The 142,100-nt window shown below is 41.2% G+C and overlaps 12 protein-coding genes, 1 long non-coding RNA gene and 2 pseudogenes across 35 annotated transcripts; 11 read left to right on the top strand and 4 right to left on the bottom strand.

The window, feature by feature from the left end:
* The first annotated feature begins 12,963 nt into the window (after positions 1 to 12,963).
* LOC127784071 (succinate dehydrogenase subunit 7, mitochondrial) lies at positions 12,964 to 15,669 on the top strand. Its single transcript, XM_052311253.1, has 3 exons — positions 12,964 to 13,181; positions 14,316 to 14,418; positions 15,345 to 15,669. Exons 1-3 carry the CDS (start codon positions 13,050 to 13,052, stop codon positions 15,380 to 15,382), a joined length of 273 nt encoding a protein of 90 aa, XP_052167213.1. The 5' UTR covers positions 12,964 to 13,049; the 3' UTR covers positions 15,383 to 15,669.
* Positions 15,670 to 16,163: 494 nt separating this feature from the next.
* Positions 16,164 to 18,192, top strand: LOC127784194 (protein PLASTID REDOX INSENSITIVE 2, chloroplastic). The gene is made up of 3 exons (XM_052311385.1): positions 16,164 to 16,466; positions 16,559 to 16,660; positions 17,835 to 18,192. The coding sequence occupies exons 1-3, from the start codon at positions 16,239 to 16,241 to the stop codon at positions 18,021 to 18,023; spliced, it is 519 nt and encodes a 172-aa protein (XP_052167345.1). The 5' UTR covers positions 16,164 to 16,238; the 3' UTR covers positions 18,024 to 18,192.
* A 3,360-nt stretch (positions 18,193 to 21,552) lies between these two features.
* On the top strand, positions 21,553 to 25,747 carry LOC127785290 (cyclin-D2-1). Of its 2 annotated transcripts, none has more exons than XM_052312725.1 (6): positions 21,553 to 21,984; positions 22,287 to 22,373; positions 23,579 to 23,681; positions 23,779 to 23,976; positions 24,056 to 24,186; positions 24,279 to 25,747. In XM_052312725.1, the coding sequence occupies exons 1-6, from the start codon at positions 21,712 to 21,714 to the stop codon at positions 24,447 to 24,449; spliced, it is 963 nt and encodes a 320-aa protein (XP_052168685.1). In that variant the 5' UTR covers positions 21,553 to 21,711; the 3' UTR covers positions 24,450 to 25,747. The 2 variants fall into 2 exon arrangements, with proteins under 2 accessions (XP_052168685.1, XP_052168684.1); XM_052312724.1 differs by having other exon boundaries at positions 21,555 to 21,984; positions 23,579 to 23,677; positions 23,775 to 23,976; positions 24,279 to 25,492.
* A 6,925-nt stretch (positions 25,748 to 32,672) lies between these two features.
* Positions 32,673 to 36,316, top strand: LOC127785030 (zinc finger BED domain-containing protein RICESLEEPER 3-like; annotated as a pseudogene).
* A 276-nt stretch (positions 36,317 to 36,592) lies between these two features.
* Positions 36,593 to 41,577, top strand: LOC127785165 (zinc finger BED domain-containing protein RICESLEEPER 1-like; annotated as a pseudogene).
* Positions 41,578 to 42,962: 1,385 nt separating this feature from the next.
* Positions 42,963 to 46,382, bottom strand: LOC127785166 (uncharacterized). Its single transcript, XM_052312587.1, has 3 exons — positions 45,056 to 46,382; positions 44,791 to 44,976; positions 42,963 to 44,464 (listed from the first exon to the last, which is right to left on the bottom strand). Exons 1-3 carry the CDS (start codon positions 45,702 to 45,704, stop codon positions 44,421 to 44,423), a joined length of 879 nt encoding a protein of 292 aa, XP_052168547.1. The 5' UTR covers positions 45,705 to 46,382; the 3' UTR covers positions 42,963 to 44,420.
* Positions 46,383 to 46,540: 158 nt separating this feature from the next.
* Positions 46,541 to 47,478, top strand: LOC127783734 (zinc finger BED domain-containing protein DAYSLEEPER-like). The gene is made up of 2 exons (XM_052310912.1): positions 46,541 to 47,357; positions 47,438 to 47,478. Exons 1-2 carry the CDS (start codon positions 46,541 to 46,543, stop codon positions 47,476 to 47,478), a joined length of 858 nt encoding a protein of 285 aa, XP_052166872.1.
* Positions 47,479 to 54,185: 6,707 nt separating this feature from the next.
* On the top strand, positions 54,186 to 57,440 carry LOC127785123 (zinc finger BED domain-containing protein RICESLEEPER 3-like). 3 transcript variants are annotated; one of them, XR_008019666.1, is made up of 4 exons: positions 54,186 to 54,354; positions 54,499 to 54,564; positions 55,015 to 56,854; positions 57,080 to 57,440. XR_008019666.1 is itself a non-coding variant. In XM_052312546.1 (3 exons), the coding sequence occupies exons 2-3, from the start codon at positions 54,501 to 54,503 to the stop codon at positions 56,202 to 56,204; spliced, it is 1,254 nt and encodes a 417-aa protein (XP_052168506.1). In that variant the 5' UTR covers positions 54,186 to 54,354; positions 54,499 to 54,500; the 3' UTR covers positions 56,205 to 57,440. The 3 variants fall into 3 exon arrangements, 1 of the variants encoding a protein (XP_052168506.1); XR_008019665.1 differs by having other exon boundaries at positions 55,015 to 57,004; XM_052312546.1 differs by having other exon boundaries at positions 55,015 to 57,440.
* A 1,039-nt stretch (positions 57,441 to 58,479) lies between these two features.
* On the top strand, positions 58,480 to 60,309 carry LOC127785227 (uncharacterized). Its single transcript, XM_052312658.1, has 3 exons — positions 58,480 to 58,587; positions 58,758 to 58,821; positions 59,249 to 60,309. Exons 2-3 carry the CDS (start codon positions 58,761 to 58,763, stop codon positions 60,244 to 60,246), a joined length of 1,059 nt encoding a protein of 352 aa, XP_052168618.1. The 5' UTR covers positions 58,480 to 58,587; positions 58,758 to 58,760; the 3' UTR covers positions 60,247 to 60,309.
* A 13,512-nt stretch (positions 60,310 to 73,821) lies between these two features.
* Positions 73,822 to 80,404, top strand: LOC127783733 (zinc finger BED domain-containing protein RICESLEEPER 1-like). Its single transcript, XM_052310911.1, has 3 exons — positions 73,822 to 73,831; positions 79,239 to 80,285; positions 80,364 to 80,404. The coding sequence occupies exons 1-3, from the start codon at positions 73,822 to 73,824 to the stop codon at positions 80,402 to 80,404; spliced, it is 1,098 nt and encodes a 365-aa protein (XP_052166871.1).
* A 1,377-nt stretch (positions 80,405 to 81,781) lies between these two features.
* Positions 81,782 to 83,108, bottom strand: LOC127784058 (uncharacterized). The gene is made up of 3 exons (XM_052311236.1): positions 82,616 to 83,108; positions 82,387 to 82,532; positions 81,782 to 82,290 (listed from the first exon to the last, which is right to left on the bottom strand). Exons 1-3 carry the CDS (start codon positions 82,926 to 82,928, stop codon positions 82,126 to 82,128), a joined length of 624 nt encoding a protein of 207 aa, XP_052167196.1. The 5' UTR covers positions 82,929 to 83,108; the 3' UTR covers positions 81,782 to 82,125.
* A 14,523-nt stretch (positions 83,109 to 97,631) lies between these two features.
* On the top strand, positions 97,632 to 99,063 carry LOC127784629 (ervatamin-C-like). The gene is made up of 2 exons (XM_052311973.1): positions 97,632 to 98,188; positions 98,313 to 99,063. The coding sequence occupies exons 1-2, from the start codon at positions 97,690 to 97,692 to the stop codon at positions 98,900 to 98,902; spliced, it is 1,089 nt and encodes a 362-aa protein (XP_052167933.1). The 5' UTR covers positions 97,632 to 97,689; the 3' UTR covers positions 98,903 to 99,063.
* A 144-nt stretch (positions 99,064 to 99,207) lies between these two features.
* Positions 99,208 to 104,264, bottom strand: LOC127784630 (uncharacterized). 20 transcript variants are annotated; one of them, XR_008019564.1, is made up of 10 exons: positions 104,156 to 104,264; positions 103,285 to 104,073; positions 102,743 to 102,802; positions 102,341 to 102,477; positions 102,078 to 102,230; positions 101,611 to 101,748; positions 100,566 to 100,630; positions 100,115 to 100,485; positions 99,710 to 99,871; positions 99,208 to 99,636 (listed from the first exon to the last, which is right to left on the bottom strand). It is a non-coding gene; the product is annotated as an uncharacterized LOC127784630 (long non-coding RNA). The 20 variants fall into 20 exon arrangements; XR_008019567.1 differs by having other exon boundaries at positions 102,418 to 102,477; XR_008019560.1 differs by having other exon boundaries at positions 102,749 to 102,802.
* A 4,442-nt stretch (positions 104,265 to 108,706) lies between these two features.
* Positions 108,707 to 113,124, bottom strand: LOC127784706 (nucleobase-ascorbate transporter 6-like). Its single transcript, XM_052312046.1, has 14 exons — positions 112,244 to 113,124; positions 111,610 to 111,707; positions 111,273 to 111,449; positions 111,063 to 111,163; positions 110,892 to 110,967; positions 110,748 to 110,807; positions 110,478 to 110,662; positions 110,298 to 110,394; positions 110,106 to 110,192; positions 109,960 to 110,018; positions 109,763 to 109,854; positions 109,574 to 109,651; positions 109,312 to 109,472; positions 108,707 to 109,206 (listed from the first exon to the last, which is right to left on the bottom strand). The coding sequence occupies exons 1-14, from the start codon at positions 112,344 to 112,346 to the stop codon at positions 108,988 to 108,990; spliced, it is 1,593 nt and encodes a 530-aa protein (XP_052168006.1). The 5' UTR covers positions 112,347 to 113,124; the 3' UTR covers positions 108,707 to 108,987.
* Positions 113,125 to 128,256: 15,132 nt separating this feature from the next.
* Positions 128,257 to 129,399, top strand: LOC127785427 (uncharacterized). Its single transcript, XM_052312872.1, has one exon. It carries the CDS (start codon positions 128,257 to 128,259, stop codon positions 129,286 to 129,288), a length of 1,032 nt encoding a protein of 343 aa, XP_052168832.1. The 3' UTR covers positions 129,289 to 129,399.
* Positions 129,400 to 142,100: the final 12,701 nt, after the last annotated feature.

Genomic DNA, 142,100 nt, shown 5'->3' with positions numbered 1-142,100 from the left:
ATCTAGAAATTAAATTAATCAGAACAAATTATGGAATTAACTAAAAAATAATAATAAAAGTAATCACCTCATAGCATTATGAATGTATAGGAAGTATTTTAATCAAATCTAAAATAGTAACTTATATATATGATAATTTGTTCAATGAAAAAAGGTATTAATTAAAGTTACTTTTTTTTGTTATAAGTTACTTCTATAATATATGTAAATTACTTTTAAGCTTTACTGAATTTACTTTTGTATGTCTAAGAAGTAACTTAGTGAAATCTACAAGTAATTTAGACATATCATAAAAGTAATTTGTGATTTTTCATCAAAATAATCATGTGAGATCTTGATGTAAAGATTTAATTGTTACGAACACAACGGTGTAATTGGATCGTAGATTGAATGAGTAGTTTAAGAGAAAATTGTATTTGAAGTATAGATGGATGGTGTCTCTTATAGATGGAGTGGTAGCTGGTTTAGACAAACCAGCTACCACTAGCTATGTAGTCACGTCCTAATAAATCCTTGTTTAGCTTAGCCGATTCTTTTATGCTTTCTGTACTTAAGCTAGTTAATTTACTTTGTTGTTCCACGCTTTTGAGTATCATAGTTGTCCAAATACACCAGCTCCTTGCTCCGACCACAAATAAATGATATACTGCCATATTATTCTATTGTCGTAGTTTATAATCAGTTGCATTATCCTCGTTATCTATTGACAAGGCAGAGGTTGGTGGGGTTGGTGTTAATCCATCTGCACTATATTGCAGGTTGAGGTTTCGGCTCCTGCAAACACAGAAAAAGAAAACTGCCCTATGTGTTAAATATCATGACTACTTCGGTTGCACTATATTGCAGGTTGAGGTTTTGGCTCCTGCAAACACAGAAAAAGAAAACTGCCCTATGTGTTAAATATCATGGCTACTTCGGTTACGGTAAGGTTTCGGCTCCTGCAAACGCAGAAAAAGAAAACTGCCCTATGTGTTAAATATCATGACTACTTCGGTTCGGTTACGGTAAGAGCTACCGCTACATGACCTCTAGTTTTTACAGCAGTAGTTGTTTCTCATAGTTATTTGTGTTGCCCTAAACAATCTACCTATGGTGGTGTAGCTGTTGGTTCTTTTTTTAGATCAAAGGCCCGCCCATTTTAAAGACATAGCACAACAGGTTTTAAAACCTTCCAAAAAGCTGGCCGCCCATTTTACAAGACATAGCACAACAGGTTTTAAAACCTCCCAAAAAGCCATCAACCTGGTATGGTCTAACAACTAGTCCTCATCAGACATACAAACTTACAAAAACCAAGTAGAACAACTAGTCCTCATCAATTGTACGAACTTACAGAAACCAAGTAGATGACCTAGCGAAAGAAAGCATACTACATCCAGCTGATTCCAGTTTTTGTTGCACCTATTCTTCACAACACACACATATCAAACATTTACTTTGCTTGTCGATATTTCCAGCGACGTTAGTACCAAAACTCTCCATTCCTGCAAAAAAGGAAAAAAGTTTGAAATATCAACATTAATGGGGAGTCACCCAGCATAGCTCTAGAGATCATATCTAGCGAACTTATTTGTTTTTGTTTCCAATGATATGCGCAGGACACCACGATAAATACTACTAATATTTACTGCATAATCAAGATCTCAAGGATATTTGGTTGGTTATGTTATTTCTTTTTATTTACATTTCATCCTATATAGCATATATATGCTCAATGTTAAATTGTTAAAGAACTATAAAGTATATGTCAAACTTTCTTTATGGAATACCTTCAGTCTAGAGCAAAACCACCTCAAGTAGTTGTGTAATTTGTATAGTGAAGTGATCAAATCAAGAAGTAGTCATGGTATTATCATCACCTGCAATTACTTGATGTCCAATTTCTGATAAGTTGATCTGACAGGGGATTTCTCTTATTTCTTAGCCGATTAGCAAATCCTATCAAGACGGGTGTTTGATATATCCTATTAATTCTGGATTTGGTTGGGATGTCAACAGCTGCATTAAAATTGTTCTGTGTGGATTCTATCTATTGTAAGCAGATGATGTTGTGATGTCGATCGCCACTTTTTTCTGGGTATCACAGATGCTACATCAGAAGCCATCGTTCGTTTGGACAACACATCAAACTGAAAGTATCCTTGTATTGTACTCAGTGTGTTCTTTGCATGCTCAGCTGAACAATGGGATGTATTTGTGTGTTCTTTGCATGCTCAGCTGAATAATGGGGATGTATTTGAGTTCTTCTAGATCAAGTATACATTGAATGGGGGTGGGATGCCTCTAACTCAACTATGAGTACCGCTCTACAGGTATGCAAATGCCAAAGCAAATTTTCACCATTCCATTCAAAAGTGCAGGCTATTATATCAGGATTTGCTCGAACTGAAACTTTCGGTATTAATCAACTAACACAGATTAGACATGCATCACTTGAACAAATTAATCAACTAACACAAATTAGACATGCATCACTTGAACAATTAAATCAATGTGCAGGGCAGGCTATTATATCAGGATTACCTCGAACTGAAACTTTGTTAGACATGCATCACTTGAACAATTAAATCAATGTGCAGAGGAGGCTTTATATCAGGATTTCCTCGAACTGAAACTTTTTGTATTAATCAACTAACACAGATTTAAGCATGCATCATTTAAACAATTAAATCATGGCAACATAATCACTGTCAAGACAAGATCAGTGAGCTATTAAATCAATTTACCTTGGAGACCACCTCACTTGGCCGCCTTGCGCCTCGCGCTCTTCGAAGCCTCCTCCTTTTCCTGCGCTTCCGCCTCGGCTCTCTTCTTGCAGGCGGCATCGTGCGCGTCGCCCTCCTGACCCTTGATCGGCCTTGCAGGCGGCATCGTGCGCGTCGCCCTCCCGACCCTTGATCGGCCGCAGTTCTTGCAGTTCCATTCCATCTCGCCCTGGGCATTGGCTGTAACAAAATCAAAACAGAAGCCAACGGGTAAATCTCGGAGACGTAAACAAAAGCCTCGGTAAAAATTATTCTAAAAAATTATTTCAAATGTACCATTACTTGATAAGAAATGTTTCATCGCTTGGTGAAAAATGCTCCAATCAGATGCAAACATATTGAAACATCGATATTATACCACGTACAACATCGAAGAAACATGACGTCTTCCTTTACTTTGGTTGAATCAGGTACTTCCTCCGTTTTGCCCACCTTTCTCTACTAGGTACTTCCTCTGTTTTGACTTTGGTAAAAGTCAAACTATTTCAAGTTTATAGACAAATATTTATAATACTAAATTAGTTTCATCAGATCAATAGTTAAATATATTTTCATAATAAATTTTTTTGGGTTGAAAATGCTATTACTTTTTTCTATAACTAGTTGGGTGCCCGTGCGTTGCAACATGAAACGAAATAACATCAACTCTAACTTACAATACGATGTCAAAAGAGTTTAAAATGTGATGATTGTCAATGTCAACATGCATTCTATTTTTTACAAAATATATTTCACCCTTGCAGATCCCATATATACAGCAACTATCATCTAATTCACTAACACTACAATGTTGGAAGAAAACGCTGCAAAACCGTGTTTGGCATACCATGGAAAACACACATGATGCTTCCTCCTCAACAGTTAATAAGAATATTTGATATATCAGAGGGTTCATTTAGATTTAGTACCCTTCAATTGCATGTTCATTTACTTGTGCATTACAACGGCTATTAAATAAACGACATAGAAACATCTATAGTTTGTATTTAATAATACCAGATCCAATACATCCAGATGGCATAGGAACAAATTTGACTGCTTAAAGTAAAATGTATAATATTTTTCTCAATAAAATATTTGGCTTAACACCTATTGTTGTCGAAACGACAATCGCATACGTCGAAAGACATAATTACTCAACGGTAGTTGGAAAACAGTTATAGTGTATTAAATTGAGAATTTTTTTGGGGATCCCCCTATTACTTGGCCCAGGGGGCTATTTATAGCCCCATTACAGGTTCCCACTACTAGGGTTTAGGTTATACAGGGGAATTTACATGGTTACTCTTATGATAGGGACATTATGAAGGGCACACTGTGTCCTTTACACATGGGCCCCTAGTGTAGGGATGGCAGTATTGCCCATGGGTTCAGGTATCCGCGGATACCTGGCCCGATGGGCACGGGCGTGGGCACCTTTTTTTACCCGTGGGCACGTCCGACCCGATGCCTGTGAAGTTAGTGGGTATATGTGGGTTTTAGATTTTGCCCGTGGATAACCCATGCCCAACCCGAAAATTTTTAGCCCATATATTTTATACCTTCAGTAGTTTAACCTCGCCCTCAAGGCCCAATAGCCATTTGGCCCATTTGTATATACAGTGTTCACTCAATGAAACCCTAGCCTTATCCTTTTCCCCACCACCACCTCTCAATCCTCTATTCCCTACGCGGTGGCGGCGCACAGGAAAGCAGGTGGCTGGCAGTGCGACGCGTGGTGCGGCGGTGGTTGGCGGCGTGGCGCGGGCTAGCGACGTAGCGGCGGACGAGCGTGGCTGCACGGGCGGTGGCTAGCGGCGCCACGGCTACGCACGAGCGCGGGCGGCGGTGGCTAGGGATGCGGCGGCTAGCAGCGTCGCGGCTGCTCACGAGCACGGGTGGCGATTGCTAGGGACGCTGCGGCAGCTGGCGGCGCACGAGCGCGGCTGGTGGCACACGAGCCGAGGAGCGCGACGGGCAACTCGACGGCCGACGGCGGTGGCCGGCGATGCGGCTGCGCACGGGCGGCAACCGGCGGGGCGGCGGCGCATGGCAGGTAAGCCTAATGGGTACCCGTCGGGTATACCCGTGCCCGACGGGCATGGGCATGGGCATAGGATTTTGCCCGAAATGCCTTGCGGGCGTGGGTCGGGCACGGGCACGTGGGTCTCGGGCCGGGCATGGTTTTGCTTTACCCGTGCCCAACCCGACCCATTGCCATCCCTACCCAAGTGGCCTAAATAGCTCGGCCCATCTATCTGGCGAAATCCCCCGAGAGCGTAGCGGTCCACCAAGCCTCCCGTCAACGGGGTTTGGTGCTATGGTGAAACCCGTGCCCGTGTGCCGAGGCTTTCGCCACATCATCTTCGCCCGTGCTGCCTTCTGCCGAGAACTCCACTTGGCGAAGGTGGTGTTACCCCCAGTCACGGCTTTCGCCCATATGGCTTCGCTCTTGTCTTTCGCTGCCCACCTTCGGCGTGAGCCTGTTGCTTGAACTTTTTGGTTTCGGCAGGTTCGGCCGAAGGCCCTCCATGACAATCCTCCAACAGCTATAAATTTATATCTTTTCGATTCTAATTCAAAAATAAAATAAACTAAGAAATTTGATATATTAAACCGTCATTAGTTGATTGGCTCGCTACTCAGAAAGTCAGAATATTTTTTTAGAGAATAGGTCAGAGACCCGGCTTTTCACTGAAAGCCATAACGGAAGGTTCAGCTGGGGATGCCAGCATACAGGAAAGTTCAACGATCAACAGATCGACAAAAAAATCAAACAACTCTAGAAAGGCCTAAACAACTCTAATGACAACAAAAGGACAGCCCACATCTCCCCAGGGGATACAGAATTAAGCTAAAAACAGCAGCATGTCACTCTGGGGACAGAAACCCAGAAATTAGTCTATCCCAGTTCTTGTCGGTCTCAGATTTGCCACTGCATCTTTCATCTTCTGCACCATCGATTCTAACTTGCACAGATCTTCACATCGAATCAGTTTTCTCCACTGCATGAGATTAGAAGCAACAAGGAAAGGAACAGTTAGTGGAGAATAAACCAGCTTTTCCTTAAACACCATATTGTTTCTAGTAATCCAAAGATTCCAGCACATAGCCGCTAACAAACTCAAAACAACCCTAACAGGTATTTGATTATTGTCACAGAAAGTCAGAATATGAGATGATAAACAGTCAACAGTCTCACATGATGCATGATAGATCCACCCACTGACCAAAATTCAAATGTGGGATAACACAAAATCAAATTAAATTTCCATGGAAAGGATTAGTCAGTGAGGGAAGAATGATAATTACACCAAATTCAAATCTGAAAGTCCCCGCAAAAAAAAAATCAAATCTGAAAGTGTGGGATGATGTAAAAAATGTCAATTTCGTAAAGTTTAATGACATAGCCTAATGACCCCTTCTGAATATGCAGACTTAATCACAGAAATATATTTTGTTCTTTCAGAATACTACAGCAAGCAGTCACACAAACATACTATAAATTCTTCATGGAGGCATAAGCCTTGACAAAAAAAAGATGATGAGTTTGAAATTGCATGCACACATTTTATCTACATTTCATATTGCATAACACATAAAAAAACTGTAGTAAATTTCCAGATTAAGTGTCAAGGCAGTAAGTTGATACAAGATTTCCTTTTCTGGGATCTGCACTGAAGACCCCATCAACATCAGTCCAGATAGTGACCTTACCAGCCTTAACAAGTTTACTAATTATGGCTGCAGAGAAATCACTTCTATATCTTTTCAAGGTTGTAGCTGCAGAGAAATCACTTCTATATCTTTTCAAGGTTGTAGGAATGTTTTCAGGTGTACTCGTAATAAACCCTATTGTCTCAGCTAGTCGTTGAACAAACCATTTCTCAAGTCGTTTCTCAGATTCCAAATAGTCAGGATCTACTTGGTTAGAACCAGTAGGATTTACAACTAAAACTTCTCGTGTGTCCATACAACTGCAAGGGGCTTCAGACTGCATAGTGTAAGATATTTTGGTGTAAGTCCATGTTTATAAAGGTATAAGCTAGGTAATATTTTTATATGAGCAGTGCCTTCTGAATATAGTAGGTGTATTTTCATAGAGATTACTCTAAACTAAATGCAAATGCACAAATTGGTTTTGTTGATAATAACAAAATTAAAGAACCAAATGGTTTGGCACAAGTGTAAAACTACACCCCAAATATTTAAAATAAGGTCCTATGCACTTATACAATAGAATATTTATTTCTCATGAACGATAATGTTCAGAAAAGGAGATCGAGCACTGCTAGTTCTATCTCAAAAAAGAAATGTGCAAATAGACTACATTCAGCTGTGGCTTGACCGGATTTCCACATAAGAAAGGATGATCCAATGAGCAATTATTACTGAGGCTACTGTAAGGAGGTTCTATGCATGAATTCTACAGCGAGAGTAATTGCTTTGTGCCATAGAGATGTTACTCAATTTGTTTTAGTGTGTTCATTATACCTTCTGAATGGCAAATGACAACAATTGAGTTGACCATATCTCTCCATGTCCAACAACAAAATCTAAGAAAGGCTCGGTTGCATGCCCAGCTGCAAAAAGGGAAATGTATCATAACTCAGCTAAGACTATATGTCTGCAATCAAACCACAACGTTGCTACATAATAGTAAATAAGTCAGCATATCTAAAATGAGGGACAGCTATACTATCACAGAATTCTATGTGGTTGATTTATATGTTGTCTCATATCATTATGGGTATTATAACATGCTACTTTAACAGAGCCTAACAGATTGATTGTTAAATGTGCAAAAAATAAAGATGGACATCATGGAAGAATTGTTTTGATTGAGTCAAGAGATACATGAGTTCACCACTATAATGCCAATGATTTCCTCTAGTACTACAGTAGTATATAACTTCACTTTATTATGCTATCTGTTAGTACTCTCTTAGACCACAAACTTTTCAAACCATAGCTTCCTTTGTAAGTTAGTATGCATGATTTTGTTAATAGTGACCAGTAATTAGACATTCCTGAGGTTGTAGGCCAAATGCAAGATTAAAAAAGCACAGTGAGAAACCTGTCAATTAAGCGTTTATGGCTACTGTTACAGACCTATTCGAAAATAACATGACAACAAAGCGAACAGAGTATTTGACGTATTTTTTTCAGAAATATTCTTATCCAGTGCTTTGAAAATGAACTTGTTATTTTTTTTTTTCGAAAACGCAAGAGCCATGTGTTTCATTTCATTAAGAAGAAGAAGAAGAAAGAGCATGTAAGCTATAGTCATAAGCTACTCCATGTCATTAAAAAGCAGCATAAGTAGTGTACAGAACAATGCAATTTCTTTTTGTGTTTTTCCTGACTGACGTCCTAGTATTAATAATTTCTCCATGAGCCTTTTATTTTGACAGAGACAAATTAGTATTACTCACCCTAAATGGGATTATTGGAGCAGATAATTCAGTCTGCCAAAAAGACAAGAACAGAGACAAATTACAACTACTTCACACTGAAGTGGAAACTCCTGCACGATTAATAAGAAAATCCTTCACAATGGAAGTTAAATTAGAAGAATGTTGGTAGTCCAGTTTTTGTAAGCTGTGTTGTGCAGTAGTCAGACTCATCATAAATCATGGGCAGGAGAACAAGACTGAATCCATGTTGCAAATATGTAATGCAGTCTGAATGACCATAACGATTTATTCATAGACTTTTATAGACATGTGTTAATATAGCTGCATATTAAAATGGAGAAGACAATAGGTTTTCCTTTAATGATATGTGAATTTGGGTTTCATTGGAAAATACTGAGTTGGTATATAGTTCACTTTAGCCCCACCTTAATTGCGGACGTCCATTACAACCTGAATTCCAGCGGCTGCGTTGGAGTGGTCATCGCCTAGCGAGTTGCGGGCACTTAGTGCACGCCTGCAAAAGTTCCATTAGGTCTGAAATATAACTTCGTTGCTGTTCTGCTGATCAACGATGTTAATTGGCCAAACAATAAGAAATCTCACTGAAAAAAAAAATCTCTCTCTTACATGAGAAGCAGAGCAAAAAAGAAATCATTGTAAATAATAGTGCAAGGGTAAAAAAAAATGAAGCAACAAGGGCCAAATGCTGTGAACCTCACAATATCTTCAAGAGAACTTTAAGCTGGCGTCAATACGGCAAATCAACTGTGACTGTTCTCACATCTCACAATTTGTTGGATGAAAATTCGTTTGCTGAACCAAAAAAGGTAAGACAACCAGTGGTTGGATCACAAGTTATTTGTTTCATAACTATGCACTGAATTAGCGAATTTAGCAGAGGGTAAGTTTACCATTACAAATTTTTTGAATGCCACACATATGCAAGCGGTATGTCGTACGCAAACTTTGTCTTTCAGCTTTCTTTGTAAGTTTTCAGGGAACTGTGTTTATTTAGTTGTCTGGAATTATTCTCTATTTCAATGCAAGTCCAAATGAGTAAACTGCAAGTCTGATGAATGCCTTGTTTTTTAATCTAAACTAATTAAAACTATAGCACGACGGCGAACCAATCAAATCGCTTAACAACACTTAACAGCCCAAATGAGTAAAGTGTGTGTCAGATGAATACCTTGTTGATCTGATCCCAAATGAGTAAAGTGTGTCAGATGTGATCCTCTTGCACGCCCCGGCCCACCCGGGCTGCGTCGTGCTCATCGCCGACCTCGAAGAGACGGTGCTCTGGCACTGCCGCCCCGGTGCCGGCGCCGGCGACCGGTGGCTCAGGCACGAGTACGACGATCACGCGGTAAGCCCCGACGTCTCAATAAGTTACTCGATGTCCATGCTCACCACGGTGGGGGGCAGATTCTACAGCGTGGACCACTTACAGAAGCATTTCCTCGTCGTGGCTCTCGAGTTCTTGCCGGTGGACGGCGCCGCCCCGCAGTTCACGGCCGTAGCGACCAACGACACGGAGCACACGCCGGCAGGGCACTCCACGACGGTGTTTAGGGCGGTGGAATCCGACGGGGAGTTGTTCTTGGTCGCCATGTACTATGTGAAGCCTCGAGACAGGGTGGCTTCCAAGATCTTGGTGCTTAAGCTGGACCTCTTGAAACGGGCCAAGGTGGAGGTGATGAGCACGCTCGGCGAGAGGTCCTTTTTCTTGGCCGCGTCGTCGAAGTTCGGAGCGTCGGTGCGGGCAAAACAAGTTGGTCTTAAAGAGAACTGCATTTATTATTTGAAGCCAGATGATAAAGGATTAAAGGATTAGATGATAAAGGATTAAAGGATTGTATGTTTATAATCGGAAATGCTATACACACGACTGTGATGTACGACTCTTGTCCGACCAGCTCTTAGCTGCTAATTACCCTGGCCCACATGGAGAGAAGCTGATCTGCGTGGAGCAAAACGATTGGCAGGTGAGGTTGGGTCGGATGGGAGTCGGACGAGGGAGTCGGACGTATAGCGGTACTGGTTTATGATCTAGGACGGGGTACTACCACCATGTATAATCCTGGACTAGACCTTGAGGATGACGTCACGCCTGAACTTTTAGTTACTCCATGGTGACCATGGACATGGCCGGTACTATCTGAAAACTTTTCAGAGCTTCGGTGTGAAAATAAAAGCAGATGATGTGTCTTTTATAACATATTTTATCTGAATGTAGTTTAATCTATAAAATAAACTAGATAAAGATTATTTTTTTCTTAAACAACCCACACAAGATAGTTCCACGTTTCTATTGATATAGCAGGAAGAAAAATACAAGACTACATAGTCTTGGGAGGCTGTAGTCAAGAAAAAGAAAATACAACCACACCACGCATCTACATCTGATCCTGCTGCAGAAACCCAACATGCACACAATACGAATGGAACTTCTGAACGACGCCTCCAAGGAGGAAATGACACTAAAGAACACCGCCATCGCCCATCCTAGAGAACCAGGATGTGGTTTTCACCTAAAGAACCGATGAAGGAGAAAAGCGCAACAACGCCCCCAAGGAGAATGTGGCACCCGCAGACGTCAACGTTGTCGACCCGAAGGCTAGGCCTTCCACCATTGCTTTCCTACTCTCTCGCGTCAACAAGTGCCCGTCAGAATCAGCAGCCACCACCAGCTAATCCCCTTCAACGCGCATGTTTTCTCTCCTCTCGGTGGCTCCTTTTGCTCCCTTTTTTTTACTAGGTTGTTGCCTGGGATATATTCTAATCTATGATATACAATGAAAAAGTATTACAACCCATATTAGCTATATTTTAATTAAAAAATATCATGTGGAACAATATTCTATCATTTTTTCAATCTCATCCAAATAATCATAACAATTACTCTCCTTTTTGTTTTGAAACAGTTGATAGCGAGCACTATATTCATTTATAAACTGCCTCATCAACCCTATTGGGTTTGATTTTTTAAACTAGTGTTGAATGATCACTCCTGCTTATTTTCAAAACAGGAAATTATATTTGTACCATTACCATTGTCTACTCTATATCACAAATTGATTAATATCTGCATCACATCCATCTTCTCTCTATCATTCCGTGAAGAACATCAAGCATGAACAACAGAGCTTGCTACACAAATATATGTATGGTAGGGGCATGCGTATAGCAATAGAGGATCATTGTCAATAGAGCTTAATTGGCCTACTTATCAATGTAAGCATTTATTACTGTGTTGATAGTTAACTATGTATTAAATTGTGTTCCACACTGGTATAGAGGGACACGGCTATGTCCATATGAGACCCATGTTTCAAGCCGGCCGTAATAAAAGAAGTGGCTATGGTCGGCTTCACCCGTTAGAGTTGCATTTTATATATATATATATATATATATATATATATATATATATATATATATATATATATATATATATATATATATATATATATATATATATATAATGGTTTTATCCTATTAATTGGTTAAATGTATTTTAAAATATTATTATAGATTCCATCTGTAAGAAAATGCAATATTGTTATAGATTCCATCTCTAAAAAAATGCAGCGGCATGAGGTGGAGATAAACGTTTTATACTAACGATGTATTACGTTTACTTTTTTTGGTATGGATGTAATTCCGTCTAATGAAATGCATCCAGGTTTCAACATAATGATAACAATTTGTGGTGATAGGCGTATAATTTATGTCTGAATACAAAATACATTATTAACATTTAGTATATCAAAGTGCATGGTTTATGATATAAATATTTATTTCTTTAATAACTATAAGGCAGTAATATATAATTTTTATAGTAAACAAGGTGAGATATGACTTCCACAGGCTTTCTTTTTATAAACAATAAAAAAGTTGCCCGCGCATTTGCACGGATATTCTTCCTAGTTTATAATTGGGGAATTTAACTATTTGCCACTTTTAGGTTTGCTAATTATCTAAATGCCCCTTTTAGGTTTGCACTTAATAATTTGCCATTAAAGAGATGTAATTTCTTACCACTTTTGTCTACATGGCGTGCCATTGTCCCATGCTAGTGTGGAAAGCAACGTGGACGAGCGCTGCGCCGTTGGTGCGGGGCCGGCGCCGGGGGGGGGGGGGTGAGGGTGGGGGTGGGCGAGCGTGGGCCGGACGCATCCCCGGGCCGCTGGTCCCACACGACAGAGACGGAGAGCGGGCGGGAGGAGACCGGGCAGCGGGCGCGCGGTGCACTCCCCGGCGACTAGGAGATACAGAGTGCGGCGGTGAGGAAGCCCTCAAGGTCGAAGAGGAGGCAGGCGGCGGAGAAGGCCGGGGTGGAGAGGAGCGTGGCGCGGTGGGAGGTGGTCACCGAGGAGAAGACCTTCGGCGAGCTCGGCATGGTTTCGGCGAACTCGCCACCGCGTGGATCGGCGAGGCGCGCCGAATCGGAGCCGTGGGAGACGAGGAGGGGGAGACGGGGAGTGGTGGTGGTGGGCGCTGGGTGTTGACGGCGCGGGGCGAGCGGGGCTGGGGGGGGTGTGGGCGAGCACGGGCCGGTGGCCGACGACGGTGTGGGGCCGGCGGAAGGTGGGCGACGACCAGAGATAGATAAGAAGGAGAGGAGTGGGGTTGACGGGCGAGGTCCACGCTGCTTTCCACACTAGCACGGCAGTGTGGCACGCCACGAAGGCAAAAGTGGTAAATAGTTAAGAAATTACATTTCTCCAATAATAAATTATTAAGTGTAAATGTAAGAGAGGCATTTGGATAATTGGCAACACTAAAATTGGCCATCACAGCCCCATAGTTAAATTCCCCATCTGGTCGTCTTCTTCCCCCAACCTGCGCCTCCTCGTCCCTCTTGCCCCCCTGACCCGCCGCGTCCGCCATGGCCCAGCCCGCCTTCCTCTCCGCCCTCCGCTCCCGCCTCCGCTCCCCGCAGCCGCAGGCGCCGGCGCTCCCCCACCTCCAGCCCCCCCGCCGCGGCTTCCACGTCGAGCTCGGCGCACGCGAGAAAGCGGTGAGCCTTCCTCTCCTCCCCCGATTCGATCACGAGTTCTTCTTTTTTTTTTTCTTTTGGGGGAGTAGGCGAGCGGGTTTAGGTTCGCCATGTCGCGAGGGATGACTCCGGGAGTGGTTAGGTCGTGCGTGTTCCTTCTGATCCGCGCGTAGATTCGATCTGATGAGCGAATCGAGGGCGCGCCGTCGTGATTAGGGCATTTTTCGTTGCGTACGAGATGTGATCTGTCAGCTGTAGAACGAGTGGGATTGGCAGTGTTTGTGGAAACCTTCGTGTTTGATTTGATTCACAATGGTTGATGTCGAGTTCAGGTGCCTATTGTGGTGATCGGGATTACCTACTATACTACTAGAGGTTTCCGTGGTGGGGTTTGCGTGGTTTTCAGCGAGATAAGAACTGGATGCATTTGATTATGCTTAGAATTGAATTAGGTTCGTGTTGCTGACTTGCTGTAGGAAATTTGTGCGGGCATATGCTCCTTTTTTTTGTGGCTTAAATGATGATGAATGGTGTAGAAATCGTCTTCCGCTATCATATTAGACAGAGATGTGCTATGAGGATAACTTATTCTTGTGGCTTTTGTTGATCTCTTGTGATCCTTAAGTCATTAAAATGGTGTTGGTGTATTTCTTTCACAATATTTCATACCATTGTATAGAACACTAATTGGAATTGTGTAGAGCACTAATATGAATTATGAGAATGGTGTAATAGTTACTGTTTCCATCTTTTATTTTGTGCATCATGTTCATAGTTTTTTTCTTCCTGAGAATTTCTCATCTCTGTAATGTGAAGCTTTTAGTTCTTTATCACCTCCTAGTACTTTTATGTTGCACCAAAACATACATTTGTTGGTCTTTGACTGCTCTACTCTGGTGTTTCATTTGTAGCTTACCTTTTCATTTACACATTAATCTCGATTTTTAGTATAATGCTAGTTATGTAAGATTACTTGCTGTTACTATTATTAGATACTAGCAAATCTTAATATCTTGCAAAGCTATGCTGATTATTTGTTGTTTTAGTTCTTGTTTTTTAAAAAATTGTAGTTCCCCTGTGGTATAGTGTTTATCTTTAGGAATGGTACCACTTTTGCTATGTAGTTTGTTTTGATTCATATTATTTACCTTGCAGCTTTTGGAGGAGGATACTGCTCTGAAGAGGTTTAAATCATATAAGAACAGTGTGAAACAGGTCTCAAAGGTTGGGAATATTCTTACCGGCGTTGTCCTTTTTGGTATGTTACTTTTTCTTATCCCTTTGTTTCTTTTGACACAAACATTTGTGGACTATATTCTACAATGATAAATGATTCATCATGCTGATGGATGTGATCAATGGAGCTACTAGTAATCTAGTAAACAACCACTTAGTTTAATGAAATGGCTAGCAAATGATGGCTTCTAAATGATATTTTAGCAGGATATTATTAATGATGGCTTCTAAATGATATTTTGTTCATTATTTATATATCAATAATTTGTAAGAGCCCTTCCAAAATTCTGCCCCTTTGAAATGGCACTGCAACATAGCCCACAACGACACATAGGTAGCTCTTTTGATATGATTCTCTGTCTAGATTTCTGGTACTGTTTTACTTTTTTGTTTATACTCGCTATCTTCTGATATCTGAAGTTATTTATTCGACATTATCAATGCTTAAGATTGACAATAGATTTATCTAATTTTGAAGATTATGTGTTTCTCCGAGGACACATTTTGTGTACATGTCCAGATTATCGGTAGCAGCTCACCATGGGCACTATGACTGGATTTTATGGAAATTACATGAAAAAACTACTTAAACCTTTTAGTGCTCATAAATATAGTCCTTGAAATATGTTTAGTCTTGAAGCCAACTGTAGGTTTTAGACGGTTATTAGAGTGCTATATTTTTATACTACCTGATGGAATTCTTACTTGTTCCTAACTTCTGTAGATGCACAGTAATAATCTGAGCTGGGCTTTTAAACATTAAAAACATAAACCTCTCCTAGAAGGAGAATTCTTAGTAGAACTATACTTTCTGAAGTAGAGCAAGGACGGAATAGTTGGATTTTTTGCATCATTTTGTCCATCTTATAGCAGCTTGTGCTGATACTTGTTGTATTTGATCACTTTGTGCTTTGCGCTGACTGTTGACAATTCTTTTCAATTGTGCAGCCTGCGCCTATGAGATCGTTTCACTGGCAAATAGTTAAATATGAAGGAATGGACACTCGTGTGATCACTGAAATCCACCAGAAAGTGATTCATCAGCATAAATTGGCATTTTGTCAGCACTAGTTCTGCACCTCCGGTGTTGATGGTAATATGTAAAATAAAACAAACTAGGTTAACCTTCTTTCGTAAGATCTTTGTGCTCTCTTGGCCTAGTGTTACATGTAAACGAATTAATGTATGCGATGAATGATCATCGCCTTTGTTTTCTTTTCCTTGACTTGCACGGTCAAAGCACAATAAAATGGTTCATCTCGGTTTGCTTGCTGATGGCTTTCCATACATAACGAGCTATCAGTTGTTTTCCCTGTGCCTGTTTGTAGGGTTCAAAATTTTGGACTAAAATTTCCGAACCCTCCTCCCCCCCCCCCCCCCCCCCCCCCCCAACCCCCAAAAAAAAAATTGGCCAATTTTTTTGATTTTTTTTAATTTTTTTTGTGATTTTGGCAGTATTTGTTCAAAATTCCGAAATTTTGAAAATTTCATCATATCAGCGCCCTTCGATACAAATACGTTAAGGAAATATTGAACCCTGCCTGTTTGTGACTTTTCAAAAATTTTTCCCTTATGTTTGGCTCCCCTGTACTCTTTTTGCAACATGTAAATACATAGAGTCCTGGTCAAAAATGCATGTAATGGAATAACATTTGAGTTTTAAACGTAGTCATAGGATAATAATTTGCACGCCCAAATCATAGCCTTCCGTTTTTGATCGGACGGCTCGGATAAACCGAAACGCCTAGATGATGAAAGCCTCTGCGATTCGATGCGCGTAACCCCCTCTCGAAGCGATAAGCCCCGTGGGAGAGACGAGCGCGCGCTCCGCTCCGAGCAGAAATGGCGGCGAGGTTGTGGGCGGCGGCGGCGGCGGCGGCGACCTTAAACCCTCCTCTCCTCACTCTCTCCGCCTCCTCCTCGCCGTTGTCTTCTCGCCTCCGGCGTTCGGTTCTCGGACGCCTGCGCAGCCGCGCCCCGCGCCCTGCCGATTTCGTGTGCCGCCGCGCCAAGAACGCGGCGTACGACGACTACAAGTTCCCGGACCCCATCCCGGAGTTCGCCGCGCAGGTCAGCAATTCTCCCTCCGTAGACTGGAGCTTCCTCGTTGCTGCGCAGCTGGCTGATTCTAGCCTTTTTTTCTTTTTTTGGGGGTTTTTCAGGAGACGAGCAAGTTCAAGGAGCACATGATGTGGCGGCTGGAGCAGAAGAAGGATGACTACTTCGGGGAGCACGTGGAGGAAATCGTCGACGTCTGCACCGAGGCAAGTTCATGGTTTCCTTGCGCTTGATTTCCTTGAAGTGTTTGTAGCATTTCGGCCTTCTTGGGGGTAACTTGGGTGTTTTTGAGTTAACTGCTGCAGTGGGTTTTTGGTATGAGTTTTTGAATAACTGTGTCACATAAGGATTGCATCAATGTGGGTGAAAATGGTTTCTTTGAGAAAAGCTAGTAAGTCAGTATTGATGGAGCAAACTGATAATTTGGTCAAGAAAATTGTCATGGAACTAGTAACTGGAAGACCACTAGAAGAAAGAGGGAATCATCAGCATCTGCACTGAGCCACTGACGAATGTTCATAGTGAAATTAAGCTTGTAGCATTTCTGCCTTCTCATCTGACCAGCAACTTCTGCACAATTGCCTGCATTGGGTTCTTGGTGAGGGTTCTTGTGCTGTGCAATCACATAAATAGGTCGGGAATTGATATTGCTGTCAATAGCATTGGAAAAAGGTTGTGCTGGCAAGGTTGATGACAGATAATGGATCGAAATTGGTGTTGAAAAGAACAAATGGGATTAGGATTAGGAATCATGGATCGAAATTGTTGTTGGAAAGAACAAATGGTGTTAGGATTAGGAAATCAGCGAGTTTTACACTACCATAAATGATAAGTCCCGAACTAACAGGTGAATGAAGATTGATAAATTAGCACCTTATCTCTTATGGATGGCAACATTTCCCTTGTGTACATCTGTACTTTGGGTCTGGTATTGCTAAATGGAGATAAAAACGCTATGAAGGATCCTGGTTTTTTAGGAACAGTTACGACTTATGAAGTGTCTTTATATATTCAGCAAACTAAGCAGATTATGCATGTACCTTGAAGGCAATAGTTAGTAACAGGAATTAAGAATATTCCTCTGCAAGAATAACCAAAGCTTATCACTATTTTTTACCTATCTTAGCTTAAATTGCTTTGTTGTGTTCTCAGTTCTATTAATCAATTCAGTCTATGTTAGATCTAAATTCTCCTTGAAGCTTGTCGGTCTGTCACTGTGATACAGTTAGTCCATGTACAGGCATTTATATTTGTAGATTGTTTTCGTAGGCCAGTTCAATATTAAATGTAATCCCATTACGCTTCTCCTTGAGTGAGCTCTTTTACAAGAGCTAAAATCTGGTTTGGTGCTAACTGCTAACGTATGATTCTTGCTTACAGATACTAGGAACTTTCTTGGAGCATGATTATTGCGGACCTGGGACTCTCCTAGTTCACCCATTCTTGGACATGAAGGGTGAGATCAAAGAGAGGGGGCTTCCTGGGGCACCTCAGGCTGCGCGTGCAGCGATTGCATGGGCTGAGAAGAATATTGACAAGGACTGGAAGGCGTGGACCGGAGAATACTAGGCCTATTTTTTCCGCCATTTCTTCTGTTTGTTGTATGATGTATCAGCGGATGTATCACTAGTTTTGGTGTTTGAGTAGAGGCTTGAATCTAGACTAGTCATGTTATCAGATCCAGAACTCACGCAATGCATTAATTATATCTTCTGATCCGATGGATCTTTGGTGAATGTGTGCTAATTTCTGAGCTAGTGTGAACATCTTGTGGCTGTTTCTCTGATGTCTGAACCTTAATTTTTTCAGTCACAGCTGCTACTATCTTCCAATGTGGCGGGCAAAATTCTTCGCCTTTAACACCTCCACTGTGAAGCACCACAACTTGATCATTTCCTCTCATGCTGCAGGTCAGTCAGGGCGACCTCAACAGGTGGCGCCACCCAACTTGCTGCGGCGGCGTAATCACCGGCACCGGCAATGACATGCTACACAGATGAGCACTTAACTCCATCCATCCCCTCACCCCCTAGCAATGCTGATGATCAGGTCAAAACACCTTTGCCTGCCAATCTGCCATGGCTGTGTGTGCAGGCTTGCAGGAAGGTGCGGGCCAAGCTTTGCAGTTCATTCAATGGAGCAAAGGAAGATGAGCTGAAGCCATGGAGCTGAAGACTGAAGAAGGGGGCTCTTGTGGGGGCAGTGTACGTACTGCCTCCTGCCTGCCGGCCGGCCAGCTCCCGGCCATCTCCGATCGGTGAGTTATGGTGGTTGTGGTTGGCAATGGCATTTGGCTGGCTGGCTGGCTGGAGTGCTGGACTTCAGCTCAGCTCTCGCTGCAACTGGAGCGATGCGACCCGTGATCGCCTCTAATGGCAGCTTGGATTCGTCTCCATCAAGGTGTATGTCAATATGTCATAGGTAATAGCCTAGCCATGGCCCTCTTCTATGTTTTTTCCTTCATATTCTGTCTCACTGCACTGTCTGCACATCTCTTCTCAGGTACATCGTGCACTGTCACTGTATAGGCGACTGACCGATGCTGCTACTATTCTTCTCTTGTATGATAGCCGTCGATCGTAGTCGGATCGACGGCGGGGGGCTACTCGGAACAATGGCTTGCTTGTGGAGATGCAATGTTGATGGTCATTCTTGGTACGAGATGGGGGTCCAAGAAGTTAATATTCCTGCAGGGGATGTGCATTGTCGTAAACACGCTAACACACACTACCTGTGAACTACAGGGAAGGGAACCATATGGGATGTGGCGACTTCTACATACACAGGAAACCAGCTAGGTACGTACTCGCTTCGTCCAATAAAAAACAAATCTAGAACGTACTCTCTCCGTTCTTAAAAAACAAATCTAAAACCGTATATGACATATTCTAGTACTAGAATGTGTCACATCCAGTACTAGGTTGGTTTTTTATAGGACGGAGGGAGTAGGCAAGTTTACTACCAGTACTCCTTACCAACATTTTCCTTTTTTACAAAAGAAAACAAAGATTTATAAATTCAGATATGAATCGGAAATTACTAGGTGGTTCGGTTTAAACCCGAAACTTGTCCTACCAAAATATCGGCATTCTGAATAGTAATTTAGCAATGTTTGGTTTGATACCAAAACTTGCCTACACCACACATATTTTGCCAAAAGGTCGACCAACCCTACATTGCAATGTCGTACATGTGACATTTCTCTATCTTTTCTGAGATCGCATTTGACATTTTCTCTTGTGCATAGGCAAAAGAGGGTTTGTATGTATGTATGTACATTAGTGCATACACGACCTGTCAGGGGAATGCTGTAGCGTGTGTCGCCCATACAAAATCCGTGAGGGAATATAAAGTACGCTCTGCTGTGCTGCCCCGATTTGCTGCCATTGCCATGCGAAAATTGCCCCCAAAATCCATACACGGCTAATAGGCGATCGATCGCCCAAGCGATCAGATCCGCCCCCCCCCCCCTCCCCTACCTACGTCGCTCCCTCCTCTCCCCCCTTCCTCCTCTTCTTTTTCTCTTCCTACTACACCATAAATATTTAAATTTAAATTCAGAATTGAAACGGGTTTATAAACTTTTTTGACTTATAAACTTTTGTTCTATAAACTTTAGATGTATAGAAATACTATATATAGAAAATATTTTAATTCAAATTCAAATTCGAATCGGGTATAATTCAAATTCAAATTTGAATCGGGTATGTAAACTTTTAACTTATAAACTTTGGATTTATAAACTTTAGGTGTATCTAAATACTATATATAAAAAATATTTGAATTCAAATTCAAATTTGAATCGGGTATATAAACTTTTGATTTATAAACTTTGGGTCTATAAACTTTAGGTGTATAAATTTTAGATGTATAGAAATACTATATATAAAAAATATTTGAATTCAAATTTAAATTTGAATCGGATATATAAACTTTTGATTTATAAACTTTGGGTCTCTAAACTTTGGGTCTATAAACTTTAGGTGTATAAATTTACTAAAATAGGAAAGTAATGCGGTGCCAAAAAAGGAAACGTGGAGGGAGGGAGGGCGGAAGGGGGGGCGATCGCTAACCCATATAGCCCCGGCGATCGATCGCCCATTAGAGTTTCCGTAATATAGGCCGTGTTTAGTTCCCTCTATTCCCAACTTTCCATCACATCGCATCACATCAAAAACTTTCCTACGCACACATAAACTTCCAACTTTTTCTCCAAACTACCAACTTTCTCCTAACTTTTCCACCATCTAAACACAGCCACATTCTCGATTAAAAGGTCCATTTAGAACGCAGAAATTTCCACGTTTGACCGTAGACCCACAAATATAAACACTTTAAATGTTTGGAATTTATTACAAATATAAGGGTTTTAGGGCGCTACTTATCGCATCAATTACTAAACATTTCCTTATTTCAACTTGGGGTACGAAAGTATTTTCCCTTTAATTTCAATCTATGTACTTAATAATATAGGAATACTTATATTTGTAAATGGAGAGAGTAGGATCAGATACGTAAACCGCTTATTAGCACGCGTGCGAGCTCGGTGGTGTGGATCTTTTTTCCCTTTTACTCCATCCCATTTTGATCATCCCCTAAAATTTTTGAGATCTTCTCAAAATGATCATTATATAATAAGTGTCTCTTTGTTTTTTTTGTGCAAAGAGTAAATACGCATAATTGAATATATTGCATGTAACTAACCAAGATTAATTTCTATTGGTACAATGGCATGTAATATTTAAAACATGAGTAATCCACGGGACACAAAGCGATGGAGCACCTTAACCGATGAGGATTAATTCTAAGAATGATAAATGTTTTGGTATCCTTGATCTTGGTGCCCTTTCCTTACAAGATGATCAAACTGGGATGGAGGGAGCAGTAGTACCAATCATTCCCTACTTATCAGTCAGACAAAGACTTATTTTCCCAGTTGGAAATAATCCAATAATCATAAGCACTTGCACTTGCACACACACATGACACATCATACTTGCATAACACACTCAACTCACTTTGGTAGCTAGCTAGAGCCATCAAGTATTATATATCCCCTTGTGTGCACCCACATCGCTCACGCTTGCTACTACTACCCTCTACCAAGACTACCACCATCTATCTATCATTCTATCATTCTATCTATCTATTATCTCTCGCTTCCACTAACCTCAGCTTCTCTGCTCCTCCACCTCCTCCTCCACTGCTACGCCGGCAATGGCCGCCCGCCACTGACGTGCGGCCGGCAACACCGGCGATGCCGGCCGACGACGACGACGCGTCGTACCTCCTATGCGCCGAGGACGCCGGCGCGGCCGTCTTCGACGTCGCCGTTGACATCAGCACATGCACCACGGAGGACGACGAGTGCTGCTCCGTCGGCGGCGAGGAGCTGTACTCGGCGGCGTCCATCGCCGAGCTCATCGGCGGCGAGGCCGAGTACTCGCCGCGGTCGGACTACCCCGACCGCCTCCGCTCCCGGTCCATCGACCCGGCCGCCCGGGCCGAGTCGGTCTCATGGATTCTCAAGGTGATCGATCGATCTATCTGTGCCGATTAATTAGCAAAGCTAAGCTTAATTAGCTCTTGATGAGCTCCATGGCTCATGGCTCATGGCTGCATGCTTCTGTTAATTGTTTCCAATATCTATATATACTACCCTGCATACGTATTAAAGCTAGCTTAATCAACTGTTTGGCAAGCTAACCTCGTAATTAGCAAGGTTAAGCTAGCTTGATTCACTGTTTTTTCAAGCTAACCTCGTAATTAGCAAGGTGAATATATTGAAGCTAGTAGCTTAAGTCATATCATTATCTTTCTCTTCTTCCCCAGGTGCAAGAGTACTACGGATTCCTTCCCTTGACGGCCTACCTCGCCGTCAACTACATGGACCGGTTCCTCTCCCTCCGCCATCTGCCGGTAAGCTCGCCGCCGGCGGCCGCCGCCACAGTGTCAGTTAATTAATTACCATATTATGAGCACCATCTGTGAAAGATTACAGTTTTTCATCTCCATAATCTCTTTAATATGAGCACAGAGGAGAACTTGTGTATGGTAGCTGATGGGGGGGCATCAGTGGGAAACTGATGCACAAGTTCAGTGCTGATGCTGGCCTAAAAAAGAAAAGATTTGGAGGTTGTTGTCTGCAGAGTAATCAATTAGCCCACTGAATTTACCGTTCTACCCCTTTACATGGAATGAAGGGGGCAGCTGCAGGATTTGTTTATGCACTCAAGACACATTGTGGTCTTTTCTGCTTTAGTGCATGCATGGTTAATTAAAGCTTTGTTTGTGGAACATGCCTTATCATTGTGCTTTGCTACTCTTGCTCCACATTTGTATTAATTTCTATGGCCTATGGGGTTAGTGTTTGGACTGTCAAGGTGTGAGGCATCTTCTCAGTGACTGTGCATGCATGGTGGGGTGTAGTAGTAGTTTATCAGGACCAAAGAAAAGAACAAACTGCAAGCTAGCTGTAAGCTGCAAAGTATCTCTCTCTGCACCAAGCCATATGCACCACCAGCCTTGGCTGAAATGGGCACCATTATTTTTTCTGACTTTTTGTTGCCTTGTGATGCTGTTTTTGAACACAAGCCCTTGGACCTGTTAAGCAAAATTTAACAACTGTTATGCACAGTATGGGTTCACTGTGCACGCATGGACCCGGAATGCTGACGTGCCCTGAAGTTCCAAGGACTAATCTGAAGTAGTAGTAATGGATAATAGGATTATATCCAAATGCTGACATGACTGAAGATCTCAACAACCTTTATTGAGCCTAAGCTCAAAAGGAAGTAAAAAAAGCTTTGTAGCACCTATGAAATATTTACTACAGTGCCAATATGTAACAGTAAACAATGTTTGGTATTTGTTGATCATGTTGTCCTCTGCTGAGGGCCCTCTCCATATGTATATTCTACAGTCAATGCATACATCTACTTGTCTGCACAAAATAACTATTCATGTGTTTGCCATTTGAAGATCTTTTTATCAAATCTTCATGGTACTACACCTAGATGTTTCTGAGTTTAAATACTTATATGTTACATATTCATCTGTCCTTGCTTTGTGGATCCTTGCTTCAACTATTAATTGCAGTGTTTATGCTTTTCCCCTCAATGCAGGAGGGTCAAGGATGGGCAATGCAGTTGCTAGCTGTGGCCTGCCTCTCATTGGCTGCCAAGATGGAGGAAACCCTAGTTCCCTCCCTCCTGGACCTACAGGCAAGTACAGTTACTACTTGTAATGTGAAAGCTGTTTGTGATATGTGTTGAGCAAAATTCTAATAATCAGAGCTGAATGTGCATTGTTCGTTGCCAGGTAGAGTGCTCAAGGTATGTTTTTGAGCCACGGACGATCTGTCGAATGGAGTTTCTCATCCTGACGGCGCTCAATTGGAGGCTCCGATCGGTTACGCCTTTCACGTTCATCGACTTCTTCGCTTGCAAGGTCGATCCGAAAGGGAAGCACACGAGATACCTGATTGCCCGAGCCACAGAAATGGTTTTAGCTACAATACATGGTAAAAATACAGATGTTTTTGCTGGGTGATCATGTGCTGCAGCACATTTCTAATGCAATGGTGCAAAATGCAAATTCAGACATCCAGTTCTTGGATCACTGCCCGTCGTCAATGGCTGCTGCCGCAGTGCTGTGCGCCACCGGTGAGACACCGTCGCTCGCATTCGTAAACCCTGAGCTTGCAGTCAATTGGTGCATTGGCCTTGCAGAGGTAAAAACACTGTAAATTCAGCACATGGCTAGTTTTCGGATTTCTGAACTGAAATTAACTGTTAGTTTGTGACATGTTCTTCTCTCATGTAGGAAGGGATCAGCAGCTGCTACCAACTAATGCAGCAGCTGGTAATTGGAAATGTACAGAGGTCAGCAGCAGCAGCAGCAGCAGTTAACCTGTTCTCAGATGAGGGTCTGTCATATGATTCCTCCTCACCTCCCCCACCAAAGAGGAGGAAGAGGTCACCACCAGGCACATGATCAAGAAGGTCTCAAGTAGATAGAGAGAATTATTTACATGATGGGGGGTTTTTTTGAGCAGATTAACAGGGGTTTGATTTCTTCCGGTTGTTGTGTTCTTGTGATTCTTTTTTTTCCCATTTGTTCTCTTCTTTTGGGGTTTCTTTACACCTTTGTGGGGGCTCTCCCTGCTTGGCCCTATTGATCTTTGCCATCATGGCAATGGCAGCCTCTGCACTGCCAGTCTGTGAGGAAGTGAAAATATGAAGGTGAGGAGGGAAGACAGAGAGACAGATAAAAATTTGTGTTTTTTTTTTTTGGTGCTATACTCTGTGGGTCTTCAGTCTTCACCTCCCCAATGCAAAAAATTGCAGAGATTGCATTGATTACCTTGGTGTGTGAAGCCATGGAGGAGAAAGAAAAGTAAAAGGAGAGCAATGCAATGGCACATTGCATTGCATTGCAGGCAGTGAGATGGTGGGGGTTAAATGAGGTGGTCAAGCAAAGGGTCAGATCTCCTGTCAAAGGTGTAGGCCTTCTCCCTGCCAAGTTCTGTTCATATTCATGAGGGGGAAATTTGTTTGTTTCCGAGTGGTTTGTTTGTATTTTGTTGATGTTACTACTGAAGATGAAGAGAGAGAGAATGAGAGAGGGGGCATGGTGTACTGGGAGGCACATGCATGCCCTAGTGTGATGCTCTGGAGTGAAATATTTGTCCATCTCCGGGCTAACAGTGTCCAAGCATGAGGCTTTTGGGGGCCCTTGCTATTTCTTCCAATTTGTACCCTTTTTTTCCTTGCATAAATAAACATGTTGCCATTTTAATTGGCCTGAAAAAAGATATATCATGAGGAGAGAGTTCATGTGCTTTGCTATTGTGACCCTGTGTATGCAAATATGGCCAACCTTTGTGTTCCTTCTCTTTTTAATTTCAGTCAGAGTAGTTGGTGAGTCTGACCCATTTTTTCCCCTGAATTCTGAAAGCTGTACATACTGTCAGTCATTCTACAACGGGAAATTCTCCAAGAAAGCAAAGGAATAGTCTGGCACTTTGAATTGCCCTGCTAATGAATCCAAAATGTCAAACAAGTAACTATGCCACCTCACATGATTGTTTGAAGCCTAGTGATAGTAGGTTAGGCATTCACCACCTGTTCAAAGCTGTAGGAAGTAGACATGCACTGCAACTGATTACTTTGTTTGATGTTTTTTCCCCCTTTCCAACAAGAATTCTCCACTGAAATCATTCAGAATGCTATAATAGTGTCCTCACTGAAAATATTATACAAAACATAGATTCATATTCTCCACCATCTGAACATATAGCATAAAACAGCCATTTTGCAAATGTGATTGTATGTTCTTACCAATTAGACAACTGAGACAACATTCAGATATATTTCTCAATACTTTGAACTTCCAGTTGGATGGTACAATTTCTTTTTGTTCTTTCATTACTAAGGTTGATCTCAAACTGGATAGCTCAGACATATGAGGTGCACTTGCAGAGTTGTAGTTTGATCTATCAAGTATAAAATATATAAATCCACTAGGTGGTGATAGTGCAGGGTACCACCCTATGTATGCAGTCCCTGCCACCTAGGAGGAACAATATAGTAATCCTCATATCATGGCAGCTCAAGCATTTTACAATAGTGGTCAATAGTAGTGCCATTCAGGAATCATTGGAGGAGGTACCCATTATAACAGGGATAGTTTGTCATATCTTTTGATCCCTCTTTTCAATGTTTCTGGAAGGGAGTTTGCTACACAAGCTAGAAGTAATTCTTCTGCTTCTTGCAAGCTGTGTGACATGACCTTAGGCACACACACACACATCTAAGTCATATGACCATGGCATGGAGTGCTGCATGCCATGTTTGATCTGTGACATGCCAGGCCAGGCCAGGCCATGCCATGCTTTCCCCTCCTTAATGAACAAATGAGGCCATCACCATGGAGCCCCCACCACAGATCTCAAAGCATTGCAATCTTGCATTCTAGTGCTAGTGCACTCAGCATATATAGGTGGACATCTTTTGGTCTTTTAAAAAAAATTGTTCTTCTTTATTTTCTTTCTTCTCCAAATGGCAGAATAGTGAAAGTCTTGGCCTCAGACAGCTGAGTGGTACATACTATAGAGATGGTTGCAAATTCTGCAGCTGCCTTTTGGCTGGGGTTAGATCTTGGGAGGTCTTTCTAGGAGGGTGAAAATAATCATCTTTCAGAAAAAGAGGGGGGAAAGAAAGCAACTTTGAGTCCTTACATATGTGTTTCATCAGCTTTGGGAGGAAAATTGTTTTCTTAATCTCTCTGTATATTGTTTTGGATAATAGCTTTCTCCTCCAATAAAAAAATTTGGACAGTCAAGGTACAAGAATGTCGCGTTGGTTTCCGATCGGATGGCCGAGATCGATCGACGAGATGCTGCTGCCAGCTGAGGAGCAGAGAGTCCAATGTTTACAGCTAGCTGCAAGGAGATCCAACTTTCACAGCACAAGCCTTTACTGATTCAACATTGCACTTTCAAAAGCCATGCACCAGTAGGCAGCTTTGGAATCCCATGTATGAGGATGAGATAATGTGAGAGCCCAAAAGCCAGAGGAGGACGAAGAAAGAGCAGTACCCGGATTGCCAGCAAATGTGGCTAACCCTCATCTTTTTGCAAACACTTCTTTTCCAGAGCACCAAGACATGCCTGAAATCTCTCAAACTTTGTCCTTAAAGACCCCCTTAGCATGGCATTAGATTCACTAATGTTAATAGGATCGATCCATCAGATAAAGAACAGTGTCCATGCATCCATGATGCAGTGCTGCGACGTAGCTATCTATCTCTGAAGATGATCTTTGCTTTCAGGGATGAGGTTTGCATCTCCAATGCCCATGTCCTTCCCAGGCTGCAAAAAGATGAAAAGAAGGGCACTCTGAAAAATCTGAATCTTTTTGGCCCTAGTAGTACGTGTGCTGCCTTTGCTTTCGCAATTCACCTCAGGCTACGACGAGCCTGTGTCTGTCACTAATCGAATCAAATCGATCTTTGCATAGCATAGCATGCAGCTGATCGATGCATACTCTCTGCTGCAGCAGCTGCTACTGTTGCTACTGTTGGTGTTGGTGGTGAAACGTGATCGATGGATGATGGGAGAATGGTGCGTTTTCTGCTGCTGCTGCTGCTGGACATGGTGATGGGTGGTAGTAGAGGAGAGGAGGAGGGGAGTTGGGGCCATGGAGGAGTGGTCAAAAGTTGGCATGATAGAGGGGGAATATTTGGAGAGGGGCGGTGTTTTCTTTTGGTGCGGCGTGGGGAGGCACCCGCCCCCATCGGTTGCACGTTGCAGCATCCATTGGGGGCGCTCTGTGGCTTTATTTGCTAGGGTTTTTTCACCCTCTTTTAGCCACCATTTCACAATAGATTCTACCATGTGTATCATTGACTGTATTTGTTAGAGTATATGGTATCATTGCAGACGATCTAGCAATTTCTTGGAGGTGACCACTGTTTTCGTTTACGTCGCCGTCACCTTAGGAGAGATCGTTCTTCCGGACGTTTTCTTCCTTATCCCTTGTACTCTATCGTATATATTCAATCATTTACTGATTTATTATAGCATATGGTATCAGAGCAGACAATCTAACGTCATTTCCATCGCCGCTATCATTAAGAGTAGCAATTTTCCGAGAGCGACAACTTCTTTTGTTTTCTTTGTTGTCACCTTGGTTCTTCCGGTTGTTATCTTCCTTATCTCTTGTACTCTATATATATACACCGTATATGTACATCGGTATTCGAGGCTCAATACAATTGATCCATATACGTAGTACATCTCCTCTCGTATAATATTTCAATATTAATGCGACAATTTAGTATGAATACAGTAACCGTTGACCGAGAAGTTTTCTTACAATGATCTCTACTGGTAGTAATAAGATCAATCAATTTGTGTTATATAATCCCGATGATTGAGTACGTGGATCAGAAGTTACTTCCGTAATCTAACGTCTCATTGACACGCCGTGTACGTTCATCCCCGTCTCCTGTTCCATCATGCGTGCATACTGATCTATGAGAGACCGACTTTAATTCCCATTGTCATTCTTACACCGATAATAATCCCAGATCTGATGCAAAATACAGGTCAAACGAGAGAACATGTGGAGTACAATATACCATAAACATGGCGGCAAGAAAACAGACACCTACCAGGAGACAGCCACCACCATATATATGCATCCGGCATCACCCGTCGTTGTATTACGGTCCATCCTCTCCATCATCAACCCCAATCAATCATGGAAGCGAAAAATCACCATCAGCAACAAAAAGCAACCCAACCAACCAACCGGCCGGTGTCGTCTAAGCCATATCGATCGTATGCATACGACGATACGCAGATACGCACGTACGCGTCGATCGATCGAGGAGGCGCGCGCTGTGCTGTCTGCCTCAACAATCATCACTCGATGATCTTTGGCAGAACGGCCACGCACGAATGCACGATGGCTTAGCTAGTATAGGTAGTGGTGGCTATACCCTGTATATTGCTCTGCTTTGTGCCCGTCCAGCTTTGGTTCTCTGTCTCTCTCTATGTGGCTCTGGAGATGAGAGGTGCTATTAGCTCCGTTCCAAAATAAACAAACATTGTACTAAAATATGATACATCCTAGTATAATGAATTTGAACATAGAGTGTCTAAATTTATTGTATTAAGATGTGTTATATTCTATTACGAGGTTGATTTATTTTGGCACAGAGGGAGGGATTAAAGGAGGGGGGAGAGGCTTTGATGGCTGTGGGGAAAGAGAAGGTGATCGTCCTGGCTGGAGGGCAGCAAAAGGATGGATCCACTGTCCGGTGATGCAGGGGATTCATAATGGCACGTAATGCACGCTAATCAGATGGAGCAATGAAGGAAGAATGGCTAATGTGAGAGAGTGTTCAGAGTATATTTAAGGGTCCTATATTTAAACATTAGCCGTATATATAGATAATTGTAGATTGATTGGTGTATGCAACTAAATACAGCGTAACGTTCATAGCTCTTCAAGTTTAATCTATGAAAGTATAATTCTTGCAAATTGAAAAATAGACCTAGTTTAAATCTCGGTCGATTGATAAAGGCCGATGGATCAAAGATCAATGGCCTACAAGCATCTTCTAACTGCAGTCAAGCGGGAGGCTAAGGAGGGGACATAGTGAGGAGGACTCATTGTTAATGGTAACAGTTAAATCCTTGGCAAGTTTTCATATTGTTGTTTTGCCGTCCAACTCTACCAAGTTTCATTGTATTAGGTTGGTTAGTGATGGGAGAGGGGCGAGGACAGTGAAGGTCAGTTTAGAGGAAAGACTGAGGTGACATTATTTAGAGGATAAATTGATGCCACAAAAGCAATGTGGGTGAAGGAGGTGGGCACGGTTTAACAGCGGGAGTGAGTGATGCCATGTAGTTAGGAGAGGCCTTGAGGTGGTGGTGATCAGATGGTGAACCTCTGGAGTCTCGAGAAAGGAAGAAGAGGCAAGTAAGGGAAACTCGTCAGAATTGATTGAAAGAGTAAGGGTAGTGACATGTAGGAGGAGAAAGCGATGAAGGTGGCTAGCAAGAAGCCAAGGAGGGTACATCCGGTGGTTCTTGCATGTGTGCACAATGGTAAGTAAGGTTGAGGGTGATAGCACACTTGGTGAGGTGGAACAACATCACTTGCTTTTTCCTTCACTTTTTGGAATGTAGTATTATTAGTACAATATATTGATAAAACGTAAGATAATGAGGTATAGATAGAAAAATAGAGAGTTGGATGGAATGAACTGGGAGAGAAATATAGAGGCCAATAGGGCATAAAGATTGGTTGTGTTCAGTTTCACTTATTCGGCAACAGTTCAGCCAACATAGGCTGCGTTCATATGTCCTGGATGGGAACTCATTCCATCCGTGCGGAAAACAGAGTGATCCATTAGCGCGTGATTAATTAAGTATTAGCTATTTTTTTAAAAAAATGTATTGATTTGATTTTTTTAAGTAACTTTCATATGGAAACTTTTTTAAAAAAATATACCGTTTAGCAGTTTAAAAAGTATGCGCGTGAAAAACGAGGGAGATGTGTTGGAAACAAGGGTGCCGAACACAGCCATAGTGTTTTGTATCAGTAGTTGTGACAATAACGACTATGTTGTCACGGTTGCTCAGTGCAGCCGAATAGTGCCATTTCCTTTTTCTACCTATAGGAGAGAAAAAATAATACGTTGAATGGAGTTTGGCATGAGGGTGCCTAATTTTCGTAGTGTGTTATTAATTTCAAGTGATCAAACCGCCCATACTTTCTTCTAAGCTTAATAGTAAAGCATTTTTACATGACCTTACTGGGGTTGCAATCAGGAAAAAGTTGTCACAAATGCACCGTGCACAATCAACACACAAGTACACAGAGCACGCGAGACACGCAACAATCTGATTGGTTGCAGCATGTTGGGAAACTAAAAATCTCTATCGATCACATGTTACCAGAGTCTGCTTATACGTACCCAGCTGATCAGTGCCCTGTCGATCAACCCAATCGTTCAACATGCTCCATGATCACATCTCAGAAGAAACAGAAGCAATGAACGATCGACCATCACAAGAATCAATTGCAAGTGGGTGAGAAATGCCAAAGTGATGACCTCCCCCTCAGGGTAAGTTTAATAGTACAGTCCATTACTAACTCCAATTTATCTATAACCAATCTAATAGCCAATTCATACAATAGTTGCTTACTATACTATTAATATATTATCCCACATATCATGCACATACTGCGTCTTGAAGTCCATGCTACTTCTTTTCTCTCTCATCGTTTATCTTATTGAAATATGTTTATAGCTACTCTCAAGTTTCGAAAGAAATACGTCGCTCTGAGGCTCCCATCGGATGGTCTAATCAGCTAAAGAAAAAGCCAAATTTTAAATTTTCAAACTTAATTTTGAGATTATTTTTCAGATATTTTCAACGTAGTTTCTTTTACAACATTGGCTTTTAAATCACTAAAAACACATTTATAAAAGTTTTATCTATAAATTTATTTTTATTTTCTAAAAAGCTATTTTGGCTTATTAAAAAATAAGTCAAATGATGGGGACCTGAACAAGCTAGTAGTGATGAACAGCGGAGACGAAGATGATGTTCGATCAGAATTCAGAAGCCATATGCGCATGCGAGAACGCCAGCCAGTGAGACTCGATCATCGATTGGCCGCCGACCGCCGAGCTGCATGCCATGGCCGGTGCCGTGAAAGTTCCACAGACTTCAGGTACTGTACTCCGTGTTTGACCGCACACTGATGCCGGTGCAGTCAGAAGTCCCTAGTGAGTCTGTGAGTGACAGGTGACGATTGCCTCTCGCTGGCAGTGTCAGGGTGTGTGTCAATGCGTGTGTTTTTCTGCATGGACAGAGCATATAATATTGTAAGTCTTCTGATTTTTCTGAAGCTGCATAGTATAGCAGGATGCTACTGTTATTTGTGGCAGCCTATAATCCATTTCCACTGTTGAAAAATAAAATAAAAAGTAAACTTTAGAAAACCCCACGTTTTACGGTAGCTTATTAAGATTTTAATAAAGGTGAGGTTTTTGAGACCATAAAACCTATTGATAAGAAACATAATACATATGATTTTCTACAACTTTGACTATTATACATGGGGTTTTTTAAAACTTGTTCTTTTACAAAACCTCATCACTATACATTTTGAGCGCGAATTTGACTTAAATTCAAAAATAAAATTATTAAGTTTTAAGTTTTTGCTAAGATTAATAGTTTAATTCTTTACTAATTTAAGAAATTTGTTTAAGATATGCTAAATTAATTAAGATTTCAATAAAGGTGGGTTTTTATGAAACATTAAGACCATAAAACATGTGGTTATGCGCCACACGTCATAATATTTATGGTTTTTCGTAATTCGACCATAAAACATGGGGTTCTTTGAAATTTAACAAAATATAAAAGGTACTAGCAGCTTGTGTTGGCAATGGCAACTTTGAGATTGTTCGGAAAACAGAAGATCTTTTTTTTTTTTTCTGTTTTTCGAAGCAAGCCTAGCCCAATTTGGCTGCACTATACTGGGTCTCCAAGAGTTTTTCAGTAATGGGCTCTGATTCCATGGATTGAGCCCACGCAAAGGTAGGTTAGAAGTCAGGGGGGCCGAAGCAGCGCGAGATGGCGGGAGAAAGCGGCGCGAAAGGCTTCCCCTTTCCCTCCATCTTCTCCCCTCTCGTCTCCACCGCCGCTTCCCCCTTCTTCTCCCCACCTCGCTCCGCCCGAGAAGAAAAACCCAAATCCAAACGCCGCTTCTGCTGATCCGCCGCATCCGATCTATCCCAGTGTCCCCCTACTCGAGCTGTAAAGATCGGTATGCATCTTCCCCTCAATTCTAGATTCTTCTTTTTATTTTGATTTTTTGGGGGGATGGAGGAGGCGGCGGTGAATAATCCAAAGCCGTTTCTTGTCCTCCTGGATAGATTAGGCTTCTGTTTTTTTTTATTATTAGCTTGTGTGTTGAATGCGATTTGGGTTCATGGGTTGTGCAGGTATGGATGATCAGGAGTGTGGCGGTCCAAGCGGCGGCGTCGGCAAACAAGAGGATGGAGAAATGAATGGTGCGATTCTCTCTACTATCTCGTATGGATTGAAACGAATCTATTTTCATGATGCGTTCTTGCAAGTGGAAGTCTTCTAGGTTCACTTCGATTGCACGAGTAATAGGCAGCTTCAAAGTCTAGTACCTATTGCGCTACATTTATTTCCTCGAAATGCTACTTGTCTACTTTGTTCACAAATCTGGTACTCTATAAGCTCTACATTGTTGAATGATAAACTCTCTTGCATGTAAAGAAGAAATGTTGCAGTGCAGCTTTAATCTTGTGGTGCATTTGGCAATTACAATGTTTTCACAGCAATGCGCTAAGCCTGTTCAGTCCATCCCCTTTTAAAAATATTGTTCACTTAAATTAGGGCAATTAATTTTTAGACATGTTTTACTCAATTGACTGCACTTTTCTAAGTCTTTCCTGATGTCTAGGCACGGAAAATGAGGTTGACGATGCCGATGATATGGTTGAACAAGAGGAAAGCTCAGGCAGCACGCCAAGCCCATTGCTCTTAGGCACATGGCCCAAAAGGCTCCGATCAAAGGTGTGGGATGACTTCACACCCATCTTCGTCGATGGGAAGGTTGCGAGGGCTGAATGCATGCATTGCCACCGAGTCTTCAACAGTGGCACAAGCAATCTGCTAAAGCATCAGGCCAAATGCAGCCCCCGGGCACAGAAGAGGCCCATGCAACAAGAGCTTCCAGTATCGCTGTCAGTCGAGAATAGGTCCCCTAAGGAACTTGATGCAGTTGAGCAGGACATTCCTACAGACAAAAATACAAAGAACCTGGAGGTTGAACAGGCTGAAACTAATAAGCTCGTCAGAACATTGGCAATGTACGGAGATATTCCGTTGAGGGTGAGCAACCATGGTGAATTCAGTCGGTTTGTTGCTTCCTTAAACCCTATGGTCGAAATTCCACCTGCAGATAACTTGTACTTGTACTTCACGGGATTATTTGAAGAAGAAAAGGCCAAGCTTAAGAAGCGGTTAGCATCTTTAAATAGTCGGGTGTCCCTGAGTGTTTATGTTTGGCACTATGACACACTCTTGCCATTTTTGTGCTTGAGTGTTCATTACATCGATGATCAATGGCAGAAGGACAAAAAGATCATTGCATTCCAGGCTGTCGATTCTTCTTGCCACGCAAAAGAATTGAGTATGGTCATATTAACAGCTATTAGAGTTGGGGTCTCTTTGGCAAGGTTTTCAGCATTGCATTAGATGATGCATTCATTGACGATTCAGTGGCTTCAGATGTGAAGGATATCCTTCAAAAATGGAACTCACTGCATGCAGATGAAAGCTTATCTGGAAACCAGAGCTTGTTTGTGGTACGCTATGCAACTCATCTACTTGATCAGATTATTCAGGTAGGGCTCGATGAGCTCGACAAGATCATGGAGAAATCAAGAAAGTTTTCTAAACTTGACAAATTCATGGAGAGGTCAAGAAAGTTTTCTAAGTATCCAAAGGGTGACGCTCCTTTAGCATTACAGTATCCAAATTGTAGATATGCACCATCATCAGAAGACTGGGGTAAAGCAGATAAAATTTGTGCGATCTTGGATGATTTTCATCGACAAAAGGATGAACTGTACAAAGGTTGCAGTCCACTCTAGCTCTTTGACAAGATCTGGGATGTCAAGAAGGATTTGCACCGTGAACCAGTTTACTATAGTGACGAAGAAAGTTCATATGTGCGGGAAAAGATGCAAAGGAAGTTCAAGGAACAATGGAAATTCAATTGCTTACATATTTGTATGCCTATGATCATGGATCCTAAATACCGTCTGGAAATTATCAAGTCACGTATTATGTATAATTTTAACAGTGATATGGAAGATTATATTGAAGAAGTAAATGACATGTTGCTTAGGCTCTTCAGGGAATATTCTGGTCAGACTGAAGACCCTAACTGCACTTCCAGTTTTATAACTAGTGGCTGGAATTATTTGTATAAAGATGACAGGTTGTTGGATCATTATCATTATTCTGAATTTCCAGAGCGGAAGCGACCGATGACTGAATTTGATCAGTATTTGGAAGATCCATGTCTCTCAAATGATGGAACCAGTGTTCTCAAATGGTGGAAGGAACATAGTATGATATATCCTACAATCGCTCGGATAGCACGTGACATATTGGCAATACCTTACCGTACTGATTGTAAGGTAGCAACAAGGACCACAAGAGTTGCAATTGCTAAGTCAGATGGTAACCACTATGTTGAAGAGCGCGTATGTACTCAGGATTGGCTCAGATCAGGCGGTGAGTTTTGTGCCCTTGCTGTTCTCTCTTTTTTTTTGAGGGGTAATGCCCTTGCTGTTCTCACTGCTATCCAATTGCATGATTGTACTAACTGTGGTATACATGTGTTGTAGGTTATGCAAGTTAGTTACCTCATATCATTCAATGATACTTTGGGGGGAATAGTTCAGCATTGCTAATGTTTTATGTAAGTTGTTTTCCTTATGTTCTCACTGTAATATGTGCTACTGGCAATGCTCATAAGCTACATTTCTGATGCAGGTCTGCAGGATTCGACAATGCGTGTACTCAGGTTCAGAAATGTTGAGGATAATATGCTTAGTTCATTTGGCAACTATGGTTAACAGTATCTTCAGTTACTGATGATAGATCATGGATGTGTAATGGGGCTTGTGTATGTATGTGTGGTCGGTGACTTGTCGGTTGGTCTACTGGTTTCAGTATTTATCCTTTCTAAACCTATCGATCCGGTGATACTTGATCATTGTTCTTATCTTGATATTATATTAATTATATATCCTCTTGTCCTGAGTTATATTCCTGTAATTTTCAGTCTTACGGTTTCCATAAGCTAGAGTATACTTTATTTTGCTTTTCATGCTTGTATCTGGTTTGTTCGGTCGACCAAAAAAATATTCAGGCTTTCTATGAAGAATGATGCACGACATGATCATGCATAGATCACAGTAGTAGTTTTTAATTTATCATCAACCATTTTTTTCCTGGAAGATCTGAAAAACCAGGCGGATATACTCTGATAAGTCCATGGGACAAAACTAAAATGTTCAGAACATCATAGAGAAGTAGAGAGCACACCTTTTTTTTTGGTTGCAGTGCTGTTCTCAGAACTCAGAACTCAGAACTCACCTCCGCTTAATAAAGCTAAACACAGATCTAGATTTGTACACAATCTGCAGCTTTTTCTTTGTTAGTTCAACCCAATCGATCTCTTACAACACAGATTCTTGTGCAGCATGATGCAGTACGCAAGGAACAGAGACTGAACTACAGCAAAAGCACACAAGTTCAGAACTGGAGTTCTAGCGCCAGCTTGTTGGGCCGAACCAAAATGGTTAAATGGGCTCTAGGCTTTCAGGCTTGGGCTCCCTGGAAAAGTGGGGCCCAGACAAAGGTAGGTGACAGATTTTCATTTTTACCGCGAACGCGAGGTGAGGTGGCGCGGGGAATCGGCGCGAAAGGCTCCTTCCCGGTTTCTCCTTTCCCGCCATATTTCTCTCTCGTTTGCTTCCGCTTTAATAGAGAGAGGAAAAATCCTCGCTTCCCAAGAGGGTAGCGGCGGCGGCGGAGGTGGCGGCAAGGAATCCAGCGTTGCGTCCGGGGATCGGTATGCGTCTTCTCGATTCTTGTTTATTCACTATTCTTTCTCGATTCCTGGTTTTCTTCTTTTTTTCCCCATTTCTTGGGGTTGTGGTGATGCACTCTGCTTCTTCCTAGTGGATTTCGGTTTTTGTCGATTCGTTATATCGTGCATGCTGGTTGTGATTGGAAACAGCTGAGGAATGGATTGCTTCTGTTTGGTGTCTAGGCATGGAACAAGATTGTGATGATGCTGCAAACCAAGTCGGCGCAGGAGAGGAAAGGATACTGAACGGTACTGTTTTCTCTTACTCTCACTCAGAACTCAGAAGATGTCATCTATTTGGATGCCATCGCCAGCTGCATAGTTTGTTATTGATTTTCTGTTGCTCTATTTATTCATCTAGCTGTTAAATGTCTGGTTTGATTAACTTTGTTCACAAATCTGACGCTGGACGAATTCTACTTTGTTGAAATGTCTACTCAGTCAGTTTGCAAAAACAACGACGACAACGAATGCTATACCAATTAGTATTTTGTTTTTTTTTCACGAACGCCAATTAGTATTTTGTTGCATTAGGCTTTAATCGATTTATAAAACTAGTAAGGAAGCCCGCGCAGATGCGCGGGCAGTTTATTTATTGTATATAAAAAGAATACTAAAAGAAATCCTATCTCACTATATTCACTATAATAAATAGATCATAGATTCTGATGTACTAAATGATAAGAATGCGTATCATATCCAAACAAAATAATCACTTTGTCTCGATTATATGTAGATTCGCCTATCACCACTACTTATTGTCATTGTCTTGAAATATGATTGTCTTTTTAATAGATATAATTGCAGTTATACCTAAAAATAAACCCAACACATCATTAATGTCATAAAAAAATCTCCACATCATACCCAAGTGCCCATGTCTCACATGTGTCCAAATCTGTATATAAATATTTAAAAGTACCGCTTCTACCAATTAATAGGATAACCCCATTAAACTTATATAAGAATGCCCCTCTAACGACTGGGTGAAGCCGACTATAGCCGCTAAGGATTTTTCTCTAATGCCTTAATTCATGGGTCTCATATTGATATAGTTGTGCTCCTCAAGACATGTGTGAAGCACAATTTTATTGGTAAGTAGGTCAGTTAAGCTATATTTTCAACGGTAACCTCTAACTCGAATCACCTCAACCGAATAATGCACCTGCATAGTTCACTACAACGTAAGTCAGTTGAGATTCATGCTTGGCACCCTCTAGGGAATGAGTGAAAGAAGATGGAGGTAATGAAAAACTTTTTTTATGTCTTGAGTTGATTTATTGTTAATCAATAGTACGAAATTTTAGTAGTATAGACATATTTTAAAAAAGATTAACGTGGTTGATCAGTTGACTATCTAATAGCTTCAGTGGCGAGGATCACATAGAAAATATTGGCTCACACGATGATCATTTGCTAACATACGGTTTTGATATTATTTACTTGTATTATACATCTAATTCACCTATGCATGTATGTAGTGTTTAATATGCGTTGGAATTTGTGCTAATTCGTTAACACTATTTGGATGAGAACGACATAAAAATAGATATAATGCAGTTACATGTATGTTTTTTGGGCAAATAGTAGTCTCTCGTACATATGTTTGTTTTTTTCCTTTTTTTTTTGGGCAAATATATTTCTAACATAGGAATAGAGTGTACGCATGTGTACTCATAGTGTGCTTCTGCACATATTTATATTAGTTCATATGATTGTCTTTTACATTATTAGTAAAAAATACACTTTCGAGAAAATCGACGAGAAGAGGGTGGAGCAAAGGGTGGCGTAAGGTAGTGCCATATGGCATTGCTTGGTGTACCACCTCCGTAGGAGTGGTTGCTTCATTTATATATCCTCAATTTGGGAATATTTTAGAGCCGGAAACAAAGTGAAAACTACCAAATGGGATGGATAATACACACACACTCTTTCTTTTTTTTTCTTTTTATATCTCTTGTGTACCTACTTATGTAGGAGTTGTGTATGTATGTAGAGAACTATATGGTTTTTCGCACATAGGGATTAGTTTAGTATATCTAATTTAATGGTTGAAAATAATGGATCATTGATTTAATTGTAAATTGATGGATAAATATTTTACTTTTTTATATAATTTTTCATCGATTCTCTCTAATTTATTAGAGCATCACGTGGTATCTTAGAAGCATTTGTACAAGTGTAGGAATAGTATTACTCATAGTAGTAATGTACTTGTAGTCAACTATTGTTTGTAGTACATTGTTTGTATATTCTATTTACATATAATATTTTTTGTTTTTCAAATCTCTCTAAATTTATTAGAGCGCCACGTGATAGTATATAGGAGTGTTTGTAGGTGCCACATGGCGACTTAGAACATTTGTAGAAAATGTAATGGACTTTTAGTATCTCATATGAGTGAAAAAGAAAAAAAGAAGGAATGTGGGGGCCCGGTGGGCTTTTAGTATACACGGTGTATGAAGTACGTATGTACAGCTATGTATGAATGGCATGTAGGGCCTTTATAAATATAAATCTAATGTTATTTCTATTATAGATCTATTGGTTAAAATAACGGGTTCACCGAAATAAATGAAAACTGATGGTTAGATTTTTTAAAAAAAATTCTCTAAATTTATCAGAGCGCCACATGATGGTATAGGAGTGTTTGTAGGTGCCACTTGGCGACTTGAGAGCGTTTGTAAATGTAAATGAATATGATGTTTCTTGTGAGTTATTTAAACCTAATAAAGGGAGTAATCGTTAGCACTATTGGACTGAGAAAGGCGTAAAAAGATTATAATATGGTTCATGTGATAATTTTTAAATCAAAATATAATTAATATGTGATGCAATATTTTTTATTATAAATAAAATAGATGTGACATGTTTTATGTAGTCATATATTAGGGTCGATCTGGATGTAAAAAAAAGATCGATCTGAAATGCATCTAATATGGTTATATGTAATCATTTTTAAATTAAAATGTAATTAATATGTTAATATTAGAGATAAGATAGATATGCCATGTTTTATATAGTCATATGTAAGGATAAGTATAGATCGTTTGTTTTTCTATATAGTATTCGTATGTGCCTGTGATCGTACTATTTTTTTCTGTCAAATAGTGTACGTGTTATGTTTTTTTTTCTTTTTTGCTTTTTTGGGGATCCAGTAGGTTGATGGGCTTTTTAGGCCCATAAAAAATAATTTTAATCATTATGGGGATAAAAAAAAGGAGAAAAAAAAGAAAAGGAGGTTAGATGGGTAGTACATACGGTGTGGAGGGATCGTACGTACGACGTACGTTGGACGGAGGTAGATTTTGTTTTTTATGTAAATATAAATCTAACGATCAAAATTAGTGGGTCCACCAATTTAAATGAAAATCAATGGTCAGATTTCTCTTTTTTATTTGAGTGACATGTGGCGACTTGAGAGCGTTTATAGGATGCCACATGGCGCCTTAGGAGCGTTTGTAGCAAGTTTAATGGACTTTTAGTATATAATAGATTCTGTTCAAATCTGATATGCACTGAATCTATTCAATCATTTTTTTATTGAAATGTTTGTTAAAATAAATTAGGCCATTGTTCACTCGAAAACATAAATTTACTCGAATGCACTGTTATGCAATTATTGTGTTTCTTGATTCTTAGGAATGGGAGATAATGTTGACAATGCCAATGACATGGCTGAACAAGAGGAAAGCTCAGGCAGCGCGCCTAGCCCATTGTTCTTGGGCACAAGGCCGAAAAGGCTCCGATCAAAGGCGTGGGATGACTTCACACCCATCTACATGGATGGGAAGGTTGCAAAGGCTGAGTGCATGCACTGCCACCAAGTTTTTGTCAGCAACAGCACCAGTGGCACTAGTAGCCTGCTAAAGCACCAGTCCAAGTGCAACCCCCATTCCCAGAAAAGGGCAATGCAGCAGAAGCTTCCATTTCTGCCATCCAGCCAGAAGAATCTGACGACACTCAATTCTGATCCGAGACAGAAGAAGCTCCTATTCTTGCCAATCAGCCAAAAGAAATGCTCTGACACAGCAGATGTGATGCCTCACAAGAAGGATCCTGCCTTGCCTAACAGTATGAATGACACAAATCGGAAGAGTCAGGAGGTCGACAAGAGTGGGTCTCGTGAGGAACTCGCAACACCTGAACAGAAGAATCTTACCTTGCGTCATGTACCCACGAATAATAATGACCAATCTCATGATGAACATCCAGTGCCTGAACAGAAGAACAATCCTACCGGCACGAATATGAAGAATCCTGAGACTGATCAGAACGGGTCAAATGGACTTATCCAGACAATGGCAATGTGCGGATACCTACCATTGATGATGCACAATGATAGGTTTAGAAAGTGTCTTCCTTGCTTCGATTCTATGGTCAATATGCCAGCCAACATTAACATCTATCTTGACTTTATACAACTGTTTGACAAAGAAAAGGCTAAGCTGAAGGAGAGGTTTGCTGCTTTAAGCAGTCGGGTTTGCTTGAGTGCTCATGTGTGGCACTATGTTCAACAATTGGCCTTCTTGTGCTTGAGTGTTCATTACATTGATGAAGAATGGGAGAGGCAACAGAAAATCATCAGATTTTGTCACGTAGGTCCTTCTTGCGATGCAGGAGAATTGAGTAGTGTTATATTGGGAGCTATTGAAAAATGGGGTCTTCGTGATAAGGTTTTTAGTATTGTATTGGATGATGAGTTTGTTGATGATTCAGTTGCTTCAAATGTCAAAGCCCATCTCCAGAAATGGAATTTTCACCGTGCAAAACAGAGCTTCCAGGAATCGAATTCACACTGCAAAACAGAGCTTGTTTGTGATACGATATGGAACTCATTTACTTGATCAGGTCATTCAAGTGTGTAGTTTGTGAATTTTTCTTTGGAAGCTTCACCCCTTCAGTATTGCTATCGTTATTTACATATACATGAGTAGATGGGCCTCTAGCTGATGGGCCAGCACACAAACACACACACACACACACTATTCTATTTATAGCCCAACACTCCCCCTCAAGATGGGTGATAGATATCTATCATACCCATCTTGTCACACGAACGATTACACTCTTTAACACCTAAACCCTTTGTTAAACAATCAGCAACTTGTCCACTAGACGTTACAAATTCTAATTCCAAAACTCCCTCATCCAGTTTTTCCTTGATAAAGAAACGATCCAACTCCACATGCTTTGTTCGATCATGCTGAACTAGGTTGTTAGCAATGTTGATTGCTGACTTGTTGTCACACCACAATTTCATGGGAGTATCCACCGACAACTTTAACTCAGAAAGAAGATTCCTTAGCCATAACAACTCACTCAAACTCACTGACATTGCCCGATATTCTGCCTCAGCGGTTGAGCGAGACACCACCGGTTGCTTCTTGCTCCTCCAAGATACTAAATTGCCACCAACAAACACACAATAGCCTGAAGTTGATCTTCTATCATCAGGACAACTTGCCCAATCTGCATCACAATAGCCTTCAACCTCCAAGTGTCCATTTTTCTTAAACCATAGGCCTTTACCTGGGCTTCCCTTCAAATATCTCAAGATCCTATAGACCGCATCCATATGACCACTCCTTGGATCATGCATATATCGACTCACCATACTGACAGCATAAGTTATGTCAGGTCGTGTATGACACAAATATATCAGTCTTCCCACCAGTCTTTGGTATCTTTCCTTATTCACTGGATTTCCAGACTCTGCACATAATTTATGATTTTGATCAATTGGTGTAGAGGCTGGGTGACATCCAAGCATACCTGTGTCACTGAGCAAATCCAATGCATATTTCCGTTGTGACAGAACTATCCCTCTAGGAGATCTTGCAATTTCAATACCCAGAAAATATTTCAACTGGCCTAGGTCCTTAACTTCAAATTCTTTGCTTAGATTCTGTTTCAACCTAGTTATCTCCAAGCAATCATTCCCAGTGATAATCATATCATCAACATAGACAGCAAGGATGGTTATATGATCTCCACTATGATGATAAAAAACTGTATGATCTCCATTACATTGCTTATAGTCCATAGCACACATTGCACGCCTAAACCGATCAAACCATGCTCTTGGTGATTGTTTAAGACCATACAAAGATTTCTTCAATCTCAACACCTTTCCTTCAGTTTGTGAAGTAGCAAATCCCGGTGGGATATCCATATACACCTCTTCTTGAAGATCTCCATGTAAAAATGCATTCTTGACATCTAGCTGATGCAATGGCCAATCAAAATTAGCTGCACAAGAGATGAGAGTTCTTACCGTGCTACAAAGGCTTTATATGTGGATGACAAGGAGTCATAGGAAACAAAGTTGGATATATTATTTTCTTCATCACCCTCATCTTGATCTTCAAAACCATACCTTAGTGGAGGTTTACCTGCATTGCTTCTCACACTCTTTCTGACAGCAATTGGTAAGTCAGATTCTTCTCTAACTTCCTCTTCTTCTCCCCCTGACTCCAAAGACCCTTGCTCATGACTTACATCTTCCTCTACCTGATTATCCTCTTCAACTTGTTGGATTACTGGACACCTTGTTCTCCTTGTGTATACTTGAAGATTTTCCTCTTCATGTGGCTTCCTCCATTCTTGCTCCTGTGCAACAGGACCACCCATAGGACATGGAATTGAACCAACCACAAACTTTTCCTTCTTTGATTGTTCATCTCCCTTTGGACCCAATATTTCACCTTCCATCTGTTGACCATCATGACCACTAGTTGAATTATCAAGATCAATGAATAAAGAACTTAAATCTGTCTTCTCATCGTAGAATGGGACATATTCTCTAAAAGTAACATCCATACTAACAAAGGTTTGTCGTTCTGATGGACTCCAACACTTATACCCCTTCTGGCCAGATGGATAGCCTATAAAGATGCATTTGACAGCCCGAGGATCAAGTTTTCCAACGTAAGGTCTATGATCTCTAACAAAACAAGTGCAACCAAACACTTTTGGTGGAACAACAAATTCATTCTTTCTAAATATCATCTCACATGGTGTCTTCATTCCAAGTATCCTTGATGGCGTGCGGTTGATAAGATAAGTTGCTGTCATTACTGCCTCACTCCACAAGAATTTAGGTACATTCATAGCATACATCAATGAGCGAGCTGTCTCCAAAAGATGACGGTTTTTTCTCTCAGCCACCCCATTTTGTGGAGGAGTATCAGGACAAGAAGTTTGATGCAATATTCCTTCTGATGAAAGAAAGCTACTAAATTCATTGTTTATATACTCCCCGCCATTATCAGTTCTAATAAATTGAACTCGAGCATTAAAATGATTTTTAATGTATGCATAGAAATTCTGGAAGCATTTAAACACCTCATCCTTATGCCTCATAAGATATAACCATGTCATGCGAGAGTAGCAATCAATAAAGGTAACAAAATACTTCATTCCACTCATAGAGACCACAGGTGAAGTCCAAACATCTGAGTGAATTAGCATAAATGGTAATATACTTCGGAGTCCTCTACTCACATATGATGTTCTTGTATGTTTTCCATACTCACATGCATCACATACTAACTTATGTTTATCCACTCTACTTAGTTCTGCTGGAAACATCTTACTCATAGTTTCAAAAGATATATGCCCCAATCGACAATGCAAAAGTAATACCTTAGCCTCTTCTTTACTTGTAGAAGCCATCAATACAAGACATACATCTTCACTTGTCTCCTTTCGATCCAAATACCAAAGTCCATCACGCCTGACGCCAGTCCCAAGTTTCTTCCCTGTTTGCCTCTCCTGAATTAAACAATTCTCACGATCAAGGAATACCCGACAATCCATATGATCAACAAGAGAACTTATTGAAATCAAATTCACTGGAAAAGAAGGGACATATAACACTGATGATAAAGTGATTGAAGGAGTACACTGTACTGTACCCTTTCCCTTAACTGGGCATGATGTTCCATCAGCAGTTTCAATTGTTTCTTTTCGTGTAAATGGGTATGGTTTATATGATGCAAATTCTCCACACATACCCGTGACATGTCTGGATGCACCCGAGTCAAGTATCCAATTTGAATGAGAACTATTGATTGACATAAATGCTTGGTTTGAGTTACCTGAGGTAGAATGAACAAGGTTTGGCAACATCAACATTTGTAGGTCCAGAACAACCCTCTTCAAGAGTGACCACATTAGCTCTGTGATCACCTCTATACTCATAGCCTCTACCTCTGTTAGCTCTACCTGCATAACCTCTTCCACCTCTTGCTCCACCTCTATCACCACTTCTTCCTCTTCCATAACTAGGCTTGCGAGGAACACGACAATCACGCATGAGATGCCCCATTTCACCACAATTAAAACACTCTCAAGTCTCTTTACCTTGTAGCATTGCATAGGTGGGACTTGATGAAGGTGGTGTAGCCTTAGGCAATACTTTCCTCTTAAGCTCATCTTGAGCCATAGCTGCTATAGCCTCATCCAAGGTAGGAAGAGTAGTCTGATGGAACATAGCATCTCTTCTCCCTTCAAACTCTGGATTTAGGCCTTTCAAGAATTCAATAACCCTTCTGCGCTCAATCCATTTCCTCATTTTTGCTATACAATCGGGGTGCTCTAACCCAAGAGGATCATAATGATCCAAATCAGACCACAGATGCTTCAATTCTGCAACATATTCTGCAACAGAACGCTCCCCCTGTCTCAAAGCACTTATCTTCTCCTGTGCCTCCACCATTAGCATCACATTTCCTTCTCCTGAGTAGAGATTAGTGAGAGTTTTCCACATCTCACTTGCACTTGAGATGGTCTCAACAGTTGTAGCAATAGCAGGGATAAGTGAAGTCAACAACCATGCTACTACTAAAGAGTTGGTAGTGCTCCAAGTCTTCCATTCTGCACTAGTGCTCTCAGGCTCCTTCACTTCTCCAGTGACATATCCTTCTAATCCCTTAGTCTTCAAAATCAACAATGCTCTCCTTGACCAACTTAAATAATTTTTGACACCCTCCAACTTAATATCATTTTGCATCAACTCAATTTTTGCATTGTTTCAGTATGAGGAATCACTGCATTACTTGTAGTTGGGGCCTCACTAAATTTCTTTGCAAGCATGTCCACCAATTTACCCATCACTTGTTCAAGTCCCTGATTTTCCCCCATTTTAATCAAGCAGCACTCAACTAACTGCTGTAACAAAGCAAACTCTCCTTGTCTACACTCCACCAGCAGCACTAACAACAAGCCAACAATTCCTCTACCCTGTATTTTCTTCCCAATAAATCAGTAGTAGCAGCAAGAACAATCTCGATTACCTCAATCTTGAAGAAGAACAACAGTAACAACAGTCACTAGTGCTTCTTCCCTCAACCACAAGCCACAGTACAGAGTTCACCACTAGCCAACAAGCAGAAGCACGGCTGGGAACCAACTCAACAAGCAGAAGCACGGCCGGGGAACCTACTTGTAGCTGCTGCCCCTCCAGACCTCCCTGCTCAGCTCACGCACCTGCTGTGTGTTGCCGTCACCGCCGCTCGCTGCAGCAGCCGCGAGCGTCCTGAACTGCTGCGCCTCCAGTCCACTCCTACTTGTCCCTGCTCACCGTCCTACACCACCACCAAGAACTCCAACCTCAGCGCTTGCTCCCTCAGCTAGGGTTCGTCGCCGCCGGCCGCCAGGAGCACGGCTCTGATACCATGTAGTTTGTGAATTTTTCTCTGGAAGCTTCACCCCTTCAGTATTGCTATCGTTATTTACATATACATGAGTAGATGGGCCTCTAGCTGATGGGCCAGCACACAAACACACACACACACACAATTCTATTTACAGCCCAACAAAGTGGGCCTGGATGAACTTGACAAAATCATGGAGAAGTCAGTGATGTGTTCAAAGTTCATGGAGGGCCTCACCTCTTCAGCAGTAAAATATTCAAACAACAACTATGCAGCATCAGGGAAGGACTGGACCTGTGCACGTCGTATTTGTGATACCTTGGAGGATTTTCATCGGTGTATAGACATAATGCCAAATTTTCCCTGTCCTGTGGACCTATTTGACATGGTGTGGAAAGTCAAACGTGATTTGCAACGCGAAGTTGATAACAACAGGGATGATTCATTTTCCACTGTGGTAAAGAAAATGCAAGAGAAGTTCAAGAACTGCTGGAAACTCTGCTGCTTACATTTCTATTTGGCCATGGTTGTTGATCCTTCGCACCGTCTGGAACACATCAAGTTTCGTGTTAGACTGCACACTGACACACATTATATTCACTATATGCATGATATATTTCTGAACCTCTTCGATGAATATTCTGGCAAGGTGGAAGATACTAACTGTACTTCCGAGACTAGAACAGAAGTTGGTGTGGATGGAGGTGATGCTCGGTTGAAATATTACCGTCAGTACGAAAATCCAATTTGTGAACGACCAATGACTGAGCTTGATCAGTACTTGCAAGAGCCACGTCTATCTGGTGGTGAGCGTGATGTTCTTCGCTGGTGGAAGGGACATAACCTGACCTATCCAACAGTTGCTCGGATGGCACGTGATATATTGGCAATACCATGCCGTACATATTTCAATATAGCAACAAGAACTGCAAAATTTGCTATACGTGAATCACGTAGGAATTTCTATATTGAAGAGCTTGTTTGCTTTCAGGATTGGCTCACATCTGACGGTATGACCTGTACCCTTGCGTTCTCTTATTGTTTTGCCATTGAAATTCTTGTACTTACTGTAGTTATCATGATTTCGTAGGTTCTGCTAGGCAGAAGTCGACTAGTGGTATTACTGAGTGAAATCAATATTCAAGTCTCAAAAGGAAAAGGATTCCATGTAAGCTGCTTTCATAAACTACCCGCTGTCCAGCAAATATGTTGTTAGAAATGGCTCATTTGTTTTCTTTAATTTTGTGGTGCAGGATTTAAGTATGACAAAATGTACAAATGACAACTTTGTTCAGGCAATTTTGGGTATTATGCCAAGTTCATTCGCCAAATATGATTAATAGTAGCGTTTGTTACTGATGGAGATGTAAAGAGGCTTGTACTGACGTGTTGTGGGTAGCTTGTCACTGGGTTCCTACTACTTTTTTTGAACGAAACTGGGTTCCTACTTCTCATAACAGCTACTTTTAACTTAACATTTCATCTGATGACGGTTTATCGTTATGTTTTCACTTATATCCTCTTGTTGTTGTTGAGTTCATGCCTCTGATGTTTAGTCCTCTTATGGTTCGCAAGGCTAAACTATATATTCCCTTTGCTGATTCCTAAGTACATCAGTTTAATTTGCTGGTAAAAAAAGTTCAGACTCTCTGAAGTCTGAACAATAATATGTTTGAGATGATGATACAGGACATCTCAATACTATGCTATCTTCAGAAGTCACCCTCTAAACTATGCTAAACCAGATATAATCTCTAGCCTTCTGGCACTGGCCATTGCCTATATATGGATCTGCATCTCTATACTGTGAACAATATCATGTTAGTTCTCCAAGTGGACCTACACCCTCACCCCATCGAGGTGATAGAGAGGACTAACCTGGATTTATATATCTCCTTCCAAGTCGGTGGACTGGGTACCCAATGCTGGCCGTCGTCATGGTCGCCGTCGGCCTCATGTTCACCGCCTCCTTCTGTAAGGTCCTCTGACCTCTGATGAGGTCGCCGCCGTCTCGGTGGCTCGACCTCTCGCCCCTCTTCACACCGGCCGCCACCCGCCTTGAAATTGTGCGCTGATGACGATGACGAGCAAAGGGAGAGAGAGAAAGAGATAGTGAGGAGGAAGGGAGTGAAGATTGTAATAAGTGGAGTGATGACGTGGGTTCTACTGTATTTTTTTTTTATTTTTAACCAGACACTCATTGATATGTGGGTCCCACGGTTTTTTCTTGATTTTAAGTGTCACGCCAATGCCACTCTATCCAAACTGTCTTGGGATCTTATTTGTACTTGTTTTATGAGCTGAGAGACGTGTCGTTCTGGTATTGCGGTTAAATGACGAATTTCAGACTCGGTGACATAAGGGACCAAATGTGAACTTATTCCTTGTTCTGTATAAGCGCCAGATTGTTGGGCCGAACCAAAATTGTTAAATGGGCTCTCTGGAAAATAGGGTCCACACGGTAGCTGTGGTGGCGCGGGTAAGCGCGGCGCGAAAGACTCCTTCCCGGTTTCACCTTTCCCGCCATATTTTCTCTCGTTGCTTCCGCCATCAATAGAGAGAGGAAAAAATCGTCGCTTCCCCTCCCATCATCTCGTTTGCCGAGCCCGAGAGGGTGTGGGAGAGACTAAATCGCAGCGGTGGCGGTGGCAGTGGCGGCGGCGGCGGCGGCGAGGAATCCAGCCCTGCCGATGCATTGCGTCCGATCGGCCTCTCCATAAGGCTCCCTGCCCCTGGGGATCGGTATGCATCTTCTCGTTCTTGTTTATTCACTAGTCTTTCTCGAACCCTGCTATGAGCTTATTTCTAGAACCAATTTTGCCTATATTTTTTTTCTCTTTTCATTTTTGGGTTGTGGTGAATGGTGATGCACTCTGCTTCTTTCTGGGAGATTTCGGCTCTTGTCGATTCGTTTTATCGTGCATGCCGGATGTGATTGAGAAATTTTGCGATGAATGGATTGCTTCTGTTTGGTGTCCAGGCATGGATCAAGATTGTGATGATGTTGCAAAGCAAGTCGGCACAGAAGAGGAAAAGGCACTGAACGGTATTGCTCTCCTTTCTCTCAGTCAGAACATACCTTCCTTCTTCAGGCTATGTGAATGCCATCGCCAGCTGCATAGTTTGTCACTAGTAGTTTATGTTGCACTCTGTTTATCACTCTAACTGTTAATTGTCTAGTTCATTCACAATATGATGCAATGATGCTAGACGAATTGTACACCACTGAAATGTCAGAAGTCACCTTGAGAGGAGAGGGAGCCAGCAACAAATCCTATTCCAATCAGTCTTTCGGTGCATTAGGCTTCAATCGATTTCTAGCAGTCAGTTCAAATATGATATGCATTAAGTCTGTTCAATCATATTCTTTTTATCGACGAGTTTGTTAAAATGAATTAGGCCGTTGTTCACTCAAAAAATATTACTTATTTCATTGCGCCGTTATTTTTTTCGCCGGGCCGACGAATAGCCGGCCGATGTATATTAAGAGTAAGAAAGGGAATGTACAAGGTACATTGCACCGTTATGCAATTGTTGCATTTCTTGATGCTTAGGAATGGGAGATAATGTTGATAATGCCGATAACATGGATGAACAAGAGGAAAAGCTCCGGAAGCGCACCTAGCCCATTGTTCTTAGGCACAAGGCCAAAAAGGCTCCGATCAAAGGTGTGGGATGACTTCAAGCCCATCTACATCGACGGGAAGGTAGCGAGGGCTGAGTGCATGCATTGCCACCAAATTTTAATCAGCAACAGCGCCAATGGCAGTAGTAACCTGCTAAAGCACCAGGCCAAGTGCAGTCCCCATCCCCAGAAAAGGCCAATGCAACAGAAACTTCCGTTTCTGCTATCCAGCCAGAAGAGTCTGACGGCACCCAATTCTGATCCAACGCAGAAAAAGCTCCCATTCTTGCCGATCAGCCAAAAGAAATGCTCAGGTCCAGCAGATGCAATGCCTCAAAAGAAGGATCCTGCCTTGCCTAACAGTATGAATGACACAAATTGGAAGAGTCAGGAGGTTGGCAAGAGTGGGTCTCCTGAAGAACTCGCAACACCTGAGCAGAAGAATCTTTCCTTGCCTGACGTACCCACTAATAACAATCGGAAGGATCAGCCTCATGATGAAAATCTAGTGCCTAAACAGAAGTGCAATCCTACTGTAGTGAATCTGAAGAATCCTGAGGTTGATCAGAGTGGATCAAATGGACTCATCCAGACAATGGCGATGTGCGGGTACCTGCCAATGATGATGTACAATAATAGGTTTAGGAAGTGTGTTCCTTGCTTAAATTCTATGCTCCCGATGCCATCTAACGATAGCAGGTTTGGTGACTTTATGCAACTGTTTCATAACGAAAAGGCTAAGCTGAAGGAGAAGTTTTCTACTTTGAGCAGTTGGGTTTGCTTGAGTGCTCATGTGTGGCACCATGATCCACTCTCAGCCTATTTGTGCCTGAGTGTTCATTACATTGATAATGAATGGGAGAGGCAACAGAAGATCATCAGATTTCGTCAGGTAGATCCTTCTTGTAATGCAAGGGAATTGAGTGATGCTATCTTGAGAGCTATTGAAGATTGGGGTCTTCGTGATAAGGTTTTTAGTATTACACTGGATGATGAATTTGCCGATGATTCCGTGGCTTCAAATGTCAAGGACCATCTCCAGAAATGGAACTCACACTACTCAAATCAGAGCTTGTTTGTGGTACGATATGGAACTTATTTACTTGATCAAGTTATTCAAGTGGGGCTGGATGAACTTGACAAAAGTATGGAGAAGTCAATGAAGTGTTCTAAGTTCACGGAGGGCTTCACCTCTTCAGCAGTAAGAAAAGCAAATCACAACTATGCAGAGTCAGCGAAGGACTGGAGCAGTGCACGTCCTATTTGTGATACCTTGGAGAGTTTTCACCAGTATATGGACAAAATGCATGATTTTCCCCGTCCAAGGCACCTATTTGACAAGGTGTGGGCAGTCAAATGTGATTTGCAACGAAAAGTTGATATCTACAAGGACGGGGCATTTTCTACAGTGCTAAAGAAGATGCAACAGAAATTCGAGAAATGCTGGAAACTCTGTTGCTTTCATTTCTATATGGCCATGGCCGTTGATCCTTCGTACCGTCTGGAACACATCAATTTTCATGTTAGCCTGTACAGAGACATAGATTATATTCGTTATATGCATGATATATTTCTCAACCTCTTCGATGAATACTCTGGCAAGGTGGAAGATACTAACAGTACTTCTGAGACTAGAAATGAAGTTGGTGTGAATAGGGATGATGATCGGCTGAAATATTACCATCAACATCAGTCTGAAATTTCAATTTGTGAGCGACCGATGACTGAGCTTGATCAGTACTTGCTAGAGCCACGTCTCTCTAAAGGTGAGCCTGATGTTCTTCGATGGTGGAAGGGACATAACCTGACCTATCCAACGGTTGCTCGTATGGCACGTGATATATTGGCAATGCCATGCCGTACAAATTGCAATGTAGCAATAAGAACTGCAAAATTTGCTAAATGTGAATCACGCAGCAGTCACGATATTGAAGAGCTTGTTTGTCTTCAGGATTGGCTCACACCTGACGGTATGTCCTACTTACACCCTTGCGTTCTCTTATTCTTTTCCATTAGAGTCTTGTATTTACTGGAATTATCATGATTTCATAGGTCCTGCTAGCCAGACTTCGTCCAGTGATCTTACTGAGTGAAATCAATCTTTGAGTCTCAAAAGGAAAAGGGTTCAATGTAAGCTGCTTTCATAAACTACCCACACTACATAAAATATGTTATAAATGACTCATCAGTTTCTTTTGTGATGCAGGATTCAAATATGAAAAAAATGCACAAACGACGACTTGTTCAGACAATTTTGGGCATTATGCCAAGTTAATAGTGGTGTTTGTTACTGATGGAGGTGTAAAGAGGCTTTTGTACTGACGTGTTGGGGGTAGTTTGTTACTGGTTCCTAATATCAGCTACTTTGAACTTAAACATTTCATCTGATTATGCTTTATCATTATGTTTTTACAGATATCTTCTTGTGTTGAGTTCATTCCTCTGATGTGCAGTCCTCTTATGGTTTACAAGGCTAAAATATATATCCCTTTCTTTGCTAATTCCTGTACGTCGATTTAATTTGCTGGTCAAAAAAGTTCAGACTCTCTGAAGTCTGAACAATAAATATGTTGAGATAATGATTTTTTTTTTTTGATCTAGGAGAGCAGCGCTCCCCCCTATCTTCAGAGGTCATCCTCTAAACTATGCTAAACCAGACATGATCTATAACCTTCTGGCACTGGCCATTGCCTATGGATCTGCATCTCTGTGACTGTACTGTGAACAATATTAGCTCAGTTCTGCTCTTCCAAATTTCAGACTAAACCCTTGGACGGCCACCGGAGCACCTGGTCTAGCAGTGCACACTGGTAAGCTCCTGGAATTCAAAACGGCGATGCCTGGGACGACACGAATTCTAGATGAAGAATGCATCATTATTGGTGCCTCGGATATTGCTGCAGATTTCAAACTGAATAGTAAAATTTGCAAAGTAATTGGAGTGAGCAATTGTAGTATGTTGATGGAATTGGATTTGGATGCTTTCTGAATCTCTCTGTTCAGGTCAAATTGCAGAGTTGTAAACTACAGACCCAAAAGTTTTCACCATGCCAATTACATGACATGAGAGATGAAACAAGCTGATATCCATAGTGACTGTATGAGAGCTTAGCTAGGGAGCAATGTACTATGCAAAATGTGTTTAGTTCCCTTCAAACTTCCAAAAATTCCGTCACATCAAATGTTTAGACACATGCCAATTTGCGGAGGACTGCTTTTAGACCTCCTTGATTTCCCTTTTGTTGCAAAACCTTTTCTTCCCTTCTCGGGGACTATAAGTTTTTTAATTTTTTCTCCTATCAATTAAATTCCAGTAGCTCTCCTGCCGTCGTTTCCCTAAAAAAAAAAATGTTTAGACACATGCATGGAGCATTAAATGTGGACGAAAAAAAACTAACTGCACTTTTACATGTAAATTGTGAGACGAATCTTTTAAGCCTAATTACGCCATGATTTGACAATATAGTGCTACAGTAAACATTTGCTAATGACGGATTAATTAGGCTTGAATCTGTAATTTGTTGTTATTAGTCTACATTTAATACTTTAAATGTATGTCTGTATACTTCAAAATTTTTACACCTAAACAATTAAACATGGCCATAATGTGGTAGAAATTTGAGAGGAATACAAAGAGAGATGAAAACTCCGCCCAGTTAGCTAACGTGCAGCCCAGCCGAATGGAGGAGGCCGGATCGCTCGCTCTCTCCAGCGCCTTTCTGCCACAGGTGTGGGCATAACCCACATAGTAGATTGGTTTTGAAAACGAATTCAAAAAATAAGTTTGAAAAAAATTAAAAATACTAACTAAAGGAAAATTAATTTTGTTTACATGTAAATAAATACATTGAAACTTTGTACAGATATCCATGCGGGTAGACTTTTAAAATATAGCAACATTCTATATAAAATGCATTTGAATCCGAATTGAAATTCAAATTCGAATTGGATATATGCACTTTAGGTAAAAAAAGAAATTCATGCGGTACCAAATATGAAAATGAAAACTCGAGATTGTTTGGAAATGAAAGGAATTTCTTTACTTTTTTTTTAAAAAAAAAATGCAAGATCGGCCCCGTTTGGCTGAACCATACTGGGCCTCCAAACCTGAACTTATTCCGGTTTGGATAGGTTTGCCTCTGATTTTTTTTTTGATTTTTTTTGTGGGGTAAGCTAACGAGGAAGCAGCGCGAGGTGGCGGGAGAAAGCGGCGCGAAAGGCTTCACCATTCCCTCCATCTTCTTCTCCCTCTCGATCGTCTCCTCCGCCGCTTCTCCCCTCTCCCCACCCCACCTCGCGCGGAATCCGAACGCCGCTCTGCTGATCCGCCGCACCCGCTCCATCCGAGTGTCCTCCCCTTTCCCCTTGGGCTGGAAAGATCGGTATGTGTTCTTGATTTCTTTCTTTCTTTTTTTTTTGTTCCTTTTCGGGTGTTTGGGGGGGGGGGGGGGGGGATTTGGCTTCTGTTAATTTGTTTTAAGGTTGTGGATTGAATGCGATTGGTGATTTGTGATTCCTGGGTGCAGGTATGGATGATCAGGAGTGTGACTGTCCAAGCGGCGTCGGCAAACAAGGGGATAAAGAACTGAATGGTGAGATTCTCCCTGGCTACCCCATATGGACTGAAACACACATCTCTTCATTTTTTGTACCGTGTGTTCTTGCAAGTGCAAGTAACTAGTTCATTTCGAATGTAAGAGTAATAGGCAGGTTCATAGTCTACTAGTAGAGTAGTAGTAGTTTCTGCTGCAGTGCTTGTCTGCAAATATTTCCTCGAGATGCTGCTTTTCCAGCTGTTCACAGATCTGATATTATATGAACTCTGCATTATCGAGATGCTAAACCCCCTTGCATAAAAGGAAGAACCTATGTTGAGGTGCAACTTTAGTCTTGTGATGCATTTGGCTAGTTCAATGTTTTCACAGGACATGTACAAAGTATGCTCAGTCAATTCCCATTCAAATAAATTAGGCCAATCAATTTCTAGACATGTTTTACTCAATTGATTGCGTTTCTTAAGTACAGCGTTTCCTGATGTCTAGGTATGAAAAATGAGGTTGACGATGCCAATGACATGGTTGAACAAGAGGAAAGCTCAGGCAGCGCGCCAAGCCCATTGTTCTTAGGCACACGGCCGAAAAGGCTCCAGTCAAAGGTTTGGGATGACTTCACACCCATCTTCATCGATGGGAAGGTTGCGAGGGCTGAGTGTATGCATTGCCATCGAGTCTTTAACAGTGGCACAAGCAACCTGCTTAAGCACCAGGCCAAGTGCAGCCCCCAGGCACAGAAGAGGCCCATGCAACAGAAGCTTCCCATATCGCTCTCAATTGAGAATAAGTCTGCCGAGGAACATGGTGCACCTGTGCAGGACACTCCCACAGACACAAATACAAAGAACCTGCAGGTTGATCAGAATGTGACTGATAAGCTCGTTAGGATATTGCTAATGCACGGGTACGTTCCGTCGATGAGGAACCATGATGAATTCAGTGAGTTTGTTGCTTCCTTGAACCCCAAGGTCGAGCTGCCATCTGATGTTGACCTGTATTTGTACTTCACGAGGCTGTTTGAGGAAGAAAAGGCCAATCTTAAGAAGCAGTTTGAATCTTCGAATAGTCGGGTCTCCCTGAGTGTTTATGTTTGGCACTATGATACACACTCACCGTATTTGTGCTTGAGTGTTCATTACATCGATGATCAGTGGGAGAGTAAGCGAAAGATCATTGCATTCCGGGCTGTGGATTCTTCTTGCAATGCAAAAGAATTGATTAAAGTCATACTGATAGCTATTAAAGATTGGGGTCTTCTTGGCAAGGTTTTCAGCATTGCACTGGATGACACATTCATTGACAATTCAGTGGCTTCAGATGTCAAGGACATCCTCCAAAAATGGAACTTGCGGCATGCAGATCAAAGCTTATCTGGAAACCAGAGCTTGTTTGTGGTACGTTACGCAACTCATCTACTTGATCAGGTTATTCAGGTGGGGCTCAACGAGCTTGACAAGATCATGGAAAAATCAAGGAAGTTCTCTAAACTTGACAAATTCATGGAGAAGTCGAGAAAGTTTTCTTCATATCCAAAGGGCCCCGCTCCTTTAGCATTACAGTATCCAAATCATAGATATGCACCATCATCGGAAGACTGGGTTAAGGCAGAGAATATTTGTGAGATATTGGATGATTTTCATAAACAAAAGGACGAAATACCCAAACATCACAGTCCTTAAACTCTTTGACACGATCTGGCATGTGAAGAATGTTGTGCACCGTAAACTTCTTTACCATGATGACAAAGAGACTACCTATGTGTGGGAAAAGATGCAAGAACAATTCAAAGAACAATGGAAAGTCTGTTGCTTACATATCTGCATGCCTATGATCATAGATCCTAAATACCGCCTGGAAATCATCAAGTCACATATTCCGCTTGATTTGGACAATGACATGATAGATTATATTGAAGAAGTAAATGACATATTACTCAGGCTCTTCCATGAATATTCTGGTCAGGTTGAAGACCCTAACTGCACTTCTAGTTCTGAAACTAGTGGCGGGCATTCTTTGTATCCAGATGACAAGTTGGTATTTCATTACCTTGGTTCTGAATTTCCACAGTGGTGGCGACCGATGACTGAACTTGATCAGTATTTGCAAGATCCATGTCTCTCAAACGATAGGATCGATGTTCTGCGATGGTGGAAGGAACATAGTATGATATATCCTACAATCTCTCGGATAGCACGTGACATATTGGCAATACCTTACGGTGCTGATTATGAGGTAGCAACAAGGACTGCAAAACTCGCACTTGTTGAGTCAGATGGTAGCCACTTTGTTGAAGAGCTTGTCTGTACTCAGGATTTGCTCAGATCAGGCGGTAAGTTTGTGCCCTTGCTGTTCTCAATTGCTATCCAATTGCATTACTGTACTAACTGCTGTATACATGTTCTTGTACGTTACGCAAATAGAGTTGTCATTCGGTGATAATTTTTGGGGACTATAGCTCAACCTTTTCCTAATGTTTTATGTAAGCTGTTTTCCTGATGTTCTCACTGTGATACGTGCTACTAACGATAGCTCAGTAGTTACCTTTCTAATGCAGGATTCAAAGACGACAAAATGCGTGTGCCTTTTAGGTTCAGGAAATTTTGAGAACAATATGCTAAGTTCATCTGGCAACTATGATTAACAGCAGCCTTTGTCAGTGATGGATGTGTAATGGGGCTTTTGTATGTATGTGTGGAGGTCTTCTGGTTTCAGATATTCAACATATAAACCTGGTTATTTAAACTTATCAATCATGTGATATTTAATCATTATGTTCTGAGTTCGCTATACTTTTCAGTTCTCTTTATGGTTTCCTTAGGCTAGAGTACACTATTTCCATTTCTTCTCCCTGGATCAATCTGATTTATTGACCAAAATAAATCAGGCTTTCTCTGAAGAATTATATACCACTTGATCTTGTCATGTATTTACCACTTCAAATAATCATGAACCGTGATGCATCATGCATGAATCACAGAAGAAGTTAGCAGTTCATCATCAGCCACTTTTCTGTAAGATCGTAACCTTGAAGATCATCATTTGGGGTCCCAACTAGTCCATGGGACAAAACTAAATTTTCAGAACATCATCGACAGCCCACAAAATTTGTAGTGCTATTCTATTCTCAAAACTTCCTTAATTAAGCTTAAACTAAACATGATCACAGATTCACAGCCCTGCTGCCCTGTGCCATGGCCTATGGATCCGGATCTCTACATAATTAGCAGTTCGTTCTTTGTTAGTTCAACTCAATTCATCTATTCCAACATAAATACAGATTCCTGTGGAGAGTGCAGTAATCACCCGAACACAGCAGCAAATTTATTACGTGGGTGCATTTTCAATAGAAATTGGGTGTAGCTATATTTATGGCGCCATATTTTTCATTAAAAAATAGTTGGCATGTATTTACATTGTAAGTCCCTAAATTACATATGTAATTTTAATATATATACAATGTAAGTCTCAAAATTACATATGTAAATACTAAAAAATTCAAAAATTACATACTAATTACATATGTAAGTGGGGTGTAAATGATGTGTAACTACTGTGTAAAGTGGCTGAAAAAAATAGACTATAGCATATGGCGCCATATTTCTAGCAACTCCGTAGAAATTTAGCGAGGTTAGAAATTTGCTGATCATGAGCGTGTGTAATGAATCGCTTAGGTGCAAATCTTAGCAAATTCTGATTAGAATTACGTTGTTAATTTTATTTCTATAAATATAAGCGCCAGCTTACTGGGCCGAACCAATTTGCTAAATGGGCTTCAAGCCTTTTTTTCAGTTCAGGCATGGGCTCTATTCTCTGGAAATTGGGGCCCACGAGGTAAGTGACCGAGAAACTCGGATGCTACCGCGAGGTTTGGCGCGAAGGGCTCTTTCCAGGTTTTTACCATTCCCGCCATATATTATCTCTCCTCATCTCATTCTTCGAGGCCGAGAAGGGGTGATAGAACCGAAATCCCAGCAACGGCGGTGGCGGTGGGGAATCCAGTCCCTACCGGCTACCGATCCGCCGCGTTCGATCGGCCTCTCCATACTGGGATCGCAAATATTGGTATGCGTCTTCTCGAATCCTTGTTCTTTCTTCATTTTTGGGTGTTGTGGTGATGTGTCGGTGATTCCTTTGTGGTGGATTTGGGTTCTTGTCGATTCGTCTGTATTGCGCGTGCGAGGATGTGATTGGAAAATTCTGCGATGAATGGATTGCTTCTGTTTGTTTTCCAGGGCATGGATCAAGATTGCGATGGCGCAAACCATGGCGGCACAGAAGAGGAAAGGGCACTGAATGGTACTGCACCCCTCTCTCACTCACAGGATAACATCTTTAGGTGATTTGAATCCATCGCAGCCCTGCGTAGTTTGTCACTATTAGTTTCTGTTGCCCTCTATTATTAACTATTCCTCTAGCTGTTAATTGTCTAGTTTGTTACTTTGTTCATAAATCTGACACTCGACGAGTTCTACATTGCTGAAATGTGTAGTCATTTTGAAAAATTAACAATGATAACAACAAACGATATTGCAATTAGTCTTACGGTGCGTTAGGCTTTGATCAGTATATAGGATTCTGTTCAAATCTGATATGCACTAAATCTGCTCAATCAATTCTTTTTTGTCACAAAGTTTGTTCAAATAAATTAGGACATTGTTCACTCAAAGGCATAATTTACTTGATTGCATCTTTACGCAATTATTCGGCCTTTCCTCATGCTTAGGTATGGCAGATAAACTTGAGAATGCTGATGACATGGTTGAACAAGAAGAAAGCTCAGGCAGCGCGCCAAGCCCATTATTCTTAGGCACAAGGCCGAAAAGGCTGCGATCAAAGGTGTGGGATGACTTCACACCCATCTACATCGACGGGAAGCTTGCGAGGGCTGAGTGCATGCACTGCCACCAAGTTTTCAACAGCAACAGCACCAATGGCACTAGTAGGCTGCTAAAGCACCAGGCCAAGTGCAGCCCCCATCCCCAGAAAAGGCCAATGCAACAGAAGCTTCCGTTTCCGCCATCCAGCCAGAAGAGTCTCATGGAACCCAGTTCTGATCCGACACAGAAGAAGCTCCCATTCTTGCCGATCAGCCAAAAGAGATGCTCAGGTACAGACGATGCGATGCCTCACAGGAAGGATCCTGCCTTGCCTAACACCCTGAATGACATAAACCGGAGGAGTCAAGAGATTGGCAAGAGTTTAGCTCGTAAGAAACTCGCAACACGTGAGCAGAAGAATCCTACCTCGCCTGACATCACTAATAATGATCAGAAGGATCAATGGGATGATGAACACCCAGTGCTTAAACAGAAGAGCACTCCTGCTGGCACGAATCTGAAGAATCCTGAGGTTGATCAGAATGGACTCATCCAGACATTGGCAATGTGCGGGTACCTTCCATTGATGATGCACAATGATAGTTTTAGGAAGTGTGTTCCTTGCTTCGATTCTATGGGGAAGATGCCAGCGAACACTAACATTGGTGGTGGCTTTCTGCAACTGTTTGACAAAGAAAAGGCTAAGGTGAAGGAGAAGTTTTCTGCTTTGAGCAGTCGGGTTTGCTTGAGTGCTCATGTGTGGCACTATGATCCATTCTTGGCCTTTTTGTGCCTAAGTGTTCATTACATTGATGATGAATGGGAGAGACAGCAGAAGATTATCACATTTCGTGAAACTAGGAAGGTAGCCCGCGTTAATACGCGGGCATGCGTCGTACACTAAGTTTGAGACACTTGTAAGAGCGAAATATTAACCGAAGAACATCTATCACGATTTCTCCGTTAATTGTTTTAGTCGGCATTAATTGCTTTTATAATTTCTTAACCTATTAGCTTTATATTATATCATATTTAAGTAATACTATCTATAAACAAATTATTTATAATCTTTTTCATCATTTGAAAAGAAGGTAGACTTATTTTTTTTTAGAGAACATGTCAACGAAAAGTAAGTGTAAAGTAAAAGTAAGGTATTTTTTTAATTGCATATATATTATCATGGTTTATTCGAGAATGAATTGGGTGAGACATGAACCTCCACTAAATGTATGGGTTTATATAGCCTAATATGATAGATGTAGTTTGACAGCCAGTCCATCTATGAACATTTTATGTAGAGTGGGTCAGAGGTTCCACGCCAGCTAACGTGAATACGATAACGACGAAATATAATTGCGCAATAATACTTTTGAAATGTGATGTACCATGAATACACGCTTTTTTTTTTCTTATATAAGATAGATCTAACGGTTAGAAATAATAATTCCACTGGTTTAAAAGTCATAGGAGTATTCCAGAAATGTACCTTAAATATTATGGTTGTTTTAATATCCAACATTATTACGAAGTGAATGTAGCTCAATTGGTTAGGTTCTCTGTGGTGGAACTTGCCCACTCGGGTGCAAGTCCTAGATGTAAAATCAAAGGTGTTTTTGATTATTATTCTGTGATGAACAATTGGGCATTGGAGATTATTGGTTTTGTTATTTGGAATTTATTCACGAAGTGGTTTTGGAGATGATTGGATTTCACAGGTGAATCTACAGGTTATCATTTTATGTGGACCGGTCAGACCGGGCAGGTATTGCCGGTCAGACCGGCGGTGATCGAGCGGTCGGACCGGCCAGCCCGCGGTCTGACCGGCCAACACTGTGTCGGTTTCGGTTTCGGCTTGTTTATTTGGATTAGAGTATTTGCGGTGATGGACCGGGAGTCGGCTTGGGGATAAGACGACGTCCGTGGTGGTCAGAGATCATGCGGGATACTTAGGCTAGAGTTGATGCACGTGGTTGATGGAGTTTCCATATGGCATACGATGGAGTTATTGTGTGCGTATGGGATGCGGAGTTGAATTTGGAAGGAGTCCAAATTTGGTACGATTGGTTATGTAAAGTTTCTTTCTTGTACTAGTGGGTTTCCTAAGGTGTTTAGGACTCCTAGTATGAGTTTGGTTCGTGGCTTTAGGCTGCCTACCTCATGTATAAATAGAGGGGGAGCGTGAGGCTTCCCGGTATTGCTTTAGAGAGCAATAGAGTTGAGTTTTGAGTTAGAGTTTCGAGTTTAGTCGAAATTTTTGTAAGGAGTGTTGTTGGGGCACTTTGTAAACTAAGAGAGAATCAATAAAGTCGTCATCCACTTTAAGAGTTCTTCGATTTGTGTTTACCGGGTTTCGGCGGTCTAACCGGCTATCTACCGGCGGTCAGACTGGCGGCAAGCGGCGGTCAGACCGGCGAGAGCATGGCGGTCAGATCGACGGCGGCGACAGCAGGCGGTAGGCGATCTCGGCGGTTAGACCGGTAGATCAACACCGGTCAGACCGGCGGCTACGCTTCATTCAGACCGGCTAATCTACTCCGGTCAGACCGATCTCCATCGAGTTCGAGGGAAACTTTTATTTCCGCTAAAAGTTTTCAGTTTTTGGGTATACCAACGATTCACCCCCCTCTGGTTGGCTTAGTTCTTGTGATTCGATCCTACAAGTGGTATCAGAGCCTTGTTTTCTTCTTTGGATTTTTATCGATCTAGAGTTTTTGCCATGGCTACTCCCGTTAGGTTTTCAACTAAGCCTCATATTTTCGATGGAACGGATTTTTCTCATTGGTGTAGTAGGATGCAATCTTACATTATGGCTGAAAATTATGATATTTGGAGGAAAGTTTCTCATCCTTATGTGATTCCTGAAGCCATTAATACTGATGCTTTAAAAACTGAATTTGAAAATAACTGCAAAGCTCGTAATATTCTTTTGAGTGGGATTTCTCGTTCTGATTATGATTGTGTTGCTCATCTTCAAACTGCTCATGAGATTTGGATTGCTTTGAGTAATTTTCATGAAGGAACAAATAACATTAAAGATTTTCGTCGAGATCTTTTTAAAAAGGAGTACATTAAATTTGAGATGAAACTTGGAGAAGCTTTGGATGATTATCTTTCTAGGTTTAATAAAATTTTGAGTGATCTTAGATCTGTTGATTCTTCTTATGATGCTAATTATCCACAATCTGAGATTTCTCGTCACTTTTTGAATGGTCTCGACATGTCTATTTGGGAGATGAAAGTTACATCTATTCAGGAGTCTGTTAACATGTCTACTTTGACTTTGGATTCACTTTATACTAAATTGAAAACACATGAGATGAATGTTCTTTCTCGCAAAGTTGATTCTAAGTCGAGTGCTTTGGTTTCTTCTTCTTCCTCTTTGGATGTTGATGCCTCTTCATCTAAGTCGGCTTTTCTTGTTGTTTTTAATGCCACATCCGATGATCAACTCGAACAAATCGAGGAGGAGGATCTGGCTTTGGTTGCTAACAGAATTGCTATGAATAATGCCAGGAACAGAAAAAGAGGTGGTCCAAATCGTTGCTTTGAATGTGGTTCAATTGATCATCTTCGTTCGCATTGTCCTAAGCTTGGGAGAGGCAAAAGAGAAGACAAAGATGGTGAGAAAACCAACAACAACAAGCCCAACAACAACAAGTCGAAGGGTTCGTACCAAGGGAGGAAGATGGAGAATCTTAGGAAGGCTTTTCAACAAGTTTGCGCCGCCTTCGAGCCACTAAGTGATGTAGATGGTGAAAGTGGAGATGATGACAAGGGAAAGAACGTCTCCGATGTTTGCTTCATGGCGCATGGTGAATCTGACACAGAGTATGAAGATAATGAGGTAAGTGCTTTTGAGGAAGCTATTAATATTTTGAGTGCAAAAAATAAAAAGTGTGAGAAGATGTATAAAAAACAGGAATTTATCATTGAATCTCTTAAATCTGAAATTGATAGGTTAAAATCTTTTATTCCTAATGATGATGATTGTGAAAACTGTGAGGTTTTAATGAATGAGATTTCAAAAATTAGAGATGTTAATGCTGCACATGATTTGAAAAATAGATCTTCTCTTGCTTGTAGTTTTGCTTTGCACACACGCACTTTGGATGAGTTGTTTTTAACTAAAAAGTTGTTGCAAAAATATCAAATTGCTTTTCATGCTAGTTTGATGTTTAACATGATTTCTGCTAAAAAGTTAAAACAACCTCATGATGTTTTGGATTGCTCAACATGTAATTTGAATAAGATGAAACTAAAAGATGCTTTAGGTCGTGTTGAGTACATGGAAGATGTTGTGAAAAACAATGAAGTGCTTTCTTGCCCCAAATGTCGTAAAAGAAAAGGTGTCATGGTAGATTGTGAAAATTGTACTAATTTTGAAAAAGAGGTTTCTTATTTGAAAACTTCCTTGCTAAGATTTTCTGATGGTAAAAAGAACCTCAACATGATTTTGGATCAATCAAAGGTTAGCACACATAACCGTGGTTTAGGTTTTGATCCTTATGCTCATAATTCTAGACATCATCCTGTTGTGTTAGGTGTTGGGTGCTAGAAGTGGTGAGATTTTGATTAAACATGATACTAATAAAACTGTGTTTAAATCTACTGGTATCATGTCTACCATGAATGCATCTTCTTCAAAATCCAATGTTGTGCATGCAAAACCTCCTGTTTCTGCTTGTGTTGCTAAATCTTCTTGCTCTAACAATGTGTCTAAACAACGTGAAAAATATACTTGTTCTTTTTGTGGAAAAGATGGACATATTGTTGGTTTTTGTTTTAGATTAGCTCATAAACAGAAAAAGGAGAGAGAGAGTGCTTTTGCAAAATCAAAGTGGCAAAAATCGGGTTTTCCCTCGAGGAAACCGGTCAGACCGCAGTGGGTCCCGCGGTCAGACCGGCTGAACAACCTCGGTCAGACCGGGCACCGGTCAGACCGGCGGTACAGAAGCGGTCAGACCGGCCCCCGGTCAAACCGGCCACTGTACCTCGGTCAGACCGGCCTCGGAGGAATTTTTCTGAAAATGTTAAAATTGATTTTGCACGTGGATATATGCCTATTGGATCTTCTGGTCGTCTGTCTCAGTACTGGATTCCTAAATTTTTATTATCATCTAACCCCAGTACTGAGGCTTTGACTTCTGCTTGTGTGTAGGCTTTGGTGGCAAGGAAGGAGAACGTGTGGATCGTGGATTCCGGTTGTTCGCGGCACATGACCGGTGATAAAAATTGGTTCTCCTCCCTAAAGAAGGCATCTAAGACTGAATCGATTATCTTTGGTGATGCTACTACAAGTGCCGTTCTCGCTACAGGTATGGTTAAGGTAAATGATAAATTTGAATTGAAGAATATAGCTTTGGTTGAGGACTTAAAGTACAATTTGCTTTCAGTTTCACAAATAGTTGATGAAAATTTTGAGGTTCACTTTAAGAAAACTGGAAGTAAAGTTTTTGATTCTTATGGTGATTCTGTGTTGAATATTTCTTGCTATGGAAGAGTGTTTAAAGCTGATTTTGAAAATCCTGTTTCACCTATGATAACATGTTTGGTTGCTAAGTTTGATAAAGATGTGATGTTTTGGCATCATAGACTTGGACATGTTGGTTTTGATCATCTCACTAGGCTAAGTGGTTTGGATCTTGTTCGTGGTTTGCCTAAACTTAAGAAAGATCATGATTTGGTTTGTACACCATGTCGTCATGCTAAGATGGTTTCTACTTCACATGCTCCTATTGTTTCTGTGATGACTGATGCACCGGGACAGCTATTACATATGGATACTGTTGGTCCAGTTAGAGTGCAATATGTTGGAGGAAAGTGGTATGTGTTGGTTATAGTTGACGATTTTTCTCGATATTCTTGGGTTTTCTTTACGGCAACTAAGGACGAAACTTTTCAACACTTTCGTGGTTTGTTTCTTCGATTGGAGCTTGAATTTCCTGGTTCCTTGAAAAGAATTCGAAGTGATAATGGTGGAGAGTTTAAAAATGCTTCATTTGAACAATTTTGCAACGAAAGAGGTCTTGAACATGAATTTTCTTCTCCTCGTGTTCCTCAACAAAACGGTGTTGTTGAAAGAAAAAATCGTGTTTTGGTTGAGATGGCTAGAACGATGTTGGATGAATATAAAACTCCTAGAAAATTTTGGGTTGAGGCGATTAACACTGCATGTTATATTTCAAATCGAGTTTTCTTGAGATCTAAACTTGGAAAAACTTCTTATGAACTTTGATTTGGACATCAACCCAAAGTTTCACATTTGCGTGTTTTTGGTTGCAAGTGCTTTGTCTTGAAATGTGGAAATTTGGATAAGTTTGAGGCACGCTCTACTGATGGACTGTTTCTTGGTTACCCCGCACATACTCGTTGTTATCGTGTACTTATTTTAGGGACTAACAAAATCGTGGAGACTTGCGAAGTTTCTTTTGATGAGGCTAGTCCTGGTACTAGACCTGAAATTGCAGGTACACTGTCACAAGTTCAGGGGGAGGATGGTCGTATTTTTGAAGACGAGAGCGATTACGACGACGACGACGACGAGGTCGGCTCGGCCGGTCAGACCGCCGGCACATCTCCGGTCAGACCGGCTCATGAGGAGCGGTCAGACCGGCCAGGGTCGTCAGCTGAGGGTTCTATTGATGCTGATCGAGATGGTCCTCCGGAAATTACTACTTCGACCAGTACTGATACAGAACGTGGATCAACTTCAGAAGTCACTGCTCCTTTGCACATTCAACGACGACATCCGCCGGAACAAATTATTGGTAATATAAGTGAGCGGACTACAAGGTCTAAGGTAACGATTCATGATGTTTGTGCAAATTCTGCATTTGTTGCTTCTTTTGAACCCAAAGATGTGTCACATGCATTAACTGATGAATCGTGGATTAACGCCATGCATGAAGAACTTCAAAACTTTGAGAGAAACAAAGTTTGGACTTTAGTTGAACCACCTTTTGGACATAATATTATTGGAGCCAAGTTGGTTTTCAAAAATAAACAAAATGAGGATGGTTTGATTGTGAGAAATAAAGCTAGACTTGTTACTCAAGGTTTTACTCAAGTTGAGGATTTGGATTTTGATGAAACTTTTGCTCCTGTTGCTAGGATTGAGGCAATTAGACTTTTGTTGGTTTTTGCTGCTTCAAAAGGTTTTAAATTGTATCAAACGGATGTGAAAAGTGCTTTTCTAAATGGTTTTATATAGGAGGAAGTTTATGTCAAACAACCACCAGGTTTTGAAAATCCTGATTTTCCCAACCATGTTTTTAAATTGTCTAAAGCTTTGTATGGTTTGAAACAAGCTCCTAGGGCATGGTATGATAGGCTTAAGAACTTTTTGCTTGCGAAAGGTTTTACAATGGGAAAGGTTGAAAAAACGCTTTTTGTTCTTAAGCATGGTGATAATCAACTTTTCGTTCAGATTTATGTGGATGATATCATCTTTGGTTGTTCGACTCACGCTTTGGTTGTAGATTTTGCTGAGACTATGTGTAGGGAATTTGAGATGAGCATGATGGGTGAGTTATCGTACTTTTTGGGATTGCAAATTAAGCAAACACCTCAAGGTACTTTTGTGCATCAAACGAAGTATACGAAGGATCTTTTGAGACGGTTCAAGATGGAGAATTGCAAGTCAATTTCAACACCAGTTGGTTCTACAGCTGTGTTGGATCCTGATGAAGCTGTTGATCAAAAGGAGTATAGAAGTATGATTGGATCTTTGTTGTATCTAACTGCTTTAAGGCCAGACATACAATTTGCTGTGTGTTTGTGTGCACGCTTTCAAGCTTCTCCTCGTGCTTCACATCGTCAAGCGGTCAAGCGAATAATGAGGTATTTGAATCATACACTTGAGTTTGGAATTTGGTATTCTACTTCATCTTATATATGCTTAAGTGGATATTCTGATGCTGATTTTGGAGGTTGTAGAATTGATAAGAAAAGTACTAGTGGAACATGTCATTTTCTTGGTACATCATTGATTGCATGGTCTTCTAGGAAACAATTTAGTGTTGCTCAATCAACTGCTGAATCTGAATATGTTGCTGCTGCTAGTTGTTGTTCACAGATTCTTTGGCTTTTATCTACTTTGAAAGATTATGGTCTTACTTTTGAGAAAGTACCTCTCTTTTGTGATAATACTAGTGCTATCAATATTGCTAAGAATCCTGTTCAACACTCACGCACAAATCACATTGATATTCGTTTTCACTTTTTGAGGGATCATGTTGAGAAAGGAGATGTTGAATTGCAATTTTTGGACACCAAGTTGCAAATTGCTGATATTTTCACTAAACCTTTGGATTCTAATCGCTTTGCTTTTCTTCGTGGTGAATTGGGCATAATTCATCCTTTTGTCATAGTTTGAGGGGGAGTTTGTACCTCATGGTTTTATCAAGCAATAATATGACAATAAAAAATTGAGAAAAGAGAGCTTTGTTTATGCATATGGTATTTTCTTATGCATGCTAGCAATACTTTGAAGGTTTATTTGTCTCTAGCATAGCTTGTATGTATTCTAGTCTTTTCATGAGATTTAGATTTTGTTTTTAAGGGAGATGATGCATGACACTTAAATTCTATACTTGAATTAAGAAAATATGCAATGTTGATGCTAGCATATGGTTTGATTTTTAAATGCTCTATATATATGCTTTATTGACTTGTTATTCCTCAAATAGCTTTAATTGCTCATTGCGAAAAAGAGAATAAAAATATAAAAAAATGAATACCGAATCCTTGGAAACAGTCTTGACGACAAGGACGTATTCGATATGAGCAAAATAATGGGTGCCGAATCCCTGGAAACAGTCTTGACGACAGGGACGTACCCGGAATAAAAGAGAAAAATATCAGCAAAAAGGCTCTAGAAAAAGAAAAAGTTCAACAAATTCTCTTGGTTATTTTGTGCTAAAGGTTATTTGAGAAAGAGAGATCAATGCAATAGGTATATGTGTTTAGTGTTTATTCTTCAACCTATGTGCTTGTTAAGATGTTGCATTATAAATTGTATGAAATCATGAATTTTGATTGTTGATTCAAGCTTAATTGTAAAATCTTTGGTTCATGGTTATACTTTAATGCATGCTTGTTATATTATAGATGGGTTCATCTTCTTTTTATTGCAACACATGACTTGATATGCTATCTATATACTAAGCTCTTAAACATTAATGAACATAATTCCTATGCTTGATGAAATCATTGTCAAAAGGGGGAAAAGTAATGTGAAAATTTTTGGATTTTTGGAGAAGCAAGGTGAATTTTTGGAGAGTTGTTGAGAAGAGCATGTTTTTGATTCAATTGGGAATTTCTTTCTTTTAAAAAGGGGGAGAAGTTTTCTTTTGGATTTTTGAGCACGATTTGTACATTTGTACGAAGTGTGCTTTTTACCACTTTTGTTTTAATTTTTTCCAAACACCAAAACATTTTTATGAATTTGCCAATGTGTTCGTCAAGGGGGAGATTGTAAAATCAAAGGTGTTTTTGATTATTATTCTGTGATGAACAATTGGGCATTGGAGATTATTGGTTTTGTTATTTGGAATTTATTCACGAAGTGGTTTTGGAGATGATTGGATTTCACAGGTGAATCTACAGGTTATCATTTTATGTGGACCGGTCAGACCGGGCAGGTATGACCGGTCAGACCGGGTAGGTATTGCCGGTCAGACCGGCGGTGATCGAGCGGTCGGACCGGCCAGCCCGCGGTCTGACCGGCCGACACTGTGTCGGTTTCGGTTTCGGGTTGTTTATTTGGATATCCGAGTTTATTTCATGATTATGACTTTTAGATGGATACTATACGTATGTAATACTATTGTTTGCTGCTAATGAGTCAAGTTGGAGATAGCTTGGTCTCGGAATATGGTTTCTTTGTTTGTTCCATGTGTAGGTGACTTGATGTCTCGGGAGAGTATTTGCGGTGATGGACCGGGAGTCGGCTTGGGGATAAGACGACGTCCGTGGTGGTCAGAGATCATGCGGGATACTTAGGTTAGAGTTGATGCACGTGGTTAATGGAGTTTCCATATGGCATACGATGGAGTTATTGTGTGCGTATGGGATGCGGAGTTGAATTTGGAAGGAGTCCAAATTTGGTACGATTGGTTATGTAAAGTTTCTTTCTTGTACTAGTGGGTTTCCTAAGGTGTTTAGGACTCCTAGTATGAGTTTGGTTCGTGGCTTTAGGCTGCCTACCTCATGTATAAATAGAGGGGGAGTGTGAGGCTTCCCAGTATTGCTTTAGAGAGCAATAGAGTTGAGTTTTGAGTTAGGGTTTCGAGTTTAGTCGAAATTTTTGTAAGGAGTGTTGTTGGGGCACTTTGTAAACACAAAGAGAATCAATAAAGTCGTCATCCACTTTAAGAGTTCTTCGATTTGTGTTTACCGGGTTTCAGCGATCTAACCGGCTATCTACCGGCGGTCAGACCGGCGAGAGCACGGCGGTCAGACCGACAGCAGGCGGCAGGCGATCTCGGCGGTTAGACCGGTAGATCAACACCAGTCAGACTGGCGGCTACTCTTCGGTCAGACCGGCTAATCTACTCCGGTCAGACCGATCTCCATCGAGTTCGAGGGTAACTTTTATTTCCGCTAAAAGTTTTCAGTTTTTGGGTATACCAACCATTCACTCCCCCTCTGGTTGGCTTAGTTCTTGTGATTCAATCCTATACTAGACTTGACAAATTCTTTCAATGGTAGGCAACGTACCCGTCGACAATGAGGTGCGTAGCGACTTCGTCAATGTCAAAATATGTCAGTCTAATCTCTCAGAAGTACTCATAGAGGTATATGCATGTGTGCATTAATAGAGGGTGAGTGTGTGCGCGTTGTGAGTTTTTGCGTTTGTACTTAGTTTCTAAAAATATCAAACATTATATATTGTTTCTCTTTTAATTTAAGAGATAAAACAATAGGGAGTGGACGACAGTATTTGTTCATGGGAGGGTGAGGAGGTGGTGAAGATTTTATTTTTCTATTTTTCTAAATGATTTAAGTGAAAGCCGATGACGGGGTGTTTCATTTTTTCTAAGAATTTCTATGGTTTTTCCTGTTTTCATAGGAGGTGACACATGGCGACTTAAGATTTTTTTAAAAAAAATAGATCTAATAGTTAAAAGTAATAGATACGTCAATGTAATTACTATTTATTTTACGACATATTATACGGTGATTTATGAGCGCTCTAGAACGTGTTTAATTGATTTTTGTTACGTACAATGAATGATTTAGTATAACATAATACATATGTACAATTAATTTTCCGTTGTTATTTAGTTGCCATGTTAACTTCTATGTAGTAAAATATAGTTAATGTGATCTTGATTGATTTATTTATTTATTTATAAATAAAACTATAAATATTTATAAAAAAAAACATACTTTTTTTTATACCCGAAAGGTATGGAATAAAAGTACAAAGCCACCGGCAAGTATATCTATGTACTATATACTAAAAAATCATTAAATACTGTCTAATAAAGTCATTTAAATGGTACCATAGAATATATTCTAGAGCACTTAGGTAGAAGATCGATTGGCTCTCTTGGATTGGATTGTTTCCTCTAACTGGCAGAACTGCATTTTTCGATCAATCACAAATAAAGATATAAAATTATAATTGTTGTGGTAGAGAGTCAAAAGCCGACCTTAACCAAATATGTCATTTTGGATATGTATTGGGAGTGAAAACATAAAGTAAACATCGATTGTGCCAATATAGAGCCTGAGGGGCATTGTATGTATGTACATACGTACACCATCGCCCAACATCCACCCCCTTCGCCTCATTCATGCCCTCTCCCAATATACTGTCTCTCATGTTTTCATCATATATTAGTCAGGAACCTTAATTTATTATAATCTTTTAAAATAAATAGCTATTTTTTATCGACTTATGTCTTTGGACCATTATTAACTATATTTGAACTTCTTAAATAAATATGTTATTTTTGGGTTATATTCTGACTATTTTCATATCATTTAAATAATTATTAGAAAATATGAAAAAAAAAACCAATGATATATACTTTACCTGTTGAAAATATTTTTGTTGAATTTTCTTTACATATATGTATAATGTAGGATTTATTACTATTGAAATACCAACCAAACAGTTTCAAAAAATTCCAAAATGATTTGAGAATGTTAATCTCACACAAATTAAAATTTAAATTGGATCTACTTAAAAAACACAAATAAATTACATGGTTTGCATTTTTACATAGTTCAAATTACCGTTGTATATTTGTTAAGCAATATTTGATACCATAAAGTATATAGTTTGATGCGATTTTTTTTTGAAAAAATTGTTATGGAGTTAATTAATACATGTCGATGTCATTTGCCGCAATGTATTTTGTGCTAAAATAGAGCGAACATAAGACATCAATGTAAAATCATAATAAAATAAATGGTAATTATGTATTTTTATTAGTAAGATGAATAATCAAACATATGCTCAAAAGTCAATAGCGAAAAAAGTAATATAAAAATATTTAGGGGTACCCTAGGTAAAAAAATAAAAGTGGGGTGAATGGGAATAGAAAAAAGAGTAAATTTCACAAAACTACACGTTTTATGGTCCAAGTTAACAGGATGCCACGTCCTTATCCTAGGTGGAACAATCACGTCATCTCACAGGTGAATCCATTCATTGATAGTGTAGTTTTGTCAAACTACACTACCAAAATATATGTACTTGAGTGCCAAGTGTCAAAGTGTGTGTGGTTTCTGCAATTTGGACTACAAAACGTGCAAGGAGAGGAGAGGAAGGGAGGTTTTAATCTAATCTAATGGTGCAAAATAATGGATCCACCAATTTAAATGAAAATTGAGGGCTAGATGTTTCCCGTCTATTAAAAGGCAAAATTGGTTATATAGCATCGAAAGTTCACGTTTTTTGTTTTATAGCACCAAAAGATACCGGTTCATTTTAATAGCACCCAAAGTTCACCATGTTCCTATTTTTAACACTTCCGTCAATTCTCGATCGTTTTCCGTCCGTCTTGATCCAGCCACACACACGATATGACGTTTCTACCCTCACAAGTACAAGTTGAATGCATGTCAATGAGGGGTAGAAACGTCAAATCGTTTGCGTGGCTGCGTCAATATCGATCAAGACGGACGGAAAAATTGACGGAAGTGTTAAAAATAGGAACAAGGTGAACTTTGGGTGCTATTAATGTGAACCGGTATCTTTCGGTGCTATAAAACCAAAAACGTGAATTTTCGATGCTATATAACCAATTTTGCCTTATTAAAATGCCACATGGCGGTTTAGAAGCGTTTGTAGGAAGTTTAACGGACTTTTAGTATATAATAATAGATAGATTTAAGTAAATATATTTATATTTGTGAAGTTATATATTTTATTTTTATATTATAGAAATCATATTTTAAAGACCATTGATTTTTATATGGATGTATGTTTTTTCTGTCTTTTTCTATACATGTGCATTTTTTTCTTCCAGCGAAGAATAGGAAAGCTTTATCGTTTTGTTTTCAGTCACGTGCATTTGTACGTAGGGAAAGACAAGAAGTAGCGTTTGCATCGTGTAGCGCTTGTATGTTAACATGAGAAAATTATTTTTTTAATAATAGATCTAATCTAATGGTGTAAAATAACAGGTCCACCAATTTAAATGAAAATCAACGATAAGATTATATAGTGCAATGTGGCGACTTAGGAGTGTATGTAGGGGTACACGTGGCGGCTTGAGAGCGTTTGTAGGAAGTTTAATGGACTTTTAGTATATAACTAGGAAGGTAGCCCGTGCATATGCGCGGGCATCTTATTTAATGTGCATGAAACTTTATTACGAATGTCATGTGTGGGTGGCTTTCTATCAAAAATATTCTTTTACTTTATCCTAAACTAAAATTGAACTTATTTAATGTACTTTGAATATTGGTTATGATTTTTCTTCTAATTACCCTTGCAACATATAAATTGTGAACTAAAATTACTTTAAACCGTGTAGTTTTTAATTTATGATAAAATTTTGTGTCGAAACAATAGATGTGTTTACTATGAATGTCCATTTTTTTTGTTAGATTCTGTTTGAAATTTTAGATATATTCATTTTATTAGTCCTATCAAAATGTTTGAATATTTCTATTTAAGATGGGTTTTAAGCCCAGCAAAAAAATTTAGAATTAGATAAATTTTGTTCAATTTTCATTTCATTTCTTTTCATCTTTATCTTTTATTTTTTTGGGGGAGAATTCCACTCTATGAGGCATCCTTAAAATGCTTTGATATCTACAATTCGGGATGAAAATATAAGTGAGTTGATCCTGCAACCTGGCATGGGGTAAAGGCATCTATTCTAAATTATATCTCTCTAATTAAGTAAAAAAAATTAAAATAGAGGTCGTAGTATTTTTTTGACAAATTACCACTAAACTGGAGTGTCATGTAACAAAAACATGTTTATTGTTCTATGCTAGATGTCAGGAATTCACGATGTATCAGAGTAAGTTTTACCAAAAAGAAATAAATATACATGATCTTTTAATTACTGTCTAAAATTGCCCTTTATATTCCTAAGGCAACATCATGGTTGTTTCACTGTTAAGATTCCACCGACGTTCTTAGTACGATCGGTATGTTCAACTGACCACGTGACTTCATAGAGAACATATATAATTTAGATGCTATGATCATTTTAAGATTATTTATTTATCTCTAAAAAGACAATTTATTGATAAAAGCATCAATATCAAATTGTATGGATGAATAACTCCTATATACATGTTGAGAGAAAAAATAATTAAGTCGATAGAAAGTCGTTAGATGTCTAACAGGATATAAGTAATGGGTCTACCAGTTTTGTGAAAAATTAAGGTGCAATATTTTTTATTTTTAGTGAGAAATTTTAGTATTTTCTTATATTTAGTGGAGGCCTCAATATGGATGCGGGTTGCAGAATGTAACTTTTTTGTTAGCATTTAAATATAGTCAATATGGTTAATAAATTATTGATTTCACTTAAAAAATAATGTGTAGTTCAAACAGATCATAAGAGACATATGGTGGCTATACCTAATAGGTGAAGGTTCGTTTGTGGTCTTCTCTTTGCCCACTAAGATAATTTTAATTTTAATTGTCAAGAAATAAAAAAAATATAGAAAAGTAACACACCACGCACGGGGGATGGGAATGGAGGGAGGGTTGGGATGTTTTTTTTCTTAAAAAAAAGCTTGATCTAATGACCTAAAATAATGTGTTCATGTTTAAGTCAAAACCGATGGTCGAATGTTTTATTTTTTTCTCGGATTTATTAGGATTTTCTATAATTTAAGCGGGACAAATAGCAACTTACCATAGCGTTTATGTGCTTTAATGCCTATAGGGATGGAGTGGAAGGGAAGAAGGTTTGGGATGTTTTTTTTAAAGAAAAAAAATCTAATAACGACGTAAAATAATGTGTCCATTGATTTAAGTGGATACCAGTGATTGAATGTTTCTCTAATTTAAGAGTGACACACAACGGTTTAGAAATATTTATAGAATGTTTAATGGATTTTAATGCGTATGATGTCTATTTGTGGGTTTTTTCCAAAGAAGATAATTTTAATTTTAATTGTGATAAGCTTTCACATGGAAAACTGTATGTATTATAAAGAAGATGAAAGGATCAGATTAAATTCATTTAGAAATGGTAGTTTTAATCTTGGCCTGGGTAGTTAATAGCCTTAAATTCATTATTTAAGATGAAGAGCAGGAACCGTAGGATGGATATATATATATATATATATATATATATATATATATATATATATATATATATATATATATATATATATATATATATATATATATCAGGTTGAATGCTCCATCAAGCGACCATTGATGATCCTATTCATTGTTAATTTTTCTTCCAGTTATATTCTGATTTGCATTCTTGGTCTGGGCTATGATCAAGTAACGGTAGTAGCGTATTGGCCGCTGGTGCCGAAGGAACCGATATCAGATGCGAGATTATTTAATTCTCTCCAAGGACGAACATACCCTTTCTAATTGATTTTCAGACTGTTAAAACATACCCTTTCTAATTGATTTTCAGACTGTTAAGCACCTTCTAATCTTAGACTCTCATCTTTAAAATTCGTGCAGTTTTTTTAGTGGAAGAGCGAAGCGCATCTCGATATGAAAACAGAGAAACGGCATAAAAATCACTACGTGCGGGGACAGTGGGAGGTTTTGGATTTCTAAAATAGATCGATCTTAAATAATGGGTCCACCGATTTAAATAAAAATCAATGGTTAGATTTCTCTATTTTATTAAAGTGCCACGTGGCGACTTGAGAGTATTTATAGTAGCCCGCGCATTCACGCGGGCATGCGTCGAACGCTAAGTTTGAGACACATTTGCCACGATTTCTCCATAATTTTTTCATCGGTATTAATTAATTGTTTTTATAAGTTTCTAACCTATTAGCTTTATATTATATCATATTTAAGTAATATTTATAAGCAATTATTTACAATCTTCTTCATCATTTGAAAAGAAGGTAGACTTACTTTCTTTAGAAAACATGTCAACGAAAGTAAAAGTAAGGTATTTTTTTAATTGCATATAAATTATCATAGTTTATTATGGGATGTTTATTATGGGATGAATTGGGGACTATTAGAAGGACAGTGAGAAGAGTTAGGGAGACAAAGGGAAGATAGGGAAGAACAAAAGAATATATGGGATCTGTGAGGATATCATTGCGGGGAAGTTTTTAGTCTATTTTTTATTTAGTGGAGACACATTTTTTTATTAAGTAATTGGTACAATTAAATTATAGTATCAAATTTTAGTTGTATATATACATTTTTCATCTTTTAAATTTGATGCGTGTAGTTGGTTATTTGACACTACTTAAAAAAAAAATTATAGACACCATGAAAATACGTAGAGCATCGTCATCATTGTTATCATGGATCTAATTTAGCTACATGATGCGTAGAAAATTGGCCCATGTGGCATATCATTTCTATAGTCAAAATATAGTTAACATGGGTCTTAAATTATTAATTTAATCACAAATAATATAAATATACAAACCAGTTGGAAATTAGATGCACAGTTATTTTAAAGTAGTTAACCACGGTATACTCTTTCACTATGTAAGTACACTTTATTTGTTGACTAACTTACGTAGGTACACTGAGAGAGAGAATGTTCGTTATTTCTATATCGCTCCAAGGCCGAACATAGGCATGTTATTTTACAAATCCAATCTTACTGTGTGACATACATACTGGATCCAACAGCTTTAGTTGAAATCGACGAACAGATCTTTTTCTCTTTTTTTCTGATAACTTGAGAGTTATAATCTATCTAATTAATAATTTTTATAAAAAACCGATATATACGACCCTAATTCTCCCGATGGAAATATTATTTTTGAATGTTTTCACATATATGTATCATGTATGCTTATCGCTCCTCAAATACCATCCAAATAATTTTGAATCATCCAAAACAAATTGTGAGAATATACATGAAATTTAAATTTAATTTGATAAGCATGAAAAACATAGCTAAATTTCATTGTTTTCATTTTTACATATATATATATATATATTCAAATTAGCGTTGAATATTTGTCCAGTGATATTTGACACCATACAAATATAAAAATATGATGTGAAATTATTTAAAAATATCATAACATCATTTATTACATGTCGACGCATATGTCATGATGTATTTAGCACTATAGTATAGCCATTATACAACATGATGGTAAATTGTACAGTCAAAAAAAACATGATGGTAAATTGCATGTATAATTTAAAAGTTATGAACGTTTCAAGACCGGTGATATATTATGTCATAATCTATGTCGTCAAGTTTGCTACTTTTATTTGCATAACATGTAAAATGTTAGAACATAGTTCCATGTGCAACTTTTTTAATAAAAGCATAGTTCTTAACATATTTTCTTAAGAGAAATTATCTGGCACTCTATTCAATCATATTGACCAAATTAATTACAATCTGCCTAAAAATTAACAGACTCAATGGTAGCGAGAAACACATGGAAAAAAAAATTCACTCGAGTAATAATCTCACTAACATGAGTTAGTGGGTTTTGATATTATTATGGATCTAATAATTTTTAGATACTTTTTAATACTTATATCGTAACCCCGCACTATATTAAAGAAAATGTAAAGATAAGCTATATCAAAGAATACTCACGGCGTGTGTCACGTGGTTATTATAGATCTAATTTAGCAATGCATGTTGGTGAGCAAATGGTTGTCAATACTATTTGCTACGTGAGAAGGACATGCAAAAGTATATAATGTGACATTTTTTATTAGAATATAGGCTATTTCACTAAGAAAGGCTATAATAAAATATTTCGACAACGAATATTACGCATATGTAGGTGCACTTTCAATAGGATTATATAAACGTGTGTTAGAAGGTGCATTTGCGGAGATGTGAGTGTGAAGTTGCGTATGTGGTGGTGTGTGTGTGCGTGTGTTTGTCTACTTTATAAAATAAATAAATACATTATTTCATATGTGAACATTTTTTAATTAAAATGTAGTTAGTATAAAAATATAGTTAATATAGGATGCAATATATTTTCTTCTGTTTTATATTGAAGATAGATCCTATTTTAAATAGTGAATTATGGTTTAAATAATCACTATGGTAGAAAATAAAGAGAGTAAAAGAAACCATAGAGGAGGGTGCGGATCATGAACTGATCATGTGTATGTATACAAACATAACAGGTTTGAATATAAAATTAAGAGGGAAGGATGGATTTACTTTTTCCCAACTGTATCTACAAGTTTTATTTTCTGCTTTTTTTCAGCATATAGTGAGTACCACGTGTAATTATGTTTGGAAGGACAGATGGTAGATACGCATACAAACAAAACAACTTTTGGCTGTGTTCACAGGTCTAGGTTCCAATCCTTGCTTCCCGCACGTACGATTTCCGCTACTACTAAATGGTGTATTTTGTTTGCAAAAATTTTTTATAGAAATGCGGCTGTAAAAAGTCATATTAACCCGTTTTAAGTTTTTTAAACTAATACTTAGGCTGTGTTTAGATTCTAACTTTTTTCTTCAAACTTCTAACTTTTCTGTCACATTAAATGTTTGGACACATGTATGGAGCATCAAATGTGGACAAAAAGAAAAACTAATTGCACAGTCCGACTGTAAATCACGAGATTACATTTAAAGAAATAATTAATCCGTCATTAGCACATGTGGGTTACTGTAGCACTTATAGCTAATCATGACGTAATTAGGCTCAGAAGATTCGTCTCGCAGTTTACAGTCGGAATCTGTAATTTCTTTTGTTATTAATCTACGTTTAATACTTCAAATGTGTGTCCGTATATCTAAAAAAAATTGCCAAACTTTTACCGCATCGAAACATGGCCTTATTTTTTTTAAGAAAAAGCTAATTAATACTTAGCATCGAAACATGTGCATAATAATAAGTAACCTCGTATTCCATATTAGGACGGAAGGATTAACATTTTTTTCCTAATTGTACACGCGTACAGAGGTAATATGTATGTTTATTTTCTATTTTCGTCCGGTGAACAGTGCGTATATACGTATTTTCCTTGACGTATATCTGCTGATGACATTTTTGACCGGCACAATACCCTCGCACCTGTCATACATAGGCGGAAGAGAAGGGGTGGGTTTTTTTTAATCTAATCTAATGGTCCACAATAATGGGTCCACCAATTTTAATGAAAATTAAGGGTTGGATGTATTTCTGCCACGTGGCGGCTTAGGAGCGTTTTTAGATTGCCACGTGGCGGCCTAAGAGCGTTTGTAGGAAGTTTAATGGACTTTTAGTATATAATAGATAGATAGATAGATCCTTCTTGTGGTGCAGGACAACTGATTAGTATTATATTGGGATCTATTGAAAACTGGGGTCTTCGTGATAAGGTTTTTAGTGTTGTATTGGATGATGAGTTTGTTGATGATTCAGTTGCTTCAAATGTCGAATCCCATCTCCAGAAATGGAACTCCCACTGCGCAAACCAGAGCTTGTTTGTGGTACGATATGGAACTCATTTACTTGATCAGGTTATTCAAGTGGGGCTGGATGAACTTGACAAAATCGTGGAGAAGTCAATGAATTGTTCTGAGAGCACGGAGGGCCTCACCTCTTCAGAAGTAAAATATGCAAACTACAACTATGCAGCATCAGGGAAAGACTGGAGCTGTGCACGTCGTATTTGTGATACCTTGGAGGATTTTCATCGGTATATGGACATAATGCACAATTTTCCCTGTCCCGTGGACCTCTTTGAGAAGGTGTGGCAAGTCAAATGTAATTTGCAACGCAAAGTTGATAACCCCAGGGATGATGCATTTGCTACTGTGGTAAAGAAGATGCAAGAGAAGTTCAAGAAATGCTGGAAACTTTGTTGCTTACATTTCTATATGGCCATGATCGTTGATCCTTCATATCGTCTGGAAAACATCAAACTTCATGTTGACCTGCACACTGACACAGATTATATTCGTTGTATGGATGATATATTGCTCAGGCTCTTTGATGAATATTCTGGCAAGGTGGAAGATTCTAACTGTACTAAGGAGACTAGAAATGAAATCAATGTGAGCAGAGATGATGATCGGTTGAAATATTACCGTCGTTATGGATATCCAATTTGTGAGCGACCGATGACTGAGCTTGATCAGTACTTGCAAGAGCCATGCCTCTCTGGAGGTGAGCGTGATGTTCTTCACTGGTGGAAGGAACATAACCTGACCTATCCAACGGTTGCTCGGATGGCACGTGACATATTGGCCATGCCATGTCGTACTGATTGCAATGTAGCGATAAGAACTGCAAAGTTTGCTATATTTGAATCACGTAAACACCATATTGAAAAGCTCGTTTGTTTGCAGGATTGGCTCACAACTGACGGTATGATTATACCTTTGCGTTCTCTTATTGTTCTCCCATTACATTGTTGTACTTACTGTAGTTATCATGAATTAACAGGTTCTGCTAGCCAGAAGTCGACGAATGGTAGTACTGAGTGAAGTTAATCTTCAAATCTCAAAAGGAGAACGGTTCCATGTAAGCTGCTTTCTTAACTTATCCACGCTTCAAAATATGTTGTTAGCAATGGCTCATTAGTTTTATTTTGAGATGCAGGAATGCAGGATTCATCTATGACAAAAATGCACAGAAAACGACTTTGATCAGACAATTTTGGGCACAATGCCAAGTTCATTTGCCAAATATGATTAACACTAGTAGTGTTTGTTACTGATGGAGTTGTAAATAGGCTTTTTTACCGACGAGTTGAGGATAGCTTGTCAGTGGTTCCTACTTCTAATGTCAGCTACTTTGAACTTAGCATTTCATCTGATGATGCTTTATCATTATGTTTTCACTCATATCCTGTTCTGGTGTTGAGTTCATTCATTTAATGTTCAGTCCTCTTATGGTTTAGTTAGGCTAAAATATAGTCCCTTCTTCTGCTAATTCATGCATCAGTTTGATTTGCTGGTCAAAAAAGTTCAGACTGTCTGAAGTCTGAACAATGATACACTGCCTGCCTTTTCAGCACGCACGCACGCTGCTAATCAGGCTTTTGCCTCTTCCATAATCATGAGCCGAGATGCATGGATCACATACCAAACTATCAAATTAATCCCCCACCATTTGCACTGTAAAGATCTGGATCTGAAGCATCTGAGGGACCAAGGCAACAGAATTTACGAGCTGGACATCTAACTGGAGATAATCTTGTTGCATAAATGGCATCGTGCAACTGACAATAATATGTTTGAGATATTGATACATGACATCTCAATACAATACTGTCTTCAGAAGTCACCTTGTAAACTATGCTAAACCATACTTGATCACTGGCCATTGCCTATGGATCTGCATCTTCTGTACTGTGAGGAATACTCTATTAGTAAATTCAGTTCTGTTCTTCCAAATTTCAGACTGACCCTTGTGCAGCCTGCAGGACAGCATCACTGAATCCCAGGAGAACACAGCAGTGGACGGCCAGCCACCGGAGCAGCGACGACGATGCGCAGAGAGCCACCACACGTGTGGGGTGTCGATGGCGAGGCTCGCTGGAGCTCCACTGGCAGCCGTGGACGGCGGCCCTGATCCGGGCTGGCATTGCCAGAGCCTCCAAGTGGACTGATGGAGCTTAGCAACTCCAAAACACTTCAGAAGAATCAGAACCAGCAGTGTTGTGTCCTCGTCTGCCGAGTATTTTACACCGAAACACTGGATAGCATGTGCCCAGCACCTGATCTAGCAGTTTCACTCCTGGAATTCAAAACCGAGACGCCTCGGACGGCGCGAATTCGAGACGAAGAAATGCATTATTGGTACCTTGGATATTTTTCTCTGCAGATTTCAAACTGAAAAATCTGGTAAATTTTGCGAAGTAACTGGACTGGGTAAATAGTAGTATATGTTGATGGAAAAGGGTTGGGATGCTTTCTGAATCTCCTTCTGTTCAGGTAAAGCTTCAGAGTTGCAAATCACTGAACCCCAATTGCACACTGAAGTTTCAGTTTTTCACCATGCAAATTACATGAGAGATGAAACAAGCTTTCCTTCCTATTGATCCTGCTCTGATTACTCTGATTTACAATTTTTTCTGCTTTCTTTTGGAGGTAGTTCCAACTTCCAAGCACTTTATACTAAGAGAGAAAAGAAAAAAAAAGAAAAGAAGAAGAAAGAAAAAAAAAGAAAAGAAAACCAGACAATACAGCACCAAACAGGGGAATCATCTTGCGGCGGATTCAGAGATGCTGCTGCTGCCGCCGCCGCCGCCGCTCTGGCTCGCGGCCTCGGAGATGCTCTGCAGCGACGGCCGCCAGTGCCGGCCTCTGCCGCCGGCGGCCGGCGGCGCGCCGGCGCCGGAGCTCCGGTGCCGGTCCCTCTTCCCGTCCTGCGCGGCGGCGAGAACATCTCGAGGCGTTAGCTTTCTTGCAAGGCGGAGAATTCAGTCTTGACATGAGGAAAAAAAAAATGCAGGGACAGTGACCTGATCGTCGGAGGCGCTCTCCTCCTCCTCCTCCTCGGCTACGCCGGCGAGCGGGTCGCCTCGCCGGAGCTGCTCGTGCTGCTGCCTGATGGCCTCGCACCGCCGCATCTTCTCGTTCTTCCTCGCCCGCAGCGCCTTCGTCACCTCTGCGCATCCACCACGCGCGGATTTCAGGTTGCCGCGTCAACGAGAATGGCGAATCGAAGCGCAAGAACGGATGGGTGCTGACCTTGGGAGGTGATGAGGCGGTAGACCTGGCCGAGGAGGAGCGTGTCCTTGGGCTTGAGGAGCTTGACCCTGGTGATCTTGGCGCCGCCTCCGCCGCCGCCGGTGGCTCCACCGGCGTTGGTCTTTTTGTCCCCCGCGGCGGCGGCGGAGGCGGCCTTGTCGGCGGAGATGCGGAGGATGACGAGGGCGACGTAGTGGCCGGGGTTGGCCCGCATGACGTCGGCGGCGGTGGTGGGCCAGTAGAGCCGCTCCACCTTCCCGCCGGGGTGCTGGATGACGACCGCCGCCGCCTCCGCCGCCTGGCAGTTGCCCATCTCTCTCTCCCTCCTCCGCCTTCCTCTCGCGCCGCCGGTATCAAGCTGCGCCGCCGCGGCGGCGGTGGCGATTGCGGGTTCTTGGGAGTGAAGAGGAGGAGGTGGAGGTGGTGGAGGTCATGCAGTTGCCGTTTTGAGGTGGTGGTGTTAAATGCGGTGAAGGAGCGGGGGTAATGTAGCGCGGGGGGGGGGGGGGGGGGGGGGGGGGCCTCTCATATTTTAGTGGAGATTTTAGTTTTGGATTGGGCTTTGTTTTGGATCCGGGTTAATCATCCAATTAAGATCCGTTACCGGTAAAAAGTGTGTTTATTATCAATTAAGATCCGTTATCGGTAAAATGTGTGTTTAGCGGGCAGTGGCGGATCCAGAAAATCGATTCGTTGGTGTCATAACATGTATATCGGTGTCATAGTACGCTAATTATGTTTAAATCATGATATTATAACATATGGATAAACAGTTTTGCTATAGGTTTTGTCGAAAGCCGCCGGTGTTGCCTGACACTGGCCCAAGTACTGTAGATCCGCCTCTGTTACCGGGCTCTAACTTCTAAATATAACTTTAAGAGTGGAGTCTGGAGTTGAGTTATGGAGTGGCTCGAACCCTGCTTCATTTCTTTAGTTTATTTTTTGCATATCACTTTAGTCCACTCCACTCTTATTTAGCTGAAGTTGAAGCTATTTGGTTAGATTTAAGCTATAGGAGAGGTGAAGCCGAAGCTATAGTCCTATCAAACATGCCTAAAGTAAATTTATATTTATCAATTACAATTTAGGTGTTTAACAGGAGACAATCACACTCGAGCACTTGCTTAGCGTAACAGAGAGTGACACGAGTTATATAAGTTACTGCAGGGTAAAGTCATATCATACGACTAGTGTGATGGTTTTATTACCTTACCAAGTAGGTAAGTAATAGGTTTATAATATAGGTATAATAAGGTTGTATCCTCTTGTAGGTTCATATGTATAATATGTCGATATTTATAGCTTATTTTATTGCTAAAGGACCCGTTGGAATGCATGAATTTGACAATATTTTCATATGAATTAGTTCAATTTTCATAAAATTTTCATATGAATTAGGTTTACAATATTTTCATATGAATTATTTAAAAGGAGGCCTAAATGGATAGGTAGAGTCGTAGAGACCAGGGACAGGGAAGAATGAATGGATAGGTAGAGTCGTAGAGACCAGGGACAGGGAAGAATGAAGGGTCGTTGACTATTCCTATATATTGTCACTTCTTCATTAAGAAGCTCTTTTAGGTTTTATAGATTATCTAGTTGATTTTTAATAATTTTGGACCAGTATGTAAACAGAGTTATCCTGACTCATTCATTTTGTTAGCATGTCATAATAAGCCGTATATCAGGTCTTCAACAAAAATATAGAAAAGGAGGATAAGATAAGCAAACATTGTGCCAATGTGACAGTGCACTTGTAGCGTTGAAACCCCAGATTGCAACGGCTGGAGATGTCATGGGCATGACGCACTTCTATTCTCCATTTTATTATTATATTTATTTTTATCTGAACATCATCTATGCACTGAGAAACTTGGTGCTTATCTGCTTCTTATTTTCTCCCTTTTTGGGTTACCTTTTTCCGACATGCTAGCCGGCTTTCCTCCTCTTTTCATTCCCACTTTGTTTTGTTCTTCGAAATCGCAGAAATGATCTCTATGTAAGCTGGAGTGCAAAATCTTAGGTGAATCAGACAACAAAAATACTTTGTTTCATAGGGGACACACACACACAAAAAAAAAATTCATTGGCGGCGGATCGCAAGATATCATGTAACAAATGAAACTCTAGTTTTCTTTGCAATACCTTCTGTAAGAGGGTGTAGACATTATTTCATTGGATAAATATAGGTTCAAGAAACATCCGGGGGTCTTCCGGCTAGCTACACAAGTGGTGGGTTAGACAACCTTGGTTCGAAATTTCATCCCTTCTAATTATTTGATATTAGATTATTCCCTAATATTCGCGCCGAAGTCTCATCCCTTCTAATTATTTGATATTAGGTCATTTCCTAATATTTGCTTTTTTTAATATAGGTTCATATAGTCTCAGAAAATTCTCTAACTCAAGAAAATTCATTAATATTTCACATTGAACCTACGATCCATGAAGATGCTTCATGCTTATGCTCAGTCAAAATTTAAATTTTCAACTTTAAATTTGAAGCTAATTTTAAGATTTTTTTTCATCGAAGTTTATTTTTCAGCCTTTGCTTCTAGGTTGCTAAGAATACATACATAAAAGTTTTATTTATAAATTATTTTTTATTTGTAATGTAAATATGTCGTTTGACGTTGGATCCCAAATCTCTCGACAAAACGTACAAAATGCGTCGGCTTAAAGAAAAAAAAAACATGTCTCTCGCGTGTGATCGTCAGTTCGCCACACCATATTCCGAAAACTATGGTATGGCCATGGCATTTATGGCCCTGTATATCCTGCATCTCAGGGTGAACTACACTACACGTACTACTTTGGAACTTAGACGTGGTGATGTACGTGGCATCATAGGGCCCACCTGCCAGGGACCGAATGCATGTGGCCCCCACGTTATGGGAGAGCTAGCAGAAGTTGCCTTTGGTTTTGCCATGAACTCTGCACTTCTGCGCTGCTGACCACCTCATGCGTACGGCATGCGTAGGCCGTGAATCCGGCCGGAGGAAGATCTTTGGTGCATCGTGATCAAACATTTGCATCGTCGCATCATTGCCATGCCGTCAGTTCCTTTCTCGCTTTTCTTTCAATTCAGGCTATGTTTAGTTCGTATTAAAATTAGAAGTTTGATTGAAATTGGAACGATGTGATAGAAAAATTAGAAGTTTGTGTGTAGGAAAGTTTTGATGTGATGAAAAAGTTGAAAGTTTAAAAGAATAACTTTGGAACTAACACGGGTCAGTTCATTTCGGTTTTGTTTTCCCTTCTTTGGAGGGCATTTGGTCCGAGTATCACTATGATAGAACTGATCTTTACTGGGCCGGCCGAAAACCACATTAAAAATATTTTTTTTAGTTTGGTTTAAAACTCCAATGGGACTAAAGATTGTCGCGGGGGGCGGGGGAGGGGATTCCTGGTTTGTAATATCAACCGAGATTAAAGATATAAATGTAAGTGTAACAAATCAGGACCAAAATTTTTTAAAAAAAACGCTGCCGCTCACCTCCCACTCACCGTTATCTCCTCAGAAACCGCTGCCGCACGCCTCCCACACTCTATCTTCCTTATCTCTATCTCCTCACACCCTCCTCCTCCACTCCTCCTCCCTCTCCTCTGATCCCCTCCTCCCCTTTCCCTATCGCGGGCTGCGGCGGTAGCAGCCGGTGTCCCGCGGTGGCGGTGGCGGGCGTCGGCAGTGGCAGCGGCCCCCCTGCCCTCCTCCCCTTCCCCTCTCGCGGGCCGCGGTGGCGAGCGGCTGGCGTTGGCAGTGGCAGCGGCTCTCCTGGCCTCCTCCCCTTCCCCTCTTGCGGGCCGTGGCGGCGGCGGTGGGTGGCGGCAGCAGCAGCAGCCCCCCTGCCCTCTCCTCCTCTTCCCGTCTCGCGGGCCACGGCTGCGGCAGCGGGCGGCGACACCCTCCCCTCCGCCGATCCTCACAAGCCATATTGTTTTCTACGTAACAGAAGTTTCTTCCGACCTCTATATCAACTGTAATGTGCGTGTGTATATATATGTTATTTAATTATGGATATTATAATTTGAACCCTATTTACGAAGGTATATATATACATCCACAACTTCATAATGGTAAAAGGATAGTTTTGCAACTAAAATAGGGCTAAAAATTTTGAGTCCAGGGTGTATGCTAACTGGAGGAGCCTACAAAGTGTGGTGGAAGTTGTTAAAGAGTATTGAAGGTACATTGACCACATTTCACCGGCTGCTTCCTGAATATTCTTTGGAGATGTCCAATGTGTTAGTATCTTCTCCAATAGGACTTATCAGCAATTAACCTCCAAAAACTTTTCAGCATTGCATGAAAAGCATATGCCCCCCTCCAGAATACTACCACAACACACATAAAGGCAATAACAGTGCAAGCAACACTATTGAGTTTCTCTAGGTGCCAAGCCACAACTCACATAGTGCAGGCTGAGCCAAAGCAATTTTGGGACGAGGGAGCGCGTGCGAGGCGAGATGACGAAGTGGAGAGGGGATGACCCGCCAATGCGGGATGCGTGTCTCGTGTCGTCTGACCTCAAGCGCAGGTGGGGCGTGCGCATCCTCCTGAAGGGCGTTCCGGCTCGCACAAACACGCCAGATTTTCTCCTACGTGTCCCAACGAAGCTAAACGCCACGTACCTGTACTGTGAAGGGCCTAAGGACATCACCACTGTATATGGATCAAGTAGTCCATATAGGTGGGACCCACATAAGTGGTCTTTTGTTATTTCTATTTCCACAATGTATATAGATAGCAATTGACATTAAAATGGGACCCACACTCTAAAAAAAATTACTTCCAAATGCTATAGTTCTCTCATGAAAGAAGCAAAAGGAGAGAGATAGTATATTTTAATCTATATGGGTGGTCTTTATAGCTATGGGTAGCTTATTATATGGCTCTTCCTAATGCCACCTCCCACAATGGTAAAGGTACCCATATAGAGTTGTAAGAACTGCTTTTTGTCACATTGTGGATGCCCTAATAGTGGTACACTTGAACAGCAACAGGGACCCCACCTGCCAATGTCACTCACTATGCAAGAGGAAGAATAGGGCTTGTACTAGTAGTATATTGGTTTGGTTTGTACTCCCTCATTCCCTAAATGTTTGACGCCGTTGACTTTTTTAAACATGTTTGACCGTTCATCTTATTAAAAACTTTTCTGAAATGTGTAAAACTATATGTATACATAAAAGTATATTTAACAATAAATCAAATGATAGGAAAAGGATTAATAATTATTTAAATTTTTTGAATAAGACGAATGGTCAAACATTTTTAAAAAAGTCAACGGTGTCAAATATTTGGGGATGGAGGGATTAACTAAATCATGAGTGCGACGTTGTGCAGGACACCACTTGCGAGTCTAGGAACCAGAGGACACACCAGGTATACTCTTCTGTTGATGCGTATAAGAAACGACTTGCTGCAAATGCAGCGGTTGGCACTCAAGTTACAGTGCACAGCCATGTCCATCTCCACACGCTTTGTTCAAATAGATTTGGTGGGGTTTTTTTTTTTTTGGAAATGTAAGGCTGTGTTTAGTTCAATGTAAAATTTAGATTTTGGTTGAAATTGGAAATGATGTGACTGAAAAGTTATATGTGTATGACAGGTTGATGTGATGGAAAATAACTGAAGTTTGGATCAAACTTTAGATTTAAACACAGCCTAAGTAAAAACAAATTGAAGTTGTGGCAAAACATGTGTTTGGTAGCATTGCAAGATCCTGCTTAATATAGTTGTTTGTCATTTGTAGATAACATTGCAACTATACTTATTTTTTTTTCGGGGGGTAGGAATTGACTGTATAAGAATTTAATAGTATGATTCATGTAGCGTACGAATGAGTGTTTTAATTTATTTTTTTTTGTTTTCTAAACCAGGCCTTCATTTTTGTCAAAGTATTATCAGAGTGAGTAGAAGAGCAGTGGAAGTCTAAAAGAATTCGATTCACAATTTATTTGTGATTTTTTATAATGAAATTGTTCACATCCCCAGCTGCCTTTGAAAAAAAAATCAGTTCACACACCCAATGAGTTCTAAAAGACAAATAAAAATACTCGAGGTTATGAGATGAATATACATTTCTCGCAACGATGTTTAGCTGAAATATCAAATAGAAGTCACATAGATTCCATAACAAGCATGTGAATTGAAAAGTATCGGGTTCCTCTTGATATATGTTTCCCAAGGTTTGATAAATTGTCTTTTCATGATACATTTGTTTCAAACACATGAGCTTTAACTTTGAATTATTGCAGCTCTATCCTTAGATCCTTCCAAAAGAAAATCTCAGCAAGCCAAGCAAAGTAATATCAGTTTTTTTTACTTGTAATTAATTGGAACAATGGGGCTCAATGTCTCATGCGCGCCATATTTCATAATGTCACTAACATGGAGCATTTCGAAAGTAATAATAGCCCTCATGTATACACATGACCCAAAGGAGCATTTGTTGCTTAGTGCACCACTTGATGATCTACAGGCGCCTTGGTTTGATTAAACTACGATGCGAATCTGCAAATCTTTAATACCAAAGCCCTGGTTAACCATAATCTATCTGACAAGATGGATACATCAAAAGTAATCAACTCCTAGTGCCTCTCTTGCTTTCCCTACTTTGCCCCATTTTATAAGCTAACACAAAGATCGAGCAGATCATGCCATGGCCCCAAAAAAATGTTTACATTTTAGGGTTCCAACCAAAGCTGGGAGGTCAACAGCTTTCTTTGTTTCAGGCCATTTGCAATTTTAGCTCTCACACCTGCAGCATTTTTCTATCGCATTATATATATGCAGGGTTGCACACTTTGTTAACACAAGTGGCTATACCAAAAGGTTCACGGGCTCAAACTAGTACACGAAAAAAGTCACAAAATAAATCTAATCTAACATGTAGTAGCTGCTAGTGGGGATCGAACCACGGTCTAACGTAGAGTCGTGCTGGTAAAACCATCCATTTGCCTAGTTGTTGTTTTCGTGGTATTAAAATTTATTAATGTGTTTATTTAATTTCCATGTACTTGTGCTATGTTTTTTATTTGACAATATGCATATATGTTTTAACAACCCAAAAAATTGATGATAAACAACTGTACTGTTTTGTCCGGCCCGAGATTGGCTGCATTAGCGAGGAATAATGGTCCATATTCGTCATGTATAATACTGGCATTCATTTAGTTGTTATTATTGGCAAATTAGCATTTCCATCGACACGTATGTACGTATACTACAAGGACTTGCTACCAAACGGCATACGACGACATGACATAGACTAATTTTTTTTTTCATAAAATTTTATTAGCTTTATTATTATATTTCTCTGATAAATGGGTTTCCATTAGCATTTTTTTTTCTACATATACAGTTGACTACAAATTAATTGGCGTGCACAAAAATATTGTAATGAAGTAGTGGAGGCTTTGCGAAAGCCAATATGCTTATATTCGTGCTTAATTAGTTGGCCTAATCCCATGAGCCAAATCAGCTGATTTTCTCTCGAAACAAGTGGCAAAAAATTCAACTGGAATGAATTGAAATCAACCTACGTATTACAACTCGTGAAGTCTTGTGGAATAAAGTCTGTTTCTTTCGTACCTTTTCCATTGCCATCATGCACACAGGTTTTTCTCACAAAATTCAGAGAGAAGAGAGAAAGGACTGAAAGGAAATTAAACAAAGAGAGTACACGATAAGCCAAGAAAATGACTCGTGTCACATGATTTTGGTATTTAGCAATCGTGTGTATGCAGGGTTAGGACTTATGAGCAACCAAGTCAACTAAACAAGCCAAACAGTGAATGCGATTATTAATTAACCTATTAATCTACTCGATATAGTATACTCAATAAATCAGGTTTCACAAGATCTAGGGTAAGTCGGCAAGCATAATATTATGCATGATTGCTATCAGAGATCATGGTAAAAATTATTCATAGTTTTGGAAGATGGAACACGTATTATAGCTTAGCCAGCTGGGGAAAATTTTAATTGTTATCCCATGGTTCTAGATGATTGATATATAACAGTGACACACTACTGATATAAGTACTATAGCTAAAATGACCATACATTTGCTAAAGACAAAAAAAAAATCATTTAGATGATAAGATTATATGATCCTACCTGAAGGGGATAGGGCGATATGGTCCATGTTCCAGCACAGTACTCAACCTTAGGACCATCAGCCCAGTCTGTACTTTTTCTATTGTGAAGAAAACACCCTATATGCTTAAATTATTGCACACTAACGAGTTCAGAAATAAATTCAGGGAATGAACCCATGAATTCCATTAGAAGGTATCCATGCATGCGTGAATAATTATTATCACTGAAGATTTAAATTTCAATATGACTATGAATATGCTCAGATGTAGTGATGGCTATGGCTACAGTGGTTGTGCGGCTCAATGGTCGCTGCGGTGTAAGGTCATATGTGCATATGACTTTACACCTATATCGTGTGACGTCATCTAACACGTACATTGCAACATCCCATAAAAAGTCGAGACAAAATAGAAACCATCAACCAATACCTCCATTTCCTCTGACAATCGTACAAATACAAATAAATTATGAAAATACCTTGGACGGGTGCTTGGTCACGTATATATATGAAAACAAGTACAACGTAGTGTACGTGCGAAGTAAGGTGTAGCCTAATTGATTAGTTTTTTTTTTAACCTGCTTATCCGATTTCAAGTTTCAAAATTTAGCACAAGTGCTCGTATTTATGATTTATGTTGCCCTCTCGATATGGTATATATGATGATCCTATCGACAGCGAGCCGTTTAGGATAACTTCGTTAATCTCAGTATATAGCGGGTCTTACAGTCGCGTGCTCGGATTTGCTCACTCTCTCCCTCCGATCGAAACCAGTTCGCCGGCAGGGCGGCCGATCTGGAGTCAAAGTTCCTCCCGTGCGTGGATCGTTCGTGCCCGGCGTCGCACGCAACGAATAGAGAACGCAGGTCACGAGGGCCATCGATCCATCCATCCGGGGTGGACGGACGGACGTGCGTGCGTGCGGCTTCGATTTGTGGGCGAAACCCGCGTGGCGGCCGCCCAAACGTCCCGGTTTTCTACGCTTGTTTAATTGCGCGTCAATGATCACCTCGCTCCGATGCTTCCTTGGCCTCTAATCTCTGCTGTGTTCCTGTGTTGTGTGGCTCGTACATGATTAAGTGGTAGGACCGTATAGGGGCGACTGCTAATGTACGGGTGATCGCTGGGCCTGCTCCCTCTATACGTAAGTCCCTCTACTCTCCTTTCTTCTCTTCCCCACTACACAGTAAACCACAATTTTTTTTAAAAAAACAAAAGTTAGAAAAATTTATGTAAAGAAATACTATATATAAAAAATTTGAATTTAAATTCAAATTTGAATCAGGTATGTAAACTTTTGACTTATAAACTTTGGGTCTATAAACTTTAGGTGTATAAACTTTAGATGTATAAAAATACTATATATATAAAATATTTGAATTCAAATTCAAATTTGAATGGTATATAATTCAAATTCAAATTTGAATCAGATATATAAACTTTTGACTTATAAACTTTAGGTGTATAAACTTTAGATGTATAGAAATACTATATATAAAAAAGTATTTGAATTCAAATTCAAATTTGAATCGGATATAATTCAAATTCAAATTTGAAACGGGTACATAAACTTTTGACTTATAAACTTTAGGTGTATAAACTTTAGATTTATAGAAATACTATATAGAAAAAATATTTGAATTCAAATTCAAATTTGAATCGGATATATAAACTTTTGACTTGTAAACTTTTGGTCTCTAAACTTTAGATGTGTAAACTTGAGGTGTATAAATTTACTAAAATAGGAAAGTAATACGGTACCAAAAAAGGAAACTAGGTGGAGTGAGAGAGGGGGGAGGTTATCGCCACCCCATCCCCAGGGCGATCGATCGCCCAACAGCATTTCCGCCGTATAGGAGCCTTTATGGTGCATGATCAAAGGTCCCGTTTATTAGGGCTCCTAATTGGGAACAACGGATTTTTATTTAAGGTAATGCGCAATGCACCTCTCTAATATCCTACGAATTTTGAACTGTTAGATCACTTCAAGATTAGTGCAAATACCTAAAACCTAACTTACTCCTCTTTTTCTTCCCTTCGTCGTAGCTCGACACCTCGATCCTGCCTACTTCACCACTACTTTCCCAACACACCAATGCACCCTCACTAGTGGAGAAACCATTTTTACTCCCGGTTGATAACCCCTTTAGTCCCGGGTTTTTAACCGGAGTATAAATCTAGTTCCAGTTGAAATAACCGGGACTAAAGATCCATCTTTAGTCCTGGTTGGTAACAACAACCGGGACTAAGAGAGGGATCTTTCGTCCCGGCTGGTATTACCAACCGGGAGTAAAGAGAGAATAACGGTAGTCCCAAATGGTCCCTTTTTCTTTCTTTTTTCTTTTTATTTTCTCTCGAATCAAGTGGCATGCATATCCCCAAATCAAACCCCAAATCCCCAAATCAAAGTAACATCCCAAATCCACATCATAAATCTTAAAGTTACTTATACACACAAATCAAATACATCATAAATCCTAAAAAATTACACACAAATCAAATACATCACAAATTAGACATCTCATATCCATATGATACAATGAATCACAAAATTATACATCTCAGTGAATCAAAAATTATCAAAAAAAAGACAGAAAACGCCACTCCCACCACCTGCGGCCCCGCCGGTCTCCGGCCTGCCGCCGTCGGGCGCGGCCCCGCCGACCGCCAACCACATGCCCCCGGCCCGCCGCCGCCCACCACGGCCGGCGGCCACTAGCCCCGGTGAGCTGTGTGAGCTGTGATTATGGAGGAGAGGATAAGTGATAGGGATTATATACTATGCGTTGAATTTAGTCCCGGTTGGTACTAAAGATCTTTAGTCCGGGACTAAAGTGGTGATCTTTAGTCCTGGTTGGTGACACCCCCTGACATGCATCTGACAGGGGATGAACCATCTTTAGTCCCGGTTGGTAGATCATAGAATGGTTGTGGGGTTTTCAACCGGGACTAAAGATCATTTTTAGTCCCGGTTCTTTTTGGAACCGAGACTATTGAGGTTTTGGGTTGATCCAGCAAATATCATTTCTCCACCAGTGCCTCCTGCCAGGTCTCCTCCCACCCCCCACCCATCTCCTCCTCTTCCTTAAGCCGATGGTGGCGAAGTGCCCCTAACCTACTGTCTTTCTATTCTTTGGTGGCTCTCCGTCGCCGGAGACACCACTCCCTCCTAACCACTTGTTGTGTTTTGCCTCCAGTACCAATACTAGCCCACTACTCACTGACCCCCACGACTTCGACACTGCCGCCACCGCCTACCCGTTTCGCCGACCACCATTGATGCGCCCCACCTCCCACAAATATCACTCTAAGCCTAGATAACAGCCCCTCTTCCGTCTTCCCTCTTGCCTACCCTAATCCTACCTCAACCTTAAACTCTAAATCATATCATTGGGCTACTACCGGTCATTGGAATTCGTCGGGGTTACCGGAGTTAGAGGAGAAGGAGGCCTAGCATGAATCGCGAAGAATATAATGTCATAAATATGTAACATTTTGGCTCTAAATTTCTATCAAATGTTATTTAGCAATTCTGTTTATAAAGTATTTCCGTAGGATTCGAACCCGATAAGAATTTCTCATTTATATGGAGAAATGTACGTGGAAACCATAACTTAAGTGGAAAATTGAGAAACTTTTGTAAAGTATTTTAGAGCATGTCCAGATTCGTAGTACCAAAATGTATCACATCCCTCCAAAATCTCTTATATTTTAGGACATATGGAGTACTATATTTTAGACTGTCTAGATACATAGCCAGATGTTACTATAATTTGGGATGGAGATAATAGTTTTTTCCCTCTAAAATTTTTGCAATTATTCCTATATATGGAGTATCCAAACAACTTGTTTTGTTTAATTGATTCCCGTGTTTTCAAATTGTACGTGCCAGACATCAAATTCCTCCCCAAACTTCCCAATGCTTATTGGCAACGTAGGTATCAAATGCAATATGTATGTCCGGCAGCTTACAGGATTGCTTCAGTGAAAGTTTATATGTTTCTGTGCCCCCCTGAAAGCTAATCCTAACATGGCATCTACACTTGGCTAGTGACAGAACACATACCTAATCCTGCCATTTGCCCTATATCTTGCAATTACACACGATATGCAGAGACACTGTTTGGGTGTTAGTTAGGATGACACAAGCAATGTTTTGTTTTGTATGATGTGCATGAGCTCACCTTATTTAATGGCTAGAGACAAGCTGGTTCCATCACACCTGCTGCTTAATTAATTTTCTTTTTCTTCTCCCTCTTTTGCTTATCCAAATATATATATTTTTTGACAAGAAGGCTCCTTATATTGAAGAGCTGGAACAGTGTGGTACAAGTATTGTCTATGTTGGCCATAAATTTGGCATGTTTTGCCTGTAGTTGCCCGGTCTAGTTCCAAGATTCTTTATAGTCACAGGACAGGCCTATCAGATATTGGAAGGCCATGCTGTTATTTAAGACGCTGACGAGACCTCTAAAATGAAATCAACATTTAAACATTTTGAGCTTCAGAAATTTCTGTGACAATTCTGCGTTCCAAACAGGCTCTCAATGTTGCCATAGAAGAAGAAAAAAAAAAGAGAGGAAGAGTCTTGAAGCTGGTGAAAGTGATCTCGTGGTCAAGAGATGGCTGAAGAAGACAATCAAGTAGATTATCTTGAGTTGTAGATCCTATTAATATGATTATGTGACCTAGCTAGCTGGACCTGACATTCACTAGACGGCAAAATCACATTTCATACAGAGCATGCAAAGAATGTCTGAACACGTCTTGCAGGCCAAGGCAATTAAGGGAGATATATATACTTCCAACTTGATTACACTATTATTTATTCACTTAACTTGACACGGTTACACTTGTCCTACTTGTGCACCGTAGACACAAAATCCAATTTAACTACACTAACCCTTTCTTGGCTCCAAGCACAAGCACTCTTGTTTGGAACAAGAAACATATGTAGAAGCTTGCAGGAAGCTGCAGCCCTAATGGACATATTAATTCAGCCTTATTAGCTTGTGTGGCTTTGGTTGGGCCTTTGTCTCATTAGACGACATAGATCCTGCCTAATTGCAGTTGTCTCTCACTGATGGCCCTCTTGAGGGGCGATCATGGGGAGCAAGCCACAGACACAGCATAGCATTGAGCAGAGAAAAAAAAAAAGGTTGGAAAGCAAGCATGCATGGCTTCATGCCTGGATAAGTGTTTGGAGCAAGCAAGAATGCATCATTGAGAAAGCCAGAGAGGAAAAGAAAGGGAGATGGCCTAAGAAAACCATGAGTAGTTGTTGCTCCAAGCCTCCAACTCTGTCCCCTTTCATGTGTCAAGTAATCTCTGAGCAAAAAAAAATGGAAAAAAAAAACAGAAAAGCTTAAGTTGTATTGTGAGGTGTCATGCTAACCACTCTCTGGTCACAGAAAAACTTTGAACATTTATATATTTTAGTTGTTTAGATCGGATGTGTGGAAAATATGTATACGTTTGTTTCAAAATACTTCTATAATTTGTAATTTTATCAGATCTTCATATATTCTATAATAGAAATTAATTATCAAATTTGTATGTCACTGACCGCGTCAATGTCCAAGACAAAATGTTTTTGTGATTGGAGAGATTACAACCTCTTCTTTTGTGTGCTCCAGATTGGATGGACAATGAGCCAACATGTCTAGATAGCTTAGTTGCTTTCTACTAGGTTACAAATGCACTGCAACTTTGCAAGCAAGATGACTTTTGAAGCTCTCTTTCTCAACTGTTCATGCGTAGGAATGATGGGCTCTGAGGAATCGTTTCAGGAGGCAAATGAAAAGGAGGAGGCGCCTGTCATCAGACACTAGTTCTTGTTTTTCTTGTCTTCAGCTGCTGTCATTTTCTAGCCGTGCATGACATGTGGGCCCTGGAACATATCAAGTCTGTTCTTGGAGTTCATCAGAGTTTGACCGGCCAGTCACTTTTGGAGAACTTTTTTTAACATAAAAAGTCACGTAGGCACCCTATAGAACCTGTAAAATCAAATCGAACTCGATTGATTAGTAAGAATACAACGGCACTTATGAGGCGCAACAAAAATTTAAATTTTAAAACTTTTATATTTGATGAGTTTTTTATTATAGTTTATTTTTCAACATTAGCTTTTAAATCGCTAAGAATATATATATATATATATATATAAGTGTTTTGTTCATTAATTATTATTTTTTGTTGCTAATAAACTGCTTTACGGTTTACCAGTTATAAGCCAAACGGTTAACCTGTTACATCTTACTAGGTAGCCAGCCAATCCAATGTGGGTTTGTGGGCCTCCTCTCGTAGGTGGGTGTTGAGGTTGAACATCTTTTGGGCGTCCATCGGGCCATGGGTGACCGTCTTTGGATGCCTAGCTGCCGCCCGTCCTCTGCCAGAGTGTGGAGGACCGACTGGCTGCTCTGCCATGGCTGCCAATACAACCATCTCCATATTTTCTGTTGACAATATTGTCATGTCCATATTTTCTCTTGTCAAGAAATATCACTTTCTGTAACAGTATTATCCAACTTCATATAACTTTGGTTAGGGAAAGTCAAGTTTTTTCACATATGTTAATTTTCAGGTTGATATACGCAGAACCAAACGCACAACGTTCACAGTCAAACTGAAAATTAATCCGCGTTGCTATTGGTCGTGTGCACGGCAACGCAGCCTAACAAACTCGTTGGTGACATGGCTGTGACATGTGGATGTATAGCCGTGCAACACAATTACAAGAGAAATACGGTTGGTTGCCATTCCACTAATGGCCGCACGACCAGCAGGCGTCATTTGTGTGCACTTGTCGCTAGCCAAATTACATCCATCAGCGCATCTTTTCGACGTTGACACCTCCAGCCCAGCACCCCGACACACCATATAAGTAAGTAGAGCTAAGCATGCATAGTCGACCAGAAGTGGAATATTGAACGGTGGAACGCGTACTTACCCACAAGTTAGGTGCATGCCATGGCACCATTCATGGCGTGCGCCTCGCCACCGGTACTCACGCTGGCCCTGCTCGCGTCGTGCGGTGCCCTTCTCGCCACCTCCATGCTCCCGGCGCGTGCGACGGCGGGCAGCTGCTTGGACGTCGGCGACATGGTGATGATGGACAGGTTCCGCGCTTGGCAGGGAGCTCACAACCGGTCGTACCCGAGCGCAGAAGAGGCGCTGCAGCGCTTCGATGTGTACCGCCGCAACGCGGAGTTCATCGACGCCGTCAACCTGCGCGGCGACCTCACTTACCAGCTCGCCGAGAACGAGTTCGCAGACCTCACCGAGGAGGAGTTCCTGGCCACGTACACCGGGTACTACGCTGGCGATGGCCCCGTGGACGACTCCGTTATCACGACGGGTGCCGGAGACGTCGACGCCAGCTTCTCCTACCGCGTGGACGTTCCGGCCAGTGTCGACTGGAGGGCCCAAGGCGCCGTTGTGCCTCCCAAGTCCCAAACGTCAACATGCAGTACGTGTAAATTTCACGCATGGTTCCATTTCAAACGTAAAATATATGGTTCCATTTCAAACGTAAAATATACCTTAATTATTAATTATTAACTGCATTAGACCTACGTTACGTACGCCTGCAGGTAGCTGCTGGGCGTTCGTGACAGCGGCGACCATCGAGAGCCTGAACATGATCAAGACGGGGAAGCTGGTCTCTCTGTCAGAGCAGCAGCTGGTGGACTGCGACAGCTATGACGGCGGCTGCAACTTAGGGTCGTACGGGCGGGCGTACAAATGGGTTGTCGAGAACGGTGGCCTCACCACAGAGGCGGACTACCCGTACACGGCGCGGCGGGGGCCCTGCAACCGCACCAAGTCCGCGCACCATGCCGCCAAGATCACTGGCTTCGGGAAGGTGCCGCCGCGGAACGAGGCGGCGTTGCAGGCCGCCGTCGCTCGGCAGCCCATGGCTGTGGCCATCGAGGTCGGTAGCGGGATGCAGTTCTACAAGGGTGGCGTTTACACGGGCCCGTGCGGCACGCGCCTAGCGCACGCCGTCACCGTCGTTGGATACGGCACCGACATGTCTTCCGGCGCCAAGTACTGGACCATCAAGAACTCATGGGGCCAGTCATGGGGCGAGCGCGGCTACATCCGGATTCTCCGCGACGTCGGTGGCCCCGGCCTGTGTGGCGTCACACTCGATATCGCCTACCCGACCCTGACCCTATGAACGAAGTCAACGAACGGCATGAAAAGACGCGCAGATATGACTATATCACTGTACACACAACTACCCTACTATACCGTGAGTGTCTGCCAACGAGACGTATCCACTATACATGTATGAATTGTGGACCGTGCCTAAATAAAATGCATGCTGCGCGCGTACAACTATGTGAACTAGAGGCTGGGGCGCGCCAATGGCGCGCCGCCTGTAGACAGGTCGATGGAAAGATGCGATGCACACGTTCTCTTAACTAAGAAAAGCTAAAAAGCATATGGTAAAAAGAAACAACAAATAGTACCATAGTAACCTGTAGTATAACAAGCCAGCTGTTTGTACATAAAGTGGTTAATTGTTCACTCAGCTTATGAATAACAAAAGGAGCTGAGGACAGTGATAAGCAGTTATAGGTCACGTGCTTACTGAGCAAGTGAAGTTAGATAGACCGCAAGCAAAGGATAATAGAGAGAATTATAGTAGCTGTTCCAGGGTAGATAATAGCAGCGACTACTGAAGATGCAGGTAACTTTCACAGAGCATCTATGGTGAGCATGAGGTGACTTGTGTCCTATAAAAGTGGAAGATGCAGATTGTGTAAGTTGATGCTGTTGGCTGCTGCAAAGCTAACCACCCTGATGTTAAGTTGTTGAGGGTCGACCTGCAATCTGCACTCTAATGTTTGCTGTCTTGCCTCGAACCAAGTTCACAATGTATTTCTTTGAAAACTCAGTCGCAAAGTACTGAAAAAGAAAAGTGACATTTATATGCTCAGTATGGGTATAAGAAGATGGAAATGTTGTTGTCAAAAATTACCACTCTGTCCTGTTCCATGAATGTTCTGTTCATACGCACGACATAGAACTTGTTTGATTCTTCTAGACAATCTGCAATCTCTTTGATGTAACTCTTCAATTCAGCTGTGAGCTTAATTTGGTGGCAGAAGGAGGTGTCTGCTAGGTTTTCTTTTGTTACTGCCTGCTAGTAAAAAATGACACAGAAAATGATTACATATGAATAGAAACATAGATAGAAAGATTTAAATCACTTGTCCAGCATGTGCAATTTTGCAGGAGGCAATATAGCAGTGTTTTTAGCCAATGTAAGTTGGAGGAGTATCTGGCTGATTTAATTGTATATCTTCTATTACCCGGCGAAAACAGAATAGACATGTTAATGGGTAGTGTAAGTTGAAAAAATGTGATGAGGCAAGCTTTGTACCTGTTCCATTCCTCAGAAATGGAACGCTTTTGCTAGAAGATGCATGGTCAAATGTGCTTGCTCTGGTTAATTGACCTGATGGATCAGGGGACCTTTTGTTAGCTGATGAGCTGTTGGATGGGGTCTTCACTGGACATCTAATAAGGCCTTGTCTGTTCAGTATCATAACACACGCTTTAGACCGTGATGGCATCCTGAAAAGAATCGTTTCTCCAGTTTCTAACTTCAGATTATCTCCATCCTGTCGTCATGTACAGTGTGCTAGCTACTTCCTTGATTTTGATCTTTATCTTCAAGCCATGGGAAGTTTTTAACTTCAGATTATCTCCATGCTGCATCTTATATGCTGTCGCAAGTGTGATTGGCACAGGCTGTAGAAACAAAATATCATATCCGCACTGGTGCTAACAGCATATTGTACATAGAAAGTTTTGTTTGACTTTGAGCTTACCAAGTAGCTTTGATTTGTTGCATTCAGCCTCATTGATGCGAACACTGCGGAAGACATGATTGTGGCTACAATATATATACACATGTAGTTAGATGTATTTGATAAATAAAAAAAGTTATGAGAGGCTCAGCTAGTTATTAGAGTTTTTATTATAATTTTTTTATTTTTAAACAGGGTGAGTATTTTGGGATATGTAGAAATGCAATGAAGTATGTGATCTATAACTTGATGTATGCAAGTATTTATGTGGTGTAAATCTTAGTTGTAGCTGGAAAGATATATATGGTAAGAAGATAATGTGCTGGGTTAAGTGGCTATACTACGATAAGATATAAGATAATTATGATGCAAGAATAGGACTAAATAGCCGTGAAAAAGCTTAATAATTTACAGTTGATGTAAGTATTTTTTTCAGTATAGTAGTTAAAGGATTTATGTGAAAGAGTATTAATTATTTATTGTACTTTCGTGTAATGGTATTGTTCTAATGTATGGAAAAAGGGAAATTATTATATTAGAAATATTAGGAACTGAATCCGACATTAGCAAGTCATGACACAAATATAAAATATAAGGAATTGAAAGGGGCTAAAGTACGAGTATACATGTTTCAATAATGGGCAAGCCAAAAAGTATAACATTTATATCTGAACTGAAATAAGGATGAGTGAGAGAATATGTAATAGAATAGGTGTATATTTAGGATGCCAAATCTACATAGTTAAATGATACAATCAAATAGTCTACCCCTATAATAAAATGGTTATAGAAAGGATTTTTTGGGTCAGCTAATATCAAAGAGGGTTTGTAGGTTAGATCACTTAAGCATAATCACTGATTAGGGCTGTCAACAGTACTTAGGGTTAATGGTAGATCTATGATAGTTTGATTGACTCGAGGAAGGGTGTGACGCTCGATGATCTAAAAACATATATTCGGTATAGAGAAAATGGGGAATGAAAAGAATAGAAAGAGAGCGAAATAGTGTGGTAATAGTAAAGGCATGTGGTTTGGAGATGAGATCTCGCGGGGATGGTATTTGAACCTGTGAAGTGAGAGTAGCAAACGGGGGAAGAAGGATCGATGGAGCAGCGGTCACCGTCGATGGCGATCCTCGTTGGCGTCGCTTTTGTGGCTAAATTCGTACACTTGCCCTTTACTTGGGGCTGCAAACCAAGATTGTCTGCTTGCAGAAGAATTAGTGAATAAATCCATATACACAAACTATGTAGAACACACCTTCAGATTTCAAGTGCATTTTGAGAAGAATCACACAATTAATCCATGTATATATGTGTAATCTTATTAAAAGAGGCAAGAAGCAGGCTGCTTGGACTGCCAGTGATTGTAGTCTGAGCATAGGCGGTAAGAAAACATCAATTTAATGGGACTGTAGGTAGCAAGTAATACACCACAAATTACATATTAACTGAAACCTCGATTATGTTATGGCCAAACTGAAAACATAATACAGCGGCTAGAAGTAAGAGTAGAATTGAGTGGAAAATTTACCCAGATCATGAAATCCAAGGGATGTACGCAAATTGTCTCTCTCTGAATTGATACTAACAAAAAGGTGTCAAAACAGGGAAGAAGCCCATGAGTACCAGAGCACTTAGTAAGCCCAATTACACCAACATCACAATGATCTCCAACTGTCCAAGGCTGAAAAAGAAAAGATATCACATTATATGTTAAAAACCACCACCATCACCACCACAAACAAGTGAGAACTGTGTGCCTTGAAAAGGAAAATTACAACATTACTTGATTACCAATAGTCAGGAAAAAAATATGTATTTCAAGGGAGAGAAAAACACTAACAACGTCCATGACCAACAAAAGCCCATACATTCTGTGTAACTCGATAAGCTCAAGCAATGGACCAAAGTCACCATCCATGCTGAACATACTGCATTTTATCAACAAGAAGATCATCTGAGTTGGTTACGCTAGCCATTGATACCAAAATAAGTGATTTTTGAATGAAGAAATTTACTTGGAAATATAACTTGTCTATGTGCGAAAAAAAAGAATATTTTCCATTGATTAATGGGACCTGCTAGTGTAATCACAAACATAGTTTATAACTAAATCAATTAGTGCTTAACATTATGACATGTATGTTATGACTGGGAAGTGAAAAAATACCCATGGATTTTTTTTTTAAGTCTTACACTTACTGGAGGATGCGAAGCAAGCAGAGTTTAATCTCAATGACCTCCGATTGTCCAAGGCTGAAAAAGATAAGAGATTACATTATATGGTATAAAAACCCCTAAGAGCACAATTCACATTTTCAGGTTAATCAAGCTAAGCCATTAAATGAAGCAGAACCAAGCATCAGCGCGCACCTATAACATAAACACAGATATACCTCAAGGATGCCCGTTGGGATAAAAATTTGGACAGGTAAAACATCACAAAGGAGATCAAATGGCAGCTACAATTAGGATTGCCAATAAATTAATATTCACATGGGAAATGAGCAATGAAACTACACCCACAGTGATCCAGTTGAGCACCGTGAAATTATTTAGGTTACATGCAGATGAAACTGCAGAGCATGAAAACAAAAATGAAAATTTAATAGCATATACAACATCTGTAGGAAGTTCAAAATATCATATAACAGCAAAGAATCAGCTATAGTACATGCAGCCAAAGAAGCAAGCTATAGAAGGGGCATGATTTAAAATAATAGTGTTAGTATTAGTACCTAATGGCACAACGGTTATCATGTAAGTAAATCAATATTCCTGTCATGCTTCTGCTTGCCTCTCACCTGCAACCTTTCTCAATTGCTTGTGGAAGATTGAACTTGTAACATGTACTGGTAGCCAAGCTGAATACCAGATCAGAGAACATTTTGTATTAACAAATCTGATGCATGAACATTAACTAATCAAAACTGATTGAATGGCTGAATATATATCGAGAAGGGAATATAACATCACATAGCATACGGAGATAAATAAAAACAACTATGTAAGCAGCAATCACCAAATGGCACATGGACCAGCTGATATATCAGTGGAGCATAGAAAGGAAAGATAAGTGGCACAAAGAAAAAAGTATATTACTATGACCACATCTGAGATAGGTAACGTAAGGAAAGATAAGTACAATGTAAAGGCATCCCTTTCCCTTTTCCTTTCCCTTTCCTATGCATTCTCTCAAATATCCAATCTAAAATCAAAAATTGCAATCCAAGAAAAAGAGAAAACAGAGATTGGCAGCTCCCAGCTCACTCAGCTCTTATTTGCAGTGTGCTTCTCTGCTTAGTAGCTTAGACAGAGGCATGCCCATTATTTGCATCTGAGTGCTGTGGTTGTGGAACTCCTTACCTCAGTGCCGGTTGGCGGGCGCTGCTAGCCTACACCTCATCAGTACAGAAAAACAAAAACAAAATCAACTCCCCACAACATTACAAATTGATGCGATTATATTACTTCATTTTGCCTTCAGTTATTAGATCACCCAACATCAGTTTATTGGGAATCCGTACCTGCAAACATTGCCAAAACCACTCAATACAACAGGAAAACAGTAGGTAATGTCAGTGCTACAAATACTATCACGTCATTAACCTGACAATACAACTGACCATTCTCGATGATACATACTGAGCAATGAACGAGAGGGAGGAGGGGACTGGCGGCGGCGGCTAGGGTTTGTGGGAGGGGGAGTGGATTAGTGCGCGTAGTTTTGCAAAAAAGCCCCTCGGTTTTCACTTTTTAGAGCGCGGTCCTAAATCACGATTTTTCTCTCCTTCGCATGGAATATCCGTATTTCTGAAGGACCTTCACGTAAAGTAACACCTCATGGATACTGTTTGTTAGGGACCTCGATCGAATTACGCACAAAGAGGAGGGTTTTTTCTCAAAATCGCCACCCCTGCACTGTAGCTATCCGACGTGGACACGCTGAGCGGCCGCCCAGCCCGCCACTCTTAATAGTTTCTAATACTTCAATACTTTGGAAGATGAATTTGATTAAAAAGAAAAGGTGAGTACCTATTTTAAGTACTAGATGTGTAATCCATTTTCAGTTCCATTCCATCATATACCATTTTATGGCTCCCAACATTTCTGCCGAGCGGGCTTCAACCCAGTAGGATATGCTTGAGATGACAAGGGGATATTTCCAGGGGATGATGGGCACGGCTGAGTCTGATGCTAGTAGGAGGGGGCTCAATTTTCAGAATTTAGGCTTGGAGCAGCTGAACCTAGCAGAGCTAGAGGAGGACTTCGGGGAGGAGGAAATTTGGAAGACAATTAGAGACATGCCGGCTGAAAAAGCTCCTGGCCCGGACGGTTTCACAGGGCTTTTCTATCAAGCTTGCTGGGATACAATCAAGTGTAATGTCTTAGCAGCCTCCAGAAATTCTTCTCCGGCAATTCGCAAAACCTTGAGAGATTGAATTCGGCTGTGATCATCCTTCTTCCGAAGAAAGAAGCGTCGGCGCTCTTGAAGGATTACCGACCAATAAGTCTGATCCACAACTTCTCAAACTTGGCGACCAAGTTGATGGCAACAAGGCTGGCGGGCAGAATGGGGGACCTGATTCCGTACACGCAGTCGGCCTTCATAAGGGGACGCTCGATCCATGAGAATTTCATGTTTGTCAGAGGCATGGCTCGTCGTTTTCACACAGAACACCAGTCAATGGTCCTTCTTAAGTTGGACATCTCAAGAGCTTTTGACTCAGTCTCTTGGCCCTTTCTACTGCAGCTGCTTCAACACAGAGGGTTTGGTATGCGCTGGCGACGCTGGGTTTTTTCGCTGCTATGCACGGCACGGACAACAGTGGGGATGAATGGGGAGGAATGTGACCCGATCAGTTTGATGAGAGGGTTGCGCCAGGGAGATCCGCTGTCACCACTCCTCTTTGTGTTGGTGATGGACGTCCTGCAGGCCCTGGTAAACAAGGCAATCTCAGCTGGCGCCATGTGCGGGATGGGAGGCAGGCTGCGGCCACCAGCGATTTCTTTGTATGCTGATGATGCGGTCCTCTTTTTCCGGCCGATGCAGCAAGATACGTGGGTAATGAAAGCGATCCTTCAACTCTTTGGGGAGGCAACTGGTTTGAAGGCAAATTTTGCGAAGAGTGCAATAACAACAATCCGATGCTTAGAGGATCAGGCAATTTTGGTGTAGTCAATTCTGTGTTGTAGATTGGAGCCGTTCCCAATCACTTATCTGGGCCTGCCGCTTTCACTCCGGAAGCTCACGAAGCAAGATGTTCAGCCTTTGTTGGATCGGTTCTCTAAGAAGTTCGCCGGTTGGAAGCCTAAGTTCCTATCCACTGGAGACCGTCCGACCTTGATCAAGTGAGTTCTTTTCGCTCTGCCTGTTCATTACTTGTCGGTGCTCGAATTACCGCAGTCTACGATCAAGGAGATTGATAGGAAGTGTCAGGGATTTCTGTGGAAGGGACAGGAGGAGGTGAGTGGCAGGCATTGTTTAGTGGCATGGAAATCGGTCTGTATGCCATATGAAAAGGGCGGTTTGGGGATCAAAAACCTAAACTTCTTCGGCATGGCGTTACGGCTTAAATGGTTGGCAAAGAGAGGAGAGCATCGCAACAGACCTTGGACAATTGTTGAGACTAAGCAGCCGAAGGAGTTGCATGACCTGTTCTTCTCAGCCACACGGCAAGTGTTGGGAGATGGGGAAAACACAAAGTTTTGGCTTGCGGATTGGCTGCCAATTGGGAGCATAAAGGCGAGATTTCCGTTAATCTTCAGTCATGTGGAGCACAAGGGTTTGACAGTGGCGAGAGGACTACAGAACCATAGGTGGGTGCGCGACATCAAAGGAGCTCCATCCAACCGGGCCATTGGGGAGTACTTTCAAATTTGGGATGCGATCCAGGAGGTGCAGCTGCGAGGAGGGGAAGAGGATGAGACAATATGGAAGTGGGCCTCGAATGGAAGATTTACCCCTTCCTCTGCCTATGACATGTTTTTTATGGCAAACACAAAGGCGCGTTGTGGCAATCTAGTTTGGCACACGAGAGCACCGACAAAGGTTAAGTTCTTTATGTGGTTGGCAGAAAAATGCCGTTGCCTAACGGCCGACAACCTAAGCAAGCGCGGATGGCCACACCATCAAACATGCTCACTATGCACCAGCAGCGACGAGGACTGTGAGCATCTCTTTGTTTCCTGCCCATACACCACCAGAGTATGGAGGATGATCAAGGGTTGGGCTGGAATTGGCATCCAACTGCCGGCTGAAGCAGGGTTGGAACTAGGGGAATGGTGGCTCTTGGCGCGGCAAGGAGTTCAGACCAGCTGCAGGGGCGCTTTTGACATGCTAGTTTTGCTTGTCTGTTGGATGGTTTGGAAGGAGAGAAACGCACGTGTTTTCCAGAGTCAGAGCCGGACAGCGGGTAGCCTCTTTGCTTTGATTAAAGAGGAGGTTATGGTCTGGAAAGAAGCCAGGGTTTTCAAAGTTTTAGGAGAGTAACAACAGCATGATGTAATTGTTTTTTTCTTTCGGGAAGTTGCCCTTGTGACAACATCCTTTTACTTCGACAGCCTCTTGTCGAAGTTGGAACCTTGTAAATATGTACATACCCCTTTCTTATACCCCTTTCTTAAGTAAATTTGGTCCGCCTAGGCCCGGCTTAAAAAAAAAAACATTTCTGCCGGTTGCTATATTTGCGCTATTCGCACAATGCAATTTGATGCAGAGAATTCTATTGGGTCTTCTTGTATGATGATGATTCATGATTGGACCTGTGTATAACCATGACCACTGCAGATGCAAAATCATCAAAAGCCATCGATCTGCAACTATTGTGACATTTTTGTATCATGGGCTTTGTACCCGTACTCAAATCTCTGATCTTGTTCCTCTATTTCAGGAGCTGTATCATATCATATGGCATCATGGTTGTTGAGGATTTTCCCTATGATGATAGAAGGTGTTGTCATCAGCATTGAGGATGGGCCTCAACTCCATGCAGATTTTGGGGGCTCTGATGCCATCATCTCTCCCATTTTTGGGGGCCAGATTTCAATTGCCAGCCACACAAAGCCCTAGCAGATGGAAGTTGGCATGCCAAGAATACTAGGTAGTAATTGGTATCAAGTCTCTTCGTCATTGAAACTGCAATTCGGTTGTGTGATGAGATCCATGCAAGATTTGAAGTGTGCCAATCAAATGACATTTCAAATCAGTCACATGATCTTTCTGTTGGAGACACACCTGTGCTGCCATTTTATCACTGGATAGGTGTGCTCTGTAGGATTCGCTGCTGTCAACTTGCTACTATGAATTTGGCATCCTCTGAAATGGAAGATTTTTGGAGGATTTTCATATAATTTGAACTAAATCCTATGAGAGTCATGTGAAATTCCTGACTGGTGAATTCTGAGGTGGCAATATTTGAAATGGATACTTTGTAAAATTCCACCAAAACATCGTAACTTCTACGCTGTAAATTACGACTCGGTCCAATGTGCTAGAGCTTAAAGCATGTCAAGTCTCATGCAACAAGCCAACAACTCAAAGGAGACTGGATTAAAAAATAAAAAACTCGAAGGAGACTGCAAGGCATAGGCCCAATGGGCTCTTATGAATTCCAATCTGTAGGCCCATCCCCGAATTCCAGATGGCTTCTTTAACAGTTGATTAATAACCAGAATACAGAACAAACATTGCCAAGCACATGGAGCAATGCAAGGTGCAAATTAACAATTCAGATGGAACTGATAAGCCGTGCAAAACTGAATTGAGTAACTAAAAATAAATAATTTATGAGTAAAACTTTTATATACGTGTTTATAGTGATTTAAAAGCTAATGTTGGAAATAAACTACGGTAAAAAAAACTTATAATCTTATGGTGAAAAAACCCTCAAAATTAACTCTAAAATTGAGTATTAAAAATTAAAATTTAGCTAAGTTTAAATTTTGGCTACGGCTATAAGCCAACGATGGAGCTGTCTACAAGTAACAGGAGTAGGAATAGCATAAAACGCTTCACTATTTACTTAACCCAAAAAAGGGCAGAAGAACATCAGGCCAGATTGCTGATGATTATTACTCCTATATCTGTACTGAGGAAGCCACATGTGCATTGACAGCTTCAGTATTTTACTCACTAAATTGCAGATCAGCATCAGGTCATATTGTTAAATGTGATACTAATACTATCCGATAGAAAAGCCACATGTACATTGGGTCATTGACAACTTGATAAGAGAAAGACCTAGGTAATGACACATAAATCATTGTAGGACAAAAAAATAGACATGATATTCCCATTCTAAGGCACATCTCCGTTGTCCAATTAGTAAGATTCGCCTATTATAAGTACACAAAACTGACGCACAGCAACACTGAAGAAGGCCAGCAGAATTATGTTCAGACATGAACCATTTTTGCTTGGGTGACATTTGCTAGATCATTCAGACAGCAGGGAAGAACTTGTTCAGATTGAACGGTAACGAGTAGAATTCTTCGCTCCTCGCGTCTTTCTTGAAGCTCCTGAATTTGTCCCACCAATGGTAGCCTCTATCCTTCCTCACCGTGTTATTGTGCGTCTCGATCGTGTTGTCGAGGAAGTAGGCCACAAGACCCGCGACAAACGGCTTCGACGAGAACGGCACGTTTATCATATCATTGAACTGAAAAAAAAGAGAGAGCAAAGATTATCATCAAGTGATCAGAACAAAGAACAAGATATGAAGAAAAAAAAAGGAGGATTCTGTAGGATGTAGCATTTCTCATACCCATCTGGCACCAGTGTGCACTGGTCCATAACCTGCAACAGCTGTGTACTCATTGAAGTACTGAGGAACTGAGATCCCCATGAAGAAAGCAAAACCCAAGATGAATTTGGTCCTGAAGCTGTTTAGGTTGCAAAACTGAAGGAAACTCAAACCACAGGCACCTGCGCATGGAAGGAACAGTGAATCATTACAGCGGAATAATATGTTGAGAATTATCAGATGAAGGAACTGATGTTTATTTGATTCAGGCATCTCAACCTACCGACATAAGCGAAGAAAATACAGTACATGCCCGCAAATATAGGCAATGGAATGGATGCGAAAAGTGCTCCAAATTTTCCTGGTTCATCAAAATAATTTATAATTAGCCTAGCCAAGTGTGGCAGAGAAAATGACTTCTACACAACAAAAAAATATGTTAAGATAGCTATAAGGACATGAGCAGAATTACCAAGGATAGCAAAGAAGATCATGAAACCAGCAGATATTTGCACTACTCTCCTGCTGCCAACATGTGTCAAAGCGAGTAAACCAACATTCTCCCTGTGAATACCAAATTCACACTCCCAGTTAGAAAAAGGGAAAAAAAGGAACTATCTGAGCAATCAAGGATTGACGGTTCTAATTATCCACTAACGCTATACTTACACTGAAACTGAGGTTCCATTGGCCGTCCCAAAAAAAGAATCAATCAAGATGCTGATTCCCTGAAGATAATGTTTTAGGATAATCAATGTAACAAATTGAAGATGGGACAAATTCTATGGTACAAAAGGCACAATTGATTCACTTACCTGCCAACCGATGCCCCGACTAATGATTGATGGAGGTATCATAGTTGCGCTTGCATACCTTGAAGCAGCAATGAAAGCTCCAGTTGTCTACAGGGCAAAATTTTATCATATTATTACTTCTAAATGGATAGCTTAGAATGCATGCTAGCATAGCCTTTTCTTTCTATTCTTGATTAAGTACTGCAGACCAACCTCCACAAGAGCAATAAATGAAGTCATCATCATTGCAAAGGCTTCACCAGCATCAAAAGTTGGAGCTCCCCACTGAAAGGGATAAGGAACTCTAATCCTACAAAAAAAAATCAACACCTTGTAAGGATTTCCATCGAAATAAAAGCACGGAATAATACTATGGTTATTCTAGAATCCTACCAAGGAGCTCCTGAAATAAGGCCTGAGCGATCAACACGGCAATGCACCTGTGTCTTTGGTGGAGCATTCTTGTAAGCACCGCTAATTGTGAGAATGTACGTGTAAAGCCACACTATCGAAACAGTGAAAAGAACACCAAACCGGCCAAAGATAGGCTTCCCAAAATGTAACACTTGAGGCAAATACTATCAAGAATACAAACATGATCAGTATGTAAAATATGTTACTATTGCTCTGACTATGCAGAGAGTAGTAAAGTAACATTAATACCTGAGAAAATGCAACAAGTAGGATGAGTTCTGGAAGACCAATTTCCACACACTTAGCTACCTGCATCCATTTTTCCAAAAAAAAAAATGAAGGTATATTCAGGATTTAAGAACATAAAAAAATAGAAGGAGCAGAACTACTAACCCCTGGAAAACCAAGCTCATAAAGCCCAAATCCAACAAGTGAAATAAGAGGAACCGCAGACAATGGACTCAACAACCTGCAAAAATAATACAGGACAGTTAATTGCAAAAATCAAAACTCTACACGACACAGCTCTAGCTTCAATCAAATAAAGACCAAAACCATACCAACCTAACAACATTGCGCCAGAGACCACTGAAACCAAGTATCATCTGAATCGTCGACGCGATGATGAGAGCACCTTGTGTTCCCCTCATGGTCCGTAAGAATTTCTTTACAACAACAACAGCAGAAAATTGTTAGCTTTCACCCCCCACAAAAAAAATGTCATAAATAGACAGAGACACCGCTAATCCGAAGACCAAAACCACTGGGCACTACCTCACGAGGGTCTGCTTCATTGTTGTAACGTCCAGCCAGAATGATCGAGATGGTTGGTGCGACGAAAGTGTATGAGCCACCCATCACAACGGGGAGACGAGACCCGAAGAATGTTTGGAACAAGGTGTTTATTCCGGCAACAAACAACAGCGTCTGAATTACCCGAGCTTTTTCATCCTGATATAAAGAAGCAATTATTCAGATATTCAGCATGTAGAGGTTCAAATTTTTTTTGTGTAAATTAACACTGATAAATCTTCAGTAGTACTGAAATCAATTGTCAAGCAAGTGAATAGAACTAAGAGATGTACTGTAACACATAAGTTTTGGGACTCACATTTCCTCCTCCCATCTGAGGTACAAGTGCACTCGGTATGATGACAGTGGTGCCCAGCATAACAATGAAATGCTGGAATCCTAATATAATGGCCTCGGCTGCATATAAGATAAGATAACAAGTTCAGAGAAAAAAAATAGCATATATACTTGAACACATCTCTGAACTGAACATACACACAGTTTACTGCTAGGCAACTGCATAAAGAATTTGCAATTCAAAACCCTTTTTATGATGGATTAAAACTTTAAAAGGTGAACTTAATCTTTATAGACTAGTTAATCAAAAGTCTCCTTTTCCTCAGCTGAGCAAAGTAAGAAAATACTAGAACTAACGAGAGAAAAGAAGAACAAAAGCATGTCGTACAAACTAATACACAATTTTATACGCAAAAGCATCAGCATCAAACCAAAAGTAGGACAAAAGTTCAGTACTAACATTCCACTTTCACATAAACAGATGATCACCACACGTATCCACCGATGAAAAACTCAAGCATCAACCAAACAAAAGCATGGACAAAAAACAACACGAAAGGACAAATCACAAAGAACACTTTAAGCAGCAATCGAGAATTCGAGATCAGAAAAATTAAGAAACCCTGAAGTGAAGTAGAGAAGCAGAGCGCACGTACGCCATGGCGGAGGGCTGGTGATGCAGAAGGACACGCTGGCGAGCTGCTCCTTGGGCGGGTGCGGCTGCAGCTCGTCGGCCTTGGGCGGCGGCGCGGCGGCCATCCTCCTCCTCCTCCCCCAACTCCGGCTACCTCCAAGCTCCCCAAGAAAAACCTGTCTACTGCTCTCACACCACCACCTCGATCACTCCACTCTCACGAGCTCCAAGAAGAAGCTCCTCGAAGAAGAATCACCCACCCGGTCAATCTCTCGCTCGCTTCAGTTTGACGGGACAGAGACAGCAAAAGAACCAGCTAGCCCCAACTCAAGAAGCGGCCAAGAAGCCAAGAAGCAAGAACCCTCACGAGGAAGGAAAGAACAATCAATCAATCACCCACCAACCCGACTTCGCAACAGTGGAAAAGGTAGTAGAGAAAAGCGGCAAGCACAACGGAAAGAAGAAGAGGAGGAGGAGGAAGAAGTCTGAAATGGTGCGCTGCTCCTACAAAACGGAATCTGTCATCCCACAGAAAAGAGCCTCTCCCCCCTTTCTCTCACTCTTCTTGATCCGGTGATTAAGCTAATGGAAATTCTGGAATAATCAGCCACACGCCGGCCAAGCTGGAAGAAAGAGGAGTAAGTAGAAGACGATCAGTGGAGCATCCCGAGGAGGCTTTTGCCGTGGCAGAAAGGAGGTGGCCGCAGCGTGGCCGAGGCGAAGCAGAGGAGAACGAAAACGACGGCTCTCTTTCCTCCTCCTCCTCCTCCCTTTTCTTTACTCGCGCGCTTTCTTTCTTCTTCCCGCTTTAAAGCGCTCCTCGGCTCGGGCTTTCTTCCTCGCTCGGATTCTCTCGCCTACTACTTCGCTCGCTGCTGCTTCCCGGCGAGGCAGAGTGAGAGAGATGGATGACCTGTATGCAGACGCGACTGAATTTCTTGCGAGGCTACGAGGTTTTTTTTTCAGGGTCGTCAGTCCTTGCCGTTACTGTGCGACTGTGCCGCTGACTTTTGGCTCATCTTGGCCGTCCACTTTTAAGTAACGGATGGTCCGGATCGGCTGGCATGATGTCATGTCGTGGGTAGTTATGTAGTCCTACCTGCAAATTGCAGTCTACTCCCTCCGTAAAAAAAAAAAAAAGACAAACTATGATTTTCCGTGTCAACGTTTGACTGTCCGTCTTATATGAATTTTTTTATAATTAGTATTTTCATTATTGTTAGATGATAAAACATGATTAATACTTTATGCGTAACTTATCTTTTTAATTTTTTTCATAATTTTTTCAAATAAAACGGACGGTCAAACGTTGGACACGAAAATCAGGGTTTGTCTTTTTTTTTTGGAACGGAGGGAGTATATAATGTATCAAAAACAAAAAAGAATGATTTTTGCTGAGAGAGCTCTGGAATTTTTGTTTACCAATAAGTGTAAGTTGCAACTCTCACCATATGAATTTTTTTGGTCCATGTTTTAGAGGGATTTAGTAGAGCAGCGCCAAATATATGGTCATGGAATCATAATTGTATGACTTTATTAATCGTGAAACAACATGTAGTCTAGTGTTGCAGTGACCTGAGTAGCACCCAAAGCTCTGAGTTCGGTTACTAATTTAAAAGGGCTACATATTTCCGGTTGGATATAGAGGCCAAGTAAAAATACCCTTCTCTAAAAATAAAGACTTTATTAATCAGGGTTCATTTGTGAATAAGAATTTTGTGAGCTAGGAATTTTTTGCGTGTATAGTGATGTATATGTTGTATGTGTGTTGGTCTTTCGGGTAATCGCAAAAGAAAAAGGAAATCTGATTTGTAACAAAGTTTAGAATGGTGGGGTTGATGGAATTGATTCTCTATAGCTAAAGAAGGGGTATGATAGGTTGTCTATTAAAGCAGCTCTAAGAAAAAGCTTCAGTACCATAGCAAGAGAAGTGTCCCTTAAATCTTGGCTTAATGTAAGCTGACAACAAGGAATTTTTGTCAGTACCAACTATCACCCTCCATCTAATAAATAATTAGGGTAGCATTCCCATAATTCCGTTGAGTAAATAAAGAGCATGATTGGCCAATGTAGCATTTCCATGAAGAGCTGTTTCCAACTGTTTTTGTCATCGAGTATGGGTGGATGTGTATGTCGAAGAATATATTCAAAGGGAATCAGCAAACAGGGGACTTATATTAGAACTTACTCACAAAAGCAAGACAGGAGAATCTTAAGGCTGTGTTTAGATCCAGCGGTGAAAAGTTTTGACGTGTCACATCAAATATATGGACACATATTTAAAGTATTAAATATAGACTAATAACAAAACAAATTACAGAATCCGTCAATAAACTATTTAAAGTATATGGACACATATTTAAAGTATTAACTACTAATAAGAATTTATTAAGCATAATTAATCTATCATTAGCACATGTTTACTGTAGCACCACATTGTCAAATCATGAAGCAATTAGGCTTAAAAGTTCGTCTCGCAATTTACACGCAATCTGTGTAATAAGTTTTTTTATATTTAATACTTCATGCATGTATCAAATATTCGATGTGACAGGGTGAAAAGTTTCTACGTAGGAACTAAACATAGCCTTAGTTGATAATTTTTTTTTATAATGGCTTCTTATTAGTAGTTGAATGTCTGTATTATTGTCAATGTTTGCATTAGAGTTGGCTGGTATTTTCCCCACTTGTTTGTTTTTATTCATTGATAGAACAATTATTATGCCCACCTTTTTAGTATAACTGTAGCTGCTGACTTTTCCTATTCAAAATTCGACTTTGTTTCACCTGAAAAAAGAAAGGAGCATGTTTTTATGACCCTTTTCAGCCAGCTGCCCTTTATTTTTTTTTTCAAGGATCCATGATATTTTACCGGTTGTGATTTCTTCTACACCATATCAAAGTAACGGTTGTGAAACATACTCTCTTCATCCCCGAATCTAAATATTTCGGTGTCAAAAAAATCTAAATATTTCTATTTTTTTTAAAAAATAGGGTAATTAAATTGTGAAAGATTGTGATGGTTTGAGAAAAAATATGTAAAGTTAAATGGGAGATGTTTATGCATGATTGGTTGAGATAATGGTGCAGATGGAGAAACAGCTATATATTGGAACAAATTTAAACTCTAAAAATAGCTACATTTTAGGATGGAATGAGTAGGAATTTTACAGGAACTATTTCACTTCTCTCTGAAAAATCTCTAAATTTCTTAATTCCAAAGGAGGTCTAACTAATTTCGGCAAGGACAAACTAATGATTATGTGAAATAACGGTACAGAAGTAGGGCCATCCCATCAAACCTTTATATATAGCCTATACATAAAAAGTGGTCACAATGAGAACATCATTTGCCCTGGATCTCCAACCAATTCATTGATAAAATTAAAAAGAAAGATAGAGGGAGGAAAGATGATTGGCCCCTCCATTCCAATTTCCAAGTGTGACCATGTTCATCATGGGGGAAAAAGGGACAAAATATTGGATAGAAAAGGTCATGGTGCACCACACTACTTAACCCATCACCCTCTGAATTGATGAGGTGGTAGATGCCTATCAGAGGCCAGGAAACCATGCCTCAATCAGCTGGCTAGCTTGGCATGGCTCCTGTGGCCTTGTGAGCCATAGCAAGTGCAATCATGCAGGTTTCCAGTCACATATCCAGTCATCAATGCCTTGCATCTACTAGTACTCCTAATTACTCTATTACTCCACTAATTCCTGGAGTTATTTGTACAAATCATTCAATCCAATGATCAGGACCGGTTGTGTAGGGATGGTTCGGTATGGCCTCCATTTTCTTACCCGGAGAGCATGGATACTCCAACTGACACGTGGCTCCATCTGAACCGCCGGATTTTGATCTAACGTGAGAGCAAGGCTGAGTGGTTTTTTTAGTACTTTTTTTTAAGATAATGAAAGAGATAGAAATCCTCTTCTACATGTTGTCATGAAAAACGGACTGCTCAAATTCAAACATGTGAAATCTTGAAAGAATCAAGAGGCGGTGGTGTCTCACTCTCCCTCTGCTCCCATTTATTAAGCCAAGATTATCACTTGCAAAACGAGTTTTTAATAAATAAAAGGCATATTATCCATTGGAAAAGGGAGCGACACATGCTGGTCCTTCGCTTTGCCTGATGCTTATCTCACCCAAAAAAGAAAAGTTTATAGGATTGGAAGTGTCACGCATAAGATTAACAAGAATATCTACGGGAGGTGAATATCTGTTTCAGAAGGTGACGTCTCCTCGCTTCATGCATGTTGTATAATATTTAAAAAATTAATAAAATAAATAAATATGCGATGGCAAGCTTGTAAGTTCAAATTGAACTTACATAAGTAAAACAAAAATAAAATAGTAATTTAGACTGTGGGTAGTATTGCGTATGTACTCCCTCCTTCCTCAAATATTTGACGCCGTTGACTTTTTTAAATATGTTTGACCGTTCATCTTGTTCAAAAACTTTTGTGAAATGTGTAAAACTATATATAGGCATAAAAGTATAGTTAATAATAAATTAAATGATAGGAAAAGAATTAATAATTACTTAAATTTTTTGAATAAGACAAACGGTCAAAAATTTTAAAAAAAGTCAACGGCGTCAAATATTTTGGGATGGAGGGAGTATTATTTATAGCCAAATTTGTTACTTTTGTTTGTATACGTGCAAATCGATTTGAGCTTGCATGTTTGAAGAGTGATATAGTTTCATCCTTGTCCTAATAAGTCAAAGCCAAAATTCAAATTTTCTAACTTAATTTTATTTAAGTTAATATTAAGATATTTTTAATGTATTTTTTTATCAAATCAGCTTTTAAGTCGCTAAGAACACATATATAAAAGTTTTATTTATAAATTAATTTTTGTCCTCCAATAAGCAATTTTGGCTTATTAAAAATATGAGCAACCGATGAAATTGGTATGTTACATATTTATGTATCGAATCAGTTATTTTTAGATTTTTCTTAACCAAAAAAAGGGAAAAGTACGAATTACACCCCCCGAACTATTGCGGTAGTACAATTTACCCCCATAAACTATAATACCGGACATTTGACACCCCCAAACTCTTAAAATCGGATAAATTACCACCCTAACTCGATTCGAAGTGGTTTTCAGCCTACGTGGCACACACGAGGCGATACAAATCAGCAAAAGCTAAAAACCGATGGGCCCACTTGTCAGCAATTTTTTTCTCTCCTTCTCTCCCTCCCTCTCTCTCTCGGTGAACAGAGGCCACGGCTGACGGGCGCGAAGGCGGCTGCGGGCGGCGGGTGGGAGAGGAGTCGAGGCGGGCTAGGACGGAGGCGGCGGTGGGCGGGGACAGAGGCAGCTGCGGGCGAGGAGCCGAGGCCGGAGGTGAGCGGGCACAGAGGCCGTGGCGGGTGGCGGGTGAGGAGCCGAGGTAGGCGGCGGGCTAAGCAGGCTGTACCGATCTCCATCCCTCGAGCTGAGTATGGGGGCGCCGCGTGTCGTCTGTCCTGCTGCTTCCGCCGTATCCCGATGAGCACCCATCCGCGATGCACTCATCTTTCCCGGAGTTCGCCGCCGCGCGACCTGTGCCCACACCCGAGAGAGAGGGAATCTCGTCGAGCTCCACGTTCGCCCCAACTCAGGCTCCGCGGCGTGCAGCCGCCACCCGGTAGCGCCCTCCACCGCCGACACCACTATGCGCAGGACAAATCACTCCAAATTAGATCGAAGGAGGTAATTCGTCCGGTATTAAAAATTTAGGCTGAGTAATATTTGATTTTTGGGTTCAAAGAGTAATTCAGTCGACCGCGATAGTTTAGGGGTAATTCTTATTTTTTTTAAAAAAAAACGACCAAGTGATTGACAGCGGCGTGGTGGTACGAGCCCAAAAATTCAACCGTCCAGTAGATACACGCGTGGAATACCGAAGGCGTGTAGCTGTCGTTATCAGCTCAGGCGATGGCTTTGCCTCCTCTCCAACAACCATCCATATCCTCTTCTTCTCGATGGATCCACGTAAAGAATTAAGGGAGACGTGTCACTCGCCCAAGAGCTAGCAGCGTTGGTTAATTTGAGAGACGTCGATCGGCTGTGCTGGCTAGTAAGATTTTAAGTTTTTGCTTGTAATATTTGATCGCTCGTCTTATTCGATTTTTTTATAAATATAAAAAACGAAAAGTTGTGCTTATAGTACTGTAGATAATAAAGTAAGTCACAATTAAAATAAATAATAATTTCAAAAAATTTTAAATAAGACAAGTGGTCAAACATTATAAAAAAAACTCAAAATTTCTTATATTATCGGACGGAGGGAGTACTGTATTAGTAGTGTAGTAGTAGTACGCGAGAGCTCTAGACACATTGCACGCGTCGTCTTTGTCTCCTGAAGATTTCGACCTGCACGTCGCGCGCGGCTGGGTTTTTTTTTTGTCTTGAAGCTAGCGTGGACGGTGGTTAGATTTCTGCACGTATGATGTCCAAGCTCTCGATTCCTGTTGTTTTAATTTGTTCGGTTTGTGGGGTGGGTGGTTCAGGACGGGTGGTCTGGTTTGATTGATCAACCACGGTATCTTTTCGTGTGATTTTCTGATGAAACCATTTATTTGTTCAGGAACAACAGGTATTTTCAATAACTTTTCACGTATACGTTGAAAAGTTTCCGAAAAAGATAAGTTGAAAACTTTCTAAACGCGATAGCAAAATATATACGAGTTGACGAGTACTACGAGTTTTGTGATGGATCAAATAGTAGCAGTAGCAGTTCAGTCCGGCGGCAAAAGAGAGGCCAAGTCAGTGATGAGCACCGTGCGGCTTTTAAGGCGTGAATTCTGCGGGCGCAAAGCGAGACAAAAAGAGAGAGAAACGACTCCAATTCACCGCTCCAACACCGACGCCCACCTACGTAATTACGCGCTCGCATCATCGCCCACCACCGAGATGGCACGACGTCGCCTCGCCTAGTCGCCTCCCCTCCCTTCTCTCGCGTCGCGGCGCAGCGCAAGCTGATCGTTCAGCACCACAGGCCACAGCCGCACAGGGCATACAGTAGTCAGTAGGCTGCACGATTTCCTTCACCGAATTTACTCCTACTAATACTGCTGCTGTACCGTGTACGGTGTAGGAGTAGTACGTTTCTCCAGGCATGCCCAAGGCAGGGAGCACCTCCATCATCCACATAAGCAAAAGTAATCAAGCACCTAGATAGGTATATGCCTCACACGGTGCAAGTCATACCCTATCTTATTTTTGTGTTTCAGCACCTGTTAGTCCGTCATATTTTGCATTTAAACTCTTGGATTATTTTTATTTGCTTATACATCCAATATTTACAGTATACCCTCTAAAAACCACAAAGATATATAAACATCAAACCCTCCTCAGTCCTCTCATCACATCTCCACTCTCGTTCTCTCCCCGCGTCTCCTCTCTCTCCGGCTCTCCCTTCGCCGACACCGCCTCTCTCCCCTCCCCGGCGGCGCCGCCTCTCTCCCCAGCATCGGATCAAGGCGGTGGCAGCGGATCGAGTGGCGGTGTCACGGATCGAGGCGCGGCGGCGCTGGATCGAGGCGGAGGTGGCAGATCGAGCGGCGGCAGGGACGGATTGAGGCGTGGCGGTGGCAGATCAAGCGGCAGTGGGGGCGGATCAAGGCGCGGCAGGGGTAGATCGAGCGGCGGCAGCGGCAGATCGAGGTGCGGTGGCGCGAGGTAGTTGGCCTCAACGTCCCGGGGCTACGGTATGTAGCGATGCCTCTCCCCCAACGCGGTTCCTCATCCATTCTTCACCTTTTCCTTACCAAAAGCTGACAAATCCACGCAAACTTCTCTAGGTGTCGCAGCGCTATGCCAGGATGCGGTCTCGGCCAAGCTAGCGTGAATATACTCCTCGCGAGGGGGTGAGACCACGCTTGGAGCGTTGGGCATGCCCTCAAGTGTTTGTGCCCTCAAGAGTTTAAAAAGAGTTCGCTCACCGTAACGGCAGAAAACGGCGAGAGAGTTGTTCTGACAGAGAACAGGGTGAGGCAAGGCAGGCAGAGGCCAGGAATCATGACAGCAGAAAACACTGATGTGATGCGTAACTGACCAGATTCCATCATCCAATTCTCATTCAGAGATGATCAGAGACGTCCGTCCATCCTGTCTCGAATCCTTTTGGCCTTCCCCGAACTGTTGTTTTGCTCACATCACGCTGCCAATTGCATATGCCATGCCCATCAGGGTCCGGCAAAGTACGTGCTCCCAGTCTGCTACCACGGCACTCTGCGTACGTTACGCACCAGCGAGGGAATTCGTGGTAAATAAATAAAAAGCCCACTGATATCCGAGGCCACTCCTATCCTATCCTATCCTGTCGGTGCTTGTATCAATTGTAATGTACCCTTCCGAAAAAAAAAACCAATCTAAATTTTTAGCTAGGATTTACTACTCCGTTTTAAAATAATTATAATTCTATATTGTTTAGAATATATTACCTTCATTCTAAAATAAATATAGTCGTAGGTATCCATATTTAACGTTTAACCATCTGTCTTATTTGAAAAAAAATATAAAAAAATAGTCACACATAAACTACTATTCATGTTTTACCAACTAATAATAATAAAAATACTAATCATAAAATTTTTTCAAATAAGACGAACTGTTAAACTGCACTTATTTTAGGACGGATGGAGTACTAAGGTTTGAGTAAAAAAACTATAGTACCCTTCATTAAATAATGTATAGGTGAGAGTGTGAGAGTGGTTAAGAGTAAGTAGAATAAGGAGAAATCTAAATAAAAGGTCATTCTTGAAATAATTAGTACTCTAGAGTGAAAATTATTTTTGAACAAATTTTGTATAGAAAATATAATTATTTTGGGAAGATATATTTTTTAAGGAGTACTGTGCATGCCCCAGCTGCCTTTTACCGGCACAGTACTCATCGAGCGGAATCTGCACACACTGTTGTGACGAGACAAGTCGTTGCATGTTTGCAGGTTTCACTGTGTGGTCCACGTTGGAGTACTAGCGTAGCCAGTAGCGGCAGCGAGGTGCTGCTGTAGAGTACTTGCGTTTCAGTTACAAGATACTCCTCGTCTCCTCCATATGGCAGTTTCTTTTCAAGATATACTACTACTACATCCATTCTAAAATAAATACAATTATAGAAATCCGTGTCCAACATTTAACCGTCCATCTTATTTAAAAAATTTATAAAAAAATTTAAAAAAATTAGTTACACATAAAGTACTATTCATGTTTTACCATCTAATAACAATAAAAATAGTAATCATAAAAATTTTTCAAATAAGACGAACGGTCAAACGTTGAAGATGAACAGTGCAAAACTGCACTTATTTTGGGACGGAGGGAGTAGAATTTATCTCTATTTTTATTGACATGCTTTTAAACAGCTAACTCTGAATGATATGTCCTATACGAAAAAATTTTCTATATAAAAGTTGCTCTAAACTACTCCATTCATTTTAAAATAGAGAAATCCACTACTCCATTCCTACTTTTCTGGATAGGGGCATATCTAGATACTTAAGATTAGGATATGTCACATCTGGTGCTAATTTGTTATATTTTGGATGAAGAGAGTATCAAAATAAATTTATTTCTCAAATTTATAATAATTAAAATTTAATTAATCATGTAGTAATGATTTCTCTTCTATATGCTTACTTAATCTTCATTAATTGAGTACACCATCGTGCAGCAGTCAAATGGCAATAAGAGGAGTAGATACTCTAATACGGAGTAGGTGAAACAATAGCCGTTTCAATTAAAAGGATTAACGGCAACATTTTATTCAGAAAGTAATTCATTTCAACCAATCCTCCAATCCACACAGGCGAATTCATACGAGGACATTGACGGATGGACGGAAAGATTGAAAAGAAAAAAAAGGATCAAGTTAGTGGCTATCAGAAATTCCGAACTTGGGCCGCCGTCGAACGATACGCACCTGGGTCGGCCCGTCTTGTAGCCCCATACGCAGCGCCACGATCCAGCCTTCTACGGCACAGCCCAAATCAAATCGAAAACAGTTTTAGAACTTATATAATTAATTAACAACACAAAACAACGTGGCTGAAGATAAAAATGATCGCAACATGTTGATGAAAATTGTTGCCTAAAAGTTATTCCTCTGTTTTTGATATTTTTAAAGTTAAACTTATTAAAAGTTTAACCAAGTTTCTATAGAAATATAGTAAAATTTATAGCGCCAAATTAGTTCCATTACGTCTTACATTTAACGTATCTTGATAGTTTTTTTTAAAAAAATATCATTATATTTTTCTATAAACTTAATCAAATTTGAAAAAGTTTGATTTGGAAAAAAATAAAACAATGTATAATAATGATGAAACAGAGGTAGTAAGAACGTGACAGAACGGTGTTGATGGCCTAGATGGTCTAGTCTGTTGTGTTTTGAGATAAAGGGAGATGGTCAAATGTCTCGATGGCCTAGACGCTGCCATCCTCTACTGGATGCTGTCATCACAAGCAGGTTGGTTTCATCATGCCTCAAGCGGATCATGGTTTCATCATGCCACAGGCGGATCAGGACCCCAGCGGTTGTAGTAGGGACTACAAATTTAGTAGTCATTGGGTGACCGTCAGATCAAATAAGAGCAGCTCAGATTCGGCCAGGGTAATGTGTGTTACTGTAGCCCGCACATTTAGGACTTGTTTGGTTGCTATCTTGAGCAACCTGCTTGAGCATTTTACATCCCTGAGAGTAGCCTGAGATTAGATAGCAAAGTTACCTAGTCAGGCATGTCTCCCTGAGAGTAGTGTGTTTGGTTGATGCTCTAAAAATAAGCCTGATGGGATACAATGGTCAGGTGTTGTTTGATTCAATTTGTGCATGAGATTATACTTGCCAAATGTTAGAGAAGTGAAGATATTAGGCTTTTATATTCACTTTTGAGAGCAAGAAGGGGGAAAGTGATGCCCATTTATTTTACTTGGTCAGTACATGGGGTGATCAGGCGACCAATTTCCTAGGCCTGACTTAGGCGTGCGCACTTAGGCAAATTTTATCAGGCCAATATCTTCAGGGCACCAACCAAACACAACACAGGCAAGTCACAGGTTTGGACTCAGGTTTCAGGGTAGCAACCAAACAAACCCTTAGTACTATTGTGCACTGTAGCATGGTCCGTAGCGCTAGCAGCCAGTTGGTGACGTGGCACATCTCTTTGACGTTCATTAGCTTAACGAACGATTGTAGATGGATATAGCTGTTTAAATACCGTCATTGTACTAACAACTGCACTTGATCGGAGATGGCCATTGTTCCCAGGCTACCGTCGTGGTCAGTGTGTAGCATAAACATTGTGATTTGCCGTGAGATAGTAGTCGAGAGGTGACAGGCCGACCTTCTTTCTGGATGTCGAGGAGGAACATCGTCGTCGTCTCCAGCGCCGGCGAGGTGCTCAGTACAAGACCTAGCCCTGCGGCGTCTCGAGGAAGGTGTTAGAGTGCATCTCGGGCTGCAGGCTGATATCGTTGGGCGTCTTCCCGTCAAGCAGGCTATAGGCCATCGCCGGTGAGCCTGGTTGGCCGTCGGCATGGCTCTGCTACACCAACAAAGGGTAACCAACAGTGAACAACGGGATCGATTCGTCTTCCATTGTTGTTGACGAGAGTACGAGACGATTTCAGAGTCGCAAACGAAAATCTCTATCACTACGGGGAAAACACGTAATATCCGATCGAAATAGGGATACGTACATGTACCAGCAAAATTCTGCATGAACACGGCACGTTAGTTAACCATTGATGTTTTGGAGTAGACATATGTTGGACTCCGGAGAGAGTTTCTGGTCAACTCCAAGAGTACTTCAAAATTATACTCCTAATAGAGATATCTTTGACGATACTCCTTTACTCTTGAACACAAATTCTTCATCTACTTATAGGGAGCGTATCCTATGCACACAGGCCCTCGCGTGTACACACCGTGTACACCAACTAAAAATTATCACAAAAAATTCTAGGAAAATTCATACCTGTACTTTCAATAGTATTACATCTACGTGCAAAGTCGCATCTTCAAATTCATTCTACATAGAGAATAACAAAAAAGATAAAATTCTTACAAAATTATAACCTTAAAACTGTCAGATTTTTTGTTTTTTTTGTTACGGCTAAAATATAATGAATTTGACGTTAAGATTTTAACCCTAGGTGTAATACAATTGAAAGTATGGGTATGATTTTTTCTAGATTTTTTGGTGACATTTTTTAGTTGGTGTACACGTGTGTACACGTGAGGGCCTGTGTGCATAGGATATGTTGCCCTACTTATAATAACCATCAAATAGGTTGGGCCAAATAGACTAAGGTTGGGCCAAACAGACTAGTGGGCTTTATAAGAAAAGGGAAGAAGTTTTTGTTAGAAAAACTTGATTTTCTTGATAAAAAATTATGATGAACTTTGTTAACTCAAGTGGAACTTAATTCTAGACTTTATTTGAAGAATAAGCTATCCTGTTTTCTAAGGGAAGAGGAAATTAAATGGTATTAGCGAGCTAAGACTAAAAATATTTTGGAAGGGGACTCGAATACTAAATATTTTCATTTGGTAGCAAATGGTAAGCACAGGAAAACAAGGATTTATCAGCTACAGGATGGTGATTAGGTAATTAATGGTGATGTGAAAAGGCGCATATCACCACTTATTATAAAAGTCTTCTTTAACGTTAGATGAAAGCCAAATAAGTGATATTCCACAGGTCTCTCAATTAGAAAATAAAGCTTTAGTACAAGTTTTTTCTGAGGAGGAAATTTAAGATGCGATTTTTCAAATGGAACATAATAAAGCTCCGGGTCCGGATGGATTCTCAGCTGAGTTTTATCAGATTTTCTGAAATGTTCTTAAGCCCGATTTGGTTGATTTATTTGATGATTTTCATAGTGGTAATTTACCTCTTTACTCTCTTAAGTTTGGTACTATTATTTTACTACCCAAGTGCAATGAGGCTTTGAAAATTCAACAATATATGTCTATTTGTTTACTTAATATTAGTTTTAAAGTTTTTACTAAAGTTGCTACAAATAGAATTTCCGGAGTGGCTCAGAAGGTTATTAGTCCCACACAGACAACTTTTATACCTGAGAGGAATATTATGGAGGGTGTTGTTATTCTTCATGAAATGATACATGAATTGCACTGATTAAAAAGAGTGGTGTACTTTTTAAGATTGATTTTGATAAAGTTTATGATAAAGTAAAATGGTCTTTTGTTCAACAAACTTTGAGAATGAAGGGTTTATCACAAAAAATAGTGTGATTGGATTGCGTCTTTTATCAAGGTGGACATGTTGGCATTAAAGTCAATGACCAAGTGGGATCAAATTTTCAAACATACAAGGGTTTAAGGCAAGGGGACCCGTTATCTCCAATTCTTTTTTATATAGTTGTTGATATGTTAGCTATATTAATAAAGAGAGCAAAAGATGATGGTCAAATTTCTAGAGTGGTCCAACATCTGATTGATGATGGTTTATCTATGTTACAATATGCCGATGATACTATCATTTTTTTAGAGCATGATTTATAGAAAGCTAAAAATATGAAATTGATTTTAACTGGTTTTGAAAATTTATCTGGCCTAAAGATAAATTTCCACAAGAGTGAATTATTTTGCTTTGGCCAAGCTAAGGAAAGTCATGAGCAATATTCAAATATTTTTGGGTGCAAACTAGGAGATTTTTATGTTAGATATCTTAACATTTCTATGCATTTTATAAAGCTTAGTAATAAAGATTGGTTAGCAATTAAACAAAGAATTGAGAAAAAACTTAGTAGTTCGAAGGGTAAACATATGCTTGTAAGTGGAAGATTGGTTTTGATTAACTCTGTGTTATCAAGTTTAGTTATGTTTATGATTTTGTTTTTTGAGATTCCTAAAGGGGTTCTTCAAAAAATTGATTATTATAGATCCCGTTTCTTTTGGCAAAGTGATGAACATAAAAAGAAATATATATATTGACAAGATGAGATACTATTTGTCAGCCTAAAGATTAAAGGGGACTTGGTGTTCATAATTTAGAAATCCAAAACCAGTGTTTACTAAGTAAGTGCTTGTTTAAATTAATAAATGAACAAGGTGTGTGGGAAGATTTTTTGAAAAGGAAATATCTTGATACTAAATCTATAACTCAAGTTGAGCGGAAACAAGAGGATTCCCATTTTTGGTCAGGATGGATGAAGGTTAAAAGTTCTTTTCTAAATATGGGTTCCTGGTTTATTAACAATGGTGAACAAGTTAGATTATGGGAGGATAAGTAGTTAGGTGATTCATCTTTAAAGGACAGATACCCATCATTATATTCCATAGTTAGAAGGAAAAACTCCTCAGTTGCAAGTGTTATGAGTATTGTTCCGCTTAATGTCTCTTTTAGGAGAGCATTAGTTGATCAGAACTTGATTAGATGGTTGAATTTGTGTGCTTCAATTGTGCATGTTAATTAACTTAACAGAGGAGGATGATATATTTAGATTGAATTTTCATCAAAGTGGTCAATTTTCAATTAGATCTATGTATTTGGCTCTTATTAATGGGCATATCGAGAGAAATAAGTTTATTTGAAAACTTAATATGCCTCTTAAGATTAAGATTTTTATGTGATATCTCCTTAAGGGGATTGTTTTAACAAAAGACAATTTGGCTAGGAGGAATTGGAATGGTAGTTTGAGATGTTGTTTTTTATGAAAAATGAAATGATTTACTATCTTTTCCTAGATTGCCATTTTGCCAGATTTATTAGGAGATCTATACAATTTGCATTTGGATTATACCCTCCACATAGTATATCTTATATGTTTGGGAATTGGCTTGTGGGTGTTAATAAAAAGATCAAGGAACTTATTATTGTTGAAGCTTCTGCTGTATGTTGGGCTCTCTGGCTTAGTAGAATGAAATGGTTTTTGATAGATCACCTTCAAAATCTTATTTGCAGGTTCTTTCCAGGGCAACATAGTGGGTCCGGGAATAGACTCAACTACAAAGGTATGATGATCATATCAAGTTAATAAAAGATATGTGTGATAAACTTGAGTCGACGATCATGCTACTCTTTGCAAACTTCGGGTGGAGATTCACCAATAGAATTCAGTAGTTGTGGGGTCTTTATCTTGTTTGGTTTTTATTAGTTTGCTTTTACTTTTGGTTTTTTACTTTGGCTTCATACTCACTGTGTGAGTTTGTTTTTATGTGAACCTAGTAATAATTGGCTGTAGCACTTAAGCAAAGACCGAAATGTTTCATTCCATTATTAAGAAAAGACTCGAAATTAATAGTCTTACATTAAGGCTTTGTAAAAAAAAGATTTGGGCCCAAAAACCACTCCATCCTCCCACAATACCTTTATATTTTGGGCTTGTTTACTGTGGAAAAAAAACCTTTATCAAACTTTAATAATGCTAGGATAAGATGTTTAATTAGTTTGATACCTTACCAAATTTTAGTGAAAATCAATTTTGAGAATATAAACTTCGAAATTACCAAAATTTGATAGGTTATATTATATTGGTGATGGTATGTTTAGTTTGTTTCCTCCGAAATCTTGATAATATACTACCTCCATCCCAATAAAATTACATTTCTAGCTCTAAGGCTTTATCCCACAAAAATTATATTTCTAGCCATGTGGGGCCCAGCAAATTGATTCATCTAGATAAGTTTCCTTACGTTCTCTCAGCTTATAATTTAAGTATGCTAATTATATGGGTTAATTCTCTCAAACTTCCTTTTAATCATTTGTATATATGGAATGTGTGCATGCAATGGGTTCATTAAATAAGGTCATTGTGGTCATTTTCTAATCCTACTGTTTTGTCCTAAATTAGCTAGAAATATAATTTTTATGGCACGGAGGGTGTAAAAAATTAGATAAGTTGAGTATGGAACGATGCCCGTTAATGTTTCTTCCCGATCATCAGGCGCAATCCATCGCGGCCACTCGGCCAGGAACATGTATAGGACTCAGACTCGGAGAGATTTACGGCTAATTTAAGGCACCCTGATTAATATCCGGTGTGTAAAATTTTCGATCGATCTCGATGGCGAACTCATCGACAGCGGCGGCCGCAGCTTACCCGTTGCTGGTGCAGAGATATGGCGTTGCTGGTGTCACTCCGTCGTCTTCGTCTTCGTCAATGGCGACGAGAGTCTTCAGTCTGCCTGCCATGAAGCTGCTCGACGTCAACCTTCTGGAGGAGATGTGCGGCAACACGTTCCTCGAGACGCCGCAGGGTTTGGTCCTCGTGCTGATGACGACGAGCTCGCCGCCGGCGTCGGTGTTCCTCCTCGACCCACGCGACGTGTCGAGGGTCGCCGAGCTGCCGCCGCTCGGCGAGGGCGAGCTCCCGGCGCATCGCCGGTGCGTGCTGTCGGGCCGGCCACCGGAGCCCGGCTGCGGCGTCCTCGTGTTCGACCTGGAGAGCCCGGCGCTGCTGTTCTGCCGCGTCGGCGGCGAGCGCTGGTCGAGGCACGGCTACGACATCGGGTGCTACGACCTGCCGGAGGAGTACTTCCCGGTGCCCAAGAGGAGGCAACTCTTCGACGTCGCCGGCGTCGGCGGGAGGTTCTACTTCGCCGAGAACAAGGGCGAGCTCGGCACGCTGGACTTCACCGGCGGCGGCGAGGCGGTGGTGGGGGCCATCGCCATCCCCGTCCTGGACTACTTCCCCGCCGGCCAGGTGATGTCCAGCTCGCTGACGTTCCTCGTCGAGTCGCGCGGCGACCTGTTCCTCGTCGCCATCGCCTTCGAGGGGTACAGCATCGGCGGGCCGTACGACGTCCACGTGTTCCGGATGGACTTCTCGGCGGCGGCGCCGGGGCCGGCGTGGCGCAGGGCGACGGACATCGGCGACCGGGCGTTCCTCGTCGGCGGCGACAACTCCAGCGGCGCGTCGTGCTCGGCGAGCGGGTGCGGGGTGAAGGCCAACCGCATCTACTGGATCAACGGCTTCAGCGAGGACGAGAAGAGGAACCTGTACGTGTTCAGCGTCGAGGACGGCAGCGTCGAGACCTGCGACACGTTTGAGTCTCTCCCGGGTGCACCTCGTCAGACGCCGTTCTGGCTTGTCTAGTTCTTACTTCTGCGTGTACTTTTGTACGATTATCACGTGGTTATCACACGGAAAAGCTGATGCGCGATCGATCGCCTGGGCGATCTGGTAGCGATCAGTTCGCCCACCTGATTTTTTTTTCACCGCATTACTTTTCTATTTTAGTAAATTTATACACCTAAAGTTTATACACCTCAAGTTTACACATCTAAAGTTTAGGGACCAAAAGTTTATAAGTCAAAAGTTTATATATCCGATTCAAATTTAAATTTGAATTCAAATATTTTTTATATATAGTATTTCTAATATACATCTAAAGTTTATAGACCTAAAGTTTATAAAGTTTATAGATATAAAGTTTATAAGTAAAAAGTTTATATACGCGTTTTAAATTTAAATTTGAATTATGTCTGATTTAAATTTAAATTTGAATTCAAATATTTTCTATATATAGTATTTCTATACATCTAAAGTTTATACACCTAAAATTTATAGATCCAAAGTTTATAAGTCAAAAGTTTACATACCCGATTCAAATTTGAATTTGAATTCAAATTTTTTATATATAATATATATTTACATAAATTTTTCTAACTTTTGTTTTTTTTTAAAAAATTTGTGGTGTACTATAGTAGGAAAGAGAAGAAGGGGAGGAGAAAAGGGGAGAAGAGGACGTATAGGGGGAGGGGGGGTGCGGGTGATCACCCGCGCATTAGCATCCCCCTTATCACAGCCATTGTGTGTGGTAACTTTTTCGGTTTATGAAACTACGGTATACCACATGGTAAGCTGTTTGTTAAACTGTGGGGGTTAGGTAATCACACCTAAAACGGTTTGGTAAATCCTAATCATGTGATGATATTAGTTATTGGTTTTTCTTGATGATGTCGCTGTTAAGGAACTACGGTTATTTTTTACCTATTAATTGCTACTAAAAAAACTAACATTTGCTGCAGGATCTTTGCAATTTGGGATAAATGTTACATTTTGCAGGATACTTAAATACATCTAAAATTTGTTTGATTAAAATCTTGCAAGTTGGCGTGTTAGGGAAAATTTGCCGAGATGGATTTTTATGTCTCGAGGGCACATTCCTTCGTTTTTTCATGTCACCTAAATAATATTTTTAAAACAAAATATCAAGATAGATTAATATGAGATATATTACTTCATAAACATGTCATGTCAAATTTAATTTCTACAAGTTATAAAAAATTAAGCTGAAACTAGTTAACGTACATTCAGCGATATATAAATAAATCCTACTTCCTCCGTTTTATAATGTAAGACTTTCTATCATTACTCATATTGATATAGCTATTAATGAATAGACAAATATATATGTCTAGATTCATTAACATCTATATAAATGTGGGCAATAGCAGAAAGTCTTATATTGTGAAACGGTCTTATATTGTGAAAACGGATGGAGTATATAAGAATCCCAATTAGCTATGATCAGGTACGGCCACATCATCCGTATTATTCCAGCCAATAGAAAAGAAAATATGTGTGATATAAACCATTCAATTAAATCGGAGCATTAGATACTCTGCTAGCCCATCTTCACTTTATTATGATGGGATTCACACTCAATTAAAAGAGAAAATCCAAAGAAATTTCATTAACAAACGTCCAATCTTTATCTATACTAATATAGGGTATGTTCGGTTGTCGGGGCTGTGGCACGAAGAGTGCCTCATTCACTGTGCGCAGCCGTGGCTGCAGCCGGCCTGCCGAACACTCCGATAAAAAGATGGTAGTGGTGGTGGTGAGTCTGTCATTACCACCACCCAACTACCATGTGGGACCCACAAAACTTTGCTTATTTCCTAGCCCCCACATGTCATAAACCTCGTCGAAAGAATAATATGACAATATAATATTATGGATTTTTTTTATCTTTACGAAATGATAGCAAAATTAGCACTGTCGGTAATATGAGCCCGGGGTACCCATACTGTGAGGAAGGGCTTGCCCCTTACAACCATGTGGCCTTCCCCCGGGGAGGTTCGGCCCGAGGAAGGGCGGCGACCCTTCCCCACGTCTCCAGGGGTCAGGTCACCCCAACTGTCACATCCTAAAAATTTCAAATATATAAATTGTTGTTTAATTGGAATTATTAGAATTGATTTTAAAAGCCTAGAAGAGAAGATCTAATTTTAAATAATAAATTCCAATATAAAATGGGGCCAGATAAAATTTTATTAAATACTTTGCTTAATTCTATAATTCCTAGATTTTTCTGGGATTTATTTGGGCTAAGGAAGTATTTTTAATAAATGGAATTGCATTTCATGAATAATTTAAATTGGAAAAAGTTTCAAAAAGTCTCTTTTGGCTTTGGGCCGAAAGTCGGCCCAAAACTCTCTCTCTCTCCTCCCCGGCCCAAGTCGGCCCAGTCCGCAGCCGAGCTGCCGCTCGCGCGCGCGCTTCCGCTCGCTGACAGGTGGGGCCCGCCTGTCAGGGTCGTCGTCTTCCTCGCGCCGCCGCCGCCCGAAACCCTAGCGTCGCGCCGCCGTCGTCTCCTTCCAAATCCGGCCGATCCTTTCCGTTTCCGGTGAAATCAATAGAGGGGAAATGATCTTCTCGATCTCCTCTATCTTTTCCCTTTTGGAACTTCGGCTAAAATCGTTTGGAAAGCGGAGGATTCGATCTCGAATCGGATCGGTCTCTCTCCTCCGAACCTTAGACTTTCCTTCTCGTCGCCGGCCGCCGTGGGCCTTCGCCGCCGCCTCCTTGCCCCTTTAAAAGGATCCCCGGTGTCTCCGCTACCCGTCGCCACCCTCGCCTTCGCCTCTCGTCGTCCGTAGAGCCCTAGCGCCGTGAGTCCTCGCGCCGCCGTCGTCGCCGCCGCTCCAGCCGTGCGCCGCCATCGCTCCGATCGTCGCCGTCGCTCGGGAAGGCCGCCGTTGTGGTCGCCGTCGCATCGCCGTCCTCGTCCGCCCCTCCGCCGTCGCTGTCGACCGCCGGAACTCCGTCGCCGTCGTCAAGCCGAAGGTTGCCGCCGCTTCTTCCTCGTCGCCGACGTCGTCCGGTCATCGTCCGCCGTCGCTTTGGTCGCCGGTGAGTTCGCCGTGCCGTCCGCTACCCGTAGGTGCTCTCCGTTCGCGCCGCCGCGCCGTCGTTCGCCGGCGAGCTCGCGCGGTTCGGTCGCCGCCGGAGGTGACGTCATCGCCGACGTCATCGATGCCGTCCGCCGTGGTCCGGCCGTGGACTGGTCGATCTCGGCCGTTCGTTTTGGATGGATCGATCTCGGCCGTCCGTTCCCGTGAACCGTCGCCGTGCACCCGGTCCACCGCTAACCCTAGCCGCTGACGCAATAAATCCTCTCTTCCTTTTCAAAAATAATTCATTATTGCGTCATAATTCAATTAAAATCCATATAAGTGTTTTAATCCGATTTAATCTTTAAAAATTCATAACTAATTCATCTTAGCTCGGATTTAGTTGGTTCAAGTCTCTAAATTTTTCTAAAATTGAGATCTACATGTTAAAAATATCCACATGTACTGTTCATGCTTGTTTATGTGCTGTTTTGGTGTTTTGCTCTTTTTTGTTTAGATTCCGACGTTTCCGGAGAGTCCGTTTTTGCAGGAGAAGAATTTGAAGAGTTCCAAGGCCAGCAAGGCAAGTCACACAGATCCCAAATAACCCTTTGAACATGTTGATCCTGTTTAAAGCTATTGTTTCTATTCAACTATTGCATTTATTTTCGAATGTCATTGGGTGGAATTAACCTATTGTTTGTTATAGCCCTTTTGTTCTTGATTACTTTATTCCTTGATACCTTGGGTTCTTATAAATTGACTAGTTGAGCTTTATATTGGTTCAGCTAGATATTAGATGTGATTGCTTAGCCATGCTTAGAAACTTTAGCACACTATTGGGATAACTTATGACTCACTATTATTTAATGATGGCTTAATGATAACTCATGATGGTTAATCATGATTGGTTAATTAATTAATTTGCCAACTAAAACCTGTTAATGGTGGGTTGTGAGCACATGGTTTTGATGGTCGTGCTCATGACAATTAAGGACCGGTTCACGAGTTTCGGTTGTGAAACATTAACCGTGCCAACCACAAGCCAGCGTGGGCAACGGCTTTACCTTTTGTATAGCATGGTTCATTGCGGGGCACCAGACTGAGAAGTGGCGGAGATAAGCCCACGGGGGTCGCTGGGGAGTCCATGCCTTGTTTATAAGGGGGTGATTATGATCCAGGAACGGTGCGCTGTGGTGGATTGTGTTGTGCGAGGGGTACTGTCACAGCTCCTTTCTGAGGTACCGTGGTGGTATCAAGGCGCATGGTGACATGTCGTGGGGCTGTGTCTTGTGGGTACAGTGGTACACCTCTGGCCAGAGTAAAACTATTCGAATAGCCGTGCCCGCGGTTATGGGCGGGTTTAACAATGTCTTTCGTGATTAGTCTCACACCTCTCATCATAATAAAAGATACTATGACTGGTAATAATTTGATTAGCTCCTGGTTTGGAATGGAATATTCCTGGTTTGGAGATAGAACTGTGCAGCCGGGATTGGTTGTTCAGAATGGTTGGGCCTATGCAACAGGGTATGTTGTATAGCGTTGGATTAATATTGTTTAATTATTACTCAACTGTTTTACTAAATTCTGAAATGTTTATTAAATGCTGTTTATGCAAATGAAACCCTACTATGCCATCCTTTGTTATCCTGTGCACTTGCATATTTGCTGCGTGGCTTGCTGAGTATATCATATACTCACCTTGCAATCATTCATCAGAGGAGGAGTTCTACAGTGATGCTGATGGTGTGGAGGATTAGGTGTAGCCCTGGTCAAGCTGCCTGTGGAGTGGAATCGTCTGCGCCGTTTATTTTATTTTCCGCTGCTTAGATCTTTATTGATTGAGAGGAACTATCTACCTCTGTAATGACATTTTATTCGCTTATTAATTAGAGTAATAATTGTACTCTATTATCAATTTGTTATTGTGTGCCTCGGCTGATTCCTGGACGAGGGTTCGCGCACATGTAAGCGTTTGGAATTTTGGATAGAAATTCCGGGCGTGACAAGTTGGTATCAGAGCCTCCTTGACCCTAGGTTATGCCAAATGGTTACCCATAGAAGCCCTCTAAAAATATTGGAAAAATAGAACTATTCTCCTCTCTTTCTCTTTTAATTAAACCAAACAAATGGCACATGCAGTTTATAATTCCTTTAATTGTTCTCATTTAAAAATTTATCCTGTGCTATTAGTACCGTACATCTATTACCGTACTAATGACTCATTTACCAGCAAAAGTTTTACAACATTGTTTTATCTTGTTACAATGAAATAAATTTAGCAGGTTGATTTTATAACTTTTCTTTTATTTTGAAACCTGTTGTTCAAAAGTGCAAAATTTGTGATCCTGTTTCCAACTGTTTCAACTTATCTTGCAAGCTTGGTTTACTTTATTTACTTAGCTTTTACTTTGATTTTCTAAATTTATTCAAAATCCAAAAACTTGTGCTATTAATTGGACAAACGTCTTAACTCCCTCCTTTCACTTGTCTTTAGATGCCGCACTACAAGCCTGAGTACTTGTTTGGTGTTGAGGGATTTGTCCAGGAGTTGCGTACGATGTCCTTTGCCATAGGATTTGGGACTGCCCCTATGTATGCCCAGATTCCTCATGATCGGGATGAAGAGAAGTGTCGAGTCAAAGTCACCTTAAACAGTAATAGTGAAGATATCCCATCAGTGATGTTCGAAGCTGGAGGGGGAAATTATATTCATGCATGTCAGGAGGTGGCAAGGATCGCCATAGGAGAGCTCCGTGATCGCTACAGTGATCAGTTGGCCGACACTGAGTATCGCTACCATCCTCGCCAACCCCAGGGAAGTGACCGTGGCAGCTACCTTGAGACTGAGGGGATTGAGAATGATGCTACCACAAGGCATTTGGTTGAAATGCTGTGGGCTATGGATGAGACCCGCGCGGAGGTTGTGCTAGTAGCTCAAGATCGTGAAGACCGGAATCGTGGAAAGATTTGCAAGCTAGAAGACAAGGTGGATCGTTTGGAGAAGGAACTAGCCGCATTGAAGGGGGAAGCACCGCCGCAGAAGGCCAGGGTTCGTCTTACCGCAAGGAAGAGAGCTCTATTCGTCCCTCGCTACCAATTGGCGCCAAAGGTCCGTGTGGTGGAGAAAGAAGTTACCCCAGCCCTAGCAGATCCTCCGGTCGTCAATATAAGTGATGATGAAGGAGAAGAATCGAAGCGCACCCATTCAAAGGTCGAGTGGGGAGCCACTCAAGATGATGAAGACGAGCCGAACGAGCCTTCAATCAACTCCGATGCCCGGAAGACCTAGAGTTCCTTGTCAAGCCGTTGTCCTAGATCGTTGTGTTAGTTTGCTTGTTTTAAGTTTGGTTGTGTGTGTGGGTCCTGCATGTGGTTTACATCAGTGGTGGGATGTAAGTGCATGCGTTTGTTTGCTTTCGAGTGTTAGGTAGTTGGTGAGTTTAGTGGTGTGAGAGAGTCTTCAGTTTTGTAATAATGAAACTCAGTTAAGATCAATAAAAGTTAAGTTAGTGGGAAAATTAATTCTCTGTCCTAAGTAGTTTTTCCCGGTTTCTCTTCCTGTGCTCTTGCCTGTGCCAGATGGTGCTCACTCGCAGCAATGGGAATGGCCCCAACAACAACAACAACAACAACAACAACAATGGAGAGAATCCCACACTTGCTCAAGTCCTGGCTCAACAGGCACAACTTATGAACATGATGATGCAGCAACTCCAGAACCAGCAGAATCAGGGAAATAACCACGCACCTCCCCAGAACAAGTTAGCAGAATTTCTTCGTGTGAGGCCGCCCACTTTCTCTAGCACCACTAATCCTGTGGAAGCTGGTGATTGGTTGCACGCCATAGAGAAGAAGTTGGATTTGCTTCAGTGCACTGATCAGGAGAAGGTCTCATTTGCATCACACCAACTGCATGGCCCTGCCTCTGAGTGGTGGGATCACTTCCGCCTTAACAGGACTACTGCTGAACCTATCACTTGGCTTGAATTCACCGCTGCTTTTCGGAAGACGCATATACCATCGGGAGTGGTGTCTCTCAAGAAGAAAGAATTTAGGTCGCTCACCCAAGGGTCTCGCACGGTCACCGAGTATCTGCACGAGTTCAATCGTCTGGCTCGTTATGCTCCAGAAGATGTGCGCACTGATGAAGAGCGCCAGGAGAGGTTCTTGGAAGGACTTAATGATGAGCTTTCTTACCCACTCATGACTGGGGATTACCATGATTTCCAGAAGTTAGTGGATAAGGCTATTCGTCAGGAGGACAAGTACAACCGCATGGAGCAGAAGAAACGTCGGATTGCTCACTTCAAGGCACAACAGGGGAATAGTCAGAGGCCGCGTCTTACTTTAGGACCCCAGTCCATGCCACAAGGAGGGTCTTCGTCTGTTGTTCGTCCGCAGCGTCAGTTCTTCAACAACAATGCTGGCAACAACATCCGAAATCAAGCTCCACGTCCTGTGGCAGCTCCAACACAACAACAGCCTGCCAAGAAGGAGCAAGGCAGCAAGCCCGGAGTATGCTTCAACTGTGGTGAACCAGGACATTACTCTGACAAGTGTCCGAAGCCCCGACGCGCGAAGATTGTCCCTACCCAGAGTAACTTTACCGCACCTACGCCAAAGGCTCGTGTCAATCATGTTGCTGCTGCAGAAGCTCAAGGTGCTCCAGATGTAATTTTGGGTACGTTCCTTGTTAACTCAGTCCCTGCAACAGTGCTTTTTGATTCTGGTGCTACACATTCATTTTTATCTATGAGTTTTGCGGGAAATCATGGGATGGAAGTAGAAGATCTTAGACGTCCTTTGATGGTTAGTACCCCGAGTAATCAAGCACTCTCTTTGCAACGTAGCCCCTCTGTCAGAATAGAAATTCAAGAAGTGCCATTTCTGGCCAACCTTATCTTGTTAGAATCCAAAGATCTTGATGTCATCCTAGGGATGGACTGGTTAGTCAGGTATAAAGGTGTGATAGACTGTGCCAACAGAAAAGTAACTCTCACCAGCAATGATGGTCGAGTTGTAACAGTTCATGCACTGTCCTCTGAGTCTTTAAGGTCAAGTCTGAACCAAATAGCTTTGGAAGAGATTCCCGTAGTACAGGAATACCCGGACGTGTTCCCGGACGATTTACCTGGTATGCCGCCTAAGAGAGATATTGAATTCAGAATAGATCTGATACCCGGAACAACTCCGATCCATAAGAGACCTTACAGAATGGCAGCCAATGAGTTGGCAGAAGTCAAAAGGCAAGTCGACGATTTGCTTCAAAAGGGATACATCAGACCGAGTTCATCTCCATGGGGAGCTCCAGTTATTTTTGTGGAAAAGAAAGATCATACCCAGAGGATGTGTGTGGACTATCGTGCATTAAATGATGTGACTATCAAGAATAAGTACCCGCTGCCCAGAATTGATGACTTGTTTGATCAGCTTAAAGGTGCCACCGTTTTCTCCAAGATAGATCTTCGATCAGGGTATCACCAGTTGAGGATTAAAGAAGAGGATATACCTAAGACGGCTTTTACCACTAGGTATGGATTGTTCGAATGTACTGTTATGTCTTTTGGACTTACCAATGCCCCCGCTTTCTTCATGAAAGGCAGGGCGGCGACCCTTCCCCACGTCTCCAGGGGTCAGGTCACCCCAACCCCCTCCGCGTGGCACCGCGTGCCACGCCTGGCGGGCGCTCCTAGTGCCCACCTAACAGCACTAAAGGCGGTCTGAGCGAGCACCCCTCCCCTCACGTGTTACATTTAATGCGACGTGGTGCGACAGACTGGTCTGTGACCGGTCAAATGACTGATGTGGCCGGGGTAGTGCGCCTGCGCCCTGGCTGCATGTCAGGCGGCCAGCCGCCTAACACCCCTCCCTCACCCCGTCACATCACGATGGTGAGAGGCAGCTTAGCCTCTCACGTCAGCCGGAGACGGTTTGCCTAACCCGTTTAGGGCAGGGTTCCAACTTCCTGGTACAAATAAGGACCGAAAAGTCCTCATCCCTTAAATGCCAAGTGACAAGCACATCGCCCGTGTCAGCCGGATAGATTCGTCAGGCCCGACGGCGCAACAAGGCATGTAAGAGACTTCCAATGCAAGGAACAAGACTTGCAATCAATGTGATTATCCTCCCTAGATAGGCTCGGCGGGTCCCTGTGGTAACCCCTTGAGATATAAAAGGAGGTCCTGGCCTTATGAGGGAGGAGATGAGACATTTTTCACTAGAGCAGTCTCCTGCCCCTCATGATAAACACCTTCTACTCCAACAAGGAAATCTTGTAATCTCTTTCTCACAGTCAGCATAACACAAGAGTAGGGTATTACGCTTCTCAGCGGCCCGAACCTGTTTAAACCACCATTGTCTTTCCCCCGAGGGGTTGGACCCCCTCTCCTGCACACTTCACCACAGAATCCTCGAACTTCAATCACCGCCCTAGGCCAAAACTAAAAAAAAGGGTGCATCATGGTTCCCTGGTGGAGGAGCTCACCTTCCGACAAGCACAATGATAATATATTAGACAAATAAAAAAAATGCCGTTGCAGCGCACACGCATCATGCTAGTTTTAAGAAATGCTATTGACAAGTACGAGTTCCATAAAATGCCATCGTAGAAGTAACTTTGTCCCAAAACTGTCATCGCCGTTAGGGTTTTGCTAGCATCCCTCTGTTAAGCGATATAGGATGAACATCACATTTAAGGGCGCGGGATGGACGGAACCCTATGATGATGGTATTTCTGGAACAAAATCACTTGTACAATGACATTTTATGAAACTCGCATTCGTCGATGGTATTTCTTAAATTTTGGCGTTTGTCAATGGTATTTATTGTTTTTTTCTTAAATTAAAATGATGCCATAAATTAATCACCGCTCCGCTCCTCTCCTCTGAAAGCTCTCTCCATTTAATCTAGGAACCAATAGGTCATCAACGCCCGTAAATTCTAGAAACATTTTTACCACTTAATTTATATCTTCAGTGTCAGTTTCACATGCATATATATGCTTGATGAAGAATTAAGAACACACCCTATATAGGATAGGGTTAATTAGATACATTGCCATTAAAAATATGCCAGTTTTAAAATATGCCATCAGTATTTGTGAATTTGGATCATTCCATTATAATTTTGCACATATTGAGATATGCCACTGAGATGCATTTACAATAAATTTTTGACCAAATTACCCTTGTTTTCTTCTTCTTCCTCTTTCTCCCCTCTCCTCTCTTCCACGAGACCGGCGATGGCAGTGGCAAACGTGGCCGGTGATGGACACCGCAATCGCTTTCCCCTCCCTCTCCATCGAGCAGATCTGGTGGGTATGTCCTCTTCTGCTCGGTGTTCGAGCCGTTCCACAACTCCTTCACGGCCCTCACGGCCACCATCCCCGCGGTCATCGCCTCCGTCGACACCGATGAATCCGCATATGCTACATGTGTGTATTACTAGCTCAGCTCCTCCATGCCACTAGACATGGCCACCCATCTCGGCGGCGACCTGCGTGCCATGCGCCGACTTGAGCATGAACCCGCCGATGCCGCGGTCCGGCTTGCCACTCACGTCGTCGTCATGGTAACCCGCCGTGGTGCGCCTGGTCCATGCCAGCCATCTTGTGTCTCGGCTGAGATGCGCAGCAAGCCCAGCTTGTTGAGCACCAGGAACAGCAGCGCCATGGTGAAGCTCACCCACGCCACGATGACGAGGATGACCACTATGTGTGCCCCAAGCAGCCGGCCGCCGCCACTGCCCATGAACAGCCCACATGATGATCCAACGCGCCGCACCCGCTGTGCAGCTACGCGGTCTCGAGCGGGTCGTTGAATTTGAGCCTCGCCGCTAGCGCGTTGAGCCCAATGAGCACCCACGCCGAGACGAACCCGCAGATGACCGCCTCCCCGCCGCGTTTGAGGACGCCGCCGACGTGGTCCGGTGGGTGCGCTCGTACGCCGCGGGCACGCCCGGCTGCAGGCCCCTGTTCCTGATCGGCAGCCGCGCCGGCGCGAGCATCGCGTTCCGCGCGGCTCTGGCGCGGCGGTGGACGGGACGTGGTGCCTGTCAAGGTTACGGGTAAGGTATACCCTCTACCCTTCGATATACGTCACGTATCGATATGGTATACTTGCGCGTATATGGATGTTTTCGGCATGCGTTAAGGAAATTCGACATGGAGTTCACAGATGGAAGGAGTCCTACTCGGACGGGACTGGGTCGTCATTGTATCGTGCTGGGTCCAATGTCTCCGAGTCCTACTTGGAGACCAGCTGACCTGCGATATAAAAGGGACCCTCCGGGAGGACCTAAGGGATTGAATCTCATAGCCAATACATCCACCACAGCCTACGGAGTTGAAGCCTACAGAAGCCAAGTCGCCGGGAGATCTAATCGAACCCGTTCGATTACGACCTCGTCGGTATCATCGAGTTCTACTTTTCCCTCTGTAATCTGTGGTTTCCATCATATAATCCCATATCAACTGGATTAGGGCTATTACCTATCAAGGGGCCTGAACCAGTATAATCTTTGTTTTCTGTCTGCTTGATGTCGTATTACGTAAATCCTCGTACTAGCGTACCCCAGTACCCTCTACATCCGGTCTACGGGTATCCCCCGTCGACAGTGGCGCGCCAGGTAGGGGGACTTGGTGCTCAAGGTTCTACTACTATATCATCCAGCTTCGTCGACAACAGTGTCAACACCAACCTCAACCAAGGAGTTCCTGCTTCAACAATGCTGGTGTGGACTCAAGTCAGCGAAATCGTCTTCCCGGTTTACACCACGGTGCCGATCTTGGCTGGTCCATCAATGACCGGAAGCGAGAACGCAGTGGCTACAACCCAGGACAACTCCATGTCGAAGGATCCTCCCGCCGAAGCGGAGAACGGAACGTCGACGACATCCGAGCCTGAGAAGGATCCTAGTGCGGCCAAACCTTGTCTTTCCGACAAGAATCACGAGCCGACGAGGATGACTTCCGAGGTGACAAGGTCCTGGTGTCCTATCCACAAAACCAGAAAACACACCTTGCAAGCCTGCTGGGTTTTTCTCAACGTCCACGCTGAAATTCGTACCTGCAAAGAGCGTGGAATTCAGCGTACTTCTCCAACTCGTGATGTCTATTGTCCTATTTGACAAGACAAAGAATCACGACCTCTCAAGCTGCAAGGTCTTTCTCAGCGCCGTGAAGACGTCATCTCCTAAGGTCCAGCAGTCACGTATCCCCCTCAGGGATGAGGACAAGGAACAAGGAGAGACGCTGATCTCAGATCGATTCGTTGGGGTAATCGACATCGATCCCCACGAGCCGTCAACCTTGCACCTGCTCGAAGACTATGGCTCATCGTCGACAAGTACGCCACACGAGGTATTGGCTATTGACGGGACCGGTACGTCAGCGCGCGCTAATACGGAAGCGGAAAATCAAGTGACTACACCGGCCCAGCACATCAGGGCCGTCAACGCAATACTTAGGGAAACCCCCTACGATCCCGTTTTGAACGATGATCTCGCACGGTGAACAGAACGGCTACGGGAATCAGTGACCAACCTCAGCAACGCGTTCGAAGAGGCCGCTGCTGCAGCGCACCCGGAACAGCCACCAACTGGCGGTGCTGATGGCGAAAACCCTGAACAGCGGGAATTACCTCATCGAGCCACCCCTTCACCTCGCGGCACCGGCGATCTCCACGATCACCTGAATGGCCGCCGAGAGGCGCGACGCGCACGAGACAACGAGAACCGTTCCCGACATCGCGTCTCTTCACGACGTCACGATAACGAAGAACG

This window comes from Oryza glaberrima, chromosome 9 (assembly GCF_000147395.1).
Source record: "Oryza glaberrima chromosome 9, OglaRS2, whole genome shotgun sequence".
Taxonomy (NCBI): Eukaryota; Viridiplantae; Streptophyta; class Magnoliopsida; order Poales; family Poaceae; genus Oryza; species Oryza glaberrima.
This window is presented reverse-complemented; position numbering and strand designations above follow the sequence as displayed.

Coding starts and splice junctions, on each gene's coding strand:
- LOC127784058 (XM_052311236.1), bottom strand. CDS start 82,928: ATGGGCAACTGCCAGGCGGCGGAGGCGGCGGCGGTCGTCATCCAGCAC. Junction 82,533..82,615: donor CCGCCTCATCACCTCCCAAG/GTCAGCACCCAT, acceptor GTGGATGCGCAG/AGGTGACGAAGGCGCTGCGG. Junction 82,291..82,386: donor AGAGCGCCTCCGACGATCAG/GTCACTGTCCCT, acceptor GCCGCCGCGCAG/GACGGGAAGAGGGACCGGCA.
- LOC127785166 (XM_052312587.1), bottom strand. CDS start 45,704: ATGCAAAATGATATTAAGTTGGAGGGTGTCAAAAATTATTTAAGTTGG. Junction 44,977..45,055: donor CACCTATGCAATGCTACAAG/GTAAAGAGACTT, acceptor TCGCAAGCCTAG/TTATGGAAGAGGAAGAAGTG. Junction 44,465..44,790: donor CCTTGTTCATTCTACCTCAG/GTAACTCAAACC, acceptor TGTTTAATTCAG/GAGAGGCAAACAGGGAAGAA.
- LOC127784629 (XM_052311973.1), top strand. CDS start 97,690: ATGGCACCATTCATGGCGTGCGCCTCGCCACCGGTACTCACGCTGGCC. Junction 98,189..98,312: donor GTCCCAAACGTCAACATGCA/GTACGTGTAAAT, acceptor GTACGCCTGCAG/GTAGCTGCTGGGCGTTCGTG.
- LOC127785427 (XM_052312872.1), top strand. CDS start 128,257: ATGGCGAACTCATCGACAGCGGCGGCCGCAGCTTACCCGTTGCTGGTG.
- LOC127783733 (XM_052310911.1), top strand. Junction 80,286..80,363: donor GGATTGGCTCACAACTGACG/GTATGATTATAC, acceptor ATGAATTAACAG/GTTCTGCTAGCCAGAAGTCG.
- LOC127783734 (XM_052310912.1), top strand. CDS start 46,541: ATGGAGAAGTCAGTGATGTGTTCAAAGTTCATGGAGGGCCTCACCTCT. Junction 47,358..47,437: donor GGATTGGCTCACATCTGACG/GTATGACCTGTA, acceptor ATGATTTCGTAG/GTTCTGCTAGGCAGAAGTCG.
- LOC127785290 (XM_052312725.1), top strand. CDS start 21,712: ATGCCGGCCGACGACGACGACGCGTCGTACCTCCTATGCGCCGAGGAC. Junction 22,374..23,578: donor TCTCCCTCCGCCATCTGCCG/GTAAGCTCGCCG, acceptor CCCTCAATGCAG/GAGGGTCAAGGATGGGCAAT. Junction 23,682..23,778: donor CCTCCTGGACCTACAGGCAA/GTACAGTTACTA, acceptor GTTGCCAGGTAG/AGTGCTCAAGGTATGTTTTT.
- LOC127785123 (XM_052312546.1), top strand. CDS start 54,501: ATGGATGATCAGGAGTGTGACTGTCCAAGCGGCGTCGGCAAACAAGGG. Junction 54,565..55,014: donor AGGGGATAAAGAACTGAATG/GTGAGATTCTCC, acceptor CCTGATGTCTAG/GTATGAAAAATGAGGTTGAC.
- LOC127784071 (XM_052311253.1), top strand. CDS start 13,050: ATGGCCCAGCCCGCCTTCCTCTCCGCCCTCCGCTCCCGCCTCCGCTCC. Junction 13,182..14,315: donor TCGGCGCACGCGAGAAAGCG/GTGAGCCTTCCT, acceptor TTTACCTTGCAG/CTTTTGGAGGAGGATACTGC. Junction 14,419..15,344: donor TACCGGCGTTGTCCTTTTTG/GTATGTTACTTT, acceptor TCAATTGTGCAG/CCTGCGCCTATGAGATCGTT.
- LOC127784194 (XM_052311385.1), top strand. CDS start 16,239: ATGGCGGCGAGGTTGTGGGCGGCGGCGGCGGCGGCGGCGACCTTAAAC. Junction 16,467..16,558: donor TCCCGGAGTTCGCCGCGCAG/GTCAGCAATTCT, acceptor GGGGTTTTTCAG/GAGACGAGCAAGTTCAAGGA. Junction 16,661..17,834: donor TCGTCGACGTCTGCACCGAG/GCAAGTTCATGG, acceptor TCTTGCTTACAG/ATACTAGGAACTTTCTTGGA.
- LOC127785227 (XM_052312658.1), top strand. CDS start 58,761: ATGGATCAAGATTGCGATGGCGCAAACCATGGCGGCACAGAAGAGGAA. Junction 58,822..59,248: donor AGAGGAAAGGGCACTGAATG/GTACTGCACCCC, acceptor CCTCATGCTTAG/GTATGGCAGATAAACTTGAG.
- LOC127784706 (XM_052312046.1), bottom strand. CDS start 112,346: ATGGCCGCCGCGCCGCCGCCCAAGGCCGACGAGCTGCAGCCGCACCCG. Junction 110,968..111,062: donor CTCTGGCGCAATGTTGTTAG/GTTGGTATGGTT, acceptor TTATTTTTGCAG/GTTGTTGAGTCCATTGTCTG. Junction 109,473..109,573: donor TATTTTCTTCGCTTATGTCG/GTAGGTTGAGAT, acceptor TTCCATGCGCAG/GTGCCTGTGGTTTGAGTTTC.